The sequence below is a fragment of the Balaenoptera physalus genome (assembly GCF_965194825.1).
Source record: "Balaenoptera physalus genome assembly, chromosome: 11".
Lineage (NCBI taxonomy): Eukaryota > Metazoa > Chordata > Mammalia > Artiodactyla > Balaenopteridae > Balaenoptera > Balaenoptera physalus.
In genome coordinates, this window is record NC_138896.1 from 93,740,514 (window position 1) to 93,884,692 (window position 144,179).

Consider the following 144,179-nt stretch of genomic DNA (forward strand, 5'->3'; position numbering starts at 1 on the left):
ATTACCCACACATCTGTGTTTTGTTTAGAAAGAATCCTCTTTGCTTGAACTCTGAAGCTAGTTCTTGTCACAGGTATCTGTGACTTCATTTAATATTTATTACTGAGCTTGTCAGATCCATAGGACTTTTGAGTGACCCTGGCTTTCTTTGAGAACCATTTGTTGAACAAGGCCAGTCCAAGGGGGATTGGAGTAGGTGGTAGATCATAGTGTAGGTGGCCTTGCTTCCAGCCCAACATATGAATTCAGTGATTTCAAGTTAAAATAAAATTTCAGGGCAAGGGATATAAAAGTCACCAAAAGCAAAACACACGGCCTGGAGTTTGGCAGTGGGTTGAAGGAACAAGGATGGTTCTTGTGGTGACTGCTTATCTATGCACATGAGTCTTATATCCTGTTCAGTATCACCCATCTTACTTCTTCACCTGTTGCTCCCAGAGGCACTGCCCACTGCAGGGTCTCCTCAATATTGGACAGAATCCCATTGGTATCTGCTCAAGCACTGATCTGCTAATTATATACAAGCCAATTCACAGAAAATACTTGGGGTTTCAAAATTATTTTTCCTCCAGTAATAATTTGCCTTAGCAATAAAAGAAATACAACTGATAACAGTAACATTTTATTCACTTACCCAATGAGTAAACATTTTTTTTTTTGGAATGACTATATTCAGTCTTGGGTAAGTTACTATCAATCACTTGTTCTTAATCATTGGTGATGAGACTTGAAGTAAATATGACAATATATAGTGAGAATCTTCAAAAGTTTTATTTTTTGGAACATTGTATTTGGACTATCAACCCTTAGGATGAATACAAAGACATTATTAAGAAATATTCACCTCTACCTTAACTGGTTTTCTTTTTCCCACAGAGTTATGGGTTAGCAATTATGAAACTTACTTTCAGTGTAAACTAGGATTGAGCAAATCAGTAAATAGATTGTGGATAGTAGTAGCCATGTTTTAGATTATTTGAGAATGGGGTTACATATATGAAAAGGTTTGAAGTTAGAAGAAATCTTATTCTGTTGAATTAGATTTGGAAGTCATTCCAACTGGATGTCATAAAACATGCATTATTTTTAATATATATAGCCATGGATACAGTTATAGATATGGATACAGATAGAGATGGGTGTGGGTGTATACACACACATGTACATATGAGAGTATGTTTATACATATTTGTATTTTCTAGCTCTGTCGGTTGAAAAGATCTAGAAGCAGTAACACCTTGGTAGCCACATGCACATCTATCTCAGTTTGAAAATACCATTTCCCGCTAAAAGCAAGGATGGCTCTTTGGAGAAATAGCTGACTCCAGGGGAGAAGCAAAAAAATAAACAAACAAACAAAAACAAAAACAAGACCAAGATGGACCTGAAAGTTCACATTATTCAGGGAAGTACGAAGTTGTCAAAGAATTAGGGGTCATGCCAAGAGGACACAGGAGCCAACTCGAAGGATCCCCCCCTGGCTATATTTGAGCATCAGAATAGTGAAAATAACAGATTAAGACCTACTGAGTAAAATAGGAAACCATAAGTCCATATTGATATAAGTAAATTAAGGAGTCAAAGAAAAGGAAAGTTTCTCCTTACAGGAGAATGCGCCTAATAAATGAAAAATGAATGATGGAATCAGAAAATCACCATTTGGCAAACATCACAATAACAATTCATTCAAGCTAAAATAAATAGTGAATAGACACTAACACCAGTGGGTCAAAGTTTGAAGATACTAACACCAGTGGGTCAAAGGATATTTACATAGCTTCACAAAATGCATATCAATTATAAAGGGGAAAAAGGTATCTTTAGAGTTGAGAGTCCTGGCAGACACCACCTTAACCGAGTGATCAAAGTAATGGGACAAATCAACATCATGGATCTTATGAGGAAAACAGTATCACCTCTAGATTATTCCTGCCCCAAATGAATAACCTGAAACTACTCATGAGAAAATATCCAAGAAACCCTAAGTGAAGGACATTTTACACCATAACTGGCCAAAGATGTCAATATCATGAAAGACAAAGAACAGATGAGGATTGTCCTAATTTACAGAAAACCAGAGACATATGACAACTGAAAACAACATATGATCCAGAATTTTCTTTTGCTATAAATATTATTATTTGGACAATTGGAGGAACCTGCATAAATTCTGTAGATTAGATAATAGATACTGTCAATGTTAATTTTCTATCTTAATTCTTATACATGGTTGCGTAGGAGAATATCCTTAATTGTATGAAATATACACTGAAGTATTTAAGGGTAAAGATGTATCATGTCTGCAAGGAACTCTAAAATGGGAGAGGGAGAGGGAGGGAAGGAGGGAAGAAGAGAGTTTCATAAAGCAAATGTGTTAAAATGTTACAATTTGGGAAATCTGAGTGAAGGCGTATATGATAATTTTTTATACTATCCTTCCAACTTGTCTGTATGTTTAAAACTAGGTCGAAATAAAAAGTTAAAAAAAAAAGTACCAAGGCTGGATAATTTCACTTCGAAAAGTCTCCCTTAGGGATATAAGAGGACAGATAACTATTTATGTACAAATATGTTTATCAAAGCATTATTTACGATAATGAAAAACTAGAAACAATGTACCTGCTGAATAATAAGAGAATGGTTAACCTATTATACATAGCAGTTAAAAAAGGTAGCCAGTAAAATGAAAATTTTCAAATAGATATAATTAACTGGGAAATGCTATAATAGTAATTATAAATATGAACTCAATTATGCAAATTATATATAAAGAGGAAGTACCTTAATATGTTGATGGATTATTTCTTTAAAGAGAAGCAAAGAACTAAAGATTACACTTCTTAAGTTTGTGTTGATTTTCACAGTTTGTTCACAATTAATGTATTTCTAATGAGAAAGAAAAGACTTTTTATTATTTTTATACCTTCTAATTTGAGATTCTCCTTAATTTGTGCAAGGGCTAGGTTTTCAATAAGAGGATTTCTTAGTCAAAAAGTAGAGAAATCATTTTAACCACAAAATTATTTCAAATGTTGGGCACTTCAGAGATCTCAATTTATAAATACTAAGTATGCTAATTACGAATTGCAACTTGTTAACACTTTGGTGGCTTAGTTATTTTTTTACTGCATGTATTTCATAGTAATATGATTACACTTAATGTCCTGGAATACGTGTTTCTTCTATTTCAGATTTGCCTTCCCTCTAATAAATGCAAATTCTATACATTATATATCCTTCTGAAATGTGAGTTCCAAAGATGGGAGGTGGCTTCTGGTAAAGTGGCAGATACTCTCTATAGAGAATAGAAGACATAACCATAGGGGTTGGAGCAATGATTCCTCCTCATTTAAAGAGTTTATAAAATGTTGGCAAAGAGAGAACTTGACTGAAGATGACATAAGAATATTTTAAACAGTTGCTAGTCATGACTAGATGTATATATATTTTTTAATATACAAATCTCCAGGGTTATATAAGTGACTAGAGAAGATCCATTTGCAACCTTAACAATGATAGTGGTGAAGGATGTCATGCCAATGTTTCCATGGCTGAAAGTCTTCTCTGGAATCAGACACACATGGTGTTCATTGAGGATTTCTTCTTTGGAGGTGGTTGGTTTAGAGACCTTGATATTTTTGGGAAAAAAAAAAAGATTATGCAGAATGTCCCATCTTCTGAAAGAAGGGATCTGGAGAAGAATTCACAAGGGGAACATTTGTCAAGCAAAATAAAAAATGTCTTGAAGTTGGGGTTTACCAAAACCTACCTGGTAAATGAAAGCCAATAATAACAACAAAATGAACATTTATTGAGCATCTTCTGTTTGCTCATTGTTTTGCCCGCCTCATCCCCTTATTGCTAGTTTCTAAACTGGGAAGCCTGGAAAAGATAAAAATAAAAATTGCCTTGCAATGACTTAGCATCATCTTCTATGCTTAGCGCCCAAATGGCTCAAGGAAGACAGTCTGGCTGACTTGTTTACGAGAGACAGAAATTGAGTTTGAGGAAGAAATCCCGGAAGCTGGGCTTCAGGTAAACTGGAGGGCTTGGCAAAGGAAGGCATGAGGCAATGTTTCCATTAGGGGTGATTGGGGGAAAAAAAAAGAGGTTGGAAAGGAAATACCCATGGGCTCTTGCATTGCCAAGAAGAACATGACTCACCAATGAGAGATTTGTTATCTGAGCCTCTAAGTCCCTTCTTGAAAAGTGATACTTTTCCTGAGGTGGATTGGACTCAGGGAGAATGAGATGTGGGAACCTGGATGGGTTCCATTCTGAGGGGGAGTGACAGGAGACTGCACTCTGCCGCCAGTACCGTAGAAGCAAGGTATTGAGTTTCCCCCGGACTGTATTACAGCTCTACAAGCCTGATGGGCAGTTGGAGCACAGAAGCCCGACCAACTCAAACTAGCAAATCTCTTGCACTGAGCCCTTACTCACTCCTGCAATCTGTCTTTTCTTCCTTCTCTTCCTCCTCCACATTTTCTCCCACATGTCGAAATCCTGCTTTACTTTAAAGGTTAAGCCACAAATACAGTCTCCACTGAGGAATCTTCCCTGACCCTTTTCAGTAGGAACTAGTTGCTCCCTTCTTGTTGCTTTCATAGAACTTTGCTTATTCTTCTCTTTGTCAAATCACATCTTACGTTGGTATAGCATGTCTTCTACTGAAACAACTGGTACAGATGTAGGTCTTCTCTGCTATTGCAAAATGTCTTTGAGGGCAGGAACCCAAGTCTTATCTTGTTGCCCCTAGACTATCATTCAATGCCTTGCCCAGATAAAAGATCAATGAGTATTTAATTTTGGAGTTGAATGGAAGAGGTCCATCTGTGTGATACACATTTATATAGTGAAGATGGTGAGAAGCAGCTAAGAGGTATAAGCAGGTGGGAGGGTGTAGGTGGATATGATGCTGGAGAGAGTAGATCTAGAGTAGTCAAAAAAAAAGTCAGCTATATCCTTTCCTCTTTCCTCTCAAATGAATCTGTGAGTTGATCTTAAGTTGGTAATGATACTTAAGTCACTGAAAATTAAAGTGAGGGCAGCATGATACTGCTGGAAGTACACTGGATTAAAACTCTGAATGTCTTTCCATCTGACTTTAAGAGGCCATTTAACTTCCATGCAACATAGTCTCCACCCCTTCAAAATAGAGACAAAGCACTTGCCGCCCTTTCCACTGGTCTGTTGTCAAGATCCATGAGGTCACTGTGAAAATGACTATAAGCTCTAAGGACTCCTTATGATTGTTGGACCAGTATCATTGGCATCCCCTGGGAGCTGGTTGGAAATGGAGAATCTCAGGCCCCACCCGAGAACTCCTGAACCAGAATTTACAGTTTCATAAGGTCTTCAGGCAATCTGCATGCATGTAAACAGTTTCAGAAGTACACCTCTAAACAGCTATCAAACATAAGGTGCAATTGTTGTTTACAAGGTTCATGTGTGTTGGGGAAAATAAACATGGGCTCAGTCCTGAGGACTCAGCATTGGAAGGGGAATCAGACTGGAGAGTGAAAGGATACTGAAACCCATGTGTCCTACCAGTAAGGCAGGAAACAAAGGTCCTATTCTGTTGCATTTAAAGCGGTGGACATGCCAGTCCTTCAGATATGTGTTGCTCTGATGCCACCTTTGCTTAGAACTTTTCCCTGTCCTTTTCCCTCATCAAAACTCATCTGTCCTGTGTTCCTTGTAAGAATCCTTGCCACATAAACACCAGGAATAAAGTACTGACTCAGTGTTAATAGGTGCTAAGTTGGTATCTCAGACATTTATATCATGTTAGAGATCTTCCCAACACAGCACCTTCATCCCAAAGAGTTAAGAAGGTGGTGAAAAATCTGGAGTGTCAAGCAGGACTCAAGGGGCTCATTAAACAGCACCATGTAGATAATCATGGCTATTAATTACCATAACTTTGCATATCCCAGAGTGGCAGGGCTATTGCGGGACTGTAGGGGTTGCATTCATCTATGCACAGTAAGAAACTTGAGAAGAGTCTCGAAGGAGGGTGGAAATAGTAATGAGAGCTATATTAAGCACCTACTGTGTGCTCGACATCACGCTGGCATTTTACCTTTGCAGATATCATTCCATTCATTCCACACTTGATAATTATGCCTATTTTATTAGCACAGCAGCTGAGGTTATGAAACTTGCCCAAGGTCACACAGCTGAGAAGAATGCAAGGGCTTCCCTGGTGGCGCAGTGGTTGAAAGTCTGCCTGCCAATGCAGGGGACACGGGTTCGAGCCCTGGTCTGGGAAGATCCCACATGCCGCGGAGCGGCTGGGCCCGTGAGCCACAGCTACTGAGCCTGCGCGTCTGGAGCCTGTGCTCCGCAACAAGAGAGGCCGTGATAGTGAGAGGCCCGCGCACCGCGATGAAGAGTGGGTAGCCCCTGCTTGCCGCAACTGGAGAAAGCCCTCGCACAGAAACGAAGACCCAGCACAGCCAAAAGTAAAATTAATTAATTAATTAATTAATTAAATAAAAATTTAAAAAAAAAAGAATGCAAGAAACAGGGCTCTCAAAAGAAGTAACTGTGGCTATCTTAAACTTAATGCCATAAAAACAGAGGTAATAAAATTTAGGGGAACTTATTAGGACACACAAAAAACTTTTTCCTCTTCCACATGAGATAATATGTGGAAGAGGAAAATTCTTTTTTTATTTATTTCTGCATGACATAATATGTTATACTGGAAGTCAAGACTTTGGATAGTAACTAGAACAGTCTTTAAACTTTGTCGTCGATTTTGTACTTGGAAAATAAAACCAAAAATACTCCCCACTTTAATTATACCTTCATTTTGTTTTTTTGCTGAATTGCAAACAGTTCTAAATATGAAGACATGATGAGGGTTAATTGAATTTGACCTGGAAGGAAATCTCCACATGTTTACTTGTGCCCAAAAAGTCTATCTTCAAGAACAAACTATATATTCTTCCTTTATATTTTTTTAACCATAGATTCTAAAGAACAAATAATTTCGAAGATACTTTTGAGCTTACATGGTTAAGAAAGGATAGAGTATTAGTATACTCTTTCTATTAATTTTTTAAGAAAATTATAATTTTGTGCTCTTGTCTAGGGAAATAGTCACCTGCGATTAGGGCCCCCCTTTACCCCCCATACCAAAATCTGCAGATGCTCAAGTCCCTTACAGATAGAATAATATTTTTGATCCACATTTGGTTGAATCTGCAGATGCGGAACAAGTAAATACAGAGGGCTGTGTACATGTTCTACCAGATGTGTAATACCACAATTTTAATTTCAGAAAACTGGGACTTTGGAATGATATAATATTAATATATTTCATAATAACAGTCCTTGAAATTATCCTACTTCTTTTCTATTAGTTACAGTGTTAGGGGCTGAAACACGTTTGACGATGTTCTTCCCAACCATTTGGGAACACAGATGTTTAACTGCTTACTAATAGGAGTCATCAAAAAAAAATAGCCAGGCCACAACAACAAAAAATCTTTTTGCAAATATCTAACATTAGTGCATCTGTTCTAAGAATGTCACGTAATTCTCTCTAGCTCTATGCTAAAAGGGAAGCAAAGAAGATTTAAATTTATAGGGGAAGCAGGAGTGTGTCAAAGGGTTAGGAGTACGGATTTGATGTCAGCCATGGCTTCAAGTGCAGCCTCTACCACTTCCTGTGGGGATTTCAACAGGTTATTTAACCCCTAGTTCACATTTTGCTAATAAAATGATGACACAAGCAGTATGTGTATGATGTAGACAGGATTCTTGGGAGAAATGGATGAGATAATCCATGTTAAACTTTAGCACTGGACCTGGCCTACTGCAGTTAAGAGAAAGCTATTGTTATTGAAAGTCACAAATGTTACCTCTGATTATTTCCAAAAAAGAAAAGAAATTCTGACTTCAGTTATACATGGGAGCTCTGGATGAAATTGGGGTGAATAAGAATTGGAATTGTTGGAATTTGCTGTAGAACTTGGCCATCCCGACCCCTTCCTGGCTTCTGCCCAATTGGCAAGAACTGTGGTTTTGCACTGGGTCCTGTGAGTCCTTAAGTATCAGAAGATGACAGTTGGGGCTCCTTAAGAAAATGGAGTCCTGCTGGATATATTTATTTGTGTTTGTGCCAGGACCTTTAAGATGCCCTAAAAGTGTGCCAAGAATTGGATTTTCAGCGTCCTACCAAATCTGAGAATTTGAAAACCAATGTCTAGAGCATGCTGGGAAATTTGATAACTAGACCAGTATGCAGTGGATAATATTCCCCAAAGAGCAGCAAAACATCTTAGCTCAGGCTGTGGCTGATACTTCTGTTCTTAATTGAAATGTTTCTGCTTTAAAAGCTAGCGATGGTCTATGCTAGGGAATGATAGAGTATTATATGGGAAAACGATAAATTGCACATGAACTTTTTCATCTTTTGATAATTATGGTTTCAATTTTATTGTTTATGTGTAAGAATATGGATGAAATTATGTCTTCTCAGCAGCTGGTTTGAGGATTTTTTTTAACTGAGGAAATGTGGCCTTTGCTGAGGAGTTATATTCCGCCAGCTGTGGGGAAGGAGAAAGTGTGGGGCTGGGACAAGTTTTTATGTACAGGAAGGAAGGTTGGGAGGGAGGGAGGGAGGGAGAGAGGGAGGAAGGGAGGAAGGATGGGAGGGAGGGAGGAAGGGAGGGAGGGAGGGAGGGAGGGAGGGAGGAAGGAAGGAAGGATAGGAGGGAGGGAGAGAGGGAGGAAGGAAGGAAGGATGGGAGGGAGGGAGGAAGGGAGGGAGGGAGGAAGGAAGGAAGGATGGGAGGGAGGGAGAGAGGGAGAGAGGGAGGAAGGAAGGATGGGAGGGAAGAAGGGAGGGAGGGAGGAAGGAAGGAAGGATGGAAGGGAGGGAGGGAGGAAGGGAGGGAGGATGGGAGGGAAGAAGGGAGGGAGGGAGGGAGGAAGGATGGGAGGGAAGACGGGAGGGAGGGAGGAAGGAAGGAAGGATGGGAGGGAGGGAGAGAGAGAGGGAGGAAGGAAGGATGGGAGGGAGGAAGGGAGGGAGAGAGGGAGGAAGGAAGGAAGGATGGGAGGGAGGGAGGATGGGAGGGAGGGAGGATGGCAGGGAGGGAGGGAGGAAGGAAGGGAAGGAGGGAAGGAGGGAAGGAAGGAAGGAAGGAAGGATGGGAGGAAGGAAGGGAAGGAGGGAAGGAAGGAAGGAAGGAAGGAAGGATGGGAGGAAGGAAGGGAAGGAGGGAGGGAGGGAAGGAAGGAAGGATGGGAGGGAGGGAAGGAGGAAGGGAAGGAGGGAGTGAGGGAAGGAAGGGACTTTACATTTATAAGCGTCAGAAGCTGGAGTGGAGACAAGGAGCCAAGGGAGACTGAGAGGGCAAAGGGTAACAGATGAGAGAAAGGAAAACCCACTGGTTACTTGGAAAAGAGCCCTGATCCAAGAGAAGGTCTAGTGGGGACCTTTCTGAGATAAACACCATGGGCTCTGAGAAAAAAGCATTCTCTCTCTCACTTAAAACTTCCATAGAATTTACATTGCTCATCAGAGCTCATAGTTTCAGATTCTTTTTGGAAAAGGAAGAAAGGAGCTGAGGCTGCCTCAAACTAGGCGTGAGGAAAAAGCAGCGCCTGCATGGGAGGAAACCAACATATGGTACACACAAGTGGCACATGCTAATTTTGGAAAAGTGAGAAAATATGGGCGAGCACAAGAAAGGAAAGAATCCACGCAGACTTACGCCGCCCCAAGAGAGCTACTGGTAACGTGCTGATGCCTTCCGGCCCTTCTTCTCGATTATTGTGCACATTTGTGTTGGTCCGTTATACTTTTCTTTAAAAAGAAAGTAGGATCCATGTAGTACACACTGCTTTATAACTTTTTTCATTGGTTTAATCACACGCTGGGGCCCTCTCTCTATGTTTAAGTTGTCATAGGTAGAGGCTATGTAGAATATTGATACTAAAAGTACTGATTCCCTGGATTTTGCTATCCTAATTACTGGTCTGATAAATATCCCGACAGCTCAATCTTGCAGACTTACCTGGTTATTTCCTTCAGATACATTTTCCCTCCTCCCTTTTTTCCTCCCTATTACCCTTTGTCAACAAACAGCTGCTGTCTTGGTTAGCTTGGGCTGCTATAACAAAATATAGTACGGACTGCGTGGCTTAAACAACAAACATTTATTCCAAAGTTCTGGAGACTGGGAAGTCCAAAATCAAGATGATGGCAGATCCACTTTTGGGGGAGAGCTCTCTTCCAGATTTGCAGATAAGCCTCTCTATGTCCTTACATGGCAGAGAAAGAGAGAGAGAGAGAGAGAGAGAGAGAGAGAGAGAGAAAGAAAGAGAGAGGGAAGGAGGGAAGGAGAGGGAGAGAGAGAGAAAAAAAAAGCTGTCTTTCCTCTCCTTTTCAGGACACTAATCCCATCATGGGGGTCCCACTTTCACGACCTCATCAAACTTAATCAACTCCCAGAGGACTCACCTCCAAATACCATCACATTGGGGGGAGGGGTAGAGTTTTAACGTATGAATTTTGGGAGGCACACGAAACATTCAATCCATAGCAGTTGCTGAATGCTTCCTCAGTGTTGGGGGCCCTGGGTGAAGTTCTGGAGATACAGATCTGTTAACCTTCACTTGAAAGACACAGGCATTAATCAAACAGCCCTGAAGAAAAAATACTAAAGAGCTACTGAAACAAGTGCTATACCAAGGAGATTTATGGTCCCATGGGGACCTAGAGGGAGGATTTGACTAATTTAGGGAAGTCATGGAAGACTTCTTTGAAGAGGTAACACTTGAGCTGGGATGTGAAGGATGAATGGGAATTAATTAGGGCAAGAGGGAAGGAAAGAGGATCACAGGGGGAAGGAAGAGCAGCTGCAGAGGCTTGAGGGCAGGAAGGAACATGCTAGAACAAAGGACTAAATGAAGATCAGTATTATGAAAGTAGACTTACCCAGGAAGTAGCAAGGAACTGCTACTTGCAAAGAATATAGTATGTCCAAGCCTTATTTTAAGTAAAATTACCCTTCAGATATGTTGTATCACATTTAATTGTATTGTTTTAAATACCCCACTGAGTGTCAAACTACCCCAATGAGAAAATTTAAATAAGAATCTATTGGATGATGGACATGGTGTTGAGAAGGCTGAGTAAACCCAAGCGAACCCGAAAAAAATCATTTAAGAAATACCACCTTCACTGTGTTTGTGACTCCTTTCAACAGCCCACACTTAAAAGCTCACACTTAAAAGCCCACACTTAAAAGCTCATCTGAGATGGGCTTAGAGAAGACACATATATCACCAGTGCACAAATCAGCAGAATACCTAGACGGCCTCAGTCACACTTGGTAGGCTCCGTCAAAGGACAATTTCCCCAGTCACTAATCCTGGGCCCTGTCTTTTCTCAGCTAGCAAAATATGCTATCTACAGAGCAAAGCAATGTGGACCCAAGGCAAGAAGGCTATCATTCAGCTGATAGAACTCCATGATATTCTTGGACAAGGTACAGAATTAGAACATAATTTAATGAAAATGCCCATGTTTTTTGATATGTCTATGTGTTGACAACACTGGTGAGGCCTGTAAGGAAAATACTGTTTATTACTCAAACGTAATATGTGGCAATCACTTCAGATTCACTTGCTCCCTCATCTGGGTACCTATGTGTCAGGTGCAATCAACAAGACCATGCCAGTGGCCCGCTTTGTCTTACGCTCATTTTGATGTAAGACCAGGCTATCAGATTGCTTGCCTCACTTTTAGTTTGGTGATTTTTCACAGGAACAGTGAAAAATGAAGAAAAAAAAAAAAAAAGAAGAAAAGCAAGGTTTGAAAGCCACCTCTTCTTTTATTCACTTTCCCTATCTTTTATCCAATATGTAACCTGGTCTTATTTTCATATTGATGAAAATTAAGATCATATTGCACAACTAATGTCTTAGCTTCACAGGGAAACTCAGAAAATTTGATCCATTTTAGTTATAAATGATTAAGTTCATTTTAAAGTTATAAGTGATTAAGTTCATTTTAAAGTTATAAGTGATTAAGTTCATTTTAAAGTCTGTTCTTTTCTTAAAATGTTCCCTTACTCTATGCTAGAAGTATAACTTTTCTTTGCAGAAGCTTTTCGGGCTTTTTCTTTCTCTTTGTTGGTGGTCTAGAAGGACCCCAGTTTAAAGCTCTTTATCTATGCTTTCAGAAAGACCAAGCTGGCAGCAGTCAAAAGTAAACAGGCTTAGTTTTAAAGCAAGTTTCTTCATTTAAGAAACAATTGATTTAATTGCCAAAGAACTGAGGGGAAAACAAAGAAAATGGATTGCTAGGAAAACTCTCCAGTCAAACCAGTGCACTCCGTGAAAATGATCACAGCGCTCCCCCCTTATTCACTGGAGATATTTTCCAAGACCCCTCCCCGCCGGCAGTGGATGCCTGAAACCATGAGAAGTACCAAATTCTACATATACCACCTTTTTCTCCTATACATACATACCTATGATCAAGTTTAATTATAAATTAGGCACAGTAAGAGACTAACAACGATAACGAATAATAAAAATAGAACAATTATAACCGTATACTGTAAGAAAAGTTATGTGAACACAATCTCTTCCTCTCAAAATATCTTATTGTACAAAATTAATGTCTCTTCCATCTTAACTAAGCACTTGTGATGCACTGTGGCCGCAACTTTTGCAGTTTGAGATGCAACAGCAAAGCTAGCATGAGTTTATTTTGCCTCCTTCACAATTTCATGGAGAGAAGATGCACCTTACCCTAGATCTAAACAACCTCAGCAGACGATTTTTTTCTTTCCTGATTAAGTCGAGAACTCTCACCTTTTCACTTCAAGGAAGCACTTTAAAGCTTCTCTTTGGCACACCCGACTGGTCAGCGTCACAACTCTTATGCTTTGGGGGTCATTATTAAGTAAACTAAGGGTCACTTGAACACAAGCGCTGTGATACCCTGACAGTGGATCTGATAACCCAGATGGCTACTAAGTGGCTAATACGTCGGATATGCTGGACAAAGGGATGATTCCCGTTCTGGGTGGAACCAAGTGGGATGGCAGGAGATTTCATCACGCTACTCAGAAAGGCGCACAACTTAAAACGTATCAATTGTTTATTTCTGGAATTTTCCATGTAATATGTTCAGACCACAGTTGCCTGCGGGTAAATGAAACTGTGGGAAGTGAAACTTCGGATGAGGGGGGACTCCAGTAAGGGCAATAGAGGAAAACCGTGTGCTGCATTGAATCTCTCATCTTGTGTTCCTGAACTGTCCTTTTCAAGTATATAGTCAGTGTGCCAAATACTGGCTCTATTTAGGCCAACCATTACATACAGCCTGGCACCAAATTTTTAACAGTTTTTAATACAACACAACTAACTGGTTCTGTGTAATTGGAATATGTGGATATGATTTCGAAAAATCTCCTACAAATACAGTTCCACGGAAGCGCGATCCACCCAAGGGTTTCTTTTGAGCTCTTAAATGTTACTTGAATCATTTTTTAGCAACTGAAGTTTCTATTCATCCTCTCTGTATAACACTGTCTTTTCCACTTAGAGGAAACCTGATCTTTTTCTCTCAAATCCGTTTTCAAGATGAGCAAAATGAGATTTTTCTCTCACAATGCGCCAAGCTTTGTTGGGAATAAAAACAAAGGGAGAAAGAAAGAAAAATAAATACAGCAACAATTATTCAAAGCACGATAAACGATGATATAAGAAGCAAACTGTAAGTGTGTCAGAGGCGTTGAGACTGGCACACCACCAGGGTAGCTCCGAAGTGTCGCAGAAAATTGGGGTTCCTCAATAATTTCACCCCACAAATACATGATCTCCTATCTTGTTCTGGAAATTGTGATTGTGAGGCCACACCGAGAGGATATTCTACCACTAAGAGCTGCTTTATGTAAATTTCTTTTTCTTTTTCTAGTTTAGTGGCAAGTAAAGCAGGTAGGATAAGGAAATTTGGGTTTTCGTCCCAGCTCTGCCATTAACTTGTATTTTAGTCAGCTACTGTCTTAATTATGCTGCAAAACAAAACGTCCCAAATCTCAGTGGCGCACAACAATAAATATTTATCGCTTGCTCGCCGGACTGTCAGTTGGCATGTACTGCTCTGCTTCTGGCTGTGAGTCTGTGGGTCATTACCAATCTACTCCAGGCTGCCAATCAAGGTCAGGCCTACTTCAAGGGTCTCTCATGCCTGGGTCAGACTGAAGGGGCAGTGGCTACCTGGGGCATATTCTTCTCAAGGAGGAAGTCAGAGGGCAAATGGAAACATGTAATTCCTCTGAACACCTATGAGTGCAACTGGTACGCTATCACATCCACCCTCAGTGACCTTCCTTCCTTATTTGGCCAAATGAAGTCAGCTGAGCAAACCTAAGGTCAAAGAAGGGGGGCAGGGGTGAGTGAAGAATCCTCCTCCCTTGGAGGGGGGTGAGGAGTGGATACTGGCTGCACAGTAATAGAATTTGCCATAACCGAATTTCAAGTAACAACTGTATTTCTGTTTTTTAAATGTGTAAAATAAGGCTTTGGATCACATAGGCAGAGAGAAATCTACCCTGCCAAAGATCAAGTCAGGTGACAAGGGTTATTAACTACTCTTTTTGAAAGTCAAAATTAAATAAACTTAATGATTTCCATAAAAATCATTATTTAGGTTGAGTATATTTAAGCGTCCGAAGGTCAATGAGAAAGTTGCTGTTGCTTCTTAGCCTCTTGAATTTTTCTATTCCAGCCTCTTGGAGAAGGCACACTCAGACAAGTAAACAAAGCTAGCCAGGTTGCATATGGCAATCTGCCACCTCCACCCCAGGGGTTTTGTTACTGGGTTAAATCAGGGGTTAAAAACTATGGCCTATAGGCTAAATCTGGCCCACTGCCTGTTTCTGTATAGCCTGTGACTTAAGGATGGTCATTTTTATATTTATAAATGGCTGTAAAAAAACAAAAGAAAATAATATTTTATAACTGCGAAAATATACGAAATTCAAATTTCAGTGGCCACGAGAAAGCTTTATTGGAACATAGCCACGCCCATCTGTTTACGTATTATATCTGAAGGCTTTTGGTGCTATAGCAGCAGAGTCAAGTAGTTGCCATGGAGACACATGGCCTGAAAAGCTGGAAATATTTGCTATATCTTTACTGGCCTACTGCAAGAAACATTTGCCAACCTCTGGACTAAGTGATTTACTCAAACACAAAATACCATAATTCTATATGGTTCTCAAACAGTTTGAAGCCTAGTCTTACATAGGTTTGAAGCCTGACAGTTTACCATGAAACAGAGAGGTGAGCCCAAGATCTGATGAGTCCATTTGTACCCTTGAGTGTACATCACTTTGAGAAAGCAGGAAACCCAGATGTAGTGGCCCCTGGCTGTCCCCTAATAAGCTCCACAGACTGCAACTTAGAGTCACCATTTTCTGTAAAGATGGAAGCAGTACCACCCCTCTGTTGCTTAGGTAAAATTCCATATTCCTCCCCCTAGGTGTGTCTCAGCACTGGCCAGAGGTAAATATTCAGCTCCTCAAGGGCTGATTGCACATGCGTCCACGTCATCTCGATTTATGTTTCATATTGCATCTTGAGTAATGCCAAACTCAGCCCCTCCGTTAACAATGATTTACATTTCATGGTGGCTTACGCAACAATTTGTTTTCTGCCCATTGCTTTCCACACACATTTGTTTTTTAAACCTTCGTAAGCTTAGATATTGATTTAATTTTTGTTTTATAAAAACAAATGTCATCTCACAAGGGGAGATGGCTCTTGTTATAAACACAAGCGCGTAAGACTGTAAAACTTAATGAAATTCACAACCAAACGTTATAATAAAATGGCCTCAGGACAGAAACTATCTAATCAGCCTCCAGTGAGTCACAGATGATTGGCTGGAATCATACACAGGTGGCTGAGTTGCGTCACAACACACAGGGGACGAGGGGACGTACATTTTATGACCCAACTCTGCGTGCCCTGTCACGCTTTATTGTTTGCATATTTCTGTCCAAACCTGTCCTGGCAATGTAGCTGCACAGAAATTATAGTCTGCAAACAACCCTCATTAGGAGAAGTTAACAAATATTTCACCTCCTGAGAAAGGACCAGTTCCTTTCGGAGCAGCATCTAGATGAAACTCAAGCTTTGGGGGCCCTGGCTGAGGTCTGCAGCTTTGAAAAGGAGAACAAAGGGATAACTTCCCCCTCCTCCCTATTTGTTTTGAAGTCTTCTTTTGATAATTCTGTGGGGGAATAGAAAATATGTTCTTACAACTTGTACTACATGCTTTATGGAGTTGAACAGAATCATTGGGAAAGTTGACATGACTTTTATTTAATGCAATATAAATATCTGAGCATCTTGGAGGAGTAGCAGTATGAAGACAGCTTTCCAAACTTTCACTCCAAAATTAAACTGTGAGCTTTATCACGAAATTTGGTAGGTGCTAGGAGGTCACTGAAATTACTCAGGGAGCCATTTGCTGCACTTGGTTGCCTGCTGGTGCTGAGCAAGGCAGGTGGGTAACACAAGCACATTTTAAGAAAGATAATGCTAGCCTTGTCATGGCACTGACTGACGCTAACAAGGGAAAATGTATGGGATCATCTAACTACATGAGGCTACTGGTGACTTAGGAAAAAATCTATCCAACTTGAAAATAAATGAGTAAACAGTATTTCATTATTTTGAGCACAAAGCAAATACCTCCATTTTGGGAATCACACTAGCCTTGGCACCATCACTACCAGTGACTACTTCCAAGGGTATCTGCAGTCCTTTTTTGATGGCATTTAGGTAGCAGACTGGTCAAGGGCAGACTCTGAAACCAGACCACCAGGGACTGAGTCCTGGTCTGCCATGTATAAGCTCTGTGACTTTCAGCAACTTGGTCAGTATCTCTGTGCCTCTGTCTCCCTTCCAGAAAGACCAGGATAATACTAGTAGCTACTCATAGGGTGATTGTGTTGATGCTATGAGTTAATCCATGAAAAGAGCACAGCGCCTGGCACATAGTCAGTGCTTCATTGATATCAGTTATTATTAATGTAATTATTTGGTATATATGTTCATATATCCACGCAGGACACTACAATCACAGTTATTTACAAAGAAAGATGCAGGAGAACTAACATTTATTGCATACCATGGGCTACGTCTTAGCTGACTACTCTCTATTTATTATCTTATTTAATTCTTCTAATAATCTTATAGTGGAAGACACTACCTCCACGAATGAGAAAAAAAACTCCCAAAAGGCAAACAAATCAGAAAGTGCCCATCAGCTGTGGTAGAGCTAGTGTCAGCAAGTTACTTATAAATCTACACCTGGTTAAAGAGCTGGCACTTTGGATTTAATTGCTGCCTCTGTCTCTTACTAACTGTGATCTTGGGCAGTTTAACCTCTTTTTTTTTAATAAGTATTTTAATTAATTAATTTATTTTATTTTTTGGCTGTGTTGGGTCTTCGTTTCTGTGCGAGGGCTTTCTCTAGTTGCGGCGAGCGGGGGCCACTCTTCATCGCGGTGCGCGGGCCTCTCACTGTCGCGGCCTCTCTTGTTGCGGAGCACAGGCTCCAGACGCGCAGGCTCAGTAGTTGCGGCTCACGGGCCTAGTTGCTCGACGGCATGTGGGATCTTCCCAGACCAGGGCTCGAACCCATGTCCCCTGCATTAGCAGGCAGATTCTCAACCACTGCGCCAACAGGGAAGCCCCCAGTTTAACCTCTTTAAATCTCATTTTTCTCCCTGCAAACAGTACCCAATAACAGAAACTTCTTCATGGGTACAGCAGAAACTTTAAATGATATATTAATAGCTATGAATGTTTAGCACAGTACTCAACAGTTGAAAGATAGTGATCAGTAACCATAAGTCATTATAACATAAGATCCGTGTGTACCCATGGCTCTCTGTTGCCCCCTTCACAGCATTTATTGTGTTGTTAACCCACCCATCACCACTGTCAAAGAGTGAGCTGTGTGATAGTGGTTTCTCCCCGCCTCTGTGGATCACTGCGTGTCTTTTGCTTCTGGGACAAAGATTTTGGCACACCTCTGGCCATCAGTAAATACAATAAATAGTTGTTGAATGGCTAAATAAATCCATTTGTATATTTAAGTCATCCATTCTTGCGTTTTCACTGCAAGTATAAAAAGAAGATACTACACGTACAGTGGAATATTATTCATCCTTAAAAAAGAAGGAAATCCTGCCACATGAGACAACAGGGATGACCTGGGGGACATAATGCTAAGCCAGTCACAGAAGGACAAGTACTGCATGATACCACTTATATGAGGTATCTAACATAGTCAAGCACAGGAGCAGAGAGTAGAATGGTGGTTGTCAGGGGGAAGTGGGAGTGGCTGTTCAAGGGGTATAAAGTTTTAGTTATGCGAGGTGGTCAAGTTCTGGAGATCCACTGTACAACACTGTGCCTATAGTTAATAATTATAGTGCACACTTAAAAACGTTTGTTAGGAGGGTGGATCTTATGTATTCTTAACACAATATTGAGAGAGAGAACATCAGAACTCAAATTCTTCAAATAGTTCCCATCTTAATTTCAAGGGAACTTTGCTCAAGAAACCTGTTCTGATTTTTCTTTTATTCTGGCTTGAAGAAACTGATATCTTATGAATGACCCTAATGGGCTCTTTTGTTCTTTAAAGAAAGAGAAATAGCAATGGAAACAAGAAGTGATCATGGCCACCTAGGACTTGAAAGACTCTCCTTAGTGATATGGCACCATCACCATCAAACTGCTACTAACTTTAGCTCTTTCTCTGTGCAGTGAACTGTACCAAGACCTTTTAAATGATATCTTATTCAGCCTTCCCATCAAATCGATGAATGCAAATTTTCAGTCCTATTTTCTCAGTGAAAAAAAGATGTCCAGAGAAGTTAAGTGACTTGCCCAAGGTCACACAGCAGCCATGTGTCAGGTCCAGGGCTGAAACATGGCTCAATCTGACCCCAGAGCCACACCCTTGCTGTCTCCCTTTATTCACCTAGCCTGTCAATATTCATCAAGCATCTACCATTAAGTGAGTAAATATTTTTAAAGAGTTTAGAACAGTGTCAGATACAAAATAAGTGCTGTGTGTGTTTGACAAAAATAAATAAATTCTTGGCTTGAATGGAATCGATCAGTGAACAAAGCACACTACAATCCCTGCTCTTGTGAAGCTTACACGAGGGGACATAGAACAGAGGGGACACATGATAAACAATGTGTATAGTTAACAAGTAGTAGAGTCTGGCAGAAGGTCATAAATGCATGGAAAAATAGATCAGGGCAACAAAGATGGGGCAGGAATATTCATGGGGGTGGTAGGTTGCATTGCAACGTGGTGGTCAGGGCAGGACTTACAGAGAGGCTAAACTCTGAGTGAAAAGTGGTGGCTCTCTCAGGGAAGGGGACTCCTGACAGGGGACAGCCAGAGCAAGGGGCCGAGGGTGACTGAATTACAGCACAGCACGCAGGCCACGTGTCGGGACTGCAGTGACCAAGGGCCAGAGAGGCAGGAAGGGAGGTCGGAGAGGTGATGGGGTGAGGGGTGGTGGTGGACGCTGTGTAGGGTACCCTCTCAAGCTGCTGGAGTAGGACCCCACACCCTGACTCCTAGAGGCTGGCCCATTATTTGGAATTCCTGCTTGCGGACATGTAGAAGGTCTGAGCAACCCCTTCCAATGCTGACATTTTGGGGTCGCGAGAGTTAAGATAGAATATTCAGGCGCCAACTGGTCAGCAGGGTCTGGTCATTCCATGAACATTAGATCATGCAAAGGGCAAGGGTTATTTGAGTGACTGCAAACCTACAACATCTGTCAGCTATGCACAGATGATAAAGGGGCCACGAATAATTTGGAAAAAAAATGAGTATGCGGGCTTCCCTGGTGGCGCAGTGGTTAAGAATCCGCCTGCCAATGCAGGGGACACGGGTTCGAGCCCTGGTCTGGGAAGATCCCACATGCCACGGAGCAACTAAGCCTGTGCGCCACAACTACTGAGCCCGCGAGCCTAGAGCCCGTGCTCCGCAACAAGAGAAGCCCCTGCAATGAGAAGCCCTCGCACCACAACCAAGAGTAGCCCCCGCTCGCCGCAACTAGAGAAAAGCCCGCACGCAGTAACGAAGACCCAACGCAGCCAAAAATAAATAAATAAATAATAAATAGATTTAAAAAAAAAAAAAAAAGAGGATGCAACTGAGGGATGGGCACTCTGGGGAGAATAAAGGACTGAGCAACCACAAGAAACCTAAAGGTGTTTGTACATATATATGCATATGTGTGTACATGCATGTGCATACATGCATCTGTGTATGAATCTATGTGCATATATTTATATATGTGTGTGTATATGTATTTAATTCAATTAAATCACTATGTACTAACTGCCTACCATGTTCAAGTCACAGTGAAGAAGTCACGAGATTCTTATGACATGGAGTGAATGTTCAGGCACCTTGAAATACTGGAAAGAGCACTGATATTTAGAAGTCAAGAGCAGGGGCTGGCAGACTTTTTCTGTGAAGGGCCAGAGAGTAAATATTTTAGGCTTTGTGGGTCACAGAATCTGTGCTGTAACTACTCAACTCTGCTGCTGAAAGCCTTGGAGACATCATGTAAACAAATGGGCGTGGCTATGTCCCAATTAAACTTTATTTACACACACGGGGATTTGGCTCATGGGCAGTAATTTGCCATCTCCTCAGCTAGAGACTTGTATTTCTATTAGATCTGCAGAAGTAGCTATCTACTGAGTGTCCCTACTCACCGCCAGGACCATGCTAGGCGCTTCTCCTACGAATCCTAACATAACTATTATAGCATATGTATTATTATCACTATTTTGCAGATGAAGGAATAGAGGCTCTGCTCAGAGAGGGTAAGTAAATTGCTTAGGGTCACACAGTGATTAAGTTGCAAAACTGAGCAGCAAATTGTGGAACACAATTCCACATGGCATGTTCTTTCTATCACAACACGTTGAAGCTCACAGAAGAGAAATGCAGAAAATAAGCAGATATTTATCCCTTTGCCCAAAGTACGAAAAACCAAATGGAATTAAACTGAGATTTAAGTCACCATATATTCTTACATTTACAATGTCCATTTCAGCTTTGGGGAAAGAAAAAAAAAAAAAAAAAAGATACATTTCCACTTTGCCTTCTTTGGCAGGTATGTAGATTTCTCTCCAGAGATTTCAAAGCTGCCAGACCCTTGGGTTCTGCATTTCTCTTGGAAACAATCTGTGCTTTATGAATGATGGTGGGGCTTTTAGGCTGTGGGGAATAAATTAACGTCACCCTCTGGTTCTGTGCGGTGGGTTGGCAAACTCAAGGATGAAGTGAGCAGAGTGAAATGCAGAAATACTTTTTGAGTCACGTGCAAACTTAGAAGATGTACAGAAATAAGGCCCCACCGCCCCGTGCTCCTCCATTCCTCCATGCCCTCTTCCCATGGGGGCTCCGACCAGCTCCGCCTTCTCTCCTCAAGGAGAAATGCCAACCTCAGTCCTGACTCACGGGCCTTGTACCTGCCCCCTTTGCCTGGAATGCTCTGCCCCTGGATTCTCACAGGCCTGGTGCCTCTTGTTATTCAGGTCTGAATTCAGTCCTCCTCTTTTTTTACAGGAATTTCTCCTAGGAATTCCTAGTCTAAATTTTCCAAGTGCAGGTCTTTCTCTATCACATTAAGCTCTGCTCATGTTTGGCATCAAACACTTCCTATCTTGTTCATTTATTCCTTTACTTTTGATCTTTTGTTTCCTCTGATTAGCTCATGCGCTCCATGGAAGCAAAGAACTTGTCTATTTTGTTCATCACTGCCCGTGGTGCTAAGGAGAGTGCCTAGCACAGAAAAGGCATTCAGAGAATGTTTGTTGAACGAATGCATGATCAACAGCAGCAGAAAAACACCTGTACTGAGTGCTTATTATCTGCCAGGCACTGGGCTGAGCTTTTATATACACTCCCTCACTCATCAGTTGAACAGCTCGACTTCTTCAAGGAACGCTGATTATCTCCTCTTTACAGACGATACAGTGGAGGCTTGGAATGGTCAGCCCCACAAGGGCACTGCTGCACAAGTGATATGCTATTCCCACCCCAATCCATCTGACTTAAAGCTGCTGTTTGCAAGATAACGGGGGGAAGTGGAAGCTTGAACTGCACATTTATCACCCTGAAGGATAAAGAAAATGTTCTAACCAAGGGGCCAAGAGCCAGGTCAAGAAAGGAGACAGAAGTATTCCAGCCTCCCTTTCTCAGAATGCCCACACAGTGGTGAAGGAATTGTCATCTGCGTCCAACTCAAGGTAGTACTGAAGAAGGGGCAGCGGGCAGGCCATCCGCACATGTTCATGGACATCCAGTAAGAGCATGAGGCCACGCCTCACGCTGGCATCCCCGCGGATGCAGCTCTTTCGTCATGTGTCTTTGCTGCGTTTTCAAGGCGTGTTATTAAAGAAACCACCTTAGGGGACATTGGTGATCTCAGTGGGGAGCCCTCGTCTCTGCCCAGGCTGGCGTGCCCGACTTCTGCTCTGGGTGTGATAGTCGTCACCTCTGCTCATTTCGTGGGCTGGATTAAGAAGTGACACTTCATAAAGCCTTCTCCAATTCAGCCCCTTCCATTTGCACGCTTTTGGCACATTTGCTTTGAGTTTCCGCTTTGATGTTGGCCCTTATTCAGCTGCTCTGGGCCTTGGGGGCGGTGGGGGTGGGGAGCTCCAGCAAGCAGGAGGAAGGCTTCGTGCTTGAACTGGCACAGTGATTGATTAACCCTTTCTGTAACTTATCTGGTGAAAAAGAGACGGCTCCACCAAGCAGGCTCCAGATGGCCACAGGATGCAGGCCACACGTCCTGAGATGCTGATTTCAGGGGTTCTAATACCCTGGAAGGGACTGAGTTTGACATGTGGCCATACTAACATGTGAACCCTGGGAAGACTGAGTGTCACGAGTGCCTCTAAGGAGTTTGCAAGTGGAGATTTCATTCTCTGAGCAAATTTTAATCTCAGGATGGCCCTCGTCACTGCATGGCAAGAAACCAATCCAAACAGAGGGGACAAAAATAAACTCAAAATTAAGCTTGTTTAAAACTTATTTTGGCTTTGTTTTTTGTTTTGTATTTTGTAAACTCCTCTGTTAACTCCCAAGCTTTCAGTACAATTGGGTAACAGGAAAATAAGAAAGAAAAAAAGCAAGGAAGAAAGGAAAGAAGGGAGGGAGGGAGGAAGGAAACTACAATACTAACTGTAAGTAACTGACCTTCTATAGAAGTTTATAAACACAACCCTGTTGCTCCAACATTCAGTAAGTAAAGCAATATTTTCATTTCTAGAACATCCCTTAATATTTTAAAGCAAGAGATACTTACTTTCCTTTTCCATTTATTCCATTATTCCAAACAAACTTATTTTGGGATGAAGTCAAAATAAGCCAGCTCTGTTCTCTTGCTTAAGTGAAAAAGAAGGGAGTGTTTACAAACATGTTTTTAATCAGACTTTCAAATTTTTATTTATTTTGCCATTTAGCAAACATGTTGCTAGTTCTTTCAAGGAAGAGAAAGTACCTTGTGAAACATGACTCAGTTCTCTCTGCGGCTCTACCCACAGGCCCAGCCTTTTCAGTTACTGTTCCTGATGGCGGGAGAGTCATGAGTTCACTGTGTAACTTAGGGACAGATTACAGCATCTGGGCCAACCTCCTCACACAACCTCAGAAACCAAACCAAAAATCAGAACAAATACGCCCCGCTCCATTTCTTAAGTATGTTTGCAGTGGGAAACTGGATGCAGATGCACAAAATGGTTCAATATTGATTTGGGCATGTGCTAAAAAACAAACAAACAAAAAATACAGTAAGACAAGGCACCAGTTGTAACTGGTAACAGTAACTCAAGGCATGCCGTTGGACCAAAGCTACCTTCAGACTCAGTTATCAGATGTGTGTTTTAGCTGCATCTCACTTCCTCTGACTAGTGCCATAGAGAAATTGTTATGTACATTAGGCCTGGGCAAACTGGCTTTGATGCTGTTGGAATGGGGCCAGCCAATATGCGGACTTAAGCTGCCCTTCTTCCCTAGCTCACCCAGGGCAGACATCACTAATCGATTACAGCACTCTTTCCCACTGAGTCCATGAGGCCTCAGAATCTCGTCCAAAAGAGGCGCCAGGTAGTCAATCCTTCAGTGTTGGAATTGTCATCACTGTGAAAACTTATTGGGGCTGTCTCCACGTGACACAAAAGTATTCCTACCATTGCGAGCCCCCTCCTGGTATTTGTACCCTCATGTAATTCCCTCACTGTGAGTGTGGGCTGGACCTAGCCATTCACTTCTGGTGAATAAAATATGCAAAAGTGATGATGGGCTGTCACTCCTGAGACTAGGTTACAAAACACTGTGACTTTTATCTCATTGGTACTTGCTCTTGCCCTCTCACTCTGAAAAAACCTGCTGCCATGCTGTGAGCTGCTCCATGGAGAAGCCACCTGGCAAGGATCTGAGGGGTGGCCTCTGGTCAATAGCTTGTGAGGAACTAAGGCCCTCAATCCAAGAGAAAGCCAGTGACTGAACTCTGCCAACAACCAGGTGAGTGACCTTGGAAGGGGATCATTCCCCAGCCAGGCCTTGAGATAACTGCAACCCTGGCCAATATCTTCATTGCAGCCTTGGGAGACAGACACCTCGAGCCAGAAGACTTCCAACTCACAGTAACTATGTGATAATAAATACCATTGCTTTAAGGCCACTAAGCATTGGGATAATTTGTTACGTGGCGAGAGATAACATAGCAATATTTCAGCAGACTCCATGAAAGGAAAGAGGCAGGGAGAGAGGAGACATGTTAGAATAAGGAGACAGTATCTGAAAGGGAATTCAAATTTCCTCTGGGATGAAAAAAAACTTTAAATAAAGTCACAGTTCTGGGCTGGGCTACTTGGTTTGGGGATTTTATCATTCTTATCAAACATTTATTATGTATTTAACCTAAGTATGGCCCCCTGTGAGATCTTGGAGATACAAAGACGCAAGACCTGGTCTCTATCCTTAGGTTTCACAGGGTTAGGAAATAGATGCTATAAGCTAAGGACATGAGGTAAAATAAATGTAGTGGACGTTGTTTTCATTTGCACAGCAACCATCTGCATTCTTTTTCAGTTTCACCAGGCTGACTTTTCTTGAGGAAAACACCTGGATATCTCCTAGGCCCATTTGGTCTAAGTGGAACTAACCCCATCTTAGGTCAGGTCTGATACCGAGCTTGCTAACTTGGCAGAATATAAGCTTGGGGATGTGGGTGACCATCGTTACCTCTACTTGGAGTGAACTGATTTGAATTCTACCAAAGAGAGGAAAGAAAAGCCAAGAGAAGGAAAGAAGCACATTCCTGACAAACTCTTTCCAGCACCTTTCTCCAAGTGCTCTTTTACTGGGATTTTTCAGTTCTATTAGCCAAGAAATCCGCCCCCCCCCCCTTTTTTTTTCCTTTCCCCTTGTTAACCCTACACCTGTTTGAATTGGGTTTCTGTAACTTGCAACTGAAATAATCCAGAATAATGCAACAGGAAAGATGTGAAAATATAGGAATTTTACAAAGCTAGCACCTCATCAAGTTGGTCTTGAGATGGGCCTGGATCAATAGGAGGAGACGGTCACAAACAGGTTTCTAGGGTGTTAAAGTTCTCTGGAGACAACTCAGATAGAAACAGGGGCATCACTTCTGATGTGAATTCTGTGAGTGACTCTCAGTCTGCCTGGACTCATGTGAGAAAATGAGCCGGGATATCAATAATGTTCATTCATTCAGCAAACATTTATTATGTACCAGCTATGTGTTAGGAACTGCTTGGCGGGGGGATGCTGAGAACACAAGAACAAAACAAAATGTCTGTGCTCCTGTGCTCAGGGGGTACACAAGAGCCTAGTCTGTTTAGGAAGGTAGATGATAAAAAAGTCTATCAGTATATCTATCAGTGTATGATAAGGCTGGTGGTGATAAATGCCAGGAGAGACAAAGCAAGTAAGGGCTGGATAGTGATGCTGGGGGCTAAAGAGGATGGGTACCATTTAGATATGGTGGCCAGGAAAGGCTTGTGGTAGAGTGAAAATGTGAGCAGAGATATGACTGAAACATGGGATGATTCGTGCAGATACCTGGAGAAAGTCTTCTAGGCAGAGGCAAGGGTGAGTACAAAGGCCTTCAGTTGGAATGGAATATTCACTTTAGGATTCTCTATGTATAGTATCATGTCATCTGCAAATAGTGACAGTTTTACTTCTTCTTTTCCGATTTGGATTCCTTTTATTTCTTTGTCTTCTCTGATTGCTGGGGCTAAAACTACCAAAACTATGTTGAATAACAGTGGTGAGAGTGGGCAACCTTGCCTTGTTCCTGATCTTAGTGGAAATGGTTTCAGTTTTTCAACATTGAGAACGATGTTGGCTGCGGGTTTGTCATATATGGTCTTTATTATGTTGAGGTAAGTTTCCTCTATGCCTACTTTGTGGAGGGTTTTTATCATAAATGGGTGTTGAATTTTGTCAAAAGCTTTTTTTGCATCTATTGAGATGACCATATGGTTTTTCTCCTTCAGTTTGTTAATACGGTTTATCACATTGATTGATTTGCGTATATTGAAGAATCCTTGCATTCCTGGGATAAACCCCAATTGATCGTAGTGTATGATCCTTTCAATGTGCTGCTGGATTCTGTTTGCTAGCATTTTGTTGAGGATTTTTGCATCTATGTTCATCAGTAATATTGGCCTGTAGTTTTCTTTTTTTGTGAAATCTTTGCCTGGTTTTGGTGTCAGGGTGATGGTGGCCTCATAGAATGGGTTTGGTAGTGTTCCTCTCTCTGCTATATTTTGGAAGAGTTTGAGAAGGATAGGTGTTAGCTCTTCTCTAAATGTTTGATAGAATTCGCCTGTGAAGCCATTTGGTCCTGGGCTTTTGTTTGTTGGAAGACTTTTAATCACAGTTTCAACTTCAGGGCTTGTGACTGGTCTGTTCATATTTTCTATTTCTTCCTGGTTCAGTCTCGGAAGGCTTTGCTTTTCTAAGAATTTGCCCATTTCTTCCAGGTTGTCCATTTTATTGGCATATAGCTGCTTGTAGTAATCTCTCGTGATCCTGTGTATTTCTGCAGTGTCAGTTGTTACTTCTCTTTTTTCATTTCTAACTCTAATTATTTGAGTCTTCTCCCTTTTTTTCTTGATGAGTCTGGCTAATGGTTTCTCAATTTTGTTTATCTTCTCAAAGAACCAGCTTTTAGTTTTATTGATGTTTGCTATCGTTTCTTTCATTTCTTTTTCATTTATTTCTGATCTGATGTTTTTGATTTCTTTCCTTCTGCTAACCTTGGGGTTCTTTTGTTCTCCTTTCTCTAATTGCTTTAGGTGTAAGTTTAGGTTGTTTATTTGAGATGTTTCTTGGTTCTTGAGGTAGGGCTGTATTGCTATAAAGTGCCCTCTTAGAACTGCTTTTGCTGCATCCCATGGATTTTGGGTCGTCGTGTTTTCATTGTCATTTGTTTCTATGTATATTATGATTTCCTCTTTGATTTCTTCAGTGATCTCTTGGTGATTTAGTAGTGTATTGTTTAGTCTCTATGTGTTTGTATTTTTTTACAGATTTTTTTCCTATAATTGATATCTAGTCTCATAGCATTGTGGTCGGAAAAGATACTTGGTATGATTTCAATTTTCTTAAATTTACCAAGGCTTGATTTGTGAACCAAGATATGATCTATCCTGGAGAATGTTCCATGAGCACTTGAGAAGAAAGTGTAATCTGCTGTTTTTGGATGGAATGTCCTATAATTATCAATTAAGTCCATCTTGTTTAATGTATCATTTAAAGCTTCTGTTTCCTTATTTATCTTCATTTTGGATGATCTGTCCATTGGTGAAAGTGGGGTGTTAAACTCCCTTACTAGTACTGTGTTACTGTCGATTTCCCCTTTTATGGCTGTTAGCATTTGCCTTATGTATTGAGGTGCTCCTATGTTGGGTGCATAAATATTTACAATTGTTATATCTTCTTCTTGGATTGATCCTTTGATCATTATGTAGTGTCCTTCTTTGTCTCTTGTAATAGTCTTTCTTTTAAAGTCTATTTTGTCTGATATGAGAATTGCTATGCCAGCTTTCTTCTGATTTCCATTTGCATGGAATATTTTTTTCCATCCCCTCACTTTCAGTCTGTATGTGTCCCTAGGTCTGATGTGGGTCTCTTGTAGACAGCATATGTCTGGGTCTTATTTTTGTATCCATTCAGCCATTCAGTTTTTTGGTTGGAACATTTAATCCATTTACATTTAATGTAGTTGTCGATATGTATGCTCCTATTACCATTTTCTTAATTGTTTTGGGTTTATTATTGTATGCCTTCTCCTTTTCTTGTGTTTCCTGCCTAGAGAAGTTCCTTTAGGTTGTTGTAGCACTGGTTTGTGGGGCTGAATTCTATTAGCTTTTGCTTGTCTGTAAAGGTTTTAATTTCTCCATCGAATTTGAATGAGATCCTTGCTGGGTAAAGTAATCTTAGTTGTAGGTTTTTCCCTTTCATCACTTTAAATATGTCCTGCCACTCCCTTCTGGCTTGCAGCATTTCTGCTGAAAGATCAGCTGTTAACCTTATGGGGATTCCGTTGTATGTTAATTGTTCCTTTTCCCTTGCTGTTTTTAATATTTTTTCTTTGTATTTAATTTTTGAAAGTTTCATTAATATGTGTTTTGGCGTGTTTCTCCTTGGATTTATCCTGTATGGGACTCTCTGTGCTTCCTGGACTTGATTGACTATTTCCTTCCCCATATTAGGGAAGTTTTCAACTATAATCTCTTCAAATATTTTCTCACTCCCTTTGTTTTCCTCCTCTTCTTCTGGGACCCCTATAATTCAAATGTTGGCGCATTTAATGTTGTCCCAGAAGTCTCTAAGATTGTCCTCAATTCTTTTCATTCTTTTTTCTTTATTCTGCTCTGTGGTAGTTACTTCCACTGTTTTCTCTTCCAGGTCACTTATCTGTTTTTCTGCCTCAGTTACTCTACTATTGATTCCTTCTAGAGAATTTTTAATTTCATTTATTGTGCTGTTCAGCATTGTATGTTTGCTCTTTAGTTCTTCTAGGTCCTTGTTAAACATTGCTTGTATTTTCTCCATTCTATTTCCAAGATTTTGGATCATCTTTACTATTATTACTCTCAATTCTTTTTCAGGTAGACTGCCTATTTCGTCTTCATTTGTTTGGTTTGGTGGGGTTTTACCTTGCTCTTTCATCTGCTGTGTGTTTCTCTGTCTTCTCATTTTGCTTAACTTACTGTGCTTGGGGTCTCTGTTTCGCAGGCGGCAGGTTTGTAGGCCCATTGTTTTTGGTGTCTGCTCCCTGTGGGTAAGGTTGGTTCAGTGGGTTGTGTAGGCTTCCTGGTAGAGGGGACTGGTGTCTGTGTTCTGGTGAATGATTCTGGACCTTGACTTCCTGATGGGCAGGACCACTTCCGGTGGTGTGTTTTGGGGTGTCTGTGAACTTATTAAGATTTTAGGCAGCCCCTCTGCTAATGGGTGGGTTTGTGTTCCTGTCTTGCTAGTTGTTTGGCAAAGCGTGTCCAGCACTGTAGCTTGCTGGTCATTGAATGAAGCTGGGTCTTGGCGTTGAGATGGAGATCTCTGGGAAGGCTTTCGCCATTCAATATTATGTGGGGCTGGGAGGTCTCTGGTGGAACAATGTCCTGAACTCGGCTCTCCCACCTCAGAGGCTCAGGCCTGACACTCGGCCAGACCACCAAGACCCTGTCAACCACACAGCTCAGAAGAAAAGGGAGAAAAAGAAAGAAAGAAAGAAAAATAAATAAGTAAAATAGAAAACATTCATTAAAAATAATAAAGTAATAAAAAAAAAGAAAGAGAGAAAGAAAGAAGAGAGCAACCAAACCAAAAAAGAAATCCACCAATGATAACAAGCTCTAAAAACTATACTAAAAACAAACAAGCAAACAAAAACAACAAAAAAACAAAAAACGGACAGTCAGAACCCTAGGACAAATGGCAAAAGCAAAGCTATACAGACAAAATCACACAAAGAAGCACACACATACACACTCACAAAAAGAGAAAAAGGAAAATAATATATACATAAAATAAAAAAAAGAAGAGAGCAACCAAATCAACAAATCTACCAATGATAATAAGCTCTAAATACTAAACTAAGATAAACATAAAACCAGAAACAAATTAGATGCAGAAAGCAAACCCCACATCTACAGTTGCTCCCAAAGTCCACCTCCTCAGTTTGGGATGATTTGTTGTCTATTCAGGTATTCCACAGATGCAGGGTACATCAAGTTGATTGTGGAAGTTTAATCCGCTGCTCCTGAGGCTGCTGGGAGAGATTTCCCTTTCTCTTCTTTGTTTGCACAGATCCTGGGGTTCAGCTCTGGATTTGGCGCCCCCCTATGTGCAGGTCCCCTGAGGGTGTCTTTTGGGAAGTGTGAGGTCTTCTGCCAGCATTCAGTAGGTGTTCTGTAGGAGTTGTTCCACATGTAGATGTAGTTCTGATGTATTTGTGGGGAGGAAGGTGATCTCCATGTCTTACTCCTCTGCCATCGTGAAGGCGCACCCCTCCTTTAGCCCAGGTATCTTTGTGAATTAGAGTTTTCCCTGGATATATGCCCAGGAGTGGGATTGGTGGATCAGGATGTGAGCTTTTACACTGAGAGCAATGGGCAGCCAGAGGAGTGCCATGATCTGACTTGTTAGGCTCTCTCTGGCTGCTCTATTGAAAATAACTTTCAGGGGACAGGGGTGGAACAGAAGACCACCTGAGAGGCAATTGCAGCAGTCCTGGCAAGAACTGAAGGTTAACAGCTGGGGTTGGATTCTGGATATAATATGAATGTAAAACTTCTAAGATTTGCTGACTCATTGCCTACAGTGCATGAGAGAAAGTACGGTTATCTTGGAGGAGTAGATGGAAGGCTAGGTCTGCCTTTAACCAAATGAGGAAGACTAGGGAGGAGAATTTGGCTTGGACTGCTCGATGTATGATGACTATCAGACACTTGAGTGATGGATCAGTTGGATGGCTTGATGTGAATCCTGAGTACAAGGGAGAGGTCTGGGTTGGACATACACATTTGGGAGACAGTGGGTAAAGTTATTTAAAGCTGAGATGGTGAGATCACTTAAGAAGTGAGTAAAGGCAGGACACAGAAGAAGTTCAGTAGAATCCTAAGACACGCCATCATTTAGAGGTTGTTGGAAGAAGAGGAGGAAGTTGCTGGAAAAGAAACTGAGATGAAAAGTTTGAGCCACAGTGCTTTATAACCAGGTATAAAACAAAAGCAATAATCTTTCTGCTTCTGTTTTTCTCTGTTTTACCTAATATGACTTCCCTTTCACTGAGTACAGTACATTCTCATTAAATACTAGGAAAGCTGGTTTCTAAGTATACAGAATCACTATAGCAGAGTTTTCTTGCTCAGAGATAAATTTAAATCAAGACATAGGACACTGGCCTTAAAGAAGATACAGAGTCTCTGCTGCAGTGAATGGTGAATGCAGGATGAAGGGCAGGTGCTAGGGAAATGAGGCAAGTTTCAAGGAATCTGGTGGGTATTGGAGTCACATGAGAAGTCAAAACCATGAAGGCTGACAAAGCTGAAATAAGCAGCTACCCAGGGAGGGGTCAGAGGAAACAATGGGCAAGAACTGTATTAGATAAGGGTCCAGCAGGGTTGAGACCTTGAAAAAGAAGGTGGGAGGTTCAAATCCAGGTCCAATACCCAGACCATGGGCTTCAGAGCCAGTTGATTTTTAAACTTTTAAAAAATGGCTTGAACACCTTTTATTCTGCATTTTGGGGCCTCCTTGCCCCCATGGAACTGCCAAATTTTAAAGCTTGGCTGTATCACTCACTCACCTAGAATGCCAATTTCCTCACCCATAAACAAGGACAAAGCCCACTGTGAATAATAATAATAACAATAACAACTAGCACATCAAAGTGCCTTCTGTGTGTCAGGCACTGTTCTGAAGCCTCAGACCTTTCGTACTTCCCATTCCCATTTTATATCTTCCCATTTTGCAGATGAAGAAATTGAGACTTAGCAGTTAAGTGATGTGCCGAAGTTCCCACAGCTAGTGAGTAAGAAAGATACAATTCAAACCTAGAGCTTTGCAACACAATCCTGGCAGTGTCAGAGGCATGTGGGTTTGGGGTAAGTAAGTGCTAGGTGAAGTGGAGCTAGATGAACATGGGTTTGAATGAGGGGCTGTTTGGCCATGGGGACCAAAGTAGGTGTTGAGCAAAAGTGATGGCAGGGATCATTTGGAACATACCCCAGGAATGTGTACCAAGGTCTGCCATCTTGGATCAGAATATCTGCCAAGCAAAAAAAGTGTCCTGATGATTTAGATGAGTACAGGGAACTAGGATATTGTGCTCCTTCCAGGCCCAGGGTCTGTGATCAAGAGCCTTATCCCCCTAGAGAAGGAAGGTGGGGAACACACATGTACGGAGAATCTGTTTAGCCAAGTGGCCAAGGAGCTAGGCACTTCCCCATGTATGATTTTTAGTACCTTCTTAGAACATTTCAATAGGGAGGTATAACTTCCCCTATGTTATAGATGAAGAAACTAAGACTCAGGTGCGTGACCTACATAGCCTTAGCCAGTAGGGAAAGGGAGGAGGCCGGTTGCTCTTTCTTATACTCCTGGGGAAAAGGTATTCTTTCCTGTCTCCAAAACAAGTACAAAACCAGATGTGTCTTTTATTGCCACTTCAATCTCTTTTTGTAACAGTTTTGCCCCAATCCCACAACTATGGGGAACTATGAGTAGCATAGACCAATAGTCCTTTCTTTCCCTCCTGTTTCCTCTCCTCTTAAAGTCTCTTCAGCACGTTTGAAACTTTGTCTTCATTCCCTTCCCCCAACGTGAAAGTTGCTGTCTTTTGGTTAACTCAGAACTGCAGGGATACATTCTTGGGAAAATCATGTGCTTTTTATTATTATGTTGTTTATTCATGTACTTGAAACACATTTATAATGGTAGGCTATTCATGGAATAAAACATTCAGATGAAAAAAAAAAAAACAAACCAGCGAGTTTGGTAGTCATCTTGAGGAAACAAAGAGAAGCCTCCTATAGAGAAGCATGTTTAACTCTTCCTGTCTCATTTCCTAATGCGGGAACCCCGTTGACCACCACCATGCTTGGGAGCAATCCCAGCTTCTCCACGTGAAAGTCATCATGACAGAGACTCGGTGCTTGTTGTTATCAGTACAAAGGCAACAAGTTGTCCAGAGCTTACTGGAATCCCATGCAAAGTAAACAGTCAGTGCCTACAGCCTACCTGCCTCCAACTTTGCATGTCAAACTCCATGGCGGGGTTATATGTTTTTATGGAGGGCGGGGGGGAATTAATGTCCATTAAGCACTGTGAGTAAGCATTCTGCAGCCTTGCTACTCCAAGTGTGGTCTGGGGACCAGTAGCATTGGCATACGTGGGGATGTGTTAGAAATGCACAATCCCAGACCCCATCCCAACCCTACTCAATCAGAATCTACATTTTCACAAGATTCTTGGGAAAATTTTCCCAGGTATTAAAGTTTGAGAAGCACTGCTCTGCTAGGCATTTTATTTAGGCATTTCATACGTTTAGAGAACAGGTATTTATGTCCATGTTACTTAAATGAGAAAACAACAGATCAGAATGGTTAAGGAGCTTGGCCCAATTCCTGCCTAGTCTGTGGTAGGGCCAGTATTTGAACCCTGTTGTGTCTGACCTCAAAGCTTGTCTATTTTCTACTGTTTCGGATTACTTTCATTTTTTTCCCTAAAGGTTAGGTTGCAGTGAGCTGCTTTCATTTCAATGAGAGGAAACATGAGACCGGAATTTCCACAAGGAGAGACTTAGTGAAGCAAGAATTAGAGGCCCCAGTGATGGTGGACCAAGGGAAGCACTGGGCAAGTCAAATGAAGACAGACTCTCATAGGTAGGGGTGAGAAGGGCACAGCCTGGGGATCTGGGCTGCTCTCTGTATGTACTCAGGCCAGGGTAGTATGGCCTGGAAATACATCTGCGTGTGCCGGAACCTTGCAACCATGTCTGGCCCTTTCCTTCCTCCCCTGCCTTTGAATGAGTGGTAGACAAATCAGCAATTTTTCCCCCACTAAGTTCTCTAAATTAAATTTGATAAAGAATGACCTTGAGGGCTTAATTCATCCCACAGATGGGCATTATTTGGCCTACATGATGTTGGCCCAGATAATGTGGTAAAATTCTCCTAAAATGCCAACACATTTACAAACTTTTTCATGAAAGTATTACATACAAAAAAGTGCATATATAAGCATCCAGCTCCATAAATTTTCACAAAAAGACACGACTGCGTAATTAGCACCAAGCTCAAGAAACAGAACCAGCACCCCAAAATTCTACTTGTACTTTCTACATAAGGGTTGTCAATATCCTGACTTCTAATTGTATCGATTACTTTACTTGCCAACATTAAAACATTAGAAGATTTAACAGAAAAATCTGAGACTTCTGGCTTCTCCTGAAAACATGAAGCATCTAGCAACACTGGGCTCATGTTCTCACAGAGCAACCATCAGATGGACTTCAGAAAGGACCACTCTCTTTAATAAGGCATGCCCTCTCCAGTCTGCCACAGTCCCCAGCACTCCCTACTACCCAATACTTAGAGCTAGTGGCAATGGTCTTTAATCAGTGCACTTGCACTTAAAATAGAATTAAGTAAAAACTTTTCTTATATTCTCTTGCTTCCCTAATTTACATTATATTTACATTATATGCCTGGCCCCTATAGGTATTTGAGTTTGAAATCCCTGCTCCAAACTTGAGGATTCTTTATATAATTGTGAACCTCACAGAGTGTCTCAAAGATTTCTTTTTTTTTTTTTAATGTTTTTATTGGAGTATAATTGCTTTACAATGGTGTGTTAGTTTCTGCTTTATAACAAAGTGTATCAGTTATACATATACATATATCCGCATATCTCTTCCCTCTTGCATCTCCCCCCCTCCCACCTTCCCTATCCCACCCTTCTAGCTAGTCACAAAGCACCGAGCTGATCTCCCTGTGCTATGTGGCTGCTTCCCACTAGCTATATATTTTACATTTGGTAGTGTATATATGTCCATATATATACTACCACTCTCTCACTTTCTTCCAGCTTACCCTTCCCCCTCCCCATGTCCTCAAGTCCATTCTCTAGTAGGTCTGCGTCTTTATTCCCGTCTTGCCCCTAGGTTCTTCATGACCTTTTTTTTTTTTTTTTTTAGATTCTATATATATGTGTTAGCATATGGTATTTGTTTTTCTCTTTCTGACTTACTTCACTCTGTATGACAGACTCTAGGTCCATCCACCTCACTACAAATAACTCAATTTGGTGTCTTTTTATGGCTGAGTAATATTCCATTGTATATATGTGCCACATCTTCTGTATCCATTCCTCTGTCGATGGACACTTAGGTTGCTTCCACGTCCTGGCTATTGTAAATAGAGCTGCAATGAACATTGTGGTACGTGACTCTTTTTGAATTATGGTTTTCTCAGGGTATATGCCCAGTAGTGGGATTGCTGGGTCATATGGTAGTTCTATTTTTAGTTTTTTTTGTTTTTGTTTTTTAAATTAATTAATTTATTTAATTTTATTTTTTTGGCTGTGTTGGGTCTTCGTTTCTGTGCGAGGGCTTTCTCTAGTTGCGGCGAGTGGGGGCCACTCTTCATCGCGGTGCGCGGGCCTGTCACTGTTGCAGCCTCTCTTGTTGTGGAGCACAGGCTCCAGACGTGCAGGCTCAGTAGTTGTGGCTCACGGGCCTAGTTGCTCCGCGGTATGTGGGATCTTCCCAGACCAGGGCTCGAACCCGTGTCCCCTGCATTGGCAAGCAGATTCTCAACCACTGTGCCACCAGAGAAGCCCTATTTTTAGTTTTTTAAGGAACCTCCATACTGTTCTCCGTAGTGGCTGTATCAACTTACTTTCCCACAAACAGTGCAAGAAGGTTCCCTTTTCTCCACACCCTCTCCAGCATTTATTGTTTGTAGATTTTTTTGATGATGGCCATTCTGACCGGTGTGAGATGATATCGCATTGTAGTTTTGACTTGCATTTCTCTAATGATTAATGATGTTCAAATATTTCTTAAGAACAGATGTTACTACAATCCTTTCTTATCCTCACAGTTTGGTTTTGGGGGTGCTAAGTTAAGTAGTTAATTATACTTCTCAAAGTTCATACAAAGGAAAGAAGATTCAACTTCTTCACAGATTATTTTCCTTTTCCTCTGTCTGGCATTGCTAGGTGTTTTTGTAGAGGGTTGGGAAGAAGAACCACCAAACCCAGGAAGGAAGCTGAGCCTATAGCCCGGGCAGATACTCAGGAATGACCACATCCAGACCTGAGTTCTGAGGCTGTTCTTTTGATGTGCTGAAATAGTCATCCACTCTCGCTTAATTTGCCCCAAGTTGTAAATTGGTGAAAAAATTGTTCTCATGGAATAGGTGTTGCTCCAGAAAATTTCAGGAGAAAGGAAAGTAAACCAGGAACTGGGCTGAAGCTTTCCAAATGAGGAAGGAATAAAAACAACAACAGCAGCTGTATCATTTCCAAGTTGGAAGGGTGGGGTCTCAGGAGGGCAAAGCCAAGCCAGGATGAACGTACAGCCCCTTTCTCAAGGCCCTATATCCTCTGTGGAGAGAAGCTCCATCACACCTTAAGGAAACCACTTTGATTCAATGAATCTGGCGAAAAGAAGTGCACATTCCCTGTCGGGTAACACAGGTATGAAAAGACTCCCTGAGTTAATATTGGTTGAAAATAAGTTTAAGAAAGGTTTTGATGAACGATTCTAGGCTAATAAAGGGAAGTTACGGGCCAAAGTTTTCAGCCTTGAGGTTGATGTCAAAGAGGACAGGCTTTCCCTCCCTTAAAGTCCCAGGTATTGAGAGATTAAGTTTGGGGCTGGATCATCTTTAACAAATAGTGTTGGGAAAACTGGATATCCACATGCGAAAGAATGAAATTGGACCCTTAACTTACACTATGTGCAAAAATCAACTAAAAATGGATAAAAGATTTAAACATAAGACTCGGAACTGTAAAACTACTAGAAGAAAACATAGGGGATAAGCTTCATGATATCAATCTTGGCAATAATTTCTTAGATATGACACCAAAAATACAGGCAACAAAAGCAAAAACAGACAAGTGGGACTACATCAAACTAAAAAGCATGATGGAAACAATAAAGTGAAAAGGCAAAGGAAACAATTAACAGTGTAAAGGTAACCTAAAGGAGAGGAGAAAACATCTGCAAACCTCATCCCTTATCAGTTAATATACCAAACATATAAGGAACTCAAACAACTCATTAGCAAAAAACCAAATAGCCTGATTAAAAACTGGGCAAAGACTTGAATCGACATTTCTCCAAAGAAGATGTACAGATGGCCAACATATATATGATAAGGTGCTCAACATCACTAACCATCATGGAAATGCAAATCCAAGGCACAATGAGATATCACCTCACACCTGTTAGGATGGTTATTATAAATCAAAACAAAACCCAAAGATAACATGTGTTGGCAAGGATATGGAGAAACTGAAACTCTTGTATGCTGTTAATGGGAATGTCAAATGGTGGAGCCAGTGTGGAAAACAGTATGGAGATGCCTCAAAAAGTTAAAAATAGAATTACCATATGATCCAGTAATCCCACTACTGGGCATATATCCACAAGAATAGAAATCAGGATCTTGAAGAGATATTTGCATACTTGTGTTCGCTCACAAGATACAGAAACAACCTAAGTGTCCACTGGTGGATGAATGGATAAAGAATTTGTCATGTGCACATACAGTGGAATATTATGCAGCCTTAAAAAAGAAAGGCTATCGTTCCATGTGCAACAGCATGGCTGAATCTTGAGGACATGATGCTAAGTGAAATAAGCCAATCACAGAAGGACAAATCCTGCCTGATACCACTTGTGTGAGGAATATAAAATAATCAAATGCAGAGAGTAGAATGGTGGTTTCCAGAGGCCAGAGGGAGGAGAAACGGGGAGTTGCAACTCAACTGGTATAAAGTTTCAGTTATGCAAGATGATTAAGTTCTAGAGGTCTGCATTGTGCCTACAGTTGACAATACTACACTGTATACTTTACAATTTCTTAAGAAGGAAAAGCTCATGGGTATGTGTTTTTTCCACAAGAAAAACAATTGGGAGACCTGGATACACCATTTGTTCTTAAGAAAATTGAAAATAAACCCCTTGGTGAGAGGAGCCTGACCATGCCTCAGGTTCTGCAGTATGCTAATCAGTTTGTGTGACCTCATAACAGCAAAGGCCATAACCAACCTTAATCAAATGCTTCTTGCATGTGTCAAGCTCTTTATTAGGCACCCAGCTGACATAGCTCATATAATTTCAAAACTGACCCTATGAGGTAAACGTGATGTAATTTCACATTTTACAGCTGAGAAAGATGAGGCGAAGAGGAGTCAAGTCCTATGTCCAAGCTGCCAAGCTCGGGCTCTAAAGCAGGTTGTCTAATGCCAAAACCTTTTGCTTTTAAAACTCGCACCTATTGTCTCATCCCCACTAAAGCAAGGGTTTACAGTTGACCCCTGGTGCCATCACCCCTCCCCCAACTTTCTAACTGGGATGATAAAGAGCTAAAGGGTCGAGTGGATGAGCATTTAGTGGGCTCAGCTTCTCCTCTGTCAAATGGCATCACATGCAAAGTATGAGGTGTTGTCACAGGAATAATTGGCCACCGGGGAAGGAGGAGGAGAGCCATTTGCTTGTGAAAATCCAGGAGGGCTCTTCGAGATTCTCCTGGTAACTCTTTACGAGGAAGTGTCTTGAGTACATTTTCTATTCCAGAAAGATTGCCGCTCAAATGATCTGGGTTAGGAATGTGACAGAGCTCCGGCCCCCCGAGCATTTGGTATGGAAATAAACAGCAGAGCTGATTATCTCTGTTCAAGCTTAAATGAAACCGTATGAAGAGCTCAGCCGATCCCTCCTCCACCATCCCCACCTCCTCTCTTAGGAAAGACATGATTTTTGGAACATCTATTACAACAGAGCTTTTTCTTTCTCCCCTCCCCCGAAACAGGGCCCTTTCCTCTTCGTCGCTGTGCCCTGGCAATCAGCAATACCTCCACTCTTTCCCAAATATCTAGAGGCTAAAGAAACCCCAAAGTTATCTGCCAAACCTTCTTCTCCTGAAATTTTAAAAGATTACATTTTCAGAAATGTAATCGGGATGAGTAGGATTCATTGGCGCTTTGTTCATTAAAGTTGCATTTTGCAAGAGCCATGTGATGTCAAGCTAGTTTTTTTTAAGCCTTCTCCCCGCTCCCACCCCCAAGTCTTTTATCTTAGAACCAGGAAGTCATATTTTGCCAGCCAGCTATGAACTTAACCACAGAAAAGTTGGAGATGGGTTCAAAGCTTAGGACTCACGAGGCTTGACTCCGTTTTAATGTTGGCAGAAGGCATTCCTCACGCATTTGGCGGGGAATGCACATCCACGGGGGCTGATGGGGCAGCTGTGTTATTGGTGACATGGTTGGTGGGTTGTTCTCACAGTCTGAGGAATGTGTGAGCAAAACAGCCTTGTTCTGGGAGGTGCTGTACAGGCTGAAGGGGTTAGTTTCATTTTCCACTTGGACGCAGTTGTGGAAAGAATCCGTCAGGAACCTCTCCCTCTTTCTGGGCTCCCTCTCTCTGAGCACAGCTGTAAAAAGGGTGACCACTGGTTCTCTTACACTGGGGAAAGAAAAGCTAAGCCGTCGTGAGGGTTCACTCTAACACTCAAAATCTAGTGGGCGATTTTCTCTCCTTAGTTGCATCTCCTTCCGTCTAACCTTCCTTGCCTCTCAGTCTCTATCCTTCCACAATATAGAACAGCTCGGGTTCCCTGAGCGGAACTTGTGTGGTTTTCTGTCTTCCTTAAAGCCTTTGCACAGAGGTGCCTCTTCAGAGACATTTCTCCTTCCCTCAGGTCTCCCTGAAAGCACCCTGATACTCCCCAGACTACTTCTTGAGTATCATCTTTTGCGTCAAGGCTTCCATTAAAACGACCTCTGTCTCTAAATTTTCTGGGACACCGCAGGGAAGAGTTCATCACTCCCTGCTGTTTGTTTGTTTCACCTCCCGGTTCCATGTATTGGTCTTCGAAAGCGCTTTTGAAACTGATTATCAACTTCTATGAGTCTGTCTTAGCCTTCCAGACCAATGCTGTCCAATAGAATTGTCTGCAGTGATGGCAATGTGCCCTATCTGCATTATGTGATATGGTACCTACGAGTCACATAAGGCTCTCAAGCACTTGAAATGTGGCCAGTGCACTCCAGGAACTGGATTTTTAATCGGACTTAATTTTGCTTAATTTAAATTTAAATAGCTGCACATGGCAAGAGGATGCCGTATTGGACAGCTCAGCTGTAAACTGTGACCTTCTTTAGGATAAAGTCAATGTAGTGCCTGTTCCCCGGGCTTGACACAATGCCTGGTGCATAGTCAGAGCTCAGTCAACATTTAGTGAATTCAACTATTGTATATACTTATGACAATAATCCTATCAGGCAGATATTACCAAATCTAGTCATTTCATCTTTATATACATAAACAAACAAAAACAAAATGTGACTCAGAGCAGTCAAGTGATGAAGCCAGGATCTGAACCATAATCTGTTTAAAATCAATCCCCCATCCTTTCTGTTTCCACTGGCAGTGCTTTGGTACTTGGTGAGTAAATGTGTAGGTAAGTGGTTACACATACAAGATAGGTAGAAGCAACATTTTACAGAACAGTTAGTTGTCTTTACACAGTTAGACACTCAAAGACTGGCTTGTATAAAAGCCAAGAGAGGGCTTCCCTGGTGGCGCAGTGGTTGGGAATCTGTCTGCCAATGCAGGGGACACAGGTTCGGGCCCTGGTCTGGGAGGATCCCGCATGCCGCGGAGCGGCTGGGCGCGTGAGCCACAACTACTGAGCCTGCGCGTCTGGAGCCTGTGCTCCGCAACAAGAGAGGCCGTGATAGTGAGAGGCCCGCGCACCGCGATGAAGAGTGGCCCCCGCTTGCCACAACTGGGGAAAGCCCTCACACAGAAACGAAGACCCAACACAGCCATAAATAAATAAATAAATTAATTAATTATTTAAAAAAAAAAAAAAAGCCAAGAGAAAGAACGAAAAAAGAAAAAAGGCAGGTTGGCACACTGCTTATGCATCTTCAGTACTGTGCACAAATTTGAAGGATATATTGGTTAAATGGATCTCTTTGAAAAGAGGAGTGTATCATAAAAGAAAAGTTACAACAGCCAACAAATTGGGCAGCTGGTATGCAATTTGTGACTGTTAACTTTCAAAAGATGATAGCCTCAGTTTGGCAGATAAAGATCAAAATGGTGGAGGTTATGCTGCCACCTACTGGTCATCATTCACAGTGAACTCGTGCTTCAAGATCTTAAAAAGAAAAAAAAAAAAAAAAAAAAAAAAATTCCGGATGCTTGGGTAATCACAGTTACCTATTCTTTTAATTTGCTATTACCTAGCCTTAACACATGAAAAACAGTTTTGAAGTTATTCCAAATTTGAAGAAAACTATTACCATGCTTCAAAATTTCCTTTTCTTTTTTTTTTGCAAATAAATATAACCATCTGGAGTTTTTAACTCCTCCTCTCCCTTCCCCGCCTCCCCCCTCCTCCCCACTTCCTCCTCATGTAGCTGAACTGCTTACTGAAATCTGACAATAGTTTTAGTTGGCTTTTCTTTGATTCACATTCTATCTCCTGTCAAATGATTGCATCAGGCTGTATTATGATGGGACTAAACATAATCCTGGACCCCAATCAGGTCCCGAGTTTCTTCCTCCCTACATCACATCTGTTTCTAGATCAGTGCTGAGGGCTGCAGCTGAAGATATACAGTTAGGCCAAACTTTAGGATTTGGTGATAGTGCTGAGTCAGATACTCCTAGTCTTAAGAAATCTTAAAGAAAGTTCCAGTCATAACCTTTGGGGGTACATTAATCAATACTATCTGCCAGAAATCAGAACTTATGCTGCCAGCTGGATCAGCCACAAATGCTCCAAAGACAATACGGGACATGAGATTTGATATTCTATGACTTGGGCTCTCTGCAAAGGGATCCAAACAATAGCTGGTGATTTTACAGGGGTATGAATTACACTGCATACCCCTCTGCCCCTACATGTTCAGGCAGTTGGGAGTAAGGCAAGCAATGTGAGCCTTGCGAAGTAGATGAAGAAGCAAAAAGAAGCATTTCTACTTTGGTTCATAGAGAGATTGTTTATACAGATATGAGGTTCAGTGGGCTTTTACTGACTGATGGTAGAAAGCCCATTATGCGACCTCCCCCCTCCAGGATCTCGCTGCCTAGCCGGGTCACTGTTCAACCTTCAAGCATCTGTGCTCGAAACAGCTCCTTGGATATAGCTTACTCGAAATGAATTACATTAACACATATCCATTAACTCATTGATTTAATTATTCACTCAACGAACATAACTGAATACATACTAACTATCTGATATATTGCTAGGGACACAAAACAGAATGAGAAATGACACCAGTCTTCAAAGGATCCATTGCTCTACTTTTGAAGAACTCTTACTGTGTGCCAGATACGATGTTAAACAATTTTATAACTATTATATCTGTTATTCATTTGTTCAACAGTGTTCAACTCAGGGCCTACTCTGCGTTAGGCACTGTGCTGAGTGTAAAGATGAACTGGTACACAAACTGGACATGGTTCCTGGCCTCATAGATATTGCTGCCATTTGGGAAAGGCAGACAAGTAAACAAAGAAACACGGCGTGTTTAACTTCTGCAATTTATTTTAGACACTTAGCATTTGATTTGCTTTCTATACTGAAAAATTTCTTATTGAGATGGAGCAGAGACCTCTTGCAGCTATAAAGGCTGAAGATACTGGGTACATTTTCCTAGCATCCCTTGCAGCTATGTCATAGGCATGTGAAATAGGTTGTGCCAATCAGATAACACCTTGCTAGACTCTGAATAGGTTCTATTGTCTCAAGGAAGGGACAAGGCCCTTTATTTCTCTGATGGTGGCTGTGATGGGGATAGCATTTTCTTCACCAAAATCTCTCCAAAGCATGATTTTAGCTATTTTTTCCTGACTTTAAGCTGAATTCTCCAGCCTTCCCAGTGATGCTGGGGGCCTCTTATTACTCTTTTGAAAGTTCCTTTTCTTTTTGGTCAGCCTGAGTCACTTTTTGCTGAAATGAGGTACCCTGATGAGACCCACTGTGACATGGAAAGGACAGGGATGTGGTATCATCAATGCATAGCAGTCACTGCCCTCCTGGAGCAAGTGACATCAACACTTGCATCTTAATATACACAGATGGTCAACAGGCACATGAAAAGATGCTCAACATTGCTAATTATTAGAGAAATGCAAATCAAAACTACAGTGAGTTGCCACCTCACACCGGCCAGATTGGCCATCATTAAAAAGTCTACAAATAACAAATGCTGGAGAGGGTGTGGAGAAAAGGGAACCCTCCTACACTGTTGGTGGGAATAAAAATTGGTGCAGCCACTATGGATAACAGTATGGAGGGTTCCTCAAAAAACTGAAAATAGAGTTGCCTTATGATCCTGCAATCCTACTCCTGAGCATATATCCGGAGAAAACTCTAATTTGAAAAGACACATGCACCCCAATGTTCATTGCAGCACTACTTACAATAGCCAAGACATGGAAGCAACCTAAATGTCCATCAACAGACAAATGGATAAAGAAGATGGGGTACATATATATGATGAAATACTACTCAGCCATAAAAAAGAATGAAATAATGCCATTTGCAGCAACGTGGACGGACCCAGAGATTATCATACTAAGTGAAGTAAGTCAGAAAGACAAATATCATGTGATATCACTTATATGTGAAATCTAAAATATGACACAAATGAACCCATCTATGAAAAGAAACAGACGCACAGACATAGAGAAGAGACTTGTGTTTGCCAAGGGGGAGGGGGTGTGGGGGGAGGGATGGAGTGGGAGTGTGGGATTAGCAAATGCAAACTATCATATATAGCATGGATAAACAACAAGGTCTTACTGTAGAGCACAGGGAACTATATTCAATATCCTGGGATAGACCAAAATGGAAAAGAATATTTTAAAAAACAATGTATATATATGTATAACTGAATCACCTTGCTGTACAGCAGAAATTACCACAGCATTGTAAATCAACTATACTTCAATAAAATAAATTTTAAAAAACCCACTTGTATGTTAAAGACTAGTAAAAATTATCCAGCTTAAACGAGTTGGAAGAAGGGGCCAGAAAAAGGATAACAGGCAGAGGAGCAGCACAATTGCAAGCCCAAGGTAATCCTTTTAGGTACAAATTCTTAGGTCTTTACATATTAGGACACTGAGACGGATGAACAACAAATCCAGGTCTGATTGTAGATTTCCAATTCACTGTGGCTCTTTGACAGTTGAGGACTGGAAATATATTTATTCCAGTGGTCTCTGGTGGTATTTTTCCTTAAATTTTTATTTTGAAGTGTCCATATACAGAAAAATGTCCAACCTATAAATGTACAGCTTAAATTACAGAGCCCTCATTTAACTACCGCTGAGATCAAGGACTTAGAACACCAGATCCCCCAGAAGACTCCCCTCTAGCCCCTTCCAATCAATACCCTTCCTTCCTCCCCAGAGGTGACCACCATCCTGGCTTCTAACACCATAGGGCTTATGCGTGTTTTTCTACTTTGTATAAATAGAATAATACATAACGTATTCTTTGGTTTCTGGCCTCCCTCACTGAACATTAATTTCCTAAGATTCATGTACGTCATTTGTAGCTTGTTCATTTGCATTTCTGTACAGTATTAATTGCATAGATTTACTTATATTTTATAGGTGATGGGCATTTGATTATTTTCAGTTTATAGAAAGTATAAATCATGTTGCTAAAGACATTCTCGTACATGTTTCTAGTACGTGTGAATAAATTTGTTAGACATATACATAAGGGTGGAATTGGAGGTCACAGAGTGTGTGTGTGTGTGTGTATATATATGTATATATATGTATGTGTGTGTGTGTATATATATATATATATATACACACACATATATATATACTTTAGTGGATAATACCAAATAGTTTTCCAAAATTGCTAAAGCAGTTTAAGTTCCCACCTGCAGTTTATGAAAGTTCCAATTTCTCCATCCTCTGAAATATGTGGTATGGTTAATCTTTTTAACTTGAGCCATTCTGGTAAGTGTAATGCTAGTCCATGGTGATTTTAATTTGCATTTCCCTGATGACTAATGATGTTGAGCAACTTTTCATATGTTTATTGGCTGTAGCCCAAGTACTATTTATCAGATGGCCTCTTCTTGGCACGTATTTTAGGGTTAAGTGCCTTAAGGATGAATGCATAGGATTTCCAAAGAGAGTGAAGTCTTTTTTTTTTTTTGATTCTCCAAGTTCATGGTTTTCATCATGTCTCTTAAGATAGATACCCTCTAGATTTGTGAGGTTCTGTTCTTTCTCAGGAAGTGGCTCTCTTGGGGGCAAACTCTCTGTATGTAGAGTTGGCTCAATAAACGTAGAAAAATCAAGGACAGAGTGAGGCTAAAGTGGCTGAGGCCCTTGGCTGGGTCACTAATGGTTTCTTGGATGTTGTTTGGTGAACACTGACCTTGACAATATTTGTATTTTCCCCCACATCCACTGGTAAAAGTCACGATGGACATGTTACTGTGAATTTACGATGCTCTTTGAGGGGTTTGGGTTAGTTCTGTAATAAAAATTCTGGCATATGGAGACATACGTCTGGTTCCCACACATTTAAGGCTAGAGAGAGCAGAGCTACATTTTCCTAGGTCAGCTTACTGATGTCTCCAGAGATAAAAGGCACCTCCTGATTCAAGGCTTGCTCTGAAAATATTTCTGGCAAAGGATTTCCAAGTTCCATTCTCCTGGGATGATCAAATTGAGTTCTGTTTTGTCTGTTGTTCTGACAAACACACTTTGGCAGGGGAAAGGGTTTATTGCAGGCCTTTCTGCTTTGATTTCAAGATTTTTATAATCAGAGGCAAGAAGACAATTGTAATCATGAAAACCATTCACTCAAAATACAGAGTAGTGTACAGATATACAGTAACAAAAATTGCAGCCTTACTTTGGGGTTTTGCCAAAGGTTCATTACACTTACAGGTTTTCAATCAGGTTAAGTCCATAACCCCTACTATCTTTAGCTTTATCCCATGATACATAAATAAGATTCTAGCCTATTGTACCAATGTCATTATGTCCCCAGTCTCCCAAATATATGGATATCAACTACCAACAACCCTTTGAACAAAGCCCCTTTGTTTTAGCCAGGATTTTGGTTGTAAGCAACAGGCTCTGACTACAGTTATCCTAAGGAAGGGGGAATTCATCTAAAGAATATCAGAAACTTAAAGACTCAGCGGGAAGCTGGGGACTAGACTTGAAAAATAGACCAGAATCCAGAGGGCTGCAGAGGGCTGGCATCAAAGACCACAGCAGTGGTCACGTGGCAGGAGGTACAGCCCATCACGAGCTAGACACATTGAAATCTCTCTTCCGGGAAAACGCATCTCAAGTAGACACATGAAAATGGGTCTTGGAGTTGATTCATCTCATGGCAGCACCTATGTGAATAAACTCTCCTTAACTTCTACAAAGTAAAGGCTGGAGCTTTTCTGATTCCCATCTTTCCCTGTGCATAGTTGCTCATCGCTTCCATGGATTCAGTGGATTACCCGGTACTCTTCCAATAAATGATTTCTATGACTGTTGCCCAGAGTATTCTCTTACTTGCAACCCAAGAAATCTAGCAGAGATGTTAAAGATGGTAGACGTGGCCCAGGCTTGTGTTCTGCTATAAGAAGGATGAGGGAGAAAATATCTTTAACCTTTCAGTAAAGCCAGAAGGCTCATGCCTCTCCAAGGAGAGGTTCTGCAATTGGCCTACTTCTGTATCCATCACATGAATCACTCCTTGATTTCACATATGAAGACCCTGGATTCTGGTCAAAGGAACGTGAATGGAAGTGGTGTGTGCAACTTCTGGGAAGTACCTTTAAGGAAGTGTCATGACCTTTTCCTTTATCTCTTCCAGTGGCCTAGAATGAAGCCATGACAGCAAGAACCGAAGCAGATATCTTGAATCATGATGTGAGCTTGAGAACAGAAGGCAACAATGGTAGAAAGCAAGATAGTAGGAGTCTAAGTTGCTGGAAAAGTAGAATCCCATTCCAGCTCTGAATTACCTACACAGAATTTCTCATAAAAAAGAAATAGATGTCTACATTTTGAACAACTGTTATTCTGTTTTTTGGTAAACTTGCAGCTAAAAGCACAGAGCATTTCAGGCCCAGAAAAGAGAATTCTTTAGAGTTATGACTTTCAGACTTTAGCACTCAAAAAAAAATCACCTGGAGAGCTTGTTAAAACATAAACCTCTGGATCCCACCCCCAGGGGTAGAACCTGAGAATATGCATTTCTTACCACCTCCCAGATGATATAGAAGACCCGTGGACCACACTTGGAGAAACACTGTTCTAGGGTTTTGAGGCAGAAGAAAGTATAGCACATTCAAGGAACTGAATCAAGGTTAGTTTGAGAGGATACTGGGAGGCATGGAATAAGGATGGAGAGGTAGGCAGAGGGACAGATCATGCAGGGCTCTGTAAGCCAGGAAAAGGAATGACAGTCTTCTAAGTGCAGAGGGAAACCATTGAAGAATATTGAAGAACCACTGAAGAATATTTCATTCTCTACTACAGGAGAATGGATGGCAAAGGACTAGGATGCCACATCAGTTGGCAAGGCCAGAGAGGCCGGTGGTTTGGTCCAGAGTGGTAACAGTGGAGATCGAGTCAAGATATATTTTGGAAGCAAGAATAACAAGTACTTTGCTGACAGATTCAATGCCTGGAATAAAGGAGGAGGAATCAAGGATGATTCCCAGGTTCTTGCCTTGAGCAAATGGGTGGAACCTTCGCAAGATACAGTAAGCAGATTCCTATGTGACCAACCACAACGCAGAATTTTTTTTCAGGGATGGTAGTTCACCACTCCCATTTGTAGTCCACCTTTTGGATTACCCCTCCACCCCAGCCTATGCACTGCAAATGCCCAATAACCCTCTGGGTCGGTCAACCCCACCCACTTGACATCTCTTCTAAGCACTTGTGCCTTAGATGTGGTTTAGAATTATTTTGCCTATTTTCCAGAGATGATCTCCAAGGTTTTGTTTTTGTGTGTTTGTGTATGTTTGTCTTCCATTTGGCAGGATACACTGTGATTCTTCAGTCTCAGGACACAGTGAGTTCTCAGAATCCTACAATTCTGGAGATGTCTGGGTATCTTGGCCGATGTGTACAAATGGTCTATCTTCCAGATCATTCCAATTATAATTGACCTCATTATGGAATGAATATTACAAGAAGAGTTGTTAAACTTTCTTTGGTCTTACCTCCTGTAACTTCCTGTTGCACATAGGATAATGTCCTAAGTCCTTACCAAGACCCTGTATCATCTGACTCCTAGCTACTCCTCGAGGTTCATCTTGGCTACCTCTTTCCCCAATTTCTTTCCACTTTAGCTTCTCTGTTTATACACTCAGTCTGCTTTCTCCTGCCTTGGGACCTTTGTACAAGCTATTCGCTGTTTGTAGAAAGCCTTGCCCCACTGGTAACCCAGCCAACTCCCAACTATGCATGATCAAGCTTGAATAAATGACACTTCCTCAGGGTTACTTTCTGTGTCTTCCCCATCCCCTTTCTCATCCCCCTAGATTGGACAGACTTCCTTATTAAATTCTCCTGAGGCTTCCTTAACAGTATTTTGCAAGTGTACCATAGTTTAGCCAGTTATCTATAGGTACTTGTCTTATTATTACTTAGTACTTGTTTTCTCAAGCAGACTATAAATGCTGTGAAGACAGGGAATACACCTGCCTGGCTTCCCTTGGTATGTCCTCAGAGCCGGACATACAGTAGGTTCTCACTAAGTATTTATTAATTCATTGACTGATTTTACTTATTCTTTACCTCTAGGAATAACCATCATAGGCTTTTAACAGCTCAGATTGTTTTCAACTCCAAAATCATGCACTGACCTTATTTGCAGTCCAGTGCATTTGATGAGCAATGCAATACAGCTTCCCAAATGTCCATAACGCTGCTTTTGTCTTTTGCTTCCAACAGCGTCAAACTTAGGTTTCCCTTAAAAAAATCTGTTTGTAGACAAATTAATTCTCTGTTCTGATTATTAATCAATTTCAATAGAGGGTTCTTTTCTGTTAAAAAATTTTTTCCCCTGATTGCTATTTCTCCTTCCCTTTACCATGAGTACTTTTGGGAACTTAATTTGGATTTTCCTCTATAGTCAAACATCATCAGTTCTCAAATAGCGTCCCCTACTTCAAAGGAACAAGAAGGAACGTTCTCTCCAAGACACCCACCCAATCTGTGGTTGTTTTTCAGTTTCCTAGATTAAAGTTAACTGCCTCTATCTTCAGATGGTAAAATTTCTCTAGCTGGGAGGTTTTCTGCTCTGTGCACTTTTATGACATTTTGTAAGCATTAATGATATGCTACAGCATTTTTGTAGAGTACTATAACAGAGAATTATATATTAGAGAAAAATTAAGGCCATCAAGCCTGTAATCAGGCCTTAGGAGAACTGCTGAATATCTCAAATGCGTTTTGGATTCCTATAAAATTTGGCTTGGCATTTATATGGGGTTCCAAGCACTTTTTATCTCTCTCATTTTCATGATCACCCCAACTCATGTATTGTGGTTTTTCCATTTTGCAGAAGAAATCAGCAAAAGGGATTTATAGATCAAGTAAGAACTGGTAAAGGCAAAAGTAGACTTTTCAATTTCTGAGTCTATTTTTAAAGTGAAGAGAAATACCTTTAGTTACCCAATCTTCCCAAATGCTGGACTAGATTAAAATGTAAATATCAATTAATATCCCAAACACAAGACAAAGAAAGACTAAAAGACATTAATCTAATAAAAGGCTAGCAAGTGACAAGTCCTCTGATGGGCTCTTAATACATGTTTTTAATTAATGCTCACAACATTTGTGAAGAAGAGAAAGAAGCTCTGTATAGAAGGTAAGAAAACAGGTTCCGCAATTAGGTAACTTGCTCCAGGTCTTCCAGTTAGAAAACAGTGAGGCTGAGATATAAACCTAGATCTGAATGTTTCATCGTTTGTGTTCTTAATAAGACATGAGTAATTCAGACCAGGTGTCTGCCCTCATGGAGCTTACATTCTGGGGGGTCTGAAAGGAAACCAATTCACTGACAAGATGATTTGAGAGATCTAAGGTGCTGGGAAAAACATCAAATGGGACCAAGCAAAGTAGAGTGACCTAGTGTAGGTTGTGAGGCTGGCGGGGCGGGGGCACTATTTTATATTCACTTAAAAAAATTACTTTAAAATTTCTTTGTCAGGAAAAAATTCAAATACACACAGTAGGAAGAATAGTAAAATGAACCCTCATGTAACCCTAGCCCCCTTCAACAATGAGCAATCTTATCTCCTCTCTATCTCCACCAACTCTGCCTGATTACTTTATTTATAAATATTTCATGATGTATTTCCAAAAGATAACCACCCATTTTTTTTCTTTGTATGCAATAGCAGACCACCATTATTACTCCTGAGGAGAAGTTAACAATTTGTGATATGAGTTTAGATGTTAGGTTTGAGGGGAGGCCCACTGGGGGAGGCGCATTTTGATGAGATCCAAGCGTGAATAGGAGCCAGCGCTAAGAAGATATGGGGATAGCACCAAGCTTTTATTTATTTTTATTGTTGTTTTTTAAACGGGTTTAAAGTTAGCTAGGGAAAAAGGATTCCTCAAAATCAATTTTTGTTGTTCCTGGTCAAACATGAAGTGTACAGAAAATTTCCTACTCAAGAACAGAAAATGTATGCTTTTGGTATAAGATATGTTGGGCTTGTTTCCTTCTTTACATGACAGATAGGTGTAGCTGAATTAATGAAGGAGTGCGACATCAACACAGAAGCCACATAACCAATACTGAATCAAGGCCAGCTGTGAGCCCTGATGCATCTTTGGTGTAGAATCCTATGTCCGAAATAGTTACAAGGTCTTTCTGCCACCTCCTTGGTCCATAGCTGGCCAGACTGTAGATGCTGCCGCCTCACTTTTTCATTATTTCTCCTTTGAACACCCACTTAACTGAACCTTTCTGGAACCAAGAGACCAAAATACTCTTTTAAAAAAATCAGATTTCCTCCTACCACTTTCAGAAGCATCTCTGTGCTTACTTGTTCTTTCCCTGGGTGAAGATCAGCCCAATACAGAAGCAGCATTAACGTTCCCTTGCTGGCAGCTCCACCCAACATCTCTGGGCAGGCGTTTCGCCAAGCCCTCCTCTGCCGATGTGAAATTCAAATCCCTTGAATAAGCCTCAGGGCCACCTTTGTCCAAAAACCTCAAGAGCCCCAGTCCATGGTGATCTGCCTTGAAATTATAAAGGGGCATATTACTGTGGAGGAAGATAAACTGTGTTGAAATAACATCCAGAGTGGTTGTTAAATAAATTCAGGAAAACCAAGACATTCACTGTTAAGCCGAAACTCTTGTCCTCAACTCACCTCGAAGGCAAGAAGTAGGCAGAGAAACCACATGCTGGGGGCTGACATTCCTGAACTACAGACAGATTTTAAGGTCTTCAGCGGCTCTTTCACTTAAAAATAACGTAGCTTACCAACGTCTAGTAGTCTCTGAGCTACTGTTTCAGGCATCTAAAGAGGTGTACTTCAAGCTTTAGCTTAAGAAAATTTTACTTAAGATGGGAGAAACTTGGGTTTGTTTCCTAGTTCAGTGATTTTATTGCTGTATGACCCTGGGAAATCACAGAACTATCTGGAACTTTATTCTCCATATCCATAAAATGGGAACATTAAGATCTGGATTATATGGTTGCTTTGAAGATCAAATAAGAGGCACGGGAGCGTGCTTTGAGAATGAAAAGGTTCAATGCAATGTAAGCTTTGAAAAACAGAAATACTCTGAGGAGTGATGCAGCTGTCCTTTGTGACTGACGAGGATTTGTTTGAAGCCTGGGGACCAATTTGATTTAAAAGGGATTTATCAGGTACCTACTGTGTGCATTTAGGATGCTTTCCATGTTGCCAAAGAACTTGTGAGGGTGGCGCTGGGGGTGGAGATAAGAAACACACACAATGAATTAAATAGCAACACATCACACCACACATCCTCAAGCAAGGTTAACCTAAGTCCGAGTTTCCTTAATAATAAAATGGCGACAACAAGAAAACCCACCTCATTCAATTCTCGTGACGTTTCAAAAGGAGAAAATGAGCAAGGCATTTAGCACGGTGTCTGGCACACAGAAAGCTCCACAATTTTTATCTTCTTTTCAAGACTAAATTTCTCTTCCTCAATAAAGGCAGTAAAATCTTGATATTCTCCCCTCTCTATCAGCTTTAAGAAGGATGGATGTTTTTCTTTTTTCTTTTTCTTTTTTCTGTTTGTAATAGGAGCCATGAAGGTTTCTGAATAGGAGTAGCTTTGCAAGATGAACCTGGCAACAGGTGTGTGAGGAAATGGGATGAGGTAAGGCAACAGCTAGGAGGCTATTAAAATGTTATTTTCATGATTTCCGAGAGAGAGGCATGGCAAAATGTGACAGAGAAGGAGGATAAATGGTGGAGTCAGGGCTCAGAGGAGGCAGGAAGAGCCAGGTCCAAGAACTTGGACTTGGTGGTATCCATCGACCACCCTTTCTGTCCGGCTCCTTTCTGTGGATCAGGGCAGACAGTGGCATTTGGTCGTGGGCAGTCTTTCCCACTGAGCAAGCGCAGGACGAGCCACCCCATTGGCTCACACTTGACAAACCCACGTGCTGTCTTTGAGAGGTAGGCGTTAGTTTCAGAAGGGAAGAGTGTGACTTTTCCAGGAGGAGGAGCTAAGGAAGGGAGAGAGGGTGAATACAGCCAGCAATCTCATGATGGAAATGGCCGGATAACCTCAACTGCCTGTTCCATGGCGGAACCTGGCTCATGATCTGAGCTCACCGGAGAGCAATGGGGTGAGGACTGTGGGGGATAAGGAGCAGAGAAAAGATTTAGACCAGCCTGCAGAATAATGATAAATAGTTGTTTCTGGTTTTTGTTTTTTTTTTTTTTGAGCAAACATTATGAGTTAGGCATTCTGTTAAGTGCTTTGCATGTCTTTTCTCATTTATTCCTTCCAATGTCTCAATGAAGTTAGTCATATGATGTTCTCTATGCTATAGATGAGGAAACTGAGGTGAAGTAGCCAAAATTAATTAGCTGGTAAGGGGCAAAACTAATATTGGAAGTCAGGCAGAATGACTCCGAAGCCCAAGCACTATGTTAAACTGAGTATTTTCAGTGTATTAAGGAAACAAGAAGACATTGATAGAACCCCATGAGTGAGAAGGTGCAGTGGATTTCACATTCATACCTAGGACTTAGTACTTATTTATTTCGTAGCAGAAATGGGTTTTTATGGCAATCAAAACTGAGGAAAACTGAATCGGCTTCTTTGACACAAACTAGGGACAAAGGCTTTAAAGCTCTCCTTGTATGGTAAGGAAAAAGAATACTTCTGGGTGTGTTTAAGGGAGTACTGATTGTAAAGGCTACGACGAAAAGGTTTTTAAAATAAAAAGTTTTTGCAATGACAATAACCTCCTTAAAGTTACTTGCTGATTGTTGACATGGGGTAAGACCAATAGAGTCCATTTGTGTTTATGTATATGGAAACCTGTCTGTATTATGTGGTTTAGTCATTCTGCTAAAAACAGCTGGAAATTACAGGAGAATCATCTCACCAGAAAGCAGCTAAGCAATTGCTTAGAAAAGTTTGCTTGTCATATCATATTCCTTTGATTCATCCTTATTTTTTGCTTTCACGTTTCATTCTAATGACCCATTTAGTGGTGCTTCATAGTGGAGCTTATTTATTTCTCATAAAATAGGAGGACTTTGTAATCAGATGTGATTTTGTAATGTATGAATGTATCAGATGTCTAAAAGAAACACACTGCTAGGTCAATATCACTCTACACCCACATCTCTGAGAGAGAGGGCAGCTTTCAAAAGCATCCCCTTTCCCATTCAACAGTGCATAACATTCATGCAGTCAAATGCTTATTTGTTATATAATTCATGCCTTCAAGGATTCATTTTTTGTTTCATGTTTCTTATCACTATTGGTTGTAATCAATTACTGGTATAAAATGAAGGAAGACCTAAGTTATGACATGATGACACACAGTAGATACAGCATTTCTATTTAGAATTGAACAAAACCCTTGTATTAGTTTTCTCTGAGTGCCAAGGAAAGGCTCTGGGGATAGAACCAAGATGAATAAAGCTTATTTTCTTTTTCTTAGCCCCCTTTCCTAACTAGTTCAACTTTTAGAAATAACACTGGCTAGCCAATGAAAACACTTCTTTGATAAAGGCTAAGAATTTAAGATAAAAAACAGCTGGGCAGGGTTTTTTTTTTTTTTTATACACAAAAGGAAACAACTTTGAACTACATAGACAGTGTCGTTTAAACCCAAACAGATGTGGTTTAATCTTGTTTTTGATCCTCTTGTAGATTTTTCTCAAACTGCCTGCATATGCATAGAAATGATGACTTTCAGATGTTTGAACATAATTTGTCTCTGTTAGAATATCACCTTGGTACATAGATCATGTACACCAAATACTCCCAGTCTTTGAACACGGACAGCAGGGTACCAGGGAAAATTTATATTGGTCTTTTGGTTTTGCCCACCAATTCTGTAAGAAACCGAAAGGGGAGGAAAAAAGCCATGGGATCCGTATGCTGTCATTTTCAAAACAAGAGTCACATGTGTTCTCCATGACTTCAGTAAATCATGGCGATGGTTTCAGATCCTAACACTTAGAAATGCTTTTAAGATGAATCATATCACGTGAACACTCTAAAAATAACACACACAGTTGATTTGTGCACCACCCGTGTCCCCGCTGATTATTATCCAGTTATCGTATGATATCCTCATGTCTTAAGGTTTTCCCATCCATTGCTAGGAGAAGAAACCACAGGAGCAAAACTATTTTACAACATGAAATGTCATCAGTCAGACTGTAAAGGCACCAACTGAAATATACTCAACTCCACTTTTAACTTCAAAGGCCATTAGAGTTGTCACCCTAGGCATTAGCCAAAAGATTGAAGGAAGGGCTGTACAGACAGACATTTTATAGTTTTCTCTTTCTCTTCGCGCTTCCTGCCCCGACTTGAATGAATATACGTAGTGGTGAAGGGGTTGAGGGGGTGTGGTCTGTGAAACACATGGAGAGACTTAAAATTCCTAGTAGGAATCAAAAGGAAAGAGAACTCTGGGGGCAGAGGGCACCCAGTAATTAACACGCAGCACCACCCAGTGACCTTGGGGAAGTACAGTGACAGCTCTGCTCCAATTCAGCCTCTCCTTCAAGGTGCCTCCTCCTCGGTTTTTATGGTTTTCGCCACGGGCATAGCCCTTGAGAGTATTGAAAAGACCATAATGGGAGAAAGAGGAAATGAGATGCATACATTTGTTGGCAAAATTTTGAAAAGCCCATTGAGTGTGTGTCTGTGGGAGAGATACCTGTGGGGAGAGTGAACAGCGGGAGAGATGGGGGTGAGGTGGCCTGATGGTGGTGGAGGGTGTGAGCTTGATGGCTGGGAAACTAGCCCAATGGCTCTAAGCAAATCATACAAGAAGGGTCAGATTTCTAAGTGGTCCAACATTTTCTAGAACTCTGGTGGCTTTCTGGCCACAAACTGTTGTTCTGCGTAATGTCTCACATCATCAAAACCCTTCTCGGGGCATAAGTGCAATGTGAGGTCATTGTGAGAGCCACGATCTAATCTACACCAGTAATCTTGCATTTACATGTGAACGCTTATTATTTTTAAAATGTAGCTCTGTTTATCCTGTTGGAGTCTCTGAGTCCCCCTCATTATCCATTCGTGCTGTCTGCCTGGATGTGTTTCCTGATCTTTGTGTGAGAAAGTTGCCCCGGCTCAACATGACTTAAAGAAAACATCAGACTCTGATGCCCTGTGCTGTCATGTTTGCCATAGGGGCTTCATGAATGATGTTTCCCACCAGGAATTACAGTAGCTGCCAAGGGATGGAGGAGGTGGGCACTGGCCTGACTACAGAGCAGTGAGTCAGTGTTCCAGAGGTTTCTTGGAAATCCATCTGACTCCTGGTGGGGGGGGCGGTTTGGGCGGGGGGTGGGTGAGGCAAGAGACTGGAGAGGGAACAGAGGAAGAAGCACGCCACCTTCTTCAAAGGATGTTGAGACCCCGAGCCAAGAGGGAGAGGAGCTCAAGGCAGCTGCACTGCTCTGGGGAGAATGGTTTTAGGAGTGGAAGACGGAGAAAGGTGAGTGAAAGTGTCACAGGTGACACAATAGAAGGCAGATGAACAAGATGGAAAAGTCAATGGATTCGAAAGCCTCACAAGTGGGTTCTGTTGCTAGAACTTGACTGTGTGCTTTTAGACAAGACACAACTTCTTACATACCTCGTGTAAAACGACAAAGTTTGGGTAAGATGTCTTCAAAAGATCCTTCCAAGTAGAAAATGTTCTGAGCGCGACAGTTTTTGTCACTGCTCATGATTCTATAAATGCACACATCTAACTCTATACGCGGCAAAAAGAAAAGGGGTGGAGGGAACGGCAAGGGAGAGAGAGACAAAGATCAAGACAGAAGAAACACAGAAATGAAACAGTGATGGTCAATCTGGCCAGCCTTCCAGTCTAGAAGGGCACGTCTAGAGTGACTTACAAGAGACGTGGATCTTCATGTACATTTGGTCTCAGACCCCAGGAGCCTCCCATCCCGTGAAAATCTCACTCTGCTGAGAAGTATTCTGATGTTTAGATAGACTAGTGTTAAACATTATGACTTAACTTTTTATTATTGTTTTTGGTACAGTATAGGCTCTAACACAAGCCTAATACTCCATCTGATGTTCAACCAAAGAATTGTTGATCTGTTGTGATGCTGGAGGAAAACCGGGCTGGGATGGCCTTGCAGTCCTCCTAAGGAATCTTCAAGGGAATTTCAAACTATACGCGATTTTTCACCTTATGTGCTGAGTTTAGAACAGTTGAAAGGCTATACCACCTGTGTACGCCTCTCCGTGTTGTGGGAACGTCTATTGTAACTGGGGAAGCATATCAAGGAGATGCACCAAGAGGCAAAGAAATGGGTGAGGTCATTAGGTCACCCATCATCTTAGCATCTTTGGGTGGAAAGTACTGACAACGGTACAAATAACTAGTTTGTACTGAGGCCCTTCCAAGTGCCAGGTGTCCTGTGGAACACTTTACCCATATTCTTTTCTTTTTCACAAGAATTTCACGATTCACTCATCAGCTGACTCATTTTATTGCCCACCAGATGAATGCCAAAAACTCTCCTGGACTCCGGGGGGACAGCAGCAAACAGAACCAAAGAAAGATTCTACTCTCATGAGGTTGAATTCTGGGTGGGGAGAGAGACTATAAACAAAGAAATACATATGCTGTCAGGTGGTGATAAGAACAATGGCGAAAAAGAAAGCAGAGTAAAGGGATACGGGGTGCCAGGCCAGGGGGATGCTATTAAACAGGATGGTCAGAAAGGCCTCTCTGGTGATGTCAGAGAAGCCAGGGGGAGAACCTAGTGCTGGAGCAGAGGAAGCAGTCCTTCTGCCCCTTCTACAGATGGGGAAACTGAGCTTCCCACACTCTCGTATTCAATAAGCTGTGATGATCCCACCAGATCCCAACACAGCATCTGCTTCCCATTATAAAAGGGTGCAAGTTAGAAGAGCGCTGTGACTACACAAGGCCAGCAAGTCTGGCTCTAAAAACTGCACGAGGCTCTTAACAACACACCACTGCTTTGTCCCTGTAATGGGTAATCTGGCTGCTCTCTTCCTACATTACTGAGTTAACAGAATTGGCAAACTGCACTGGTATTACATACAAAAGGCATATGTTCTCCTGGATGTTTTTTCCCCTTCTCTTTCCTGCTCTCGAACCTCAGGCCATGAACAAAGAGTCGGTGAAGCATGGTTTTCAGAGAGTGTCCACAGAGTGACAGGGAGCTCCTCAAAGAGGCCTCAGCGACTTCTGGGCAAGATGACGGGAAGGGTCAGTAGGTAGAGCTCCAGGTGGTCAAGCCCCGCTTTAACCAGAGCAGCAGTGATTTCATCTGTCTCATGTATTGGGGCGCTGAAAATGAGATTTCTGGAACTAGCACAAAGGTTGAAAAAAAAATAGGAAATGGGTCACTACTGGCAAATAGAAAATAAAGATGTTCTTTGAGCCATCTTAAAAATTTGGCATTAAATGCAAAGTTTCTTGAGAAGTTCTCAGTGGAATTAAAGCCCTAGGGGGTAGCTTTAAACTGTTGAGAACTAAATGGTGTGGGCAAGTATTCCATTGGAGTAGGACGCCCGCAGACCCAGCGAACTGTTATGCAACTCTGATCAAAGATTTGGAGAATCCACGGCGGGGGAGATCACGGTGTAACTATACTTTTTTCTCTCTTTCCTATGGCACATACTCTATATACATACGTGCACACCTACACAGGTATGGCATGAGGTTTAGTCTCCTTTTATGACAGTTTTCTTTTTTTAAGATAAAAATCCCATGAGGAGGGACTTCCACTCCAAACATTTCAGAAAATGTATAATTTCCATGCTGATAAAGTGAGAAGTCTCACCTATCTGGTGAAGGAAGAACTGGAAAGAGATTGGGAAAGTCAGAGTTTGGTTTCTAATCTACATCTGATGGGAAGATCATTTCCTCATGATTTCACTGTGTGTAGCTACTGGGTTCAAAATATAAGAAACATCCAGGGCTTATAAATAGGTGCCTCTGGCTGGGGTGGTTGTGGTGGTGTGTTTGTGAGTGTTTGCTTTTGTGTGTGTGTGTGCGCGCGTGTGTGTGTGCGTGTATGTGCGTGTGTGTGTGCACGTGTATGTGCGTGTGTGTATGCGCACGTGTGCGGTCTCTGAGAAGAGAGACCTTTCTGTCTCCTGGTATCTTGCGAAAGACTGGCTGGGGCAGGGAACAGTGACTGTTCTCCAGTGTGCATGCACTCTTACCTCCTTTTCGTAATGGCATCTCACTGATTCTTAGCAGCTCACATGGCTGCCAATCAGAAATGTTAGCAAAGCTACTAGCAGCTGGGTGAGGCCCTGTGACTAAGTTAGCACCAGCGGAGTTAGAGCAGAAGTAGTGGGTGTACCTTCGAGACACCTGCTTCAATGCAACTGGTTTCCTCCACACTTTCTCTCTTTCCCCCCTCCTGTGGACTGGACCTGGGATGCGTATGGCGAGCCGCCTTCAGCCAGGTGGGTGAGAAATCACACTAGAGGATGGTAGGCCATATGCAGAAGGAAGACGAAGGCGGGATGCTTGGATGGTTTCTCAGAAAGGAGCTCCCTGCAACCTGGACCATGTGCCTGCCTCTGGAATATTTCAGGAAAGATAAATAAACCTCTGTTTTGTTTGAGCTACTGTATTTTTGTTGCTGTTACTGCTTTGTTTCTTTGTTTCAGCTGTTTATCGTATACCCCAACCAAAAACCTCTTGGCTATAAGACTACAAGTTGACTTGGATTTAGATTACTGAATTTTTGAATCCTACCCTCAACTGGCCACCTCTATCCTTTTAGATCCACAGGGAATTACACTGTAAATGAGGGTTTGGCCTCAAACCTGAGTCCTCTACTGAGCTTGGCTGGATCATGCAGAATAGATGTTACAAACTCAGTCGCCAACAGGGGTCAGGCAGGTAAATGCAAAGAAGCAAAACACTGCATAAACATAGGCAAGGTGGGCAATGTGTAATCCATGGAAAGGACTGTCATTCAGAAACATGGGCTTAGTATTTCTTGATATTTTTATCTGTTTAAAAGAATATGGATTTTTAAAAGGTGAAATCTATGGATTTTAATTAATAGGCTCATTTAAAAAAAATTTAAAGAGAAAAAATACTGTGTGCACCAAGAAAAATATTTTTGTAGGACAGGGTCCTAAGGCCTAAGAGAAATTCCCGGTTGCCTGGGCTAAAAGTTAGTCTGGGGTCTAGAACGAAATCTTTGTGATTTGGTGGACTTTTTGGAGTCATTCTCTGAAGTCTCACACCAAAACCCCCTGGAAATCTAACCAGATAACTATTGGCAAACTCATTGTAACATATTTAGGCAGCAAAAAGATGGGAGCCCAAAAGCAAGAGACGGAGCCTAAAATCTTAAGTGGATATTTTGTGGGCCGTTGGATCAAACATTTTGGGGTTAAGCTAGTAGGTCTGGAGCCTGCTTTCTTTTGCCAGTGAATCAGTTAAGCTTCCTCAGCTCCAAGCAAAATAATTATTGCTAACAAACAAAATTAGTAATGTATTAGAATGTCATAATTAAACAAATGGGAGTTTGGGAAGAGCAGGAACCAATGAAACTGCTAGAATCTTGGTTTTGTCAAAGTGTAGACACAACATCAAGTATTTTAACTCCCTCTGACATCTTCACTGAAGCTCCATACCCACAACTAACGACCACTAAGTGGCTCTGAATAAGGGACCAGTTACCCACATCATGGTACCCACAGTCAACGATGAAACTGCAGACATTAGAAAGAATGTGGTAGATCTGTTTGCTACGAGGGGAAATGAGGCGCCATGCTTGATAGCGAGAGAGTGGGCCAGGGAAGTTCCACAACCGAAAATCAGGGTGCTGCTTCAAAAAGGAGGGGAAAATATTGCTGGTTAGGCCAAAACAATAAATAGCTATTAGAATAACTGCTTCCATGTGGAGATTCCTTCCTGGCATTTCTTGGGAAAGTTATATTTTTCTGAATCTCACATCCTGAGAAAGATGAATTTTAGAAATCAGGAAAATGGGAAAAAGTATTATAATTCTCCAGTAAGAACAAAAGATTAACTTTCAACATAGAAACATTACTCTTCAAAGGAATCCAGTGATGTCAAGAACAAAGCAAGAGCAGGAAAAGCAGACGTGCAGAGTTGAAGGTCAAAGTCAAGATTTCTGATAACTGGGATGGGGCAAAGAGAAGAGAAGCAGTCACCGTCTAACCATTTTTGCTTGTAGCTGTGGCCACGTTATAAACACTTGTTCATGACCCTGTCAGCTGCTAATGATGAGTTCGTCTTACAAATAAAGTGAATGTTAAGGTTATTAACATTCACATGGTACGCTCTATGCTAAATCAATGAGTGATATTCCAAAAAATAACAAGTTTTGAAAGAAAAATAAGTTCTCAAATTGGCAATTTCTACACACACTTCTGTTTAGAGCAGTTAGTCTTACTAGGACATTACATTATTTAAAACCCACCCAATTATGTCCCCAGATGTTTTCCAGTATTTATGTATTTGATCGAGACTACAGTTCTTTGTGACTATTTCTAAACTCATGTATGTTTCTTATTAAATATTTTTTTTGGAAAATCCTAAGAATGAGTTAACTGTAGGAAGAACATTGTGGGTATACTGGGGGTATTTTAATAACAATTTATGATTTGGGGTATTTCAGAGAATTCTGATCTTTATTTTTTTACTATTCCCTAACATTAATATCTGTCTGGAGTTTGGAAACTAATTATACCTGCCACTGGGAAGAGGGGTTGTCCAAACACAGAGTGAAGGAGGGAAGCAGAGAGAAGGAGAGGTGCTGAGGCTTCCTGAGAGGCAGAGCTGAGGTGGGTCTTATGCTGTCACAGCCCCAAGAAGCAGAGAGATTTTGGGGAGGGAAAACCAAAGGGGAGCAGATCAAGCTCCTCCTCTACGGGGGCCTGAGGGAGGGACAGGCTGAGAGAGAGAGAGAGAGAGAGTCAGAGACAGAGAGACAGAGAGATCGGAGAGAATAGGAGGGAAGGAAAAAAGCAGAAATGAGCTCTTCCTAGGGGTCAAGACAATCCATTAGAATCTGAACATTTTTTGAGAGTTTAAGATTGGAGGACTGTGCAGATGGGGCTCTGGGACAAGAACCAGCTGGATGCAAGGGCCCCCCTTTCACCCATGGGGACGGGGTACATCTGTACATGGTTTCTCACGGGGCCAGGGGATCCCTTCCGTCAGGAGAGGCTGTAGGTTCCACTGGCCCCAAGGTCTCCAGGAGCTACACAGCTGGTGTCCCCCGACAACTACTGCAGACAAGGGGAATATGCTGTAAAATCTACCCCCCAACTCCAGTGGAGACCCCAAAGGACCCACCCAGAAGGAAAGGAGCAGCTGAATGAGGGCTTAGAAAGAGGTCTGCTCTCTCAGTGACTTACAAGCTACGCTTAACCTATGAGGGGCATGAGGCTGGCAGGGAGAGAGAGCATGCGGCCACATAGCTAGAATGCGGATGGAATTCGATGGGCTGAAACAATGAACCAGATCTCGTGATGTCGAACCTCTTAAATACAAGTGTCAAGTCCTGGCCTTGGGGCGAAACACTAGCTGTGCAAGTGCAAGAAGCAAAAAGGCTTCAAAATTTAAACAGACAGGTAACTCAGGGTGAATGACGAGTGGACAGGCCTGTCAAAAATCAAATATTATATGTGGTGAAGGAATATAGTATCTGCCGTGAACAGTAAATAAGATACTGCATGCAGTGCCAGGAATATAGTACGTGCTTAATAAATGTTAGTTACTGTTATTGCTATGGCTGCTCTTTGACTTGGATCGGGAACCAACTTTAAACCATTCCTACGTTTCAGGCCCATGTCAAAAGCTTTATAGGAATTATGTGCTTGAATCATACCAACACCCCCCCAAAGTTAGAAATGATAGTTTCCCCACGTCCCAGATAACAAAGCGAGGCTCAGAAAGTGACTTCAGCCATGTTATAGAGCGAATAGTTGGCAGAACTGGGATTTAAACCTGTATCTTTACATTTTTCTAGATGGCTTTTTTTTTTTTTAACCAGCGTTATATGAGAAACTTTATTTTGACAGATAAGTACAGTATAAAAAATTTGACCCGAAAAGTGAAAAAAAAAAAAAACAGGTAAAAATAAGTATGTTTACAAATTACTGTAGAAATAATGCAAAAGAGGGTTAAAATTCTCATTGAGGAAAAACCAAAACGTGTCCAATTGTATAAGGGCTCTTCCCATGCGAGAGACGGGAATAAAGCTGAAGACACAGTTTGGTTTCACTGCAAATGTCCTGAATAACTTAGAAAAACCAGTCGAGGTCAAACGTTGTACCTGCCTACTCTTGATCTGGGGAAAGAAGATAACTGCAGAGCAAGGCAGAGGTGATGGTAGGACAGCCAAGAGTTCTCCATCCGGGAATCCATCCTACATCTACCTTTAAGTAAAAGCTGAAGAAAAGCAAGCCCTCAGGGAAGTCTGAGCTCTGTGTTTGGTGACTCTAGGCCTCACTCGTAGCAGCTACAGTTTTCTGGGTCTGCAGCAGGGATGGTGGGAAGTTGGGGGTGGGAATGGTGGTCATGGAAGGGTTCCGGGGGTTTCCGGGTGGGAAGAGGAAAGGAAGGGGATTAAATAAGGCATGAATATGTCTACATCACATTTTCAAACGATTCAAAATGTCTGTTTCCCTCAGGGTGGCTCAACAAAAGTATCTTTGCCTTTAATTCCAAAAAACTGGCTGGCGTTTGTATTTCTAATCTTCCCACAGCCTCTGATGGGTCAGATGAAATCCTTCCAATTTGGAGTGACCTTACAAGGAAAATTGAGTTGGTAGGTTCTTATTTCCCTTTCCACTCAACCCAGGCAAAGCTATCATACTCAATTTAGGATTAAAAAAGGAGTTTACAGGAAGAAAAAAACTTTGCCTTTGGAGATAAAAATAGCATCTGCTTCTTCTGAGAGTGAGTCAGCAGCTGGAGGAAATTATTTATAGCTTCTCTCTGACCCTTTTCAAAGTTTGTTGGTCACCTTTCTGTTTAATTACTTTTGCCCTTATGATTTAAAACTCTCATGATTTTAGCATCCATTATTTCAGAAGCATCTGCATATATGGATTATTTGGCTCAGCTTTGAGGTTTTTCCCAAGTTACACTGAATAGTAATTTTAGGAGCTCTCCAGCCCTCTTCTCAACCCTTTACCCTGAAAACGATAGGTATAATTTTAGAAGAAAAAGTTCCCAAATAGTCAATGACTTCACTTACATCACACAATTTCAACAAATTCTCTGAGTCTGAATGAAGCTACCAGTTCCCAAGACCATGTGGAAAAACAATCAAGTCTGGAGTGCTATCTTTGTTTTCTCTTCAAATATTATATTTTATCATAAATTATATTTCGGGGGCATGGGGAAGAATATATATTTTAAATGTGATTTCTTTTTTCCAAGTACAGAAAAATTTTTCTGGTACCCACTGGACTTGGGGTAGGCAGAAACCTTATTATTAACTAAAATTTGAGAACTCTGTAGTGTGGTAACTTTGAAGTGGCTCTTTGTTGTGGTTTGAATTCTAGGATGGGAGCAAAAGCTGTCAGCAACCTTGGGGAATTACTTCACTTTTCCTGCATTTGCTCCTCACCAACTGAGGAAACTGCTCTCCTCAGTGTAAAGCGTAGTAAAGCACACTTGAAAAATAAAGCCTGGATAGTTTTTCTCTCCTTCTGAATTCTCTTAGCCTTGGGAAGAAGGAACCAGCTTCTAAACAAAACTTCGTCTCTGTATCCTTGGAGACTGAAAAGTATTGATGCCGGGGAGAAAACAGGCAAGAAGGGATGATAAACAGTGGAAAGGGAAATTGGAAAAAGTCTGCTTCTCACCATCAGCACATTCACATCAGAAGACTAACAATTATTTATGAGGTGACCAAGTTGTGAATTATTAACTATAGGGCTATGACTCTTCTAGTGGTAGTATTTTATCAGTGCTATGTTTATGTTAGCCAAGACTTGCTTCTTAGACTATATTGAGTGAACATTTACCAGAACTCTACCAAAGTATTTTTGTCAGTGTGTTTGTCATTTAGAATTTGAGAAGAAAAAGAGAGTGTTGTCCTCGTGCAATGAAAACTCTCACTTGCAGCCTGGAGGAAGCCAAGAGGTAGGGCAGGGTCCATATCAGCACTCGGGTTGGGGGGCATGCAGGTGGGCAGGGGCAGAATGGGTGGGTGTCTGCTTTGTAGGACCAGCAGCCCTGTGAGAACCTCATAGCTAGGAACAAATCGGAACAGAGCAGCTTTGCACCTTTCTGGGCTGTTTAATTTCTAATTGCCTTGAGGGAACTGAAAACCAGTCTCACGGACAAGAGACTGGAATTTAGACAGAAAGCATCTCACAAGGTCAACCTGGCCAGCTAGCTGCCTTTGGGCAGGATGTACACAAAGGACACAGGAAAGCTAATGTCTCACGGCAGACACATCTCCCTTGAAAAGGCAATATTTAACTTTAATGAAATAATAGTCCAGGGCTGAACCTATATTTAAGTTGACAAATGTAACTTTGAATCTCTCATTAATGTTGTCTAATTTTTGTGTTAGAATTAAACAAAATAATTCTGTGAATCCACTTTCAGCTCATAATATAAAAACCAAAAATTATGAAATTCTGAGTTGTATTTCACCTTTTAGATCTAAAATTCAATGACATAGTTCCAAAATACATATTTTAAAATTTTGTTGTTTTCCTTCTCCGTTGACCAGCTAAGAGTAAAAGCATGCTTCTGAGGCCAAAAGAGTTCCACATTTGGCACTCCATATAACTCTTTCAACCTTGTGGCTTTAATTAACTTTTCAAAATATGTGATTATTAGATTTTTTTTTTTTCTTTTTTTTGCCCGCACCGTGCAGCATGTGGGATCTTAGTTCCCGGACCAGGGATCGAACCCAGGCCCTCTGCAGTGAAAGGGCAGAGTCTTAACCACTGGACCGCCAGGGAAGTCCCTACTTGATCACTAGAATCAATACTCTTGCTACCCATTTTGTACTCATTTGAAAATAAAAGTTTAATATCTAAATTCATTAAAGCATTTAAAGTATTTAATAAGCTCTACTTTATAGGCAAAGTTGGTGATGCTATATTTCTATAAACCAAAAAGTAGGGCAAACAGAATACATGAAACATTTGTTCAGTAAACACATCAAAGTATATATTTGGCTCTTGGGTGCTCTAAGGTAATCAATGTGTGAATGTACTGATTGTATGTTTGGGGACCAGTTGCATGCAATAAGACCCTATATTTATACAATAGTTGCACTTTTTGGATACAGTGATAGACTTTTACAAAAGTACTATATCTCTGTGAGAAGATACATTTGAAAGAACATGCATCTATCAAAGGACAAAATGAGGTTAATGAAATACCTTTGATAACGGCAATAACTGTGGCATCAGAAGCTGGCGTCTGAATTTCTGCTTTGAATTGGAGAAAATTAATTTTCTTTGAAATGCTGTGTTTACACATTTCAGGCGACAGCAGCTTCATTTTCAAATTTCTATATATATATATATATTTTTATAAAACTACTTAACAACTTGGTGACACTTCGACTTAAAAGCACTTGGAAGATAATTTTTTCTCTTTTAAATTTCACATATAACAAAATAGGCTAAACACAATTTAAAAAGTGTTTGAAGAAGTGCCCTTGCTCTGTAATGGCTACGAATGGGAACTCTGATTTGGGCAGGCCTGAGCTGGTACCCTACCCTCTATCACTTACTAGCTGTGTGACTGTGGGCAAGCCACAAAAATTCTGTGCCTCAGTCTCTTCATCTGTAAAATGGGAGGTAGCAGTACTTCTACACAGTTACTGGGAGGTAAATAACTGGATACATGTAAATATTTTGGAGCAGGGCCTGGCTCAGATAATACGTTAATATTTTATTGAATTCATACATATTAGCAGTTAGTTACTATTATTTTTTCCTTATCAGTCATTATTTTACTTATCTATCACTGGATTTTATTTATCTTATATATACTCTGACTACTTTACGGATAACTTCAGTCATAAACCCACGCACCTATGGGCAATTCATCTATGACAAAGGAGGCAAGAATACAACATGGAGAACAGAGTCTTCAAGAAGTGGTGCTGGGAAAGCTAGACAGCTCCATGGGAAAGAATGAGATTAGAGTACTTCCTCACACCATGTACAAAAATAAACTCAAAATGGATGAAAGACCTAAATGTAAGGCCTGAAACCATAAAACTCCTGGAAGAAAACATGGGCAGAATACTTTTTGACATAAATTGTAGCAATATCTTTTTGGATCTGTCTCCTAAGGCAAGAGAAATAAAAACAAAAATAAGCATATGCAACCTAATTAAACTTAAAAGCTTTTGCACAACAAAGGGAACCATCAACAAAATGGAAAGACAACCTATGTACTGGGAGAAAACATTTGCAAATGATATGACCGACCAGGGGTTAGTATCCCAAATATAGAAACAGCTCACACAATTCAATATCCAAAAAACAACCCAATCCAAAAACTGGGCAGAAGTACCTGAAGAGTTTTCCAAAGAAGACATACAGATGGCTAACAGACACATGAAAAGATGTTCAAAATCTCTATGTTAGAGAAATGCAAATCAAAACAGCAATGAAATACCACCTCATACCTGTCAGCATGGCTATGATCAAAGTGTCTACAAATAACAAATGTTGGCAAGGATGTAGAGCAAAGGGAACCCTCTGGCACTGTTGTCGGGAATGTAAATTGGTGCAGCCACTATGGAAAACAGTATGGAGGTTCCTCAAAAAAACAAAATAGAAGTACCGTATGATGAAGCAATTCCACTTCTGGGTATTTAACTGGAAAAAATTAAAACACTAATTCAAAAAGATACATGTACCCCATTGTTCATGCAGCACTATTTACAAGAGCCAAGATATGGAAGCAACCCAAGTATCCATCAGCAGACGAATGGATAAAGAAGATTTGGCCATACACAATGGCATATCAGTGAAATTCTGCCATTTGCAACAATGTGGATGGACCTAGAGAATATTATGCTTAGTGAGATAAGTCAAATGGGGAAAGACAAAATACCATATGATATCACTTATATGCACAATCTAGAAAATAAAACAAATGGTTGTATATAGCAAGAATAACTGCAGTCAGTTCAAAACAAAATAATAGACATGATAAGAAAAATCAATTAATATATCATAAAAGACAAAAATGTGAAAGAGAAATGCATAAATTCTAATAAGAATTCCTGGTTGAAGAGTGACACAGCAATGAACACAAAACTTAGCTTTGAGATTCCTAGCAGCCAGAGAAGGGAGGGAAACACAGTGGATTGAACATTGGATTACATCGCCAACTAGAAGAAAGCATTCTGATCTGCTTCAGTTACCAACAGCTGCATAACCAACCACCCTAAAACTTGTGGCTTAAACCATGGGGATTTATAATTTTTCAGGATTCTGTGGGCTGGCTCAGTGACTCTTCTGCTGATCTTGCTTGGGGTCACACATGAATCTACATGTAGCTGGAAGATGACTAGAAACTGGGATTGGTTGGGGCTGTTCTTTAGAGTATCTTGGTTTACCTCCACCTGGTCAACTTGAGCTTCCTCCCAGCATGGCAGTCTCAAGGTAGCAGATCAAAAAAGAGTTCCAATAGGATAAGCCCTAGTATGCAAGTGCATATCAAGTCAGTCTCCACCTGTGTCATGTTTGCTAATGTCCCATTGATGCAATCAAGCCGTATGCCCAAACCCAGAGTAACATAAGGTTGGAATGCCAGGAGGCATGTTCACGGGGTCCGCAGTCTACCAGAGTTTCTTAGGAGAGTCCAAGTTAGAAATCTGGGAATCACTGTCACCCATAACTTAAAAAAAAGCTATCTTCATGGTTCATAGTCTTTTGACTATTAAATCTTGCTTCCATGTGTTACATTCTTTTTTCATTTTGTCCCTACAGTGAGACCACCAGTCTAGGACTTATCAGCTCCTATCAGTTGAACTACAAAGACTTTATTAGCCTTCTGCCTCTGGAAACCCTGGAATCATTTTCTGTGCTATTTTGCTGATTACACCCCTGCCTTTCTTTGCTAAGACAAATTCAGCAATAGTCCTGCACATGTTGTCCATGGATTCAACTGCTTCAGCAAATCTCCTGTGAGCTGTGATGAATCACTGGAAAAAGTGTTATTGTTGTAGGAGGTGTGAATTAGATCAACTAGGGGAACATCCAAAATGCAGACTTCTGGGCCTACCCAAACTTAATCTACAGAGAGCTGAGAGCATATGGGCACACATAAAATCTGCCTTCTGAACTATACTCTCCTGCCCTTCTTCTACCTCTGAAAATCATTTTTCTTTCAGTAATTTAATGGCTTGTCCTAGGCATTTTTTTACTTCTGTGTATAGGAGAAGGGGTAAGAGACTGAGAGCTACAACCGGGCAGCCTTGGGTTTAATTCTCCTTTCCATCTCTTTTGATAACTGTGTGACTTTGGATAAATCACTTCACTTCTCTGAACCTCTTTTTCTTCATGGGTTAAACGGAGATAATATTTCCTACCTTATATTATCATTGTAAAGACTAAATGAGACAATATAGGTAAAGTGCAGTGCCTGAAGCAAAATAAGAATTCCATTTTCATTGTTGTTTTTGCTATTATTATTATTACCACTACGATTACTATTATTATTATTACCACTACTACTACTTCCTGTAGTGCTTTAGATTGTGCTTAAGAGTAAAACCAATGCAGAGGAAAACAGAGTTGACAGATGAGGGAACTACTAAATCTCTAATGACATTGCTTGAGCACCTGGATCCAGCTGTGCCTGAAGCCATCACCTTGTTGGACTTTTCAGTTCCTAGAGTCAACTGGTTCCCTTTTTGCTTTAAGCCAGATGGAATTAGATGTCTGTCACTTGCAATGGTGAGGTCCTGACTGATATAGGACCCAAACCTACTCTGCATCAGTTTCATCTAATGAATGTGGTTAAAATACAGACTCTTGTCCCTACCCCTGGAGAGTCTACATTTGTCTGCCTGGAGTAGGTCCTGGGAGTCTGTAATTTTAGAGCACTTTAAATGACTCAGACGTCACCAGACTACACATCAGCTTTAGGGAACTACTTCCTTAAATTGTGAGTTCCTTATTTGGCAGTCCCTACAGGACCTTGTAAGTTGCCTTACGCATAGAAGCCCCACTAATATTTGTTGAATTGAACACACATTCCGAGAACATGAGTAATTAGGCAGGACAGATTGTCTTGATAGACCGATTGTATGAAGTTGGCGGGATAGTTAAAAAGAATCAGATTACTTTCAGAAATTTCTAGCATCTTGGGGTAGCTACCTTGCTCGAATTAATTTAATACCAATTTTAAATGCTATTTGGTTTTCTCTTTCTAGCTTTAATGTTTTCATTTTGTGACCAATTCATCATGTGACCTTGGACCTGTTTCCTGACATAATTTAATACTGCATCCTGGGGGGTTTTTTTGTTTCAAATTAAGATCTCTTTGTTGCATATAAAGATTTCATGTTAGAGTTGCCCTTTATGATAAATTTTATTTCAGCTGAATGATTGTCTAATAGAAGTTTCAGTCTTACTCCAACCACATCAAGGGGTTCCCAGAGAAAACGGTTTCGTATATTTAGGATCCTGACAAATGGGGTGGGAATCCTCCTTTATGCAAGACAGGCAGTAAAAGGTGCTACTGACGAAAGCATTAACAGCACACGCTGTCAAAGTGGGGAAGAAATCAGAGCCCACCTGGAGGAGAAGTCTGCTTCCTTCCTGTGATGCACACTTCAGCGATTTCATGCTCTTCACCCCACAAATATTACAATGGCTCCTTTGGAGAAATGCATCCCAAGGCCTGTCTGGATGGATTTTTAAGAGTTAAAGACTAGAGTTGACAACGTGACCACAGAAAAAGACTTATTCCAAAGACTTCCAATGGAAACCACCCATCATCTGCCCTGAGAGGGAGTCAGTTGGGATGCGAGGTCTGAAAGATTATTTTTCAAAGCAGCATTGCATTGATGGTTTGGATTATAAAGCTGAAGGAGGCCAAAGATAACTAAATTCAAACCATTGGAATTACATTATAACCTAGAAATGCATAAGCCAGAAAAACAATGCGTGCACTAACATATCAGGTCTCCCTCTGATTAGATACACTATAAAGTGCCAGGGTGAGAGGCCTCGCCCCACTTTAAACATTATGACAAAATCAATACCCAAGAGATTTCATTCTAAGTGATCACCTTCAATTACTACGTCAGAGCTGTGGGCTCCCTAAGAGGAAGAAGAAACACTGAGGTTTTCAACAGGGAGAAAAATACCCCATTCCTCCTGCTGAAATGAGACATGTTTTTGGATGGAAGAAAGCCTTGACATCATGTAGCCTGATATCCTAAGCTTTGATTTCAAGAATCCATTGATATTACAGGGAGAGAGGGTCAGTGGTTGAGGTCTACAGCATCACTGGAAACTGTGAAACCCATAAGATTTGGGGTCTATGTGTTTATGAGATTTTTGGGAGCAGAAGTACCAGAGAAAGATTAAGAATCACCAATTTTCTCCCACTTACCCCATTTTACAGATGGGAATACTAAGGACATCGCTGACATGCCCAATTGTCACACAACAAGACTCAAAGAACTAGCTCTAAATCTTTGGGTTAACAGCAGACAGATGGGAACCTGATCGTGAACTTGAGGGAAGAGTTGCAAAGCGAAAACCCTGGAGTGAACTTAACCCAGAGTCCAGCTTTCTTTCACCTGCACAGTGTTTTAATCCATTAGGAAAAGTCCCAGATACCCAGCTGCTTCAGAAAAGTTGCCAGATTTGGCAAGATGGAGCCCACATTTCTTTGGCAGGCGCCCAGCAGTTTGCCCCGTCCCGTCCGCTCTCTGCTATTGTAGGCTCACTTCTGCTTCGCTTATTCACCCTGCCCTGCCTGGTCCTGTAACACTTGAGTTTGTGATTCTGGGTGTAGAGTTTCCTAACACCTGCTGGGTCCCTTGGGAGGTCTATAAACCTCCTTTGGGGCTGCTTCTGTATCAGTCATGGCGGTTGTGGTTTATTAAAACAAACAAACAAAAACTCAAATTACAATGGCTGGGAATCACAAATATTTCCTTCTTGCTCAGGCTACATGTCCATCAGGGTTGGGACAAGAGGTCATTCAGGGATACAAACTGAGCAGCTACTGCCTCAAACATCACCAGCAAGAGTTTGGGATGTTCTCACAATGACAATGAAGTGCTTCAGCCTGAAAGTGACACAGGTGCCATCGGCATAAATTCATGGGTCAGCACTAGTCACACGGCCTCACCCTACCTCAGGGAGCTTGGAGATGTAATCCTATAATGTGCGCAGATCACAGAGGCTGAAGAACGTTGAGTAAACACTACTGGTCCCTCCCATCAGTCTAGCTGTGGCAACCTGCCCTGGGTCGTGAACTGCGGCGTGTAATTCCAAGAAGTGCTAGATGGCTTTGGGTTTCCCATGGATACCTTTTCCACAGTGACAAAGCACTCTGTCTTGTGAGAAACAGGCAGGCAGCAAAATCTATTCGAGGTTTAGGAGGTTGTATGGAGACAGTTGTCACTTTTGCCCTCGATTCAGTTCCCAGATTTTTTTTTTTTACTGTATGTTATTGGTTACATCTGCTATTTATCTGAGCCTCAGTTTCCTTATCTGTAACTGGAGTAAGAACACCATCCTACAGGTTTGTGGAGATAATTACATTAAGTGAAGTCAGACAGTATGTGTAAAGTCCAACGTCTCCATCAATGGTAGCTCCTACTTTTGGAGGTGGTACATCTTAGTGCTTCTAAGAATGGGCTTGCAAGTAGCTGTGTGACTTTGGCAAAGTCACCAACCCTTCCCGAGCCTCAATGTCTTTGTCTTAAAAACAGGAACTCACTTTGCCTGCTCCTGGGATGACTCAATAAGGTTATGTATGAAAAGCACCTCATACAAATTAAGCACTCAAGAAATATGCTAGTGTAACTGTATAGCGCAGGGAACTATATTCAATGTCCTGGGATAAACCATAATGGAAAAGAGTATAAAAAAGAATGTATATATGTGTATAACCGAGTCACTTTTGCTGTACAGCAGAAATTAACACAACATTGTAAATCAACTATACTTCAAAATAATTAATTAATTAATTAATAAAATATGGTAGCTTAGTATTTTTAAAATGGATTACCATGTGAATGCCCAAAGTCTTTCATTTCTTTTTTAAAAAAATGAAAAAACAACACTAACTCTTGCCCTGCTGATCAATATCACTGTCACTTGATTTGAGCCTGTTTTTGGCATAAATATTCCTACTTTATGGCCTTCTTGGATACAAAACACTCTCTGGTTGGGGCTCCAGGCCTCCTTGGTGTTTCCTGATGAAGATGAACTCCATTCCAAGTATCTGGCAGCTCTGCTGATCTTTGATCCGTGTGGTACATTTGTGTAGCAATCAAAAAATTATAATGTGGTCCAGAGAGCTGCCACCAGTACTGATCAGTGTCGAATTGCTTAGACAAAATTATGGGGAACTTTTAGTCTTATCTGCTTAAATCCTCCCCTAAGAACCCAATGAACAAATTGATGTCAGGAAATCAAGCAGATTGCTTTTGCTACAGATCTTGCGAGTATCCCAGACAAGTATAGGGAAAATATAAGATATTTGACACAAACCAAAAAATCAAGAAATCCAGAGAGGGTTGTCTGTACCCCAGACTTGAACCCTGGTTCCCCAAATGTCAGGGGAACAGACACAGAAGGATGAGAAAGCACATCTTCTGGGGGACTCCCAAGTGCTTTATTATTTTATTTAATTCTCAAGACAATGACTTGCAAGGTGGTTCTACTTGTTCCCATTTTATAGATGGGGAAACTGAGGCCCAGAGAGGTTAAGCAACTGTTCAAGGTCACATAGGACACATGGTAGATTCCAAATCTGAACCACACACCTGACTAGCTCTTTCTACCTTGGCAGGCAATTTCTCCTGCCAGGGAAAAGTTAGCTCCAAAATGTCAGCTTTAGAGTTCCTTCAAAATGTGGCCTGAAGAGGTTAATGAGTTTCCCAGAGAGATCAAATAATCTGCTGAAGGTCTCACAGCTGGTTAACGGGCAGAGTTGGCTCCAAAGCCTGTGTTCTCTCCCTGATTCCACACAGCCTCCCAAACCAGGCAGATGCTCGGTCCAAACGCTGATCCTCTGGGTTCCCTCAGGTTTCCCCAGTCACCAAGAATCTTAAAGATCACTCAGGAATCTTCCCAACTGGATTTAGAATAAAAGAGGTTCTTCAGATAAACGTGAAGCCTGGCCAGTTTCTGCTGGCTTTGGAATAAAGGGCTGCGGTGGAGACCCGCGTGACCATCTCTCACGTGGGGACCTTGTAAAACTGATCTAAGATGCCAAGCATTTTGAACCGATCTGTCAGCTAAAGATCACTTCAATTTTTCATCTGCCTTTTACAGGCAACTTCCACTTCCCAGCTCTGATTGACACAAGATAGGACACCAGCCCTGCCCAGGCAAGCTGCTTCAAGAGAACTGGAGGGGAGCAGCCCTGGATTCTGGGCCAAGGGGAGGGAGATGAGGTCAGCAGATCAGGTTTCAGCCCCTAGATTTCTTTACAGAGGAGGGAAGGATGAGCTCTTTAAGAGGACACTGTCAAGGGTGCCCCCAAAGATCCCGTCTCTCCCCCTACCCTGGGCGTGTCCGGGTCCTTCAGCATCAAGCTGGCTGAGGCTCTGAGATCTTCTGTGGACGGACTGAGCAGATTTCCCACATGATGGGGAATTTGTTTCGGAGGTATGAAGAGATCTAAACCAGGCCTGACACTTTAATCCCCAGCTGGTTCTCAACTGGAGGTAGTGGAAGTGGGATTGGGGGCCAGGGGCGGAGACACGAATTGGTGCTCCCCAGGGTAGAGGAAGCATGCAGTTGGTAGAACAGAGGATTATACAGGGTCCTGGCTAAGTCTTGGGCAGAGCCTCCAGATTGAAGTCTCCTGAGCGTCCATTTCACAGACTACATTTTTAAGGGCCCAGATAACAAGTACAAACAGCGCTGCTTCATCAGTAAGAAAAATGACGGTGATGCTGAGGAGAGGAGGCTGTTGGGAGGTGAAATGATCCTTCCTGACTCTTGACAGCCCCTTCTGGTGCGGGACGCGTAACTGACAGGCAGCACTCGTTCTGCGCTCTGCCCCTCGACGGCCTTTCCTCCAGCGACATGGAGAAGCTCATCTGACTGGAAAATTGGGGAAGACTAAATTCCTCTTCCTTTTTGTCTTTCCAAGTGTGAACCTGTCAGCAGCACTGTGAGTTCCTCCCACCCAGCTGCTCCGTGCTGTAAATCTTGCCCGACATCACTGCCCGGGCTGGTTGTATTCATCTACCTGTCAGAGGCAGGTGGGGTGAGTGTTCCTAATTCCATTGTACACACTTACTTGCAAATATAAACCACAGCTTCCATCCTAGCCTTTGCCTGTCATAGGAGTTATGGTTAGATTTTCCAACCTACAACTCTTTTGTCTTATTTCTCTATTTGTTCAGAATCCAGGTGGAGAAGGCGGTCATATTTATTGGGTCCCTGGGTTGGTTAATTTTATCTGTCAAGTTGGCTAGGCAATGGTGCCCTGGTGATTAGTCAAACATCAGTCTAGATGTTGCTGTGAAGGTATTTTTTTTAGATGAGATTAATATTTAGATTAGTGACTTTAAGTAAAGCAGATTTGCCTCCAGAGTGTAGGTGGGCCTCATCTAACCAGTTGATGGCCTTAGAAGCAAAGACTGAGTTTTCCAGAAGAAGCAATTCTACCTCAAGACTGCAACACAGAAACCCTCTTTGAATTTTCAGTCTTCAGACTCCAGGCTGCAACACCAGATCTTATCTGAATTTCCAGTCTGCCAGTTTGCCCTACAGATTTCGTATTTGCTAGCCACCACAACTGCATGAGCTAATTTCTTAAAATAATTATCCTTCTCTCTCTCATTGTCTCTATCTTACTGCCTTTCCCTCTCTGCCTCGCTACATATCCTATCAGTTGTGTTTTTCTAGTGAACTTTAACTAATACAGTCCCCTTAAATTCCAACAAATTATAACAGTGAGTCCTCACTCAATCCTCACGATCACTTACAAGGTAGGCAACTGCATTCTTCCCATTTTAAAGATGGGAAAACTGAGGTTTAGGGCAGTTAAGTAACTTGCTCAAGGCTATGCAGCTAGCCAGTGGAAAGGCAGTACTGGAATTCAAACATTTCTGAAACAATAGCTGATGTTTGTAATCATTGTACCACACTGGCTCCAGACCAGGAAAGAAAGGCATACTCAAAGTTATGATAAGGTACAGAACTAAGGGTAAGTTGGATATACCCATTTGATCATAGTCAATTGAGGAAAATCTTTATCTCTTGTCTCGTGCTGAGTGGTTATATTTTGACGCTCTCTCTGCTGTATTGCTGGATGAAATAATAATAAGTTCAAGCTGATACTAATAGCCCAGGGGCTGTGTCCCTGGTCAGCCATCCTGGTGCTTTCAAGGCCTACTTTGTCATGTAACCTGTGGTTCTGAGGGTCCCTTTTATATCTGTTACCCTAACATTCACCATAATCAGTAACTCCCCAGACTGGCTATAACAGAGCACACCTTCTCCTTTTTCAGTTACGTCTGCAATTTGCTATTATAAAGCTTTCCAGTACTAGCAAGAACAACATCAAGAAATAATGGAATCTTTACTGATAAAACTCACCTGAGGATTTATTCATATGTTCACTTACTCATCCATTTATCCAAGGGTCAGCCAGAAAGATTTACTGAGAATTATGCTGTGCTTGTATTTTACTTCATTCACTCAAAAATGATTGTGAAACTCTGACTACTCGCTCTGTCTTCCTAGGTGGATTCTCTCAAATTTCTCCCTCTCTTTCACATGAACTCATGTCCAGTGATACTTAATTTGATAAACGAATACAGAGAAATGGATTCATGAGTATTGAATGGCGTGATGGTTACTACTTCCGGGTAAGGTATATTCATTGTTAGAAAGATCTTTTAGAAGCACATTATCTTGATGCTGAAGGAACGGCTTTCATGATAGATGTTTCAGGCAATATATTATGGGTGTTTTGGTTCCATGAGTCTTCTCAGTGTTCTCTCAAATCTCACTATCCGTGTTGAGGGTAACACTGCCATTTTATGAGAAATCAGCCATATGTCATCTTGTATGACATCATTTTACCCATCAAGGGGATGATTTTATGATAAAATAAAAAGAACCAAATAATTATTTGCATTATGAAAAATCATTCGTGATATATTTATATAAGGTAATGGTTAAAAGAAGCCAATAGTCTTCAAAGTGTCTCCCCTCCAGTTTCATGAAAATATTACTTCACCCGCAAGACAGACTGAAGCTGCTTAATCAATGTCCACTCTCCTTGTATTTTTGGTAACTGAGCCAGTATTTTGGTTGGGATGGCAAAAAGATGTCTAGCTAAAAGACTGCATTCGCCAGCCTCCATGCATCTAGCTGGTAGTGTGTTTACTGGTTACTGTAACCAGCAGTGTATTTCTCCTAGGAATGTTCATCAAGTAAAGCTGACTCAAGTAGGAGGTGTTTGCCTTTTGCTTTCCCCGCTTTCTCCTGCCTGGAAGGCAGACATAAAGGCTGTAGCTCTAGCAACCATTTTGGAACATGAGGCAACATTGTGAACTGAAGCCATGTGATAACATTGTGGAACATAAAGATAAGAGCACTTGGGTGAGCAGGGAATTCTCCTCTCAGTATTGGACTACTTCCCTCCAGATTCCATTATGTAAGGACGATAAAATTTCTACCTCATCTCAATGACTCAAATTTGGTGTGTGTGTGTGTGTGTGTGTGTGTGTGTGTGTGTGTTTTATGTAACTAAACCTAACTGTAATTAAAACATCCTTTAATTAAACCTAATTAAAATATAGGTTTATTAATAAAACCTATAAACATTATTATTCCAATAATGTTTCACTCATGGAGCCAATCTAGAATCTTGAGTTTATTCACGGCTGAATGTTCCAGCCAGTTTGTATAAGTAGAAACCAAGTTCCCAAACATTCGGGTCCTGGCTCCTGGTCTCTTGTCTTGAACACAGAGCCTCGATTTTCTTTGGTCCATTGCTATTGCTGTTCATGGATTGTCCAGCATATTTTTAAAGACATCATTGTTCAGAGAATGTAACTTTCACTTAAAGTTAAAAGCTGCTTCCACTCTTCTTTTTCCCTCTGAGTTTGGGTAAAATTATGCCTGGTGTAATTTACTGTAGTTCCTCCCCTGCCCTTTTTTTTTTTTCTAAGTATCTGTCTTGGCGATTTTAAGACCTGTAAAATGTTGGTTGCTCTCACTTGTCCTAATCAGAGATTGAATAAAAAGACATTTCGAAATCTTGGAAAGATTGAGGGCTTCTGAACTTGAGCTGATCTGTTAAACCAGTTAGTTGAGCAAGGCCGGATGAGCCCTCAGGAAAAATCATGAAAACTAAATTGAACCGAACAGAAAAAAGCAATTTGCCAGCAGCGAACCCAATTCACAATTGGCCTCCTCCGGAGAAGAGTATCCTGCCTTGGTTGCATGCCAACAAGAGCTCCCTGTGATTATCTGTAGGATTGCACAATTCCTCTTAGGACAGTTATGAAAGGAAAAATAACATTTGTTCTGCCAAAGCGTGTGGACTTGCTGACATTTGCTGAAATACAGATATCATCCGAGTGAAAAGTGAACAGGATGTTATCCTTAAGGTACTTTAGAGAGCAAGTATGTGACACATCTTTTCCACACATACATAAGGCAGCTTGAATTTCTGGTAACTGTGAGGGCTTGACTCTTGCAACTATTTCCAACAGACCCCTGGTGGCTTTGGGGCTTTGGGAAGATCATCCCATGATATCTCAACCTGCTGAGAAACTGTTCTTTGTGATGTTCAGTAATGTTTGTCTATTTCTTCCCTTCTTGGAATGGTGATTTAAGGGGATAGAATCTGGCCTTGCTGGTCGGGAGGAGAATCAGCACAGTTTAAATCAATTGTATCTGTCATATGAATTCCCTGATTCTAGACTGAACAAAAGAAGTATGCTGGGAAAAGATGAGGAAAAAGATGCCATATATTATATACTCTGATGGAGAAAGTGGGGAAGGATTTTAAATGATGGAGATTATCAACAATTCATATTGGATGGCTTTCACGGTGGAAGGCTCTGGGGACAGATTTGTGGAGGGCAAAATAAAAGAAATTCGACAGCTAGTGGCTTATCTGGAGAGTCTTGATTAAATGATATTTAAACTATTTATATTTAAGGTATTCAAATATTTCCTTTATTTCTGGGCATTTCACTGTTGAAAGGTTCAGATACAAAGCAGGCTTGGACGTATGAAACAGAACTGGTTTCTGGCTCAAGAACACAGCAGAAATTGAATATAATCAAAGTTAAACACAGATGATTAGCACTCTCATATGGTAAAGCAGCTCAGGACGAAATATGGTGGAGAGCGCAGAGGAAGAAAATATAAGTAGTAATGGACAAGTTGTTCAGTAACAGAGTCAAAGAGGACTTGGCCAACAGTCACCAAAATATTAGAGGCTTGAAAAGTAATTCACAGGAATTAGGCGATGTGTTTCAATAATATCTATCCTCATACATTGTGGGGATCATAGATACACGTGTGTGTGTGCATGTGTATTCTATATACATGGAAACTTATGTTTGGGAATATAACTGCAGAAGATTTCAGGTTGACACAGATTAGATTTGATAGCTTCAAAATCATTTTTAAAATTCTTGTATTCACTAGTAAATAAAAGAACTCAGTTTAGACTGCTGATCTGCAGTCGTGAAAATGGTAGCCTTCTCTAATGTGGCAACTAGGGTTTGAAGATCATTTATACCTGGGAGTGGGGTCATTTGGAGGCTAGAGAACCATTACTAAGTGAATACGTCATGTTATAAAGGGTCTTTGATATCACAACGATATAAAATGCTATGGTTAAGCTGGAATGTTGCAGTTATACAGCACATTTTGGGTAGGTGGAGTGGTTAATGAGAGTGAAGATATAGTTGTCAATAAATCCAATGCAGTTTAATTCACATCAGTAAAAACCTATACAGTGCCCACAGTCTGCCAGGTACCGTGCCAGTTGCTGTGAATCCCAAAATGAATAAATTAGAGCACTTGACTCTAAAAAAAAAATTACAGTTCACTGAAGGATACAAAGAAGACATAGCAATAGGCTGGAAGGTGATGTGATGGAATGTATGTAATGAGATATACACAATTCCAGGACATGTACAAGGAACAGAAATAATAATATATGGGAACAGAGAGCAATGTTTTGCGGGCAAGACTTTTTCTTGGTGTGACGGGAGGTGGGGAAAATGCAAAGTTTTAGGGAGAAATTTCTACCTGAGCTTTTAAAGATGAGGAGGAGCAAGTCAGAGACATTCAAGGATGGAGGACAGGAGATAACTTGGGAGCAATGATGTGAACATTTGTTGTTTTGAAAGAAGGGAGATAGACCCAGATCATCCATTAGTATCGCCTCCAGACCCAGCGTCCAAAATCTAGAATTTCATGACTATGATTCAGATTTTACGTTTGCATATTCATCTCATTAATTTTTATAAAGATTTTTGATAGAACTGAACTGAAAAATTCACCTCATGCTTAAAGTTTGAAGGAACTTGGAGATCATCTTTGGTTTCCCCATATCACTTATTCATTCAATTCAACAAATATTCATTGAGAATCTACTATGTGCCAGACTGTCAAGCACTATTCTCAACACTTAGAATACATCAATAAATAAAAGGGACGGATACCCTTGGCCTCGTGGAGATTATGTTCGAAGAGGGAGAAGCAGACCATAACTAATACACGTAATAAATATGTAAATATTATAGTCTGCCGAAAGGCAGTAAATGCTATGGGGGAAAATCAGAGCAGGTTGGGTGAATGTCTCTGTTTCCCCAAGGCAGCCTCAGTTTATTCCTCTTGTCCCAACATAATTATTCACAGCAACTCTTTACCTCTAAAAGATGTCCTAGTTTGGGTCAGACACTATATAAACTTCTAAGCACAGTTAAAGCGAATCAGGAATGTGTGTGCATCTGTGTGTGCACGTGTGCGCACATGCAGGGCCACATAACTATATTTAAAGTGGTAATCCAGGTAAGCCTCACGGAGAAGGGGGCTTCTGAGCAAAGAACTAAAGAAGTGAGAGAGTGAGCCTCCCAGATATCTTTGTGAAGAATATTCCAGGGCAAAGGCCTTAAGATTTCCAAGGAATGCGAGGAGGCCAGGGCCCTGAAGGGGAATGAATGGAGGGGAGAGCAACTGGAGACACCAGCAGGCAGGAAAGGAGAAGGGAGTTGGAGAAGGTGGGGCCCTAGGCCACTGAAAGGGAGTTGAGCTCTCCTCTGAGTCCAGTGGAACGCCACTGGGGGATCCTACGTAGGAAGGACATAATCTGACTCATATTTGAAGATCATTACTCTGGCAATTCTTTGTGGAGTCGATTCCTTGAAAAGACTACACCCTAGGGGGTAAAAGTAAAGGCAAGCTGTCTAGATAGGAGGCTCCTACAGTGAACGCAGTGAGAGATGGTCATGGCTTGGAACAGGATGGTGGCAGTGGATATGGCGACAAGTGCTCAGATACTGAATGTGTTATGAACCAACCAGATTTCCTGCAGACAAGAGATGAGGGGATGAGTTTCTCATATCTCGCAGTAGTAACAAAGGATTCCTTAAAGAACTAGTTTAACAACTCGTGGGTTTTAGTCTTCACTGAGCTCTTAAAAAACAAAGTACTTCTCCCACTTTGCTTCAAAGCTTTGCCTTCCCTTTCAAAGCATTTTCAAAATGGTAAATCCCATCAAAGTTTAGTTGTACAAGTAAAAGCTTCTGTCTGGTAACTATTAAAGATGGTTCCAATATGGCTGGTTCTGATTAATTGCAATGTGGTGTATGCACCATGTTGAAAGAGAGTGTTTTGTCAAACATGGGGCCTTCCAAACTGTAGCAAATAGGTAATCAATATGTTGAGTGTTAAGTTTACATTTTGAAATGATGAATAGTGTTGATGGTAGGACACCAAGTGGTGATGGATTATCGTGAGTGGTGGAGCAGAGAGAGTCAGGAGCTCTGCCTGTGACACCAGCTATGACTGTCACCACATCCTTAAACCTCGCTGAGACGAATGCCCTTGGTTGTAAATGGAACACCTTGCTGTGATTACAGCTCTGGGTTTTGGTAGTCACTGTGTTTTCATCTCTGAATGTAACTCTGTAAATACTTAGAAATCAGATAATAGGAATAAGGCTACAAATAGACAATCCTGAGACAGGATCCTGAGCTCTCATCAGTTTTTAATATTTTATGGTTATCTCAGGCCTCTTATTTGTGTATGTGTGCAACTTGAGGTCAAGGGCTGATATCTTTTCTAACAATGTATTATCTCATGGGCCATGATTTAGAGAGGCGCATAGCATGATGATGAAGAATACAGGTATGTTTATAAATTGGAAAAAATAGTAATTACATCTTAGGAGCATTGGGCTATTATACAAAAATTAGGGTGAAAATAACCATCAACTATTAAAACCAATGTTAATTGAAACTTTACTATGAGTAAGGCAGTGTATTAAATATTTTATGAACTCTTTTATTTAATTCTAAACGAAAACTCAAGATTCTGTGGGTAGGTACTCTTTTCATACCCATTTTAGAGAGAGAGAGAGAGAAGCAAAGCCACAGAAACCTGAATAATTTCTGCAAAGTTATTCAAACCTAGGCAGCTGGCCTCCAGATCTTGCACCATCTTAACCACAATACCCAAGTCTCTCCACAATATACAGAGAAGGTCAGCAGTTTCTGGCAATAATGAGAACTCAATAAATGGAAGCTATGATGATGATGGTTATTATAGCAGTGGGAATTCAATACCTGCTAGGTAACTGAATGAATCCATGAGTCATCTACACTGAGGCATTGAGGTGATAGTTGAAATCAGGAAGAAATGAGCTCATCCAAGGGGAGAGAGCAGAGAAGGGCTGAGAACTGAAATGAGGAGGACGGATAACCAAATGCCTTAATGCCCACTTGGATGGTGTTGAACCCAGAAGTGACCATTCTCATGACCTACAGCAGAAATGAATGTTTCCTCCAGGACTGATTGAGTGACTCTGGGATTTGGGTTCTAACTCTTTAAAATTGTTTCTCTCACTTTGTTCAAAGCCTTGTCTTCCTTTGCAAAACATTTGCAGAATGGTAAATCCCACCTCCAAAGAGTCCATCAAAGTTTAGTCACAAACATAACTGCTCCTGTCTGGTAAAGATTAATGATGTTTCTGATAGGGATATTTTTGATTAACTGCTGTTGAAACTCTTGAGCTGAATGTCAAAGCTGGAAAATGAACTTTTAAATGGACTCAAAAGACAAGAGGCCCCTGTGTCCTTGAACATAATCCAATCAAAGAGATTGCAAAGGAAAACACAAGAGACAGTATTAAATTTGTGATGACATGAAAGATTCTTGTTCCATTTGTGGAAAAAAAAAAAGACACACCAGGTCATCATTCTTTAAGAGACTCTCCTTTGATATTGACCTGCCTAAAATGTTAAAAAAAAAAAAAAAAGTGTTTCTAAAACACAGCTCTTGACTTCACTTGTAAAACATCTATCTGTCCTCCAAAACTTCTGGTTTGCAAGTCTTGATGTTCCAAGTCATATTAAAAGAACAAAATAAAAGAAAATGCAGTCAAGAAAATAGGAGCATTTAATTGTATGTAATGTAGACAATTAAGGAAAGTAATGGCTGGTAACATCTCCTGGCAAGCTGTCATCCTATTAAGGCTGAGAGTTCAATTTTATTAAAGTTGTCCCAAAGGAACACGGGGGTCCCAATCCCAGATACCTCTACGTGAGTATTATCAGATGGTAATATCATAATCAGGCAAAACTAAAGCACATCAGTTGTTCATAAAGCTTCATTGGGATTACACTGAATGGTGTTATGAGCATGTTACTTTAAAAAAAACATCTACCAACACCATTAGCTTTTTTTCATCCTGACCTACTACTACGTCACCAGTTACCAGTGATAGTGGTGCAGGGAGTAGATTAAGTTTTTCTCGTAGGACTAGTGATAGATATTCAATTTTAAATGCTTCCCACAGATTCTTCCAGCTCCTCTTTGCCCTCCACAATGTTAGGTAAAATTGGGTTCATACTGCACCAGAATCACCTGGGAATCTAGTGAAAATGTAAATTTCTGGACCCCACACCAGAAAAATTGAGTTAGAATCTCTGGAAGGTAGGGATAAGAATCTCATTTTTAACAAAATCTTCTGTTGATTCTCAGGCATACAAAGTTTGAAAGGCAGTGTGCAGAGACGTGTGTTCAAGTTCAGCCTGTGCCTCTACATAGCTCTGTAACCCTGGATGAGTCACTTAAAGTTTCAAAGTCTCATTTCACTCTTGTATAAAATGAGGATATTAACACCAGTCCTGCTTACAGCCAAGTTGTGTACAAGTTGAAATGAGGTGACAGATGTGAAACTGCTTTTTAAACTACAAAGTATGGTGCATGGGTAATATATTACTGTTGTGGTTGTTATACAGCCATTCCCCTCCCCCTCATCCATTCATTTGGCTTATGATGCCATGGGTAGCAATTATGTATGAAACATGGGGCAGAGAATTACAGAGGTTCTTGATGTCTTGACTCTAGAAGTCTGTTTTAAGCTCATAATTGTAGATTACTAAAAGGGATGCATCCGTCTTCAACCCTCTCTAAGTGTGTTGGCTTATACAATTTTTCTTTATGATGTAGTCCATGTTTTGAATCTGCTCTATTTATTTATCTACTGTGTGGAAAATGAGACATAAGACTTTAGATGAAAATTCATCTGGTCTCATCCAGCCAGGATGAATTACAGTCAGTAGCAATAGCTCTTTTAAAAACAGGAAAATATATCTGCTTCATGTATACATGACTTAGAACTAATAAATAAAATGGGCATTTCTTGATTTTAAAATAATATTGATCGATAAACACATTTGGTTCAATAACATATCTTAGGGAAAATTATATATATTTCATATAGATGCATCTTGATTTTAAAACTCTCAACAAAGTGGGTATAGAGGGAATGTACCTCAACATAATGAAGGCCATATATGACAATCCCACAGCTTACATCACACTCAACAGTGAAAAACTGAAAGCTTTTCCTCTAAGATCAAGAATAAGACAAGGATACCCACTCTCACTACATTTATTCAACATAATACTGGATGCCTAGAAAGAGCAATTAGGCAAAAAAAAAAAGAAAAGTCATCCAAATCAGAACAGAAGAATGAAAACTATCTCTATTTGCAGATGACATGATATTACATATAGAAAATCTTAAAGACTTCAACAAAAAGCTGTTAGAACTAATAAATAAATTTAGTATAGTTGCAGGATACAAAATCAATATATAAAAATCAGTTGCATATTATAAAATAATAAACTATCAAAAAGAAATTAAGAAAACATTCCCATTTACAGTTACATCAAAATGATAAAATGCTTAGGAATACATTTAGCTAAGGAGATGAAAGACCTGAACACTGTAAACTATAAAATAGTAATAAAATAAATTGAAGAAGACACAAATAAATGGAAAGATATTCCATGCTCATGGTTTGGAAGAATTAATACTGTTAAAATGTCCATACTACCCAAAGCAATCTGCAGACTCAATGCAATCCCTATCGAAATTCCAAAGGCATTTTTCACAGAAAAAAAACAATATTCAAATTTGTGTGGAACCACGAAAGACCCCAAATAACCAAAGCAATCTTGAGAAAGAAGAACAAAGTTGGAGGCATCCTGCTTCCTGATTTCAAACTGTTACAAAGCTATAGCAACCAAAACAGTATGGTGGTGGCATAAAAATAGACATATGGATCAATGAAACAGACAATGGAGAACCCAGAAGTAAACCTATATATATATGGTCAATTAATTTATAACAAAGGAGCCAAGAGTATACAATGGGGATGGATAGTCTCTTCAATAAGTGTTGTTGGGAAAACTGGATATCCATGTGAAAGAATGAAACTGGACATTTATCTTACACCATACAGAAAAATTAATTCAAAATGGATTAAATACTTAAATATAAAACCTGAAACCATAAAACTCTTAGAAGAAAATATAGGTAGTAATCTCCTTGACTTTGGTCTTAGCAATGGTTTTTTTGGATTTGACACCAAAAGCAAAAATAAACATATGGGACTATATCAAACTAAAAAGCTTCTATACAGCAAAGGAAACTATCAACAAAATGAAAAGGCACCCTATGGAATGGGAGAAAATATTTGCAAATCATATATCTGATAAGAAGTTAATATCTAAAATATATTAAAAAAAACTCATACAACTCAGTAGAAAGAAACCCAACAATCTAATCAGAATATGGGCAGAGTATCTGAATGGACAATTTTCCAAAGAGGACATACAGATGGCCAACATACAGATGGCCAACAGATGGGAAAAGGAACCCAACACACTAATCATCAGGGAAACACAAATCAAAACCACAAGGAGATATCACTTCACACCTGTTAGGATGGCTATTATCAAAAAGAGGAGAAATAACAAGTGTTGGCAAGGATGTGGAGAAAAGGGAGACCTTGTGCACTGTTGGTGGGAATGTAAATTGATGTAGCCACTAAGGAAAATAGCATGGAAGCTCCTCAAGAAATTAAAAATAGAACTAGCCTATGATCCAGCAGTTCAATTCTGGGTATTTATACAAAGGAAATGAAATCACTGTCTTGAAAAGATATTTGCACCCCTGTGTTTTCTGCAGCATTATTCACAATAACCAAGACATGGAAACAACCTAAGTGTCCATCAGCGGATGAATGAAATGTGTATATACATATATTCACCTTCCTTCCTTCTTCCTTCCTTCCTTCCTTCCTTCCTTCCTTCCTTCCTTCCTTCCTGCCTTCCTGCCTTCCTGCCTTCCTGCCTTCCTGCCTTCCTGCCTTCCTGCCTTCCTGCCATAAAAAAAGGAAATCCTGCCATTTGGAACAACATGCATCGACCATGAGGACGTTATGCTAAGTGAAATAAGTCAGACAGAAAAAGGCAATTACCACGTGATATCACTTATAGGTGGGATCTGAAAGAGAAAAAACAAACTGATGGTTTCTAGAGATGGGGGTTGGGAGTCAGCAAATTACGTGAAGGTGGACAAAAGATATAAACTTCCAGTTATAAGTTCTGGGATGTAACGTACGCCATAGTGAATATAGTCAACAACGTAGTTACCTCTATTGTATATTTGAAAGTCCCTAAAAGAGTAAATCTTAAAAGTTCTCATCACAAGAAAAAAAACTGTATGTGTGGTGATGGATGGTAACTAAACTTACTGTGGTGATCATTTTGCAGTATGTACATATCTCAAATCATTACGTTGTACATCTAAAACTCATTCAATGTTATATGTCTATTTTATCTCAATTAAAAGGAATAAAGAATTACAAAATGATTTAACTAAAAAAAAGGAAACGAGGAGAAAATGTGATATAGTAGATATAACCACAGTGTAACTGAAAAAGAAAAAAGGGAATAGGAAACAGTGCCAAGTTCTTCTTAGAGAAGAAGCAATTTAATCAGATAATCTCATGTGAACAGAGATAAGATAATTTCTGAATAATGGTTGGAAGAAGATGATACAAGAAAAATGTAATGGTTAGGAAATACCGTGTGTGTGGTAGATTGTAGTATTTGTTTAAAATATTCACTGTTTCTCCTTTTGACCCATTTCTCATTGGCCACCCCCCATGGCCTTCTCTTGCTGGAGGATACTTATGACCCTGTTGATATCAGCCTTGGCCGTCAGACTTGCTTTGGCCAAAGAAATAGAAGAAGTGACCTCCACTATTTTGGAGCAGAAGCTTTAAGAGTTATTACCTTATTCTGCAATCACTTTTACTCTACTGCTAAAAGAGGGGTCCTGCCTTAGATAAGGGATACTCCTTCAGCTGGGAACAGAAAGGAAGACAGCGTGGAGGAGAGCTGATGTTGACTGCCATTGCCATGTCACATGTGTGAGATATAAGCCTTAATTTTTCTGAACCACTAAGATTTGGGGGTTATTTATTATTGTAGCATAACCTAGTGAGACCTAACTCACACAACTTGTTTATTCTATTCCCCTCTCCCCTGTTTTATCTAAAATCAACACTTATAAATAAATACTGACAGGACAGTTTGGCCAAAAGATCATGCTAGTCTTGATGCATCTGACCATGAAATTTATAGCTGAGTGGCTGGGAAAGAGGAACCCTCTTTCACATGTTCAGCATAAAAAACATTTCTTTACCAGGCTGAAATAAATGGAGCCCATCAGGTGGACGGTGGATTAGGGATTGTGAATTCATACTTTGGCAAAAAGGAATAAAATTTTACATTCCTTTGTGGTGTATTTATAGTTGATCCTGCTATTTTCTGTTGGCTTTGTTTTTAGGTATACGGAAATAATTTTTCTCTTATATAATGCTTACATTCTTTACACATTCTTATATAAGATTATACATTCTTATAAAATTATACATTCTTATATAATTCTTTCAGTGGTTAGATTTCAATATGCATCCTTGATTTATGACATTCTACTTCAAATTAGTACTCTTATCACGTCCCAAATGATGTGAGAAATGTAAAAGTTTAATTCCTTTTATCCCCCTCCTGCCCTGTGTGCTATGGATGCCATGTGTTTTACATCCTCACTCCCTATAACTACACAAGATACTATTAGTATTAACATTACAACAGTCAATATTATTTGACTTTTATCCCTATTTTCCCTACGTGGTGTGCTTCCTTCCTCTTGCAGTTCTGTGCTTTCATCTGGAACTATTCTCTTCAGCCAAAGAACTTCCTTTATGATTTCTTGCAGTGGAATTCTTCTGGTGACAAATTCTAGATCTTTTGTGTGTCTAAAAATATCCTAATATTAGTATCTGAAGGATATTCTTCTTGGAACTGGAAGTCTAGGCTGATTTTTCTCTCTTTCAGCACTTTAAAGATGCTATTCCATTTTCTTCCAGATTCCATGGTTTCTCTTGACAATTCAGCTTTTGGACTTACTGTTTTTCTTTTGAAAATAGTGACTTCTTTTCTCTGGATGTGTTTAAGATTTTCTCTGTCCCTTTAGTTTTCAAAAGTTTGACCATTATGTGTCCTGATGTGATTTTCTTTATTTAACTTGCATAGGAATCACTGAGCCTGTGGGATTCTTGAATTAGTGTCTTTAGTATAAGGTCAGTATAAACACTTTGTAACTGTCTCTGAGACTAATGTTCCCATGAAAACCATAAGCCAATCTCAGAAATTGATGATTATTTTAAAAAATGATAAACAGAGTTAATCAAGAGTTGAACATTTCTACTCTTCAAAGGACACCTTGAAAACATGAAAAGGGAAACCACAGACTGGGATAAAATATTCCCAATACATATACCTGACAAAGGATTCATATCTGAGATGTATAAAGAACTCACACAACTCAAGAGTAAGAAGAGAAAAACCCAACTTAAAAAAAAGTGAGGAGACATTTTAGATGGATATATAAATGACCAGTAAGCACATGAACAAGTGCTCTATGTCATTATTTATCATTGGAAATGAAACTTAAAACCACAGTGAGATACTACGACACGTTCACCAGAATGGTTAAAATCTAAAAGTCTAACACCACCCAATGTTGGCCATGGTATAGAGCCACTTGAAGTCTCATACACAGTTGGTGGGAGCGTAAAGTAGTACCCCACTTTGGAAAAAAGTGCGGTGGTTTCTTATACGTGTAAACTAAGTACTCGAGGATGCTATATGATTAGTGATAAAGGCATATCAAACAACTAACATAATTGTTTTAAAAATGATGTATCTCATTTATTCATTCACCTGTACATGGTTGTTTGTGTTGCTTCCAGCTTGGGGCCATTATGTATAAAACTGCTATGAACATTTGTGTACAAGTTATGTGTCAACATGTGATAAGGATACTGAGAAATGGAAACTGCATGAAATATGGAGGAAAGATGGGAAGGGAGATAACAGGGAGACGGGAATTGCTGGGGATGCGGAAGAGCACAATGATTTCCCAGAGGAAGTGACGATCAGGCTGACACCTGAAGAATGAGTGAGAGGTGGTCTTAGCTGGAATCTAAGCTTATTGACACTCCCTTAGTAGCCACAAGAGCCTACAGATGGAGCACATTGATATACATCTTTATATCCATAGATAAAATATCTTAATATAGAAAACCAGGGTCCAAGACAAGTTGGTCTTATTTTGGACCCCATACTATAGAGGGGTTCTCCTGGATTAATGATGACCACTATTTCTGGCTTCATTGCTCCCCTGTGGGAGTTTAAGGCTTATTGAAGACACACAGATGCTCATAAATGATCAAAGCAATTTAGCTCTATAGCCTGGGGATGTTATTGTCAAAATATACTTTAAAAAAGTTTAAGAGCAATCCTCTGCCACGTCTATTGTCTGATTGGTGCTCTCTTCTCCCTATTTGGCTACGTGCCCTCACCCTCCACCACTCAATCCTCTCAAACAACGTAGTTCCTTTGGGCTTAAAAGACATGGAAGCAATCATTAATTTTGAAATAGGAGGAGTTGAAAATTCCTTAGTAGGCTAAAATAATGTATTTATTAAAGAATATATCAGTGTATCTTTACATTATTGTTTTAAAGGTAACGTATGTATAGGTTAATGAAAAAGAGCCAACAAAACTCGTTGCCGAAAGTTTGGGAATTCCTAACACATTTGGTGTTTCTGGGTAATATGAGAACAGAGGAAATGAGTTGACCATTTGTGATGATGTCAGTGGGTGAATGGTTCATGTGACCCTGTAATTAATTTTAAGGTGACACTTCTAATTGCCTTACGGATCAGCCAGGTCATCCTCTCAGAACTGACCTACTTTGAAAGGGCAGAGTGAGCCCTCATTCAGTTTTAGTGGTTCTTAAATCTTTAATTGCTTCCTGTCAGGTACTCTGAACCGTGACTTATTTCGCACTGTGCTCTGTTTTAGTTTGGGTGCTTTTGAGATGCCGAGGTTAAGCCTCTGTGATTCCCCGCAGTAGGACCAGCCATTCTGCGTGACACTATACAGTGTCTATGTATATGACTGTATATGACTATGCAGTCATAGCTTATACGTGATCAGATTTCATTGAGATAAAATTCAAACAATATTTTATAAATACTGTGGAAATAAACAAAGACCACCTAAGTGAGAACAACCAAAGGCTAGTTATTCAGAGCTTGCTATAGCAAAGGAGTTGGCCACCATCACTTGTGTTTAGGCAGAGATTCAAAGGCAGGCAGAGGGGTGGGAAAGCTTTATAGGGGACGGAGGGAAGGCTTCAGGTTTGCCTGGGTTGTAGGCTGGTGGCATGGGAAGCAGTACCCAGGAAAACCAGAAGCAGGGCATCCTGTGTGATTGGTTAGGGGTGAATATTTGACTTTCTCTGGTTGGTCCTAACTTGGAAGAAGGAATAAACGCTAGGGAAACTGTCAATAAAAATTGCTGTCATCAAGTCTTGACCGTTTGGAGATCACTGTTATAGCAGTGATTGTTTGGCTTTCTGGATTGTTACTGGTGATAGCAGTCTGATTACTACAAGTCTAACTTATAAATAGCCAGCTGACTTCCTGGGCTGGTGGCTGCAGATTGTGGGGTTGAGAATCTTATTCTTATATATGGCATAGCCACTTTATGTTTGTATATTCAATCTTTCAATATATTTACTGTGGTCTGTTTGTTTTGTGAGTTTTGCATCTCAGATTCTCTGTGTGTGTGTGTGTGAGTGTTTTCTGTATACAATCTAAACGCTAGGATTTATTATACCTCTGGCTTTTCCAAATTTCCTCTATACCTTCTTATCATATGATTTAGGGTATTTTAAGAGGTGCTATAAGAATGTTTGCACTATGAAACTCAATTATTTACTCATATTTGGGCACAGGCAGGCATAGCTAACTAAACTACAGCAGAGTATATACTAGGATGGGTAAAACAGAAACCCTGAAACTTAACTGGGCACAGCGTGGCCCAGGCCATGCCAGGGGTAAGAAGGAATAGAAAGAAAATTCAGGAATCCAACTCTGATCAAGATGTGGGATAAAGTCTAGTCTTAAAGCAAAGAAAAAAAATCAATGGTTACATTTATTTGCTAACATTAAATATGCTTTTACTTCATGCTAAGTGCTATGTAAAGCATCTTTCTTTCGCTGTTCAGTTTATTCGTTATTAAAATTCTATAAAGTCAGTTGTTAGACTATCCCTTTCTACAGATGGGAAAATTAAGGCTCAGGAAAAGGAAGTGCTTTGCCCAAGTCCCTGCAGCCAGTGAGGAGTAGAGCTGGTACTGGGGACCAGCAGGCTGACTCCAGAGTCCGAGTCAAGTTCAACTCCTTTCCACTGCCCCCTTCACTCCGACTCCCAGGGCCCACCCCGCATCCTTGAGCTGCGTAAGTCTCTTGGCTGGCAGGCAGCCCTTTTGTGTGACAATAGCTAAGTGGCTCAAATTGTGAAGATTAAATGATATGCCATCTTTCCCCCCAAATTTCTCTCTTGAGCAGAATGAACAGAAATAAATTTCAAGTCCATTGTCTAAGCAAATATCCAACCAGAATAAGAAATTCTGATCTGCCCCTCATTTCATACATTCCTCCTCTATATGAGCAGATGTCTCAAAATCTTCTTTCTCGCTTGCATGGAAATGGGGTGTGAAGAAGTTTCTGGGGAGAAGAACACGGGAAAGGATTGGACTGTTGGAGAAAGTCTATGGCATCTGAGTTCACTTTCTTTTCTACCTCCTTCCTGGTAGGACTTAGTTAAATGAACATTTGTTAAGTGGAGCAAAGGGCGCCGGATGGTAAGTTGTGGTTCAACAACAGGTAACAAGAGAAAGTGAAATAGAGAAGTTTATCACTCACAGGTCCTGGAGGAAGTACACAGCTTGCCTCCAGGGGCTATACAGGGAGATCAAGGCAGAATGTAGAGAGAGTCAGAGGACAGGCAGGACCTGGGGCACATTCCCTTATCAGGATCCATGGGTGCAGTGCTTTGGGATTCCCAGGCTAGGGCCAGATTTGTCCACTCAAACCAAAAGAACAGAAAATTTTGGTGAGCCCCCAGGGGTCTTACCTAAGGGTTGAATGAGGCCGACAGATGCAGGGAGCCAGGGGAGACTGCTGACCATAAGGGCTGTTGGTGAGGTCATATCAGAAACTTACATTTGCTTGTTATTCTGCAGGCTGACATCTAGGACATGTGCTTGCATGAGGGGACTAGTGTTAGTTTAAGGTCTCTGCAGGCCATTTTGCCAAACAACGTGGATGCCGAGGCAGCAATACCACGGAGTAGCTTAGCTCAACTCAACATTTCCCCTCTTTAGTAATCAGTGTCTGTGAGTGGGGAACAGCAGGTGGAGTTGACTGATGGTGGTAGGGACTTTTCAGCCAACTATTGGGAAGCCTGCGGTGTAAGTTGTTGGCCCCAACTGTTGGAAGCTTTCTTTACATTGTGGAGTACTTTGTGTCTGTTTTCAACTCTTTTAATAGAATGATAGAATGCAGTTGAGCACATAGAGGTACATAAAGGTGGGCAGAGAGAAATGGTAGCCTCTTTAATTTGGAAGCCTTGGTAATGAGATGATACCTACACCAAGTCTTATGAAGTATACTTCAGCAGAAAAAGAAGGTTGGAGAAAAGCATGTGCAGTGCAAACAAGGGAATAAGCAAAAGCATAGAGGACTGAATAAGCACAGGGATTGCCCAGGAGAGAAGATTATAAGCCATCTGATATTACTGGAGTCAAAAACATGAGGTGGATGGTAATATCAGACTAGAGGTCCTTAAACACCCCATACTTAGTTCAGAATTATGTAAGGAAAAAGGGATGTTCAGAATGCAGAGAAAGTCAAATGGTCCCAAGGAAGAAGCAGAGATTAGTATCAAAACTCCAAGCTTCTGTAAATAGAGCTGCAATGAACATTTTGGTACATGATTCTTTTTGAACTATGGTTTTCTCAGGGTATATGCCCAGTAGTGGGATTGCTGGGTCGTATGGTAGTTCTATTTGTAGTTTTTTAAGGAACCTCCATACTGTTCTCCATAGTGGCTGTATCAATTTACATTCCCACCAACAGTGCAAGAGTAATAGATAGCTAGTGGGAAGCAGCCGCATAGCACAGGGAGATCAGCTCAGTGCTTTGTGACCACCTAGAGGGGTGGGATGGGGAGGGTGGGAGGGAGGGAGATGCAAGAGGGAAGAGATATGGGAACATATGTATATGTATAACTGATTCACTTTGTTATAAAGCAGAAACTAACACACCATTGTAAAGCAATTATACTTCAATAAAGATTTAAAAAAAAACAAAACTCCAAGCTTCTCAGTGGCATCAGGTTTCTCCCTAAAGCAGCAAACACTCGTCTAGGCAAACATTTTCTTTTTAACATCTTTATTGGAGTATAACTGCTTTAAAATGATGTGTTAGTTTCTGCTTTATAACAAAGTGAATCAGCTATACATATACATATAGCCCCATATCCCCTCCCTCTTGCATCTCCCTCCCACCCTCACTATCCCACCCCTCTAGGTGGTCACAAAGCACCAAGCTGATCTCCCTGTGCTATGCAGCTGCTTCCCACTAGCTATCTATTTTACATTTGGTAATGTATACATGTCCACATGACTATCTCACTTTGTCCCAGCTTACCCTTCCCCCTCCCCGTATCCTCAAGTCCATTCTCTACGTCTGTGTCTTTATTCCTGTCCGGCCCCTAGGTTCTTCATGACCTTTTTTTTTTTTTTTAGATTCCATATATATGTGTTAGCTTATGGTATTTGTTTTTCTCTTTCTGACTTACTTCAATCTGTATGACAGTCTCTAGGTCCATTCACCTCACTACAAATAACTCAATTTCGTTTCTTTTTACGGCTGAGTAATATTCCATTGTATATATGTGCCACATCTTCTTTATCCATTCATCTGTTGATGGACAGTTAGGTTGCTTCCATGTCCTGGCTATTGTAAATAGTGCTGCAGTGAACATTGTGGTACATGACTCTTTTTGAATTATGGTTTTCTCAGGGTATATGCCCAGTAGTGGGATTGCTGGGTCGTATGGTAGTTCTATTTTTGTTTTTAAGGAACCTCCATACTGTTCTCCATAGTGGCTGTATCAATTTACATTCTCACCAACAGTGCAAGAGGGTTCCCTTTTCTCCACACCCACTCCAGCATTTATTGTTTGTAGATTTTTTGATGATGGCCATTCTGACCAGTGTGAGGTGACACCTCACTGTAGTTTTGGTTTGCATTTCTCTAATGATTAGTGATGTTAACCATCCTTTCATGTGTTTGTTGGCAATCTGTATATCTTCTTTGGAGAAATGTCTATTTAGGTCTTCTGCCCATTTTTGGATTGGGTTGTTTGTTTTTTTGATATTGAGGGGCATGAGCTGCTTGTAAATTTTGGAGATTAATCCTTTGTCAGTTGCTTTGTATGCAAATATTTTCTCCCATTCTGAGGGTTGTCTTTTCGTCTAATTTATGGTTTCCTTTGCTGTGCAAAAGCTTTTAAGTCTCGTTAGGGCTCATTTGTTTATTTTTGTTTTTATTTCCATTTCTCTAGGAGGTGGGTCAAAAAGGATCTTGCTGTGATTTATGTCATAGACTGTTCCGCCTATGTTTTCCTCTAAGAGTTTTATAGTGTCAGGCCTTACATTTAGGTCTTTACTCCATTTTGAGTTTATTTTTGTGCATGGTGTTAGGAAGTGTTGTAATTTCATTCTTTTACATGTAGCTGTCCAGTTTTCCTAGTACCACTCATTGAAGAGGCTGTCTTTTCTCCATTGTATATTCTTGCCTCCTTTATCAAAGATAAGGTGACCATACGTGCATGAGTTTAGCTCTAGACTTTCTATCCTGTTCCATTGATCTATACTTCTGTTTTTGTGCCAGTACCGTACTGTCTTGATTACTGTAGTTTTGTAGTATAGTCTGAAGTCAGGGATCCTGATTCCTCCAGCTCTGTTTTTCTTCCTCAAGGTTGCTTTGGCTATTCGGGGTCTTTTGTGTTTCCATACAAGTTGTGAAATTTTTTGTTCTAGTTCTGTGAAAAATGCCATTGGTAGTTTGATAGGGATTGCATTTAATCTGTAGATTGCTTTGGGTAGTAGAGTCATTTTCACAATGTTGATTCTTCCAGGCTCAGAACATGGTATATCTCTCCATCTCTTTGTACTGTCTTTCATTTCTTTCTCAGTGTCTTATAGTTTTCTGCATACAGGTCTTTTGTCTCCTTAGGTAGGTTTATTCCTAGGTATTTTACTCTTTTTTTGCAATGGTAAATGGGAGTGTTTCCTTAATTTCTCTTTCAGATTTTTCATTAGTGTAAAAGAATGCAAGAGATTTCTGTGCATTAATTTTGTATCCTGCTACATTACCAAATTCATTGATTAGATCTAGTAGTCTTCTGGTAGCATCTTTAGGATTCTCTATGTATAATATCATGTCATCTGCAAACAGTGACAGTTTTACTTCTTCTTTTCCAGTTTGGATTCCTTTTATTTCTTTTTCTTCTCTGATTGCTGTGGCTAAAACTTCCAAAAATATGTTGAACAATAGTGGTGAGAGTGGACAACCCTGTCTTGTTCCTGATCTTAGTGGAAATAGTTTCAGTTTTTCACCATTGAGAACGATGTTGCCTGTGGGTTTGTCATATATGGCCTTTATTATGTTGAGGAAAGTTCCCTCTATGCCTACTTTCTGGACAGTTTTTATCATAAATGGGTGTTGAATTTTGTCGAAAGCTTTTTCTGCATCTACTGAGATGATCATATGGTTTTTCTCCTTCACTTTGTTAATATGGTGTATCACATTGATTGATTTGTGTATATTGAAGAATCCTTGCATTCCTGGGATAATCCCCACTTGATTATGTTGTATGATCCTTTTAATGTGCTGCTGGATTCTGTTTGCTAGCATTTTGTTGAGGATTTTTGCATCTATGTTCATCAGTGATATTGGCCTGTAGTTTTCTTATTTTGTAACATCTTTGTCTGGTTATGCTATCAGGGTGATGGTGGCCTCATAGAATGGGTTTGGGAGTATTCCTCCCTCTGCTATATTTTGGAAGAGTTTGAGAAGGATGATAGGTGTTAGGTCTTCTCTAAATGTTTGATTGAATTAGCCTGTGAAGCCATCTGGTCCTGGGCTTTTGTTTGTTGGAAGATTTTTAATCACAGTTTCAATTTCAGTGCTTGTGATTGGTCTGTTCATATTTTCTATTTCTTCCTGGTTCAGTCTCGGAAGGTTGTGCTTTGCTAAGAATTTGTCCATTTCTTCCAGGTTGTCCATTTTATTGGCATAGAGTTCCTTGTAGTAATCTCTCATGATCCTTTATATTTTTGCAGTATCAGTTGTTACTTCTCTTTTTTCATTTCTAATTCTGTTGATTTGAGTCTTCTCCCTTTTTTTCTTGATGAGTCTGGCTAATGGTTTATCAATTTTATTTATCTTCTCAAAGAACCAGCTTTTAGTTTTATTGATCTTTGCTATCATTTCCTTCATTTCTTTTTCATTTATTTCTGATCTGATCTTTATGATTTCTTTCCTTCTGCTAACTTTGGGGGTTTTTTTCCTTCTTTCTCTAATTGCTTTAGGTGGAAGGTTAGGTTGTTTATTTGAGATGTTTCTTGTTTCTTGAGGTAGGATTGCTTTGCTATAAAGTGCCCTCTTAGAACTGCTTTTGCTGCATCCCATATGTTCTGTGTTGTTGTGTTTTCATTGTCATTTGCCTCTAGGTATTTTTTGATTTCCTCTGTGATTTCGTCAGTGATCTCTTGGTTATTTAGTAGCATATTGTTTAGCCTCCATGTGTTTGTATTTTTTACAGTTTTTTTCCTGTAATTGATATCTAGTCTCATAGTATTGTGGGCAGAGAAGATACTTGATACAATTTCAATTTTCTTAAATTTACCAAGGCTTGATTTGTGACCCAAGATATGATCTATCCTAGAGAATGTTCCATGAGTACTTGAGAAGAAAGTGTATTCTGTTGTTTTTAGATGGAATGTCCTATAAATATCAATTAAGTCCATCTTGTTTAATGTATCATGTAAAGCTTGTGTTTCCTTATTATTTTCATTTAGGTTGATCTGTTCATTGGTGGTAGTGGGGTGTTAAAGTCCCCTACTATTATTGTGTCACTGTCGATTTCCTCTTTTATGGCTGTTCGCATTTGCCTTATGTATTGCGGTGCTCCTATGTTGGGTGCATAAATATTTACAATTGTTTTATCTTCTTCTTGGATTGATCTCTTGATCATTATGTAGTGTCCTTCTTTGTCTCTTGTAATAGTCTTTATTTTAAAGTCTATTTTGTCTGATATGAGAATTGCTACTCCAGCTTTCTTTTGATTTCCATTTGCATGGAATATCTTTTTCTATCCCCTCACTTTCAGTCTGCATGTGTCCCTAGGTCTGAAGTGGGTCTCTTGTAGACAGCATATATATGGGTTTTGTTTTTGTATCCATTCAGCCAGTCTATGTCTTTTGGTTGGAGTATTTAATCCATTTACATTTAAGGTAATTATCGATATGTATGTTCCTATTACCATTTTCTTAATTGTTTTGGGTTTGTTATGGTAGGTCTTTTCCTTCTCTTGGGTTTCCTGCCTAGACAAGTTCCTTTAGCATTTGTTGTAAAGTTGGTTTGGTAGTGCTGAATTCTCTTAGCTTTTGCTTGTCTGTAAAGGTTTTAATTTCTCTGTCGAATCTGAATGAGATCCTTGCTGGGTAGAGTAATCTTGGTTGTAGGTTTTTCCCCTTCATCACTTTAAATATGTCCTGCCACTCCCTTCTGGCTTGCAGAGTTTATGCTGAAAGATCAGCTGTTAACCTTATGGGGATTCCCTTGTATGTTATTTGTTGCTTTTCCATGGCTGCTTTTAATATTTGTTCTTTGTATTTAATTTTTGATAGTTTGATTAATATGTGTCTTGGCGTGTTTCTCCTTGGATTTATCCTGTATGGGACTCTCGGAACTTCCTGGACTTGATTGACTATTTTCTTTCCCATATTAGGGAAGTTTTCAACTATAATCTCTTCAAATATTTTCTCAGTCCCTTTCTTTTTCTCTTCTTCTTCTGGGACCTGCATAATTAGAATGTTAGTGTGTTTAATGTTGTTCCAGTGGTCTCTGAAACTGTCCTCAATTCTTTTCATTCTTTTTTCTTTATTCTGCTCTGTGGTAGTTACTTCCACTATTTTATCTTCTAGGTCACTTATCCATTCTTCTACCTCAGTTATTCTGCTATTGATTCCTTCTAGAGAAGCTTTAATTTCATTTATAGTGTTGTTCATCATTGTTTGTTTGCTCTTTAGTTCTTCTAGGTCCTTGTTAAATGTTTTTGTATTTTCTCCATTCTATTTCCAAGATTTTGGATCATCTTTACTATCATTACTCTGAATTCTTTTTCGGGTAGACTACCTATTTCCTCTTCATTTGTCTGGTCTGGTGGGTTTTTACCTTGCTCCTTCATCTGCTGCGTATTTCTCTGTCTTCTCATTTTGCTTAAATTACTGTGTTTGCGGTCTCCTTTTCACAGGCGGCAGGTTCGTAGTTCCGTTGTTTTTGGTGTCTGCCCCCAGTGGGTAAGGTTGGTTTAGTGGATTGTGTAAGCTTCCTGGTGGAGGAGACTGGCGCCTGTGTTCTGGTGGTTGAGGCTGGATCTTGTCTTTCTGGTGGGCAGGACTGCATCTGGTGGTGTGTTTTGGGGTGTCTGTGAACTTAGTATGATTTTAGGCAACCTCTCTGCTAATGGGTGGGGTCGTCTTCCTGTCTTACTAGTTGTTTGGCATCGGGTGTTCAGCACTGGAGCTTGCTGGTCATTGAGTGGAGCTGGGTCTTTGCATTGAGATGGAGATCTCTGGGAGAGCTCTCGCTGATTGATATTATGTGGGGCCAGCAGGTCTTTGGTGGACCAATGTCCTGAAGTCAGCTGTCCCATTTCAGAGGCTCAGGCCTGACACCCGGCTGGATCACCAAGACCCTGTCAGCCACATGCCTCAATAGAAAAGGGGAAAAAAAAAGAAAGAAAGAAAGAAAAGCAAAATAAAATAAAACGTTATTAAAATAAAAAATTAAAAAAAAAAAGAAGAGACCAACCAAACCAATAAACAAAGCCACCAATGATAACACGTGCTAAAAACTAAACTAAGATAACTATATAAATCAGAAACTAGTCAGCTGCATACAGCAAACCCCAAGTGTACAGTTGCTCCCAAAGTCCACTGCCTCAATTTTGGGATGATTCATTGTCTATTCAGGTATTCCACAGATGCAGAGTACATCAAGTTGATTGTGGAGATTTAATCTGCTGCTCCTGAGGCTGCTGGGAGAGATTTCCCTTTCTCTTCTTTGTTCGCACAGCTCCTGGGGTTCAGCTTTGGATTTGGCCCCGCCTCTGCATGTAGGTCGCCCTCTGGCATCTGTTCTTTTCCCAGACAGAAGGGGGTTAAAGAAGCAGTTGATTTGGGGGCTCTAGCTCACTCAGGCCGGGGGGAGGAAGGGGTACGGAATGCGGGGCAAGCCTGCACCGGCAGAGGCCCAAGTGACACTGCAACAGCCTGAGGTGCGTCGTGTGTTCTCCGGGGGAAGTTGTCCCTGGATCATGGGACCCTGACAGTGGTGGGCTGCACAGGCTCCTGGGAGGGGAGGTGTGGATAGTGACCTGTGCTTGCACACAGGATTCTTGGTGGCTGTAGCAGCTGCTTTAGCGTCTCATGCTTGTCTCTGAGGTCTGTGCTGATAGCCACAGCTCGTGCTAATCTCTGCAGCTTGTTTAGGCAGTGTTCTGAATCCCCTCTCCTCATGCACCCCAAAACAATGGTCTCTTGCCTCTTAGGCAGGTCCAGACTTTTTCCTGGACTCCCTCCCAGCTAGCTGTGGTGCACTAGCCCCCTTCAGGCTGTTTTCATGCAGCCAACCCCAGTCTTCTCCCTGGGATCTGCCCTCCGAAGCCTGAGCCTCAGCTCCCAGCCCCTACCTGCCCTGGCAGGTGAGTAGACAAGCCTCTCAGGCTGGTGAGTGCTGGTCGGCACTGATCCTCTGTGCGGGTATCTCTCCGCTTTGCCCTCTGCACCCGTTGCTGTGCTCTCCTCCGTGGCTCCGAAGCTTCCCCTCCCCAGCCCACCCCCCGTCTCCACCAGTGAAGGGGCTTCCCAGTGTGTGGAAACCTTTCATCCTTCACAGCTCCCTCCCAGAGGTGCAGGTCCCATCCTGTCTCTATTCTTTTGTCTCTGTTTTTTCTTTTTTCTTTTGCCCTACCCAGGTACGTGGGGAGTTTCTTGCCTTTTGGGAAGTCTGCAGTCTTCTGCTAGCATTCAGTAGGTGTTCTGTAGGAGTTGTTCCACATGTAGATGTATTTTTGATGTATTTGTGGGGAGGAAGGTTATCTCCACATCTTACTCCTCCACCATCTTGAAGGTCTCCTCCTAGGCAAACTTCTTAAATCAAACTTATTTCCAGGTGCTTCATCAAGATTAATGATCACTATCTTCCTTGCTAAGATACTTTTTTTTTGTCTTTGTAAACTCAGATTTTTTTTTTTTGTCATTTGATTAAAAGTGAAGACAGTAACCATGTCCAACTTGTTCATCATTGTATTTCCAACCATTGCCAAGAATAATGCCTGGAATATTAGACATTTACAGGAAAATGTTGAATGAGTGCATAAAGACTCTGCTTCTCCAAAGGAAAAATTTTTGTTCATGTCATGTGATTAATAATAAAATTATTTTTAAAAATCTAACATGTAGCTCTTTTTAAAAGGGTATAATCATTTATTTATTCAACCCGTTATGGCACTTGTGTTGTTTCCAGTTTGAGGCCATTAGGAATAAAGCTTCTATGAACATTCATGCAAAAGTTTTGCGTGAACATGTTTTCATTTCTCTTGGGTAAATCCCTAGCAGTAAAATTATGCAGTCCTAGGGCAGTCTTATGTTTACTTTTAAAAGAAATTTCCGAACCTTTTCCCAAAGTAGCTGTACTATCTTACACTCCTACCAATTATATATGAGTTCAAGTGACTCCATATTATCATCAATCTGTGGTGTTAGTCTTATAATTTAGTCATTCTGGTGGGCATGTAACGGTAACACATTGTAGTTTTTACTTGGATTTCCATGATGAATAATGACATTGAACACTTTATCACGTGCTTACTGGTCATTCAAATATCTGTCCAAAAACTTTCGCCATTTAAAAAGAAGTGTGGTTGTTTGCCTTCATATATTTAATATAAATTCTGGATATGAATTTTTTGTCAGGTATATTTAGTGGGAATATTTTTCCCAGTCTGGTTTCTTTTCATTTTTTTCAGAGTCTTTTGAAGAGCAGAAGTTTTAAAGTTTTGATTAGAGACCAATTTATCAATGTTTTTCTTTTATAATTCCCAATTTTTGAGATTGACTTACAGCGTTGAAGGTGGGGGTAGTCTCAGAGACAGTTGCAAAGTATTTACCCTAAATTTCTGGCCCCTCAAGTTTTAGGCAATGAAGTGAATGCTTTTTACTTCCAGCCTGGCCATAGAAACACAAAGCAGGCCAACACTTTCACTCCAAGAACCAGAAAAGCCAGGCAAGTTACCAAAGACATGTTTGAAGATACTGGCAAGCTATAGAAATTACGAGGACTAGGTAAGCTGGAACTCAGAGCAGAACTGAGGGGACTTCAAATGTGAGCTGAGAATAACCAGTTGGGTTTTTTTTTTCTCCTGGGCTATTTACTGATTTGGGCTGCAGACAGGCTAAGGCTTGATCCAAACAGAGAACCTCTACTCAAGGAAAGAGAAAACTTGAAAATTTTTTGTGGGGACTTGATCCTGGCTGATGGACTGGGAATTTGAGGAGGCCCAAATGCAACTGGTTTTCTCCACAAGACATTTCGTAAGTTCTGGGGTATATGTGGGAAGCTGGGAGACTAGACAAGAGAATCTTAAAGCCAGAGTGAAATTTCCAGTAATCCTGGCATGCTCGCAAGACAAATTGGAGAAATGGGGCTTTCTTGAAACACATACCTGCTTTCTCTTTTAAAACATTTGCTAAACTTTGAATCTTTGGAAATGGAATGTTAAAGAGCTAAGCTCAAAACCTCCCAAGAGCAGCAATGAATCTGTCATTTTTTAGGCCTAAAAAGTCAGGCTTGCAAACAAACATCAGAAGGGCCGTGCCTAAGCAACAAGCATGAAGCAGAGAAGGATCAGAGCTTACTGAGAGTACAGTTTAGCCCTGGGCTAGATCAGTCTCTGCTTGGACTGAGAAAATAGACTTCTCCCCTTATTTCCAAACAGAAGAAAGGGGAACTCTCTCTGGGGAAAAAAAAATCACTTGTAACTTCTAGGGTTCTCTAAATACAATGTCTGATACACATTCAAGAAGTACGAGACATACAATGTGGAATAAAATTGTGACTGCTCATCAAAAAAGAAACACCCAGTAGAAACAGACCCACAGATGGTCCAGATATGGGAGTTACAAAACAACGATTTTAAAATAGCCATGATGAATAGAGAGAAAAAGATTAAGAATTTCAATAGAAAATTTGAATCTATAAAAATCATCAAATATCCTAGAAATTAAAACATTTGAAATTACACATAAATTCAATAGGTTTAACAGCGTACTGGAGATAGCAAACAATAGGAAGACTGAACTTGAAGATGACTCAATAAACTAGCCAAACTGAAACAGACAGAAAAGAGAATTTAAAAAATGTAAGAGACATGAGGGACACAGCCAAGTCTAAATATACATTTATTTGGAGTATTAGGGGGAGAGACAAGAATGGGTCACAAACAACAGCTGAAGAGATAATGACCAAGAATTTTCAAAACTGGTAAAAAAAAAAACCTCATGTCACAGATTCTATGAGCTCAGTGATTTCCATAAAGGATAAACAACAAAGATTACATTGGGACCTACTATCATCAAGTTACTGAAAACCAAAGGAAAAGAGAAAACTTCAAAGCATCCAGAAAAAAAACCCACAACAGTACTTTCAAAATGCAAGCAATAAAACTAAGAACTAACTTTTCAACAGAAACTACGGAATCTTTAAGAAATAAGGGGGAGAAAATGGTAGAACCCCACTGATCTACAATATTTCCAATTTGGCAACATTTCTCAAGTTAAAAGATGTTCATACTTTTTCACTGACCAGTCTAATCTCATATATGTATATGAGATGAATATGTATGCTTTAACATATCAGAATAGTTTATAATATTTATCAATAAAAATATTATTACAATTGTAAAAACATACATGGATCAGAGAGGATTTCACAGTGAGGACTCAGTTATATCTTGTTTAATTCTTTAAAATAATGAAGAAATGAAGTAACTTGAAAATGCTTGTTTCACGATGTAAGTCAAATCATTATTTCATCCACCTTAAACTTATACAGTGCTGTATGTCAATTATATATTAACAAAACTGGAAGAAAAAAAAACAAAAAATAATCAAAAAAAATAACCAAAAGTCCTTAAGACTTGGAGACAATTAAATATGCAGGGTTTCCAGGGATTTTTTTTTTTTTTTTAAATTTCTGGTGGTGGAAGGGAATGGTGCAATTTAGGGCATTTCTAGTTATTCTCAATGGCATCCTAAGCTCAGAGTCCTGTCTGTTCTGTGGCGCTATCCATACAAGTGGATTTGACTGCAAAAGTGGAAAACAGTATTTCTGTTTCCACTTGATCTAGAGAGTCAGCAGAACTTGTGAAATGCCTAGCTGACAAGAAAACAAATCTACCCAAAGATGCCCCTTGAAAACCTACGGTTTATTTATTTATTCATTTACTTCCTTCCTGAATCGAGTTTGCTTTTTCCTTTGGGGTCTTTGTTCTGGAAGGAAATTGCTTCTCTTAGTACCTGGTGACATTTCTGCAAAGCTTATCAGCCGCCGATGCCGTTTTCGCTCAGAAACTTTTAGGTATTACGAGAAAAGAAGGCTGCTTGCTGGGTGTCATAAAACCTATTTTCAGATGTGCTGTTTCCAGATGCCTTAGCTTAATCTGACTGCCTGGGAATGCTTAGCATGATGGACAGCACCGTCTAACATCTGCAGGCGGCAATGATTACCGACAGTTACGGTCAAAACCAAAGCCCGCGCCAAAAAAATGAGTAACTTGTATTCATGAAAGTGGTTTTACTTCTTGCACAAATGGCCAACAAGCTGTTAAAGGGTTTGTGTATCAACTCATCAAGGGGAAAAGGTCACTTGAAAAAAAAAGCCACTAACTAAAAAATATAAGGGAGGAGCAAGAATTGAAATACATTCTAAATCAAGCAGCTTGTGAATTTACATTCCATGCTAATGACTTCTACATGCTCCTTTTATTAAGAGGGTTTCCAAAGTTTAAATGATTACTTATCAAAGTTTTAAGTGAGAGGGTAGCTAGATCCCCTGTTTTAAATGGACACAGAGAAGTCTGAGCATTCATTTGTGATTTTACAGTGACTGAGATTAGATAAAGATTTTAATGATTTAAACAGGGGAATCAGATTAGATGATGCAGCATTTATCACACCTCGCAGCAAAAAGCAGACGGGAGGCACTAACTTTTCTTTCCTCATGTTTTTTTCTGCCTGGGAAGAAAATTTTATAGTGAAAATTTATGGGTAAAGACATAAAGCTGCAACCTAAGCAGATGGTGTGGTAGTCTGACCTTAACTTTCATTTTAAATCAGGTTCAAACCACTTAAATTCCAAAAAATAGTAAACTGCATTTTTTTCTGCTCTTCACACCAAGTCACACATACATCTTGGAATACTATCATTTCCTTGGGACACAAGTACAAGTATGTACTGTTTCCTTCTTGATTTGGGATCCATATGCATTGCATTCTTTGCTATTATGGAAAGATCCACACAAAACATCACCAGAAATCCATTAGAGAGGCACTCTTTACCCCACTGGGCCAGCCAAACACTTCTTCCCATTAACAAATAATAGTTGTGCAATAAACACAGGGAAAAGAACCAGTGGACTTTATCAAACCAAAGGTAGAGTATATCAAAGCAAGAATGGGCCCCTTAAATGATACCTTCAGTTGATGATACCATATGGGGCAAAGAGGAAGGAAAAATCTTTTAGCAATCACTGCTAAGAGATACAAAATTACAAATAAAAGATTTGCTACAGGGACTTGAAAGATGCCTATGTAAGTAAAGGGCTCTGAAATGTAAGCTCTATGATAACATCCACTTCTGCTCAAAACCTTAAAATGTGGACACCCTTTGACTCAGCAACCTAATTCTTGACTATATTAAAAATAACTGTTTTAATAAATGTGCAAAGCTATACATTCAAAGATCACTTTCACAGCATTGATTATGATACTGAAAGATTTGGACCAACCTTAATATCTACCAACAGGAAATGAGTTAAATGATTGCACAGCCATCCAATAGAATATCAGAGTTATAAAGATAATCATGTAGATCTGCATTTTAATAAGGTCCATTATTAACTGCTAAGTGCATAAAAACTAGGTCACCAAATATAAAGTATGAAAACAAGTAAAATATAATTCCTGTTTTTAAAATATTTATCCTCTGATGGGAAGAATGATTTGACTTAAATAGTTCAGGGGACAAAGAGTCTAAGTAACTACAAAACAAAAAATCAACTCTAGATTGATTGTGGATCTAAATGTTAAAGAGAAAACAATTAAGCTTTTAGAAAAATAAAATAGGAGTATATCTTCTTGACCTGGGGTAAAGATTTTTTAAGCAGAACAGAAAAAAATGCTCTTAGAAAAGGTAGTGTGTGTTACATTTAAAGAACTTCTGTTTATCAAAAAATACCATTTAGAGGGTGAAAGTGCAACTCAAAAAGTGGAGGAAGATATTTACCGAAGATAATTAAGAGAAAGGACTAGGAACCAGAACAAACAAAGGCATTCAACAAATCAAGAAGGGAAAAAGCAACAACCTAAGAGAAAATTGGGCAAAAACTTGGACAAAAAAGGAAAAAAAAAAGATATCCAAACATAAGAAAAGGTGCTCAGCTTCATCAGTCATCAAGGAAATGCAGTTAAATCCTACTGAGATTATTTTACACCACCAGAAGGGCTAAATTACAAAGAGAGATAATACTACATATTGATAAGGATATATAATAACTGGAACTTTCACGTACTGTTGGGAGGAGTGCAAATAAGTACAATCACTTTGAAAACTCTTTGTCATTATTTACTGAAGGTCAACACAAGCCCATCCTATGACCTAGTGATCCACTTCTAGCCATGCAACCAAAAGAAATGTGTAAACTTGTGCATGAAAAGACTTGTGCTAACTGTTCCTAGCAGCACTGTTCATAATAGCTCTAAACTGGAAGCTATCCAAATGTCCATTAATAGAATGGACACACAGCGCCATAGCTGTACAACGGCACCCTAGAAAGCAATGAGATGAAAACAATGTAACGGCATGGGAAAAATCTCAACTTAATGTTGCGCAAGAGAAGCCAGACCCAAAAGAACACAAATCGTAGGCGTCTGTTTATGAGGAGTTCAGAAACAGGTCAAACAGATCTCTGGTGTTACAAGTCCCTGCTTACCGGTTGGAGGACACCCACCTTGAATAAGCTTGATCAGGCTTATTCTGCTGCTGGTTATGTCTTATTTTTTGGATCTGTGAGCTGGTTACATGGCTATATCTACTGTGTTTAAAAAAAAAAAAATCGGACTTCCCTGGTGGCGCAGTGGTTAAGAATCCGCCTGCCAATGCAGGGTTCGAGCTCTGGTCCAGGAAGATCCCACATGTCGCGGAGCAACTAAGCCCGTGCACCACAACTACTGAGCCTGCGCTCTAGAGCCCATGAGCCAGAACTACTGAGCCCGTACACCACAACTACTGAAGCCCGTGCGCCTAGAGCCCAGGCTCCACGAGAAGCCACCGCAACGGGAAGCCCGCACACCACAACAAAGAGTAGCCCCCGCTCTCTGCAACTAGAGAAAGCCTGCGCGGAGCAACGAAAACGCAATGCAGCCATAAATAAATAAATAAATAAATTTATTTTAAAAAAAATTGAGCCTATACTTCAGTTGTGTACACTTTTCTGTTGTGTATGCTATACCCCTACAAAATGTTTATTTTAATAATTGGGTGTAAGACATTGAAATACTGCACTGAAATATTGCTTCTACAAACTAAAGTATTGCTAGTCTTTAAATAGTAGATGAGATAGCTTCCATGTTAAGACAAATTAATTCAAAGAAAGCAAATGCATCTCCTAAAAAAAGCAGAGAAATGTTTCTACTCTAAATTCTTCCTATTGAGTTTGTCTACAACGGGATCTAATAGATGTTCTCATCCTTGCCTTTTGTCAGTTGGGAGCTCATGTGAATGTTTTTCAGCTTTCCACCTTATTTATTTTTCCCCAATAGATATTTCTCTTTTCAAGGAAATATTTGACTACATTTAAGATGACTTCATAAGTTGGGGAATATCGGAGAACAAAGAATTACCAAAAAAGTAGAAAGAGATGAATGGATCTCACCACATCCTGTATTTCTTTGCAGTTTTTAAGGGTGATGTCCCGTATCCCAGAGGCAGTGCCTGAAACCAGATGCTCTACTCAATGATTAGCTGAATTAATTATTGGCGTGTGTCAATATACCAGTGGGCACCAGAGGAGCCATTATGGTCCATCACATGAAGGGTCTAAGTGCTGAGGTGTCTGAGAATGCAATTATGCAGTATAATTCCATCCAGTGGAGATGGCCAATGACCTCTAATTCCACATATAATAAACTGCAGACAGGGATCTGCGGTTTGCCAAAATGAATAAATAATATTACATTTCCCAAAATGACCAAATTTAGCCGTGTGGAGAAAGTGATGATGCTGATCGCAGACATTTCACATCATCTCTTCTTCCTTATGCAACGTCTTTGGCTGTGAGCCATCAGCCAATAGGCTGGTCATTCAAACTAATACGTTTTGGAGTAGCCAATTAGAAACATCTAGCTGGGTAAATGGTTCATAAGAAGCAAAGTGGTATTTCAGGAGTCTGCTGGTCTGGCCAACATTTTAAAGCAATGACTTCCTTTTTGACAGGAATTATCATAAGAGAGGAAAAAAAAAGATAAAACTTCAAGTAAACCCAGACTCGTGCTAAAGTTGTTATTTTTTTTTTTTATTAACAGTCAGCAACTAAGTCCTTCATGTAGCCAGTATCTCATGTGCCTCTGATACAAAGGCCTGTATCATATACAGGAATGTATTCAGAGTTTTCAAGGTCCAGATAGATGGCTACGCCACGAGGGTACTTACAATCGCTATTTTTAAAAGCATCTACTATGGTCCAGTTTCTTTATACATAGATGTCACTTAATTCTCAAACAACCCTGAAACTAACAACAGGACCAGGAGCAGCTTTAAGATGAGTTCCCCATTCCTAAGTGCTTACGGTTTGCCAGGCACTGCGCTGAGGTTATAATTTAATATACTCTCAAGGTGTGATATCTGTTTTTCAGAGGAAAATATATTGGAATTTCATCATGAATGTATCTAACTGCCACAAATTAAACCACAGGCCCTTGGCAAACTGAGAGGAAGAAAGAGAAGCCGAGAGAAAGAGGGCGGGGTTGCTTCTCGCGCTGTGGGTGGGTTTGTTCTGATTCCAGGAGTTGGTGTGAAGAGGGAGATGCAGACTGTCTTCTCGTTCTTCTCAATGGGTGGGAATCACACGGGGGTGAGGATAAATCAGGTGTTTAAAGAAGCACTTTTTTTCCACACACATGATCACTGAAAACAAAAAGTCTTAGCTTCCAACTAAAAAAACCAGAAATCTTGCAATGCTAGGCAATCGAAATGACGTTCCTTTTCAAGAGTAATTTTCAATACCACTGATTTCTGTTTTATGTTCTTACTTTAAAACTTCCCCTTCACCATCACTCCACCCGCCAAACCTGCCCCTACTCTCTTAGCACGAAGACTCTACTCCATTCACTGGACTGAGTTTAGATGTCCAAGTGTAGAAAGTTGCTAAATGGCGGCGTTGAGATTCTAAACAAAATCCGTTGACTTCAAACCCTGAATGTACCACACACTACATCTTTAATATGAAGTCCTACTTTGGCAGTGACATAGCCAAGGGCAACAGGAAGGCAGTGATTCTCCAGATTTGTGCACGGCCTGGACGCTTATTAAAGAGAAATATACCTGATTCAGTTCTGGGAGGTGGCGGGGGGAAGGGCGTCTTAATAAGCGCTCAGGTGAAGCTGGTGCATGGGATTAAACGGCTGTACTTTGAAGAACACGGAATTAAAGGAAGACTCCAAAAGAAAGTTTCTTAAACAAAAACAAAGTACCTCATTACTTAAGAAATACGAAATTATAATTTTGAGTATATTCTTTCAAACTGGATTTGCACCACACTCCAGGAAGAGTCTGATTTTTTCTCTTCACCTCCTGGGGGCAATGTCTGATCAGAATCTGTGTTCTACAGTCTGTTTTTCCTGGTAGACTTATAACAAAACATCTTCCTATTAATCTAGTGAAACCGTAATTTTGTGACACTGTCACTAAGGCAACGGAGCTAAGGAAAAATTCCTTCTCATTTGTTAAGTTCTCCTTCATTAAAAGGATGTGAGCCATTAAATAAAGCCATTAAACGTGTCTCTGTTTTTTACCTTTTATTTACCGTGATACATTGAGAGGTACTTAAAGGTGGTGGATAGATTGAAGTTTGGAGTCAGGCAATGTGATGTGGTGCCTCTGAACTGCCCTCTACTTGCTGTGTGACCTGGAGAACTTACTCAACCTCTCTCTGCATTTTTGGCTGCATCACTCCAATCTCTGCCTCTGTCTTAAACGGTCTCCCCTCTTCTCTGTGGGTATCTCTAGTAAGGACACTTGCCATTGGATTTAGGGCCTGCTGGGATAATCCCAGATGATCTCATGTTGAGATCCTTAATGTAATTACAGCTGCAAAAATCTTTTTTTTTTTTTTTCCCAATTAAAGTCACATTCATGGGTTCTGAATATTGGGATGTGAACATATTTTGGGGGACCACATTTCAACTCACCACACAGTATATTTTTGTATGGCCTTGCTCTTCTAAAAAATAAATAACTTTCCTGTATATTTGAAATGGAGGGGGACCCCAAGGATCCTCCCCTCCATGTCCTCTGCCTGCCTTTTGTCTGTAGAAAAACTTTAGTCAAAGGATAAGTTTAATCATGGCACTTCCCTGGCAGTCCAGTGGTTAAGACTCCATGCTCCCAATGCAGGGGGCCCAGGTTCGATCCCTGGTCAGGGAACTAGATCCCACATGCTGCAACTAAAGATCCTGCATGCCTCAACTAAGACCTGGTGCAGCCAAATAAATAAACAAATTTTTTAAAAAAGCACAGAAACTGAAAGGCCAAACTTTGAAACGAAAAAAAACAGTAAGTTTAATCAGAGAAGCGGGAAAATGCAGAAGCAAAGGAAAACAGTCAAACAAGACTGAATGATAATAGTTCAGTCATTAAACAAAGTCAAGGACCTTTAGTTCCTCCTCAAGGGCTATTGATAATGTTCTGAGCCATCTCCTCTGAGCTGTCTGATAGATACTGAAAGCCCCACCAGGTGGAAGAAGTTAACTACATGATGAACAGACTGTAGCCATACACAAGCTGCCACAATTCCAAGAAGTGGCCTCGAAGAAATGGGGAAAACAACGACCCTGGAACTGAAGACTAACTGTACTTCATCAAAATGACACTGATCAGACAACTGCATGACCAATTACAAGACAACTGTCAGAGCTGACTGTGCTGTTTCTACATGTAGCTCCCTCCGTCCTCCTATAAAAGCTCTTGCGCCCTGACTGTCAGTGGTTGGGGAGGGAGTCGGCATTTGGACAGAGTCCCACTGCCCCGTCACGTTGCCAGCCTCTGAAATAAAGCAAACTTATCTTTCCACCAACCTTGTCTCTTTATTGGCTTTGCAGTAGTGAGCAGCCAGACCCCGCTTTCAGTAACATACTGGCTTGTTTAAAACTGTAATTATCACAACATCTTTGTAAATGAGGAACATGAGTACACAAACGCCAGCAATCCAAGACTATGAAACTACTATGAGAGAAGTGGAGAGGAGGAGAAAGATATGGGAGAGATTGCTTCATATATGGGAGTACTGAGAAATGCTTCACGGAACAAGCCTGAATCAAACTCGAAGGATGAGTAGAATTTTGAACCTCAGATTTGTTTTGTATTTAACAGTGAAAATAATTAACATTACAGGCTTGCTCTGAGCAGAAAGAAACAGATTTCATATAAAGCAATTAATATACAGCCTGTTATATGGTGTTTAAAACATATTTATAGTAATTATTATTAAAGGTCGCTTTTTCAAGACCTGCCAAATGAATTACCCAAATTGCTAATAACATTCGTTTTCCTGTGCAAAATATTGTACCCGCTATACTTTAAAATATTTTCCTTTATTTTTCTTTAACACACAAAGTGATTTTCATATATCCTTCTGAAAGTTGTCAATCATTTCACGAGATAAACAGAAAATGACATTTATCCTAGAATATTCTGCCACCTGCAGGTAACCAAGGGGTGCTACAATGCTCACAAAAATAGCTGCATCTGTTAGTACTGATTAAATGGCTTTTGAGATGGGGGCCCTTGTGCAGAATCTGGGAGGGCTCAATAAACACTTGTTGCTTTTTTGTTAATATATTATTGTCAGCAGATGTTAGTCAAAAACACTCCTTTAGATAAGACAGTAAAAGATATTTGTGCTTTACGACCATGGTCCTGAATTTTGAACTTCAGAAAAGCTACACAGCCTCAGCTGTTAATAGTACGTTTGATCATTGCAAATCAGTGGTTTCCAATGGATTATTCCTGGATCAGCAACGCTACCCGGCATCTTGTTAGAAATGCAGATACTTGGGGCTCCACCCCAGAACTATCATCAGAAACTCTACAGGATGGGTTCAGAAATCTGTGTTCTCCCAGGATTACCAGGTGGTTCTGTTGCATGCTCAAGTCTGAGAACCAGGGATCTGGACTCTTGGAAGTGGGGGATTTCTATTCAGTGGGGAAAATGGGGAATAGGTTGACGCCGGTGCTTATACAAGGGAAGGGAGGAGGGGAAGGCAATGAGAACAGCCCGGCCCACCTGCATGGCATCATAAATGAGCCAACAAAAAATATTTCTTTTTGATAAAAATACATCTCATGTATTGCCAATACTGTAACTTGAATACTTTTTTTTCTAGCTAGAGAGTTAGATTTTTTTTTCTATCAAGACTTGAAAATAAAGGAAATGTTGGCTTAGATTTTCTGTTTTCTCGTACTTTAAAATCATTTGAGATTAAACTAAATCCCTTAAGTAAAATTTTATTCACCCCCATAGCTAAAACCCAAACTGCAAACTCTTTAGAGTAAAAACACATACTATTCCACCTTGCTTCACTTAAAATCAGCGAAAAATAATCATAAAAGTAGGCTATTATTATCAGATACCTTAGGATGGGAGAATACTGTTATTTGCAAACATGCATTTGAAATCAAGTCATGTCCTGTTTTAATTATGTCAGGATCTCCGGACTGTTTCATAATACGCAATAATATATTTGGGTTTTTAAGTCTCCTGAGCTAAAAAGCATCAGAGAGAGGGTAAAATGCCGCAAGCACACACAAAGAACTTCCCAAAGAAACATGAAGTGGTCGTGATAAGAAAAGAAAATGGAGCATCCAAAGGACATTCTCTTACCTGGCACCATGTCGTGCGGGGTGAAGAGCGCCGGCTCGCAGTTTAGTGACGGTGACTTGCTTCCTCCTAAAGGAGGCAGGTGAGGACAGCGGGCCTCCGGGGTCAGCTGCTCAGGCTGGACGTGTATCCTCACCACTGACCTTTGCTCACTGAGGGACTGGCGCACACGCTCCACCGCCCTTAACCTCAGTTTCCTCATCTGCAAAATGCGGCAACCGCAAACCTACCTCACGAGGAGGGAGTGAAGCTTCCCACACTAATGCTGCAGCTGGCACTGCTTCTCAACCTGGGCGGTGCAACGGCATCGCCTGGGGATCTCTAAAAATGACTACCAGAAGATGTTACGAGGAAAGCGCTTAGTGCAATGCCTGCTCTATGAGAAGAGCGGGATCCCCATTAGCAATGATTGCTGCTGCCTGTGAGACATTACTCTCCGTGGGACTGCAAGCTTGGGCGACCATTAAAATCACCTGGAAAACCTTGACCACCCATTTTCCTCCCCCACCCGCCCCCAGGCCCCGCTGGAAGCCTTCTGATCTACTTGATCTGGCTTGGGCACCCGAGCATTTTTTTCAAACTCCCTCAGTGACTGCAGTGTGGAACCCAGGTGGAGAACAGAATTGTCTCACTATTTATTGAAAGATGGATAAAAGAGGACTCTTCTTAAGGTTTCCACAACCTCATAAGGGAGACAGACAAACCACAATGGATTGTTATGACAATCATCTAAGACTTGAGCACTTAACTAGGGGCTAGATGTCACGTCTCTTTACGGTAACACCATGAGGTGGGGACTATCATTATCACTGGTACAAAAATGTTAATTTCTCCATTACTTCCTAAGAAGCAGAAAGTCCCTTGTTTCACAGAAATGGGAGGTAAGTTCAGAATTTTGTGGAAGGACGCAGGAATCAGAGAGTAAGCGCCTCTGCATAATGGAGCCTGGGGCATTTAAAATACCTGAAGAGACTGAGAGAGAAGAAATCAGAAACAGAAGGGCTAAGGTGCTGAGTGGGGGAGGGGAGAGGAATTGGGGGGAGGGGAAGATGGCTTCAGCAAGGGGGAGAACTTTGAAACAGGTGTACATATATATATATATACACATACATATATTCACACACACAAATTCAAGTAAAACAGATGTTCAATAAAAAGTATGAACAGAAAATATATAGTGTGACTGGATTACTTGCAAAAACCAATTTGTGAACTAGTAAATGTGGCCTGTCAACTCCTGTGGACAAGGGGACATAGGACAGGTGAGGAAGCTGAGGTTTAACAGGTTAAAGAAATTGCCTAGTGTAAAGCACTAGTTAATGGCAGAACTGACGCCCAGGCCTGAATTCTTATCCATTGCACCCTATCAGGTAGATTGTGGCAGGGCCTGTTTTAAAACGTTATGGATGGATATCTTCTCCCAGGGGAACCGGGAAGGGCTGAAAAAGAAGACATTTGAGAGCGAAGGATGACCGGCTTTAGACAAGAAGGGGCAGGAGAGAGCAGCCTGCTTGGAGGTGGCTAGGGGCAAAGATGCAGCGCTGGGAAGCACAGAGCACGCGTAGGCAACAAGAAGCAATCTTACGGGGCTGAAAGCTAGAACTAATGTCAGAGGATGCTGGGAAATCAGGGGCAAAACAGATGCTTGAGTCAAATTTCAGAGTTCAGCATTTTTTGAAGCTTGGACTTAATTTGCAGAACAGTGGGGGAGCCGTGATGGATTTTTGAGCAGGGAAACAACACAATGAGGGAAAGGACTGCATTTTAAAAAGATGTCTTAGCAGTGGTGAGTTTTCTTACTAAAAATCCAACCATAGAATTTTTGAACTTAAAGAGACTCTAAAGTTTTTGTCCATCGGTTTCAAGCTGCTGACCCGTGGACCAGACACAGTCCCACAGCCCAAACGTATATTTTGTTTGGTTTGGTCCCCATAGTGTGTCTTACTTTTTTTTTTTTTTTTCTTTTACTTTTTAGCCAGAACATGCACCCTCAGATTCATAGTTTCTTCTCATAGTGGGTCAGTTGAACTTTACGGATGGGCCGGGCGGAGCTAGGAGAAAGGACTCCTTTGCGAAATAAACTTAAAGTTCTGACCAAAAGAAAAGTGTTATTGGGTGTGTTTCATCCCATTCCAAGTCTTATTTCAAAGGTAGCTTTTTTTTTTTTTTTAACTGCCATGAATCTTGCATAACTATGGTCAATGAGAAACCCCACTCTGAGAACATGCACACCAACTCAGAACCATCTTCAAAATCAGATGATTTGAGTCTTGGAAATTGACAGTGTGTCTTTGAGCCAGACTTTGGCCATTTATAACTGACCATCCTTTGCCGATGATGCACTTTCAACAGGAGATGCGTAGATTCTGAGGCCACTTGGTAAGGAGGGTGATTGATTAATATTGGCAAGTTCTCATTCCCCAAGAAGGGGCTGACTTTCCCAGGAGAATTTCCTCTGTTTATGAAGATGTAAAGCATAGAAGAATTGGCATAAATAGAATGAAATACACTTTTTTTTTTGCTCGTCTCCTTTCCTGAGTCCTTGTCACACTCTGTCCTCTTCCTGTTCTTAACTGAGCCACAGACTAATTGGCCAGTATTTGCATATAACCCTTCACTTCAGAGCACAAAGCACTTTGAAGGGGGAAAAATAATCGTCCACGTTTTTAAATTGAAAGCACCATCTTAATGATTTTTCCATGGTCAGGAATTGAAAACCCACAATTTACACGTGTGGAGCAATTTTTTTTTTTTTTTTTTAAAGCTTTATATAAGGTTTCTCAGCCTCAGCACTATTATCATTCTCGGCCAGCAGATGACTCAGTTGCGGAGACTGTCCTGTGCATTGTAGGATGTTTAGGAGCATAATGCTCTCTACACACTGGGTGCCAGTAGCACCAACACTCCCCCTCTTGACACCCAGAAATGTCTCCAGTCATTGCCAAATGTCGCCGTGGGTGGGCAAATCTCCCTCAATTGGAAAACACTGGTTTATAGCAACCTTAATTTTGCTTGCCTGTTTTTTGCCCCAAACTCTCTAGATAGCACAGTTAATAGAAACATTAAATTCGGCAATAGGCGAATTAAAATGATAAAATCAAACACATTTTAGTCTTTTAAACTTAAAATTTTAAGAGCATTAAGATAAACTGTCCAAAAGTTGTAAATAGATAAAGAAATTTATTAAAAGGAGCCCTACAAAATCAGAGGAGCTGAAAGGAAAAAGGAAGGCTAAAGAAAATATTTTAAAACTTGGAAAATATGTCCCTCTCTAAAGGTTATTTTTAATGTTACTTTGGTATTAATACAATATGGGGCGTGTGAGTAATAGCACATTTTTTCTTCCTTACAACGGGACATCTAAACATAAATCTAGAAGAGGTTTTGAAGCCTGATGTAGGAACTAGTAACTAATAAGATGCAAAAAGGAAATATAAAAGTGACAAAGCCTATGTATACTTTTTCTTTTAAAATGATTCTTTTTGGAATAAGCAAAATGAAATTCATCTCCAAGTTCTCTAAGGCTGTTATAGAGAAGGCACAGAAAGGAATAACTTAGGTTCTCATTTGCTGTATTTCACCATGGTTTAATGTGTAGTAGTTGTACTTTGAACACATAATTTTCATATAGTAGCTGTCTACCCATTCAGGCTAGAGCAATGTAAAAGTTCAGGATTTCAGAAGGAGGAGACTGTCACACTGACAGAACCTTAGGGAATAGTTTGTCCAGCAGGTCTTAACCCTGGTTGTGGATTTCAAATACCTGAAGAGTTTTAAAAATATATATAGGTGTCCAGGCTCCATGGACAGATATACTGACTTAATTGGTATGGGAGGAGGCGTCCCTATTATTTTTAAACACTCCCTAGGTGATGCTAATGTTAAGAACCACTGGTCTAATCCATGGGTTGTAAACCTAAATGGTTACAGGGACCAGGAAATTAATGCACATTAATTAGGTGGTCTCAGTGTAAGACAATAGGGCATGCTGGGGACTGTGGTGAAATGGACAGTGGACGCCCTGTCTAAAAACCTTCTGCTGCTCAGTTATGGCCATCTGGAAATGCTGCCCTGATTTTTATTAGAAACCAGACATCTAGATATTTTAGAGAAATTTCTCTAATTTTTTGGAACATTGTTAAGGGGCCAAATGAAGCACATCTGTAGGCTGCCAGCTTGCAACCCTAAATCCAGTCCAATTGTTTATTTCACCAATGAGGAAATGGAGAACAAGAAATTATACGGCTGCCCACAATGACATAATTAGTGGCAGAATGGAGATTAGATTCAGAGCCTGGCTCCTATTGCAGTATTTATTTGATTTTTCCAATTATCCCACATTGCTATGCTACAACTGTTCATGATAATGAGAACATTTATTAAGTCCCAACAGGATGCCAGGCACTGTGCTAAGTGAAACATACATACTGTCTTTTTTAAACCTCTTAGGGAATCCATGGAATAGAGATGAATATTCTCCCCATTTTACAGATGAGGAAAGTGAGGCTGAGAGTCGTTGACCCACAGAGGTCCAGTAGAGCCTGGCATTGAATTCAACTTACTTAATTGCAAAGCTTGTTCTGTTAACTCTTGGTTACCCTGCTTTCCTGGATGTTTCTTTCCATGTTGTGTAAGGAGTCTCTCTTGATTCCATTTGGAAGAAATGCATATAGCTCTACTCCTTGGTGCATAAATCCAGGTCCAGCCCAGCGATGCTCTTCCTTTGTTCATCTTTGGTGTTTATTATTAAAGCTGACCCTGCTTGAGGTATGAGGTCAAGCTTTCACCAGGTCTGCTGGAAGCCCATGAAAAATGACAGCCCTAATGAAATGCACTCTCAGTGAGACCCTGTCAAGGCTGGCTGTGGTTACGCACGATTTGCCTGTTTCAGAAGAGATGGAATAAATTGAACGTGGGCCTCTGTGTCCCTCCCAGGACTCTCAGTCAGATTGCGCACAAAGACAAAGGCTTCCCCTGAAAGGCCATCCTAAGGACAAGCTTGCTTTGCAAAGGAAAAAATGTGCTTAAGAAGAATGTGGAAAGTAGATGAAGGCCGTTTACCATTCGATGCTAGTCAGAATCGATGAGCCTGTTTGCATAACTGACTCAGCATTTGCTGCTCTCTCTTCTTTTTGAACTCAAGCTAACATTATTTCAACAACTGGCAAACCCAGAGTGTACAAATATCCTTCAGACTTTTCTCCAAATTTTAGATGAGGACTAAAAAATTCATCATGTTTACTTCAAAGCACAGGTGTTCGAATTAAAAACAGAAACTGAGACTTCATTCATTTGGTATCTAGTTCTTACTCTTCAGAGCCCTGCGTTCAAGCGTGAGGAGCTGACTCCTAAGGGCATGACCTGACCCCCAAGGAACCTGGGGTGAATCAGAGGTATATATCGAGTGGTAAAGCAAGAGTGGTCACAATTACTGCTGTGAGTTCAGAATTGCTCTCTTTTACATTGTTTTTACTTTACCAGGTACACAGTTTAGTTATAGGAAACAAACATAAACAATAGAAATAAAAAGCTCAACAATTCTCCGGCATCCCTCCACTCCAGAAATACCCACCATTATCCACTGCTGTGTCTCTTCTGTATTTTTTCATACACATATAAATGGCCTTCTTTTTTTTTAATGCAAGTAGGGTCATACAGTAAACAGGACTTCAGAATTTGCCTTATTCTCCATTAGCACAGTGTAAAGAAAGGAGGTGCAGAGGAACACAAGATGCTCCCTTGCCTGTGACTAATTCATAAGGAAGAGGTTGCATTAACAGCCATTTTCTTCAGGTTGGAGCTATAAGTACCCACAGCGCCATGCGTGCAGACCATAGTAGAGCTGGAGTGATGGGGGCACAGGGACCCTGGGTTCTGGACACAACACAGAATGGAGCAGTAACTAACATGTGTCGTCCCCCTGCCACCTCCCTCCCAACCCCGTCGCTTCTCACTTTAGTGGAGATGTAGGAAATTTAGACTAAACTCACCATTGTATTTTAGATTCCGAATTCCAGTTAGATCAATAACTGACTGATATCTAACCTGACAAACAGCAGCCAACTTGGCTCTTGTTATTGTCTTTTACTCTGATTATCCTAGACCCCTCTCAGGTAAACAAGTCTGCAGTGCCTTCATGCCTAGCTTTCGTCACTTACAGGTCCGTCCACCCACGGGTCCAGCCACATCCATTCATCCATTTACCTCCACATTCAACAGACCGTATAGAGTATCACCAGTACACTAGGCACTGGTGAGATTACAGAAAACAGGAGACTATCTTCGGCTTCAAGAAAGCTTAGTCCAAGGTTGGGAGAAAGACAAGGCAGCAACTGTTGTACAGAAGGATTGGAATTATCATTAAGAGAAGGAAGTGGATGCGATAGGAGAAGGAAGGAGGGGAGCTAAGACAGCGTTAGGCACTCAGGGAAGCCTTTGGGGAGGAGCAATGCCTAGCTGTGATTAGGACGAACCTCATTTGAGTTCAGCCATGTATAAGATACTTTGAAAGAGACCCTAACAGAGTGGTTAAAAGCAAGGCCTTGGAGTCAGACATGAATTCAGGTCACACTGCTAAAGAGTTGAAACCTCACGTTGCTACTGGATCACGCCTCTAAGTCCATTTTGCAATTTGTAATAGGACCACCTTATCCTTGTGCTGTATCTGCCTGAGTACAGTATATTTCGAGTACAGTTTCCCTTCGCCTCCTCCCCCCACCATTTTCCCAACACACTCAATATTATTTCCACCCTCAGATTCTCGGGCTGCCTACTGCACTTCTGACTCCTACTTCCTGCTTTCTTTCTCTCGCATAAAATCATTCCCATTATGCAGGTCATCCCCACGGGTCTCAGTGAACTTGCAGGAATTCCTTTCCAGTGCTATAGTGCCTGAGATGCTGCAGTCACTAAATAAACATTTATTGATCGCACAGGCAGATCACTGAAAAGGAAGAACATTCTTTGCCAGTCTCCTGAACTGGAAGGCTTTTGAGTTTCATTTTTTCCTCAAAAAAGATTCCTTGAAATTCCAGCATTACCATTTATTACTGCTAGATTGCTCATGAAATGGCATCTCCCCAAGGGCAGACTCTTGGTATTTTTCTTGCCTGCCCCTAGAGAAATTAAATAATGCAAACCTGTACTAGTGAAAGCCTCTGAATATTTTAACAGACTGTGGAAATATTTGCTTCTTAACATACGTCCAATTTTATAATTTTTAGCCCTAGAAGAGGTTCGCATTCAAGGCATCAGTTCACTCGTCCTAAAATTCTCTTCTCGATTATTTCGTGGGTATGTCCCTGAAGAAATCATCTCTAGTTAAAACATGAGTGCAGAAGCACAGAACAAAAAGGACATAGAGGGAGGACAAAGGAAGAGAAACCTAATCAGGTAGCTGGGACTTGTGGAGAAAAGCTAAAGATTCAGAACTATAGGAGTTTCTTTGTTTTTTTAAGGCAGGTTAGAGTTCAAACTGATGTGTAGCAGAGACTTTTGAAAGCAAAAGGGAGAGAAATCTTGGCTTACTACGATGGTGGGTCCCACTGGAATGGTCTCAAAGTTCTCTGCTTCTGAAGGATATCTAGCATATGTAATACTCTAAATTAGTCACAGAAGATTACATACCTTGACAAGGTATGAGTTGACTGAATGGAATGATATGCTAAGTATTTTAAATACATTATTTTATTTATTATCCATGGGGCAATAATATTTTAAGATTTGTACATAAGAAAACTAAGACTTAAAAGGATTAATTACCCAAGGACCCAAGGTTAGTAAGAGAAAGAACCAGGATTCAAATGTAAATCCGCATTTAAATCTTATTTCAACTTTCATCTGAGAGCTTTCAGATACAGTTTGCAAAAATAAAAAAATTAGTTTACCATTTAGAGAGCTTGTGTTTTAGCTTTAGCATTTAATCCTAACCACTGCACAATTTTAATTTCCATCTTAAAGTTAGGGAAACTGATGGTTGGGAACCTTGAGATGCCAAAGGTCTCACAAGCCTCAAAGAGGACAGCCGAGTACCCATCCAGATATGTCTGACCTTGTTTTCCAGGTATGCTCAAGCTCTTAATCTGCTCGTTTTTGCTGCACATTTTTTCCTGCGTGTTCTCCCTGGTTCTCTTTTGAGCTTGGAGCTTATACTCTAAATCCTAAGTATCAGTGAGACAGCTGTTGCCCCAAGGAAGTTAATAAAAGGTGAAACTCAGCCGCCACTGCTTACAAGCACTTCTAGAATTTAAATTAGGAGAGAATCTTACAAAAACTTTTACAGATTTTCTTTTTTCTTTTATGCTTTTCATCTGGGTATTTCTTTGATAAATGCAACTTTGGGTGGGGCTGTTTGCCAAGAGCCTTAGTTGGGAATAAGAAACGTTAACGTTCTTGAAAGGGGAAGAGCGGAGCCTAGAAACAGAATTTGTATGAGTCACATACCACAGATACCCCAGGGAAGCTGGCCTATGCCAACCCACATCGACTGAAATAATGGCATCTTGAAGGTCAATATCTCACAGACTTTCAGAATAGACAGTTGATTAAGCAAAGCTACGTGTATTAGTCCTACTGTCGTGAGGGAGTCACCACCATGGCAGAGCCGAGTACTGTTTCAGAATGGGGAAGTTAGGGAAGGGTATTAATAAGGTTTTAGGGCCCAGTATGGATGCTTTTGAGGTGTGTCTTGCAAGATGGGGAATGGTTGGAATTGGGCATATTTTATGACATATTAGCTGTCATTGGTAGACACAGAGAGGTTAGGTCTTAAATTTCGTCTTAGTGAACAAGCTCTAAGTCTTGATAAATAAGTTATTTTAATTGGTAGGCATTCCTCCCTTCCATGAGGAAGTATTTCCTTCCAGGAACAGGTAGGTATTTATTTTTACCTGTTCAGAGTATTAATATATGCATGGGAAAATATGCCCAATCCCAGAATTTTTTAACCAGGGACAGGAAATTAGCTTGGTTTCAGTTCTTAGACAAAAGGTACCAGGACTGTTCTGAAGGAGGCCAAGGCTCCACTGGCCTGTATCAGCCACAGTCCTCTTTACAGGGCCAACATAAGCAAGAGTCCCCCTTTCAATACTTACCTGATGATTAGGTAAGTCCCCATGGGCTTTACTTTTCCCAGGGGCTTCTCTTATAGTGTTAGAACTTCTAAGCGAAAGAGAGAACAAAACTGAAAGTGATTCTCATCCTCTCCTACAAGCACTTACTCTCAAACTTTGGTTTGCACAAGAATCCATCAGGGGCTCTCTTATACATGAAAATCCTGGGCCCCACCCAGGTATGGTTCTGAAGTAGGACCCAAGACTCCAAATTCTAAATGAGCATCTCCCCTCCCATCCCCAACTACTACTACCATTATCAAATGACGCTTGTGTTGTGGTCCCAGGACCATGCTTTGAGAAACACTGAGAACTTTGAGTTTTCCTGGGTAGCGTAGGGTCTGGAATTGTCACCTGCAGTTGGTAGGTGATCTCTGTTCTCTCTGTAGTTTCCTGTTGGTCCATTTGACATCTCTAAGCATTTCAACATGGCCATGGGTTAAGGAATTAATTGGATTTACCTTAAATCTCTGGTAGATTATATAAGAGATTGGTGTCCCAGAATCTACAGGATTTGTTTCGAAAGGCAATTCACTTTGTTCATTCTATTAATTATCTTATACCTTGTCAACTCACTTCTGATGCTTCAGTGAAAGATGATCACACTGTGGGTGATGTTTAATGGGAATTTTTTTCATTTGCTCATTTGGAGGAATACAATCTCCCTTCTGTTTTTAAATAAATTTGTTTATTGATTTTTTTTTTTTTTTTACAGAGAAGTATAAAGAAGCACATAAGAAACACCTAAAATTCTACCATTTAGTTGTCTTAACATTTGTGCTAAGTCTTTGAGACTTTTTTCTCTGCAAACACAAAAGTTCTATAATACTTGGATTATGCTATAATACCTTTTCTTGCTTCTTTGAAGAAACTATGTCATGAACATTGTTTAACTTAATAAATTTAGTAGAATACTTACATAGTTGTCATTTTTTTTGTTATGAGGAATCTGCTCCAGGGAATATTCTTGTGCACATATTTTGGTACAATTGTTCTAATAATTGCTTATGTTAAATTACTACAAGTACAATTGCTGGATCATGCTTAAGATTTAAACACATAATATCCAACTGTCCTCTGGGAAAGCTTACAGTTGTGTGTCTTCCACACTCTCAAATGTTGACCACTCAGAGAAGAATCCCATGGTGGTCTCATTCTAAATAAAACTGCATCACCTCCACCCCAATGCTCTTCATCCTATTACGTTGTTCATTGCACTTATCACCACTTGACATATATTTCTTTGTTTATATTCTCGCTCTCCTAGTGAACTGTATGCCCCGTGAGGGGAGGGACTTTGTTTCTTTTTGTGCACTGTTGTACCTCCACCTCTTAGAAGAGTGCCTGGCAGAGAGTAGGTGCTCAATAAATTTTTGTTGACTAAACTAATGATCTGTTTCTAACGTGAGATATTATCGTTTTTAGTCTCCTTTGTAAAGAGCCATCTCCCAATTGAATAGGAATGTAAAGTACAGTCATATGAGGGTAGCTTAGCCAATTAGTGTGTTCTGCTATACCTGCTCTCATCTGTTCAGCCAGCTCTTCTTCAAAAGTCCCAGATTTGCTTACTTCAACTATGAAAACATTGTTACTATCAGGATGACAACATTTTTATCTCACCCATGTAGTGGATATACCCTTAGATCTGGGGTTGGCAAACTTTATTACGAAGAGGCAGATAATAAATATTTGAGGCTTTCTTGGGGCCATCTGATCTATGTCACAACACTAAACTCTGGTAGGAGCGTGAAAACAGCCATAGACAATAGGTGAACAAATGAGTGTGACTGTGTTCCAGTAACACTTGATTTACAAAAACAGGTGGCAGCTGGGTTTGGCTTCCAGGCTACAGTTTGTTGTCCCCTACTTTAGAATCAAACTTTTAATTAGTTTTCATTGATTCCATGTTATACAGAGTCTAGCTCTATCCAATAAAAATGTAACGTGAGCCACAGATGTGAGCCAAATACGGAATTTTAAATTCTCTAGCAGCCACATGACCAAAAGTAAAAACAAAGAGGTGAAATTAATTTTAATAATACATTTTGTTTAGCCAAATATATTCAAAATATTGTTTCACCATGTAGATATATTGATGCGATAGTTTACATTTTTATACGAAGTTCTGCGGATCTGGTGTGTATTTGACACTGACAGCACATCTCAGGTCAGTGTAGCCACATTGCAAGAGCTCAATAGCCATACTGGCTCGTGAGCACTGTGCTGGACAGTGCAGATCTGGAGCAGCTTCTCTTAACCTTGGCACTGTTGACATTTTGAACAGAAACATTCAACTTGCTTCTGGAGGGCCTGTAACAATACATGATAGGAAATCATCCCTTTCCTCTCTACCCACTAGATTCCAGTAGTGCCTTTTCAATTGTGACAATCAAAAATGTCTCCAGACATCACTCAATGTTCCTGGAAGGGCAAAATCACTCCAGTTGAAAATCACTGATCTGGAGTAAACATTCTAAAACGAAGTCAATGAATCCCCTGGACCTGCATGTGACATTTAGTGCCTATGTGCTTAGGTACATTTTCCGGTGCAAGTCATAAAGGGGGATGGAGAGGGTTTATAGCTTTCTATAGTTTCCCAAAGGTGTCTGTGATCCAAAAGAGATTTTAAATCACTGATTTAGTGGAAAGAGATGTTAAATTATACAATTAGGTGCATATCACCAATAAATTCATATATAAATCCGAACATTTGCTCTCAAAATGAAATCAATTCCCATGATGAACCTAAATATTTCACTCTCCTTAAGCTGTTCCATTGCTTTGCCCTCTTGATCCTTTACTGTTGCAATACTGATTTTGAACATTTCATTTCTAGCATTAAACAGGGGGGAAATCCATGAAGAAGTAGATGCTGATCAAAATACTACAACAATGGAATGGGATTATAATGCAACATTTTAGCAACCAGAGAATCATTGTTAAGGAAACTTCAAATAGCAAAACGGAAAGGTGGAGAGATTAGAAGTTAAATTTATATGCTCTAAACATCTATGTGACCTGTTGAGGCTGAGTGGGACTGGGCCACATACTTTCTTAGATTGTATGAGAAGAAAACGGCATAATGGATGCAGAGGGTATTAAGGTTATTGTCTCCTTAAACAGTAGTTCTGACTTACACTCCAAACTCTGCTTGACTGCTTACATCTACCTGCAAACTTGGAGTGAAGTTTGCCTACGATGACAAGGCTAATGAAGGTAAACTATAATGAGCTTTTCCCATTTCCTCCAGATGCTATAAAATATTAGGACGAGTTGATAACATCATTAGAATATGAACAATCCCTACTGGAGATGGGTATCCAAAAAGAGAGCTCCTCAACCATCAGCTTCCATTCTGAGTTGATTTTTGTCCCTATAAATTTACCCTCCCTCCCTAAATCTGTGGTGCAGGGGGAGGTGGACCCAAGTGCTTCTTGTGCAGTTAAAATTTGTGTTTTGAATATGAATTGACTGAGGTTTGCGTGGGTGGATGTTACTAAGAGATTTTCTAATTCTCTTCTCTAATTGAAATACTTTCCTCAATTCCTACTTGTTTTTGTGCCTAAACTCACTTCCATGTTTAGTTGCATAGAAACACTCTACTTTTCACGCACTCTCTTGGAAAAAAGGCTGAGCCATTTACTTGGTCCACATTTCCCATTTAGGAAGGGCTTACATTTTTGATGTTGCATCATTTTAGACTTTTGATGCTACCATATTTTCTCTCAATGAATTAATACTTATTGTTAGAGAGATGTACTGACAGGGCTGAAGGAGGATGGTATTCTTTATACACCTTTAAATTTATGAGCTTGTACTAGATCACCCTTTTCATAGTTTACTTGGAGCCAAATTTTTAAAAGTATTACCTGTAATCATCTTACAGGTAATACAATTATATTGAAAACAGCTCGTTTGCTCCTTTCCTGTTTGCCAATTTCTGTTCCCCTCTAACCTTTAAAGAACCTAATTATAGGAATGAGATCACTAGGTAATTTAACCTACTTCCTGACTTATGCTCTCCTGAATGCACACCGTGCCTTGTCTAACCTGTTGATTCTTTTCCTAGATAAAAAGAAGTAAGAATAAAGATTTAAGCAGTTAAAAAAATGACTAGCTCTCTGCCCTCAACAGCCCCCTAAGCAATCCTGCAGGCAGATCACTTGGGCAAGACACCATCTGAAGAAAGAGTCAGCCAGTCTGCCGGCAACAGAGGATGATGCCGGACCCAACCTCCTGCCTTGATGATGATTCACTGAGATTCTTCCCACCCCACCCCCCCATTTTTCCCTTAAAAACTGTCATGGCTGAGAAGACTCTTCGGAGTCCACCATCCCCCCAGATTGCTGGCTTTCGGATTAAAGCACCTTTCCTTTCTACTGACAATTGCCTCTCCAATTATTGGCTACTGAGTTGCGAGCAGGCGAAACTGGTAACAATATTGCATTGGTGTTAAAATTAGTAACGGAAAAAGGTATTCCAGTTTTGGAAACACAAAATATATTACAACTCTGCTAAATCTATCTTGGCATTTCTTTATGTTTTAATATACCAAGAGGCTCAAGAATATAGGTGCCTCAGGCCTCCCTTGATGTCTGACAGGCTTATCCAGTCCCTCAGCTCCAAAGGAAAGTGAAGACAAGGACACTTGCTAAAAGGAAGACCCCGGAGGAAGGTGAGGGGAGACTGTGGGAGATCAGATGGGAACAGACAGGACCCAGAGACATCGTGAGGTGGTCAAGGCAGACCTTAAAATAAGAAGGGAAATAAATACCCTGAGAAAACCATAATTCAAAAAGAGTCATGTACCACAATGTTCATTGCAGCTCTATTTACAATAGCCAGGACATGGAAGCAACCTAAGTGTCCACTGACAGATGCCTGGATAAAGAAGATGTGGCACATATATACAATGGAATATTACTCAGCCATAAAAAGGAATGAAATTGAGTTATTTGTGGTGAGGTGGATGGACCTAGAGTCTGTCATACAGAGTGAAGTAAGTCAGAAAGAGAAAAACAAATACCGTGTGCTAACACATACATATGGAATCTAAAAAAAAAAATGGTTCTGAAGAACCAGGATTTCCTAGGGGCAGGACAGGAATAAAGACACAGACGTAGAGAATGGACTTGAGGACCCGGGGAGGGGGAAGGGTAAGCTGGGACGAAGTGAGAGAGTGGCATGGACATATATACACTACCAAATGTAAAATAGATAGCTAGTGGGAAGCAGCCGCATTAGCACAGGGAGATCAGCTTGGTGCTTTGTGACCACCTAGAGGGGTGGGATAGGGAGGGTGGAAGAGAGACCCAAGAGGGAGGGGATAGGGGGATATATGTATACGTATAGCTGATTCACTTTGTTATACAGTAGCAACTAACACAACATTGTAAAGCAATTATACTCCAATAAAGATGTTAAAAAAGAAAAAAAAAAAAGAACGGAACTAAATGACCCAGAGTATGACTAGGACGCCCAAAGCTAGACACTTGTCACGTGAATGCACGGCCATCAGCTTCTTCACCAAACACCCACATCACCGGGCAGGATGGCTGTGCTTCCAAGAAGAAGCAAAGGCCTTGCACCTCCATGTGAGGACCTGCTCATTCCAGAGGGGGATTCCTTCAAGCACAAAGGGGTGTCACAAAGGAATGTGATTAAGAGTGAGATCAATGAGCCTGAGGACTCAAAAATACCTCCCCCACCTCTTCCTGCTAAGTTGATTGAACTTGAAATTGACACCAAGCACCTGTGGCTCTCAGCCTTTTGCCCTCCGGAGATGACTTTAAAGGCAAACAGCCTCCTTCACCGGCATCTTACAACGACTGTACAATGTAAAACAAAGCTCGATCTAAAGACTTTGTGGATTTACTCTTAACTATCGGGATCTCAAAAGATTTGGGTCCATCTGTTCAAAAAACCTGAGACTTTAAGTAGAAGACACTTTGAATTTTACTTGACTAGAAAGTGCTTCAAATTCCGCCACTGGAGGGCACCTGTTGACAATATTACTCTCCCACCATTATTCTGTCTTATTTGCTTTGCTAACTTGAGCAAAGGCTCTAAATTAAAGTCCTGTTTCACAGATTAAATCGGAGCTGCTTTATCCTTCATAATTCAGGATTTCCAAGACCAATTTCTTAGAATAATTGGAAATTACAACATTTCATACTCATTTCTGGAATCAGTATTTTTAGCCCACTTCGCATTAACCTAGGAGGGTCACTCTCTAAAGAAATGACAGGGAAATGTTTACTCATAATCATTCAGTAATTATTGTTTCTCATAGGAGTAGATTTGCATGATCTAAGCACTGAAAATGTCCAGCTTAGTAACATTTAAAGAATGACCACATCCAGTATAAATAAAGTTCATTTAAAAAATATTATTTTCAGCTTGTTTCAGAAATACTTTGAGAGACCTTGAACCAGATATTTGAATAGAAGTTTCCCCCTCAATCTTACCATACTATTGCATCATTCATGTGCACTAATGTTCTTATAGGAATAATCATCAATGAATAATCTGTCTCTACAGCACATACCATGGTTCTCTCTTACGCTACCAAGGCTAATGTGTGTGAACCAAGGAAAAATAACTTCCGTAGGGAAAGCTGTCTTTAGGAATCCTACTTTGAACCAGAAGAATCTATTCTCTTGAGACCATCTGCTGTAGAGAAGGTGGTCTTACCAGCCCCCTTTTGAAGTTCAAATTATACAGATTTGACTTTATCCTTATCTTATTTTGCACCCCACCCCATTTGTCAGATACTTATCTGCTTGTCTGCTTTAATCATAAGCATCATTTGTTCTGCTTATTATTTCTGTTTACTAGTCTTCTTGGATAATGCTAGTTTTCACTACTCACCCCAGTCTGAACTCATATAAAACTTGAACACAGTGAAACTGCGCACTGAGATCATTTCATTCTCATGAGTTTGCCAATATTTGGGTATTAACTGGCAAAGGTGGCTGAAGACAGAGATTTGGGTATCACTGGCAGAGCTGTCTTCGTGTGTGCTGTTTGTGAAGCTTTTCCGAAAACTGTAGCTCGGATATAACTCAATATCTTCCTATGTGAAATACTTCTTTGGATCAACACTCAAGAATTTTGTCTTCAAAGAAAAAAATGTTAACATGTCTCAAACACCTCGTAGGGATGTTTGACATTAAATGAATTATGGTAAATAATCAGTGCCAGCACAGTGCCACACACAGAGAGGCTTAATAAATGAGTTTCAACTCTGCTTTCCTACTTCCATTTCCTTTTTTTTCTCCCCCACTTTGGTTTCTTTTTTTTTTTAATTTTTAAATTTAATTTTATTTTTTTTTTATACAGCAGGTTCTTATTAGTCATCCATTTTACACACATCAGTGTATACATGTCAATCCCAATTGCCCAATTCATCACACCACCACCCCCTTTTCCTCTTAGAGCCTTGAGCCAGGTTTTATATCAGTCAGAGCAACTGGATTGACCAATTTGGTAACTGATTTGCTTTCCTCCTCTTTTCTCAAGCTTGCTCTTTTGCTATAGAGACATACCTTGTTTTATTGCACTTTGAAGATACTACATCTGCAGTTTTTACAAATTGAAGGTTGGTGGCAACCCTGCATTGAGCAAGTCTATCAAGCGTCATTTTCCCAACAGCATTTGCTCTCTTCGTGTCTCTGTGTCACATTTTAGTAGTTCTCACAATATTTCAAACTTTTTAATTCTTATGATGTTTTATGGTGATCTGTGACCAGTGATCTTTGATGTTACTATTGTCATTGTTTTGGAGGCCCACAAACCGCATCCCTGTAAGATGGTGAACTTAATCAGTGAATGTTGTGTGTGCTCTAACTGCTTCCAATGACTAGTCCCCTGTCCTTCTCCCTCTTCCTGGGCCTCCCTATTCCCTGAGACACAACAATGTGGAAATTAAGTCAATTAATAATGCTACAATGGCTTCTATATGTTCAAGTGAAAGGAAAAGTCAAGGGATGCGGCAAACTTCTTTGTTGTCTTATTTTAAGAAATTGCCACAGTGAACCAAACTTTCAACAGTCACCCTGATCAGTGAGCAGCCATCAACCTGGAGGCAAGACCCTCCACCAGCAAAAAGAGTATGACTCACTGACGTCTCAGATGATGGTTAGCATTTTTTTTTAGCAATAAAGCATTTTTAAATTAAGGTATGTACATTGTTTATTTGGACATAATGCTATTACACACTTAATGGACTAGTACAGTATAAATATAATTTTTATATGCACTGGGAAACAAAATATTCACATGACTCACTTTATGGCAGTGGTCTGGAACCAAATCTGCAATATCTCCGAGGTGTGCCTGTATATTTCTTTCTTTTCAAATTTTTTTTTTTTAATGAGGTGGGCCTAAATTTTTTAAAAAGTTATCTAAATGATTTGGGGCAGAAATGAGTATCTGAGGAAGGAATGCAGTAGTTCCTCCTGGGTTGTGATATTTCTGAATAGTCCCCAACATCAGAGATGTTTAATCAGAGATTGGGTTATCACTTATTCTTCTAGGGGGATCTATGCTTTTGAATTAAGGTAGAGCCAGAATATTGTGGTTGAAAATATATAAGCTCGTAGTAGCACAGAACTGAGTTCACATTCTTGCTCCGGCATTTACAAGTTGGGTAAATTTGGGTAGGAGAGAATTAAGAATTCTGTAACTCCTTTCTCTCAGCTATAAAACCGAGAATGATAATCCTTAGCTAATGGTATTGCTATGAAGATTAAATGAGATAATGAAAATAAATGTGTTTGATATCACTTTTTCAAAATTTTTTTGCTATTGTTACTCCACTAGATGGTTCCTAAAAGATCCTCTGATTCTGGAGATTTTAGAAATTGGGTTGCATAAAATGATAGGTTTCTGCCTGTGATGCTTTACACAGTCCCTCTGCTTCACCCAGCGGCTCACCTCCCTGGCCATCCACACACTCCACCCTCTCTGACACTGCACTTCAGTTCACACCTGTCCTTCTCCTCAAAACTGGCCCCACCATCACCCCCCCCCCCCATTTACTTATCTTTCAAGGTCCAACTCACATCACATGTCAATGAAGCATCCTTGGTACAGACAAAGAGGACCTGATTTATCCCTCCTCCAAATACTTCTCATTCTTATTATTTCCTTCTTGTTGGGTACAGCTTCCCTGGTTTTCTAAAAGCCAGGTTGGTTATTTTACTGGTTGTTGTACTTGACTCCAGTGAAGCACTTGTCACAAGACTGAACTCCTTGAGGGTAGAGTCTCTGTATCCCAAACACCTAACTTGATGCCTAGCACAGAGTAGTCCCTCAACAAACACTGCAGGAATGAGTTAAAGGAACCACTAATTTGGAATTGTTGTTATATTTTTGTATATATTTATTTTATGCTCTCATAAGAGACTTAAAATTCTTTGAGGTCAAGGACCTACACAGGACACTGATGTTGAAAAACAAATCTGGGGGTGAGAAGAAAACAACCCAGACTTTATGTATCTCGAGATGGAAGAACACACCACCACCTCTGAAGGATTCTTGTCAAAAGAACTGAACCTGAATCTGATAAAGCCCTTAGATACAACCACTATTTATAGGAAATACAAAGAGTAGATGAACATGTTGATGACACCACAAGCCTGCAATAAACAAAATCCAGACAGTGAGATGTTCTATCATAGTAATCAGCAAACCACAGCTTGTTATTTGCCTGGGTGGGTACACCCTCAAGGTAAGAATGGTTTTACACTTTAAAAGAGCTGAAAAAAAATAAACAAAGAAGAAAATGTGACATAGATGCCTGCTCTAGAGGAATAATGACCCAGTTTTCTTCCCAAAAAATAAATTGCAAATAAAAAGAGAAATTAAAAGAGACTGAAGTCATAAATGAACTGTTTGCCATGAATTGATTTTGATTCTGATTTAAACAAGCTATAAAACAGCAAAAGAAACATTATTAACAATTATGATACAACTGGTATTTAATATTTTTAGATATTACTGACAATATTTTTAAGTTGTGATAACGGCTACGTTTTTTTTAAAACACTCCTTATCTTTTGGATATACACCCTGAAACATTGCTGGATGACGCTGAGTGGGATTTGCTGCACAGTAATAAGTGCAGGAGGAAGAGGACTGAGTTATGGATAAAACAAGATTGTCCATGGTTTGTAATTGGTGTAACTGGGCAACTGATTCATGAGAATTATTATACTCTTCTATTTTTAAATATGATTGAAATTTTGTGTAATAAAAAGTTAAAGAACAACAAGGTCCTACTGTAGAGCACAGGGAACTATATTCAGCATCCTGTCATAAACCATAATTGAAAAGAATATGAAAAAAAAGTTAAAGAAAAAAGTAAAGAGATTTTGGTGTTCTATCAGGGACTGATTTGTCTAATGACCTCTCTCAAAGTACTTAGACCAAGTCAGATTTCAGTTTTCTTATCTGTAAAATGGAGATGAAAGTAATGCCTACTTCATGGGGTTATGGTGAGAATTATGTGACCTAATGCACATCCAGAGCTTAATGAATGCCTCGCACATAATGAAGCATTCAATTATTGCCAGACAGTATTGCTGCTGCTGTTGTTATTTTACCCCTCATTATCATTAATATTGGTGGGCATTGGTTGATGAGATGGAAGATAGACTACTGAGTTGGTACAGGAACCAGGTGGGCCTGGAGGAGAGCAGCAGCCGTGGAGGACGGTGGGGACCACAGAGTCCCCAGTAACCTGTAGGTAGAAATGGCGACTCTGGGCTGAGTTATGTTAGACCTTGTAATAATGTGGCGAAGGACAGGCTGTCCAGCTGGGCACTGAGATTTTCCACTTGGGAATATTATCTTGGAACTTGAAGGTCAGGGAGCAAGCAATACAATCCACCCTCAAACTAAATCTGAAAACCATTTCTGAAGCCCTACTTTACCATCATCTTGTCACTGATGGGCTATGTTTTGCCAGAATAAACACTGCTTAACACAGGCTTAAGAGGAAAAACAACTCTCAAACTATTGATTTGCCAAATCCTCACTGAACATCACCGTTGCATGGAGGCCATAGAGCACCTTGATCTAGAGCATGCCTGTCACACAGGGCGGTCTTTGAAGAGATAAAGAGCTTGCCCCACAATGAAAAGCCACACACTGCTTTTTTCATTGAAAAAGTATTGCTATGGGAAAAAAAAAAGTCATTGGATATAAACAGTATGCTTAGTGGCATAGTTAATTCACATTCTGGCCCAATTATGTTGGCTGTCTGGTAACTTGTGCAAAGTCCACATTTTTGAGTAAGACAAGTTTACTGGATCTTAATTGGGGGCACTTTTGCCTCCCAGGGGCATTTGCTTATGTCTGGAGACAGTTATAGTGGTCACACCTGAGATGGGGGGTGCTACTGGCATCTTGTGGGTAGAAACCAGGGATGCTGTTAAATATCCCACAGTGTACAACACAGTCCCTGCAACAAAGACGTTATCTAGATCCAAATGACAGTAGTGTCAAGACTGAGAAACTTTTTTAGAACACAGCTTTAGAATCAGTCAGAGCTGGAAATCAAAGCCCTGCTCTGCCACTTAATAAAAGGGTGACTGGGAGCAAAATGTTTTGTCTCTGTAAGCACCAGTTTCCTCTACTGCCAAGTGTTGAACTGGCAGGGTTGTTTGCAAATGAGGTGAGCAGATGCAGACTGACTCTTTTTTTCTTCCATTTTATTGAGATGTAATTGCCATACGGCACTGTGTAAGTTTAAGGTGTAAGGCATAATGATGTGACTTACACACATTATGATACTATTATCACAGTAAGTTTAGTGAATATCCACCATCTCCTATAGATTCAAAATAAAAGAAAAAGAAATATTTTTTTTCCTTGATGAGAACTCTTAGGCTTTACTCTCAACAACTTTCCCACATAACATACAGCAGTGTTCGTTAGGTTGACTCTACCATAAAAGAAAGAAAGTGCGCAACGTAGAGCAGATATTATTATTATATTTTTAGATATGGCTCTTATTCTGGTGGCCCATGAATTGTCCAAGGACTCACTAAATTAAAGGCAAAGACAGTTATTTCCCTCCCTCCCTCCCTTCCTTCTTTCTTTCCTTCCCTTCTTTCCTTCCTCCCTGCCTTTCTTCCTTTCGTAGATAACAAATTGCAACGACTTATTTGCAGTCTTTTACTCTGAAGACCTAAAATGTAAATTCATTTCATGTCTCATTGAAGAGGAATGCAAAACAAAATAAAACGAAACCCTTGATTCCTTAAGAGATAAACTCTATTGTCAGAAAGAGCCACTCCATGGGCAGAACTGGGAAATTCATTTTTTAATTCCTCTTTTGCCCCTTAGGATGAAGTATGATGCATGCCTGGGAGCTTAATGGTTTACAAGTTGGGACTCCCACGGTGTCGTTTTTTGCTGGTGATTTTATGATTCTCCTACACACAACATGATGGATTCTTGAGTATCCTGAGCTTTTAATCTGTTCTTTTTTTGCAGCTTGAGTGAAACCCTTCAGGCAGCGCTGTGAAGATGTGGTTCTTAAATAAAATATTTTTCTACTGTGCTGATAATTCACACATTCTCCACATCTCTCTTCTATACTCAGGGTCAGTGGGATACATCCATTTTTCTTAATTCTATCTGGCCTGTTTTTCTCTGGCTTCCAACAGCTTTTTATGAAAGCACAGCATGGCTTATTCCAGGTGTTGGTATTTGGGGAGGGTGGCAGATTCTGGAGGGGGCGGGGACACTTTGTTCTTCTTTTCCCATCACTCTACTAACAATGAACTTTTAATAATTTGAAAACTCTTTGTAAGTGACCTAATGTGAAATATCACATTACAAACCCACATAGGAGACACAATTCAAACATTAAAGCAATAAGACAATTTCATCCTGCTGCTAAGTTTTAATGGAGTGTATTTTATTGAGAGCCAGCATACCTTTTTCCCCATCTGAGAAGCCATTTACTTGCTGGATTGCTAAATCTCTATAGAGTTGACATTCTTCCTTTGAAAAGCTGGATGTTTAGATTTCTGGGTCAGGTGGAAAGATTGCAGTGTTAGAAGTGGAAAATGTCACAAATTTCAAGTGTGAGCATATGACCTCACTTATGTACATATGTCACCATGGCTACTGAGACAGGATGGGCAGTCAGTAAACAGTTACGCCTACTTAAGGCTCCTGCTTTCCCTAAGACCTTTGGATAATATGATGTTGCCCACCTAATATTATTTTTTAATCAAAATACAAAAATTGCATTTGAGTAAATGAGTAACTAAACAGTACAAAATTGGCATATTTAAAGAAAGTTACTTTAGAGATTTCAGGCATGCAAGATCTTTAAACATGATCTAAAGCCTATTTTCCTCGGCATATGTGTTGTTTCTTAAAAATGTGACCTTAAAACCATAGGAAGTTGGAAGAATTCTGTGTTCTTCCTTCTGTACTCTCATCTACTGTGGTGAGTAATTTAGTTCAGCTCTTACAGTCCAGGTTTCTGAGTGTCTTTTGGGAGGGAAGACCCTTCTCCTTTCCTTCCTGTGTTTCTGCCCACTGTGTTGGAACCTCACCAGGGCCAGACTCTCCACCCTACCAGGGAGGCCCCGGCTCCTCCAGCTGCCACATCTGTGACTAGCTGGGTACAGTCAATTTCAAACATGTTGTTGTAGGAAGACTCATTTTGGCCTTGGATCCAAATAACATTTTCCAATCCAGTTTTACCACTAATAAAGGTAATCACTCAAATTTCATTTCTGGGTCAGTTTCTTTTTTTCTTTTTTCTTTTTTTTAATAGATCTTTATTGGAGTATAATTGCTTCACATTACTGTGTTAGTTTCTGTTGTACACCAAAGTGAATCAGCCGTATGCATACATATGTCCCCATATCCCCTCCCTCTTGAGCCTCCCTCCCATCCTCCCTATCCCATCCCTCTAGGTCAGCGTAAAGCACCGAGCTGATCTCCCTGTACTATGTTGCTGCTTCCCACTAACTATCTATTTTACACTCAGTAGTGTATTTATGTCGATGCTACTCTCACTTTGCCCCAGCTTCCCCCTCCCAGCCCGTGTCCTCAAGTCCATTCTCTATGTCTCTACATCTTTATTCCTGCCCTGCAACTAGGTTCATCAGTACCATTTTTTTTTAATTCCATATATGTGTGTTAGCATACGGTATTTGTTTTTCTCTTTCTGACTTACTTCACTCTGTAAGACAGACTCTAGGTCCATCCACATCACTACAAATAACTCAATTTCATTTCTTTTTATGGTTGAGTAATATTCCATTTATATATGTGCCACATCTTCTTTATCCATTCATCTGTTGATGGACATTTAGGTTGCTTCCATGTCCTGGCTATTGTAAATAGTGCTGCAATAAACATTGTGGTACATGACTCTTTTTGAATTATGGTTTTTTCAGGGTATATGCCCAGTAGTGGGATTGCTGGGTCATATGGTAGTTCTATTTTTAGTTTTTTAAGGAACCTCCATACTGTTTTCCATAGTGGTTGTGTAAATTTACATTCCCACCAACACTGCAGGAGGGCTGCCTTTTCACCACACCCTTTCCAGCATTTATTGTTTCTAGATTTTTTGATAATGGCCATTCTGACTGGCGTGAGGTGATACCTCATTGTACTTTTGATTTGCTTTTCTCTAATAATTAGTGATGTTGAGCATCTTTTCATGTACCTCTTGGCCATCTGTATGTCTTCCTTGGTGAAATGCCTATTTAGATCTTCTGCCCATTTTTAAACTGTATTGTTTGGGGTTTTTTTTTTTTGATATTGAGCTCCATGGAGTTATTTGTATATTTTGGAGATTAATCCTTTGTCTGTTGTTTCATTTGTAAATATTTTCTCCCATTGTGAGGGTTGTCTTTTTGTCTTGTTTCTGGTTTCCTTTGCTGTGCAAAAGCTTTTAAGTTTAATTAAGTCCCATTTGTTTATTTTTGCTTTTATTTCCATTACTCTAGGAGGTGGGTCAAAAAAGATATTGCTGTGGTTTATGTCAAAGAGTCCTTTTCCTATGTTTTCCTCTACGAGTTTTATAGTGTCTGGCCTTACATTTAACTCTTTAATCCTTCTGGAGTTTATTTCTGTGTATGGTGTTAGGGAGTGTTCTTATTTCATTCTTTTACATGTAGCTGTCCAGTTTTCCCAGCACCACTTATTGAAGAGGCTGTCTTTTCTCCATTGTATGTTCTTGCCTCCTTTGTCGTAAATTAGGTGCCCATATGTGCATGGGTTTATCTCTGGGCATTCTATCCTGTACCATTGATCTATATTTCTGTTTTTGTGCCAGTTCCATACTGTCTTGATTACTATAGCTTTGTGGTATAGTTTGAAGTCAGGGAGCCTGATTCCTCCAACTCCGTTGTTCTGTCTCAAGATTGCTTTGGCTCTTTGGGGTCTTTTGTGTTTCCATACGAATTGTAAAACTTTTTGTTCTAATTCTGTGAAGAATGCCATTGGTAGTTTGATAGGGATTGCACTGAATCTGTAGATTGCTTTGGGCAGTATAGTTATTTTCACAATATTGATTCTTCTCATCCAAGAACATGGTATATTTCTGCATCAGTTTATGTCATCACTGATTTTTTGCATGTTTTATAGTTTTCTGAGTACAAGTCTTTTGCTTCCTTAGGCAGGTTTTTTCCTAGGTATTTTATTATTTTTGTTGCAGTGGTAAATGGGAGTGTTTCCTTAATTTCTCTTTCTGATTTTTTGTTGTTGGTGTATAGGAATGCCAGAGATTCCTGTGCATTAATTTTGTATCCTGCAACTTTACCAAATTCATTGATTAGTTCTAGTAGTTTTCTGGTGGCATCTTGAGGATTTTCTATGTATAGTATCATGTCATCTGCAAATGGTGACAGTTTTACTTCTTCTTTTCCAAGTTGTATTCCCTTTATTTCTTTTTCTTCTCTGATTGCTGGGGCTAGCACTTCCAAAACTATGTTGAATAAGAGTGGTGAAAGTGGACATCCCTGTCTTGTTCCTGATCTTAGTGGAAATGCTTTCAGTTTTTCACCACTAATTATGATGCTTGTTGTGGGTTTGTCATCTATGGCTTTTATTTATGTTGAGGTACTCCCCTCTATGTCTATTATCTGGAGAGATTTTATCATAAATGGGTGTTGAATTTTGTCAAAAGCTTTTTCTGCATCTACTGAGATGATCATATGGTTTTTATTCCTTAATTTGTTAATGTGGTGCATCACATTGACTGATTTGCATATACTGAAGAATCCTTCCATCCCTGGGATAAATCTCACTTGATCATGGTGTATGATCTTTTTAACGTGTTGTTGGATTCCGTTTGCTACTATTTTATTCAGGATTTTTGCATCTATGTTCATCAGTGATATTGGTCTATAATTTTCTTTTTTTCTGATATCTTTTTCTGGTTTTGGTACCAGGGTGATGGTGGTTTCTTGTAATGAATCTGGGAGTGTTTCTCCCTCTGCAATTTTTTGGAAGAGTTTGAGAATGGTGGGTGTTAGCTCTTCTCTAAATGTTTGATTGAATTCACCTGTGAAGCCATCTGGTCCTGGACTTTTGTTTGTTGGAAGATTTTTAGTTACAGTTTCAATTTCATTACTTGTGATAGGCCTGTTTATATTTTCTAATTCTTCCTTGTTCAGTCTTGGAAAATTGTACCTTTCCAAGAACTTGTCCATTTCTTCATGGTTGTCCATTCTATTGGCATATACTTGTTTGTAGTAGTCTCTTATAATCCTTTGTATTTCTGTGGTGTCAGTTGTGATTTCTACTTTTTCATTTCTAATTTTATTGATTTGCATCCTCTCCCTTTTTTTCTTGGTGAGTCTGGCTAAGGGTTTATCAATTTTGTTTATCTTCTCAAAGAACCAGCTTTTAGTTTTATTGATCTTTGCTATTGTTTTCCTCATTTCTATTTCATTTATTTCTGCTCTGATCTTTATGATTTCTTTCCCTCTACTGATTTTGGGTTTTCTTTGTTCTTCTTTCTCTATTTGTTTTCAGTGTAGGGTTAGACTGTTTATTTGAGATTTTTCTTGTTTCTTGAGGTGAGATTGAATTGCTATAAATTTCCCTCTTAGAACTGCTTTTACTGCATCCCATAGGTTTTGGGTCATCGTGTTTTCGTTGTCATTTGTTTCTATGAATTTTTAAATTTCTTCTTTAATTTTTTCAGTGACCTCTTGGTTATTTAGTAGCACACTGTTTAGCCTCCATGTATTTGTTTTTTTTTACAGTTTTTATCCTGTAATTGATTTCCAATCTCATAGCGTTGTGGTCAGAAAAGATGCTTGACATGATTTCAGTTTTCTTAAATTTTCTGAGGCTTGATTTGTGACCCAAGATGTGATCTATCCTGGAGAAAGTTCCATGTGTGCTTGAGAACAAAGTGTATTCTGCCACTTTTGGGTGGAATGTTCTATAAATATCAATTAAATCTATCTGGTCTATTGTGTCATTTAACGCTTGTTTTTCCTTATTTATTTTCTGTTTCGATGATCTGTCCATTGGTGTAAGTGTTGTGTTAAAGTCCCCTACTATTATTGTGTTACTGTTGATTTCTCCTTTCATGGTTGTTAGCATTCACCTTATGTATTGAGGTCCTCCTATTTTGGGTGCATAAACATTTATAATTGTTATATTTTCTTCCTGTATCGATCCTTTGATCATTATTGGCATCCCTCCTTATCTCTTGTAACAGTCTTTATTTTAAAGTCTATTTTATCTGATACGAGTATTGCTCCTCCAGCTTTCTTTTGATTTCCATTTGCATGGAATATCTTTTTCCATCCCTTCATTTTCAGTCTGTATGTGTCCCTAGGTCTGAAGTGGGTCTCTTGTAGATATCATATGTATGGGTCTTGTTTTTGTATCCATTCAGCCAGTCTGTGTGTTTTGGTTGGGCATTTAATCCATTTACATTCAATGTTATTATTGATATGTAAGTTCCTATGACCATTTTCTTAATTATGTACTGAACACTCTTTATACGCCAGACGCTGTACTCTGCACTTCTGAGATAGGTAATATTATTTTCCCTATTTTACAAATGAGAGCATCTTTGAAATGATGGCTGTAGAATAGACTGAACAGTCAAGAACTGACAAAGGTGATGATGAATAATAACAATGCAGTGTGGTTAAGGGACCTAAGAGGAGTCTGAGCTTAAGATTAAGAGAAGTTAAGAGGATGAGGGTTTTATTCACTGAAGAAAATTTCATAATTGGAGAGTTTGGGAGTTAGGCACTTAGTCAAACGTAGAGAGTACAAGGTTCTTCATGGATTCCTATAGTCTCCTTATCCTACTCTGTAGAACAATAACACATAAAGACCAAAAATGCATGAAGAAGAAAGAAAACAGGTCAGAATGTTTACTTACAGGCTAACCCTCTACTCATATATTCATTCATTCATTCAACAAATATTTATTAAATACTTACCATTCATCATAAACTGTTCTAGGGTCTAGGGATACAGCAGTAAGAAACACACACACACACAAACAAACAAAAACCAAACACCTTTGTCCCTGCCCTTATAAAGATTGCATTCTGTGGGGAGAAAAAGATAATAAAAGACAATAAAAAGGTATAAATATACAAATACAGACTATGGCTCATATCGTCCCATAGAGGACACACACCACAGCCCTAAGACTTAGCATCCTCCTTAATCTTGTATATACGAATGAGCTCTTGTCTTAGTAAAGCCATGGATTTTGAGAAATTTTTGTGCAATTCTTCTCTGTGTCCAGAGAGAGTTAAAATATAGCTGACACAACAATGAATAAATTGATCAAGAAATCATTCGGAAATATGCCTGTACATAGAGGTGAGAGATTAAGAGAAAGCAAAGACAGGATCTTGGAAATATTATTTGTATGATATGGTAAGGTATGGTAAGGTATGGCATGGTATGGTATGGTATGGTATGGTGTACTTTAATCCTTTGCATCTTAGGTCAAATTTCTTTGGATGGAATCAGAGCATTAAAACAGCAACAGATGTATTTGAGCATAATAAATAATTGTCTTTCTTTTTGGCCAATTGACACCTGCCAAATGACACTTCCTGTGTTTTGGGGGGAACTTCCCTACTGTGAATCCTGGGGGGCAGCAGATACTGAATCACATCAAGATACTGCAAACTCCCTTGCAGCTAGGGCACTGGCATGTGACATAGCCTCAACCAGATGCAACATGGATGATTTGATGGTCATTTCAACATCAAATTCTGAGAGCAGAAGTGGCAGCAATACAAATGCAGTGTCATAGTCAGTGGTGGTACCAGTTCTCGCCTCTGACCTATTTCCAGTGTGGATTGGGTACCGCCCAGGCTACTTGGCCTGAGGCCTAGTTCCTTCATGCACTCAATAGTTCTAGGACTTCCCATATATTAACCTTTTAAAGTAAATTCTTTTTCTATTTCTCTGTCCACTGTCAGCTGCAGTTACTTATATCTAAGAAAACTAACTGATATATTGAGTTTCTGCAGACATTTTTCAGTTATTTTTTTTTTTTTGGTTTTTTATTCATTCAGATACTTATTGAGTACTTACTATATACTAGGTACTTTGGTGAAAATTGAGGATATAATGGTAAATAAGCCATACCTAGTCTCCACCTTCTGTTTGGGGCAGAAGGCAGACAGGTAAGCAAACAACTGCAATAAGATGAACTACATGAAGTGAAAGGACAAGAGAGCACAGAAGGTACTCTGCTTGTTTTCATCCTAATCCATACTTGGTGGTTAAGAGGGAGGGGAGCCCAATTAGATGCTTAGGGTTAGAGAAATCAGGGTCCATACCCTGAAGAAAAGAGAACTGTCAAGAACTACATAGAAGGGGAAGTGTCTTAACCTAGCAAACAATTGAAGTAGGATTCCAAACAACATTGGAACCCAAGAAGATAGGTACCTCACAGGGATCCAGACCAGTGGATGTTGGGACATAGACAAATTCCAGATCCTTTTTCTGGTGGGACAGAAACTCCTAATTTCCCGTCAGAGGTGGGTCTTATTAGTGCTGGGATTAAGTGAAACTCAGTCAGTTTAAGCAAAACTGGTAGTCTGTTTTCATCCTGACTTTTGAGTTTATCAGTTACTACTCTTATGAATAATGTGGGCTTATATGAATTGAACACTAACCACGTGCCAGGCACAAATATGTGGGATTTAATTTAACCATCTGAGGATTTCTGAGATAGGTACTATTACAATTGTGGTTGAGATTTCTAATTTTCCATCTTAATCTCTCTTCCATATTCCTGGGCCCATGCAAGACTACATTTCCCAACCTTCCTTGCAGTTAGTTGTGGTCATGTGACTGTGACTACTATAATGGAACATGAGTAGAAGTTAATATGTGCTAGGTCAAGCCTAGTGCTGTAAGACCACAGGCAAGTTTCCTTGATGTTGTGTATTCCTTTCAGTAAGCCAGACCTGTGGAAACCCAGCCTGGAATTCTAGTGATAAAAATAAAGTTCTAGGGAATAGTAGAGCAACATGAATGAAGACCAAGGAAACCATATACAAAACGAAAGGACAACCCTCAGAATGGGAGAAAATATTTGCAAACGAAGCAACCGACAAGGGATTAATCTCCAAAATATATAAACAGCTCATGCAGTTCACTATCAAAAAACCAAACAACCCAATCAAAAAATGGGCAGAAGATCTAAACAGACATTTCTCCAAAGAAGACATACAGGTGGTTAAAAAGCACATGAAAAGATGTTCAACATCACAAATTAGATAAATGCAAATCAAAACTAAAATGAGGTATCACCTCACCCTGGTCAGAACGGCCATCATCAAAAAAATCTACAAACAATAAATGCTGGAGAGGGTGTGGAGAAAAGGGGACCCTCCTACACTGTTGGTGGGAATGTAAACTGGTACAGCCACTATGGAGAACAGTATGGAGGTTCCTTAAAAAACTAAAAATAGAGCTACCATATGATCTAGCAATC

General features: G+C 40.2%; 1 long non-coding RNA gene across 1 annotated transcript; it reads left to right on the plus strand.

Moving 5' to 3' along the window:
* The first annotated feature begins 29,491 nt into the window (after positions 1-29,491).
* Positions 29,492-113,148, plus strand: LOC309637589. The gene is made up of 2 exons (XR_014250685.1): positions 29,492-35,691; positions 95,443-113,148. It is a non-coding gene; the product is annotated as an uncharacterized lncRNA (long non-coding RNA).
* Positions 113,149-144,179: the final 31,031 nt, after the last annotated feature.